This window comes from Mustela lutreola, chromosome 1, assembly GCF_030435805.1.
Source record: "Mustela lutreola isolate mMusLut2 chromosome 1, mMusLut2.pri, whole genome shotgun sequence".
In the NCBI taxonomy this organism is placed as follows: Eukaryota; Metazoa; Chordata; class Mammalia; order Carnivora; family Mustelidae; genus Mustela; species Mustela lutreola.
Window position 1 is genome coordinate 175,612,360 of NC_081290.1, and position 123,278 is coordinate 175,735,637.

At 42.9% G+C, this 123,278-nt stretch overlaps 3 protein-coding genes across 7 annotated transcripts; 1 reads left to right on the plus strand and 2 right to left on the minus strand.

The window, feature by feature from the left end:
• Positions 1-5,403: 5,403 nt before the first annotated feature.
• ANGPTL5 (angiopoietin like 5) lies at positions 5,404-18,873 on the minus strand. Its single transcript, XM_059155710.1, has 8 exons — positions 18,778-18,873; positions 17,049-17,193; positions 15,335-15,438; positions 14,774-14,867; positions 12,570-12,670; positions 10,823-10,943; positions 8,479-8,664; positions 5,404-5,723 (listed from the first exon to the last, which is right to left on the minus strand). Exons 1-8 carry the CDS (start codon positions 18,871-18,873, stop codon positions 5,404-5,406), a joined length of 1,167 nt encoding a protein of 388 aa, XP_059011693.1.
• A 4,870-nt stretch (positions 18,874-23,743) lies between these two features.
• Positions 23,744-120,673, plus strand: CEP126 (centrosomal protein 126). 5 transcript variants are annotated; one of them, XR_009354881.1, is made up of 16 exons: positions 23,744-24,147; positions 28,335-28,454; positions 60,671-60,816; positions 66,575-66,686; positions 76,830-77,028; positions 80,346-82,608; positions 90,462-90,574; positions 95,126-95,201; positions 96,997-97,206; positions 101,544-101,608; positions 105,352-105,526; positions 108,530-108,808; positions 109,137-109,325; positions 115,954-116,050; positions 118,130-118,392; positions 120,292-120,673. XR_009354881.1 is itself a non-coding variant. In XM_059179113.1 (11 exons), exons 1-11 carry the CDS (start codon positions 24,020-24,022, stop codon positions 105,412-105,414), a joined length of 3,495 nt encoding a protein of 1,164 aa, XP_059035096.1. In that variant the 5' UTR covers positions 23,744-24,019; the 3' UTR covers positions 105,415-105,779. The 5 variants fall into 5 exon arrangements, 4 of the variants coding, with proteins under 4 accessions (XP_059035096.1, XP_059035108.1, XP_059035114.1 ...); XM_059179113.1 differs by lacking the exons at positions 108,530-108,808; positions 109,137-109,325; positions 115,954-116,050; positions 118,130-118,392; positions 120,292-120,673 and having other exon boundaries at positions 105,352-105,779; XM_059179125.1 differs by lacking the exons at positions 108,530-108,808; positions 109,137-109,325; positions 115,954-116,050; positions 118,130-118,392; positions 120,292-120,673 and having other exon boundaries at positions 97,003-97,206; positions 105,352-105,779.
• LOC131834496 (polyadenylate-binding protein 2-like) lies at positions 30,968-31,662 on the minus strand. The gene has a single exon (XM_059179194.1). It carries the CDS (start codon positions 31,550-31,552, stop codon positions 31,016-31,018), a length of 537 nt encoding a protein of 178 aa, XP_059035177.1. The 5' UTR covers positions 31,553-31,662; the 3' UTR covers positions 30,968-31,015.
• Positions 120,674-123,278: the final 2,605 nt, after the last annotated feature.

The following is a 123,278-nucleotide window of genomic DNA, read 5'->3' on the forward strand; positions in this document are numbered from 1 at the left end:
CTCTGTCCCCCTCCCCCAAACCCTCCACATGCAGAAAGTCATGGGCCTTCACCTAATTCCAGCAACCCTGCCTGGACACAGGCCAGCCCTCCTAGTAAGGGGAGGCCATCAGGACCAGGGCACATGAATAGCCACAACTTTAGAGGACACCAGTCACTAAGGGGATGGTTTAGCAGCATAAAACAATAAGGTATGTTGAGGACCAGGGGCTGTTTTCCAATCTGGCCAAAGACAGCCCTGGCAGAGGGGGCCGCCTGGGGCTGAATCTTGCTCTAGCATCCAGTGGGTATGGAAGCCCATCCTAGCTTTCTCCGGGGGAACGTGCTGAAAGGCTCAAGGCTCACCATACCCTGGAGAAAGGAAAATACCCAAACCTTCCAGGGATTGTTGGCTTGTAGTCTTGGTGGCTAATCCTGGAAAAACGAGATGCTCCTGCAATCTTATCATTTTGGACACTTGCAGGGATCGAGTAAATAAATACTTGAGCAAGACTGCTCTATCATAAGCCTGCTGGGTCCCAAAGACACCTCATGATTATTCCCCCAGTTCCTCAGACTTCTATTGAGTAGATATCTTTGGCCACTGGCAGAATCTGCACAACAATATATAAAAAATCCAGGGGCTTCGGGGGGCTTCTGGGTTAAGCATCAGACCCTTGGTTTCAGCTCAGGTCATGATACCCAGGTTGTGGGATGGAACCCCGCCTTGGCTTAGCAGGGACTCTTCTTGAGATTCTCTCTCTCCATTTGCCCCTCCCCCAGCTCAAATAAATAAATAAATAAATAATATCTTTTTTTAAAAATCCAAACAGAAGCCCCTTTATCCCCCAGTTCCGTCACGAATCAATCAAAAGCAATGTCTCAACTGTATGAACATCTCTAACATCTTGGAGAAACTCAGGGTAACGATGCATAATTACATCCCCTCTTGGTTTCCTGGTGTGGCCACTGATGACTGTAGATACGTCTTAGAAAATAAGAAAGAAAAATTTAAGTTTAATCAAGCGGGGACTCCCTTTACCCTTGTTGTGCGTGAAAGCCTGGTGGGATAGACCCCCGCTGGGGAACAGCCCAAGCGGCCCCAGCAAAGACCCGTCAAGCCTAGACAGCAGTCAGTAGCAGCCCTACGGGCATGAGAAGAACATCTCACTAATCTCACACTTTCTCTAATGCCCTAAACTCAGGCGGCATGTGATTACCAAGCCAGCTCCTAGGGAGGACATGGGCACGAGGAGGGACGCGAGACAAGCTGGAGGCTGCAGGCGGAAGCGAAGGAGGAGGCAGAGGCTGCAGGCGGAGGAAAGCAAGGGCAATCCCAGGCCAGAGCACCTACGTGAACAGGAACCATGAAACCCGCTCTGCGGCAAACTCCCACTGTCCGTTCCACGACCGCCCCACGGGGCGGGAGGGGAGCACAAGACGAGTTGTGCCTGTAACCCAGGAAAGATGTTTGTGCTAACTGCCTTCTGATGTTCTGACAGCTCGGGGGAGAAGGGGGCCCAATGGGAACAAAGGAGCAGGCTTGCCCAGTGGGGCTGTTCCCTGGCAAGCCAGCCAGCAGCCCAAAACCAGCAGGAGAATTTCATAAGAATTCCACTGACAGTTCCGGCCCGCCGGGGCCCTCCAAGTAAAAAGTCCATGCAGAATTTGGGGCCAGATGTTGTAGGCTTTGGGGAGATTTAGAGCAATCCATCCTTTGTTTCTCAGAAAAGAGAATCAACCCATAAGTAGAGTGCACAGCAATTCCCAGAAGAGAATGCAAGGCCACTATACACGGCCTGACGCTTATCCCAGGCCAGACTCTACCCATGGCTGACGGTCCTGTTCCTTCCACTCTCCTGTTCTTCCTGCTGGTGACTCGACGTGACTTTTGAGTACTTGGCCAGGACCCTGACATCTCACATTTCTAACATCAGTGTCTCCCAGCCATACATTCTGAAGATGGAGGCCCTCACTAGGCAGTTCAAGCAAGGTTTGCAAAGTTTAGAGCCTCCCTTCCGCAGGTTCCAGTCTCTGCAGCTATGATCAGTTGTCAGGATCCCTGTTGACTATCACCGGCATAAGGTGATTTTTTTGCCTGTGCCCATGGGTGTCTCTCAGCCTGGTTTACCAGAGGTTCAGCCCACGGCTTCTCCCTGATGTCAAAGAAGAGGTCATTGGGAAGCCCAAAGATTTTTATACCCCTCACCACCAACACTCTGCTCCAGCTTATCCCCCAATGATTTAAATTCCTAAAGTTGTAGACATTGGATACTCCAAGGGGAGTCATCGGTCAATGCACCAACCAAATGAGGGACGAGTGGGAGTCTAGAGCGCCTCTTCTCTGGCAAGAAATCAAATGATTCCTTCCATTTCAAACAGAAACATTGCTCTAGTCACAAAAAAATAACTGTTTTTAAAGTCAGGAAGATAAAATTCCTATTTGAAAAAAGACTAATTCCAAGTTCTCCTTGGATAGGAGTCAACACCTTTATTAGCTCCTGTGGGCCCACGGGAACACCATCTACCCAAACCGCGAACCACAGCCACCAGAAGACTCTTCCGTTTCCCACCATACCACTCCCTGTCAGGAAGGCTATAAGCCAGACAGGGAGGGGTTAAGGCCACAAACACCCAGTTTGTATAAGTTCAGCTCAGAACACGTCTCTGCTCCCTCAGCTGCTTGTACATCACACTACCACAGCCAGGGCCTCTCTTGCTCGGGCCAGACTCTCAGGCTAGCATAGTGTCCGGCAAACAGGATAGAGAAGTCTCTCTAAAAAATATTCTCCAAATTCCCCGTTGAAGTAAAAGGAAACACATAGGCCTCCATCCCTGCTCACAGCTGGAGAAGCTGCTTGTCTACAAAGCTTCAGCCCTGGAGAGGATTAGAGCAACCGGGCATCCGGCGGCTCGGAAAAGCTGTCATTGACTGCCAAGCCACCACCCAGAACAAACCATTTTTCTTGGGTTAAGAAGCAGATGTGATGAAGTTTCCTCCCAGCCTGAAGGGGGCTGCTGGGAAGGTGCGTCTAGAGTCCAGGAAGAAAGTGTTCGTACATAGCCAGTGGGATGGATTCCCAGAAAGAATAATAAAGACAGAAAGGAATAGGGACCCAGGCGGCCTGGGAAGAGCTCTGAAATGGAACCATCTCCCACACATCCCACCAGAAGGGTTGAACGGTATCAGTCCAGTGAGGCGCCAGTTCCAGAGCTCACAGTTCTGCAGGGCCTGGTTCTTTAAAAGGGTAGGATTGAGGAAATGAGACATGTGCCACCCAGGATGGAAGAGGAGGGACTTTGTCTTCAAGTCCCAGACTTAGAAGTCCCGGGAATGGAATCAGTGGTGAAGAAGAGCTATTATCAAAAAGACAGAAGGTGACAGATGCCGGAGAGATGTAGGGAAAAGGGAGCCCTCGTGCACTGCTGAAGGGAATGTAACTTCGTGCAGTCGTCATAAAGAACAGTGTGGAGTTTCCGCTGAAGATTAAACATAGAAATGCCATGTGACCCACCCATTCCACTTCTGAGCATGTATCTAAAGGAAATGAAATCACCTTCAAAGAGGTATCTGTACTCCCATGCTCACTGCGGCAAGTTAGTGGCCATCAGCGGATGCGTAGCCAAAGAAAATATTGTATATGTACACAATGGGCTGTTATCCAGCCACTTGAAAACAGAAGGAAATCCTGCCATTTGCAGCCCTGGATAAACATGGGCAGGGGCCTGACCTCCAGTGTTAACATGGAGCAGGGTACTCTTGATGGGGCTCAGTCGGTTAAGTGTCCGACCCTCGGTTTCAGCTCAGATCGTGATCTTAGGGTAATGAGATCGAGCCACACAATGGGCTCCACGCTCAGGGCACAGTCTGCTTCAGATTCTCCCTCCTTCCGCCTCCCACTCAGGCTTTCTCTTTCTCAATTTAAAAAAAATCCCTTGGTGTTCTCTGGGTCTGTTGTTCCCTTAACCTCTGCCCAGGTGTTTCCATTCTGCGTTTACCCACAATGTTCCCACCATCTACCGGCCTTTACGGTGGATGAGCAGGCAAAGCCCTTGGACCTCGCCATGCAGGTAAGGAGAGGGTGCCTCTGAGCCTCCACGAGCACTCCAAGGTCCAGCATCCACATGAGACAGGGCGAGCTAAGTGACAAAACGATTTCCTGAATCTGTAGGTAGATTTGTTCCTGGACCTCATGTCACTGCAGATGTCCAAACCAGCAGACCCTCAGCTCTGTGTTCCCCCAACCCAGCAGATGTCTTCCTCCACTGCCAAGGCACAGAACCTCAGCGGTCCCTCCAGGAAATGCACAGGAGGCCACGGAGAACTGTGCTCCCCACGTGCGACCTGACCCGTGCAGATCCGGGGTGTGACTTGGCCGCAGCCTTGAGAGGCGATCGGGGCGAAAGCCATCTTGCATGGTGACCCTGCCAGTTTTGCCTGTTCCTGAGCTCAGATCGGATTCTCCGTCTTGATCAAGCTCGGCCTTGTGTGGGCTGATGTCTCCCCTTGGCCTACATCCTCACATGTATTTCTAACCCCATCGGTGTCTCACCGTGGCCTGTCACCCTAACTCTGGACCACATTTGTTTCAGTCCAGTGCCGACTCCTGTCTTGCTTGTCTTTTCATCAACGACGGGCCCTCGGCTCAGGATGTTCCCTGCTGTCGTTCCGTGGAAGACTGACCACTCCAGCTCTTTCCAACTCAGTGGAAAAAGTGGACGGACAAGCTTGTTCCCAGAGCTGCCTCTAGACCTCTGAGTCATGGCTTTCTCAATTGTTCTTCACATAGTGAAGTTCCTGCCATTCTCGCCGGCTTCACACAGGATATAAAGGGTCTACACGTGCAGTACGTTTACTGCAAACTAGAGTAAAATTATTAACCACAATGAAATGAAAAAAAAAGGAATTTCTTTGTGCAGTAAACTCTTATTACCTGTAAGATATTGTGGAACCACCTGGAAATAGTAGTCTTTAAACTGGATATATATATTAGTCTGCACAGTCATACCTTATAACAGCCTTCAGTAGAAATTATCTGTGGATTATAAAGTTAAGTGTTTCTAATGAATACAGAAATAACTGTGATGCTCTCTGCTATTTTCCTAACCATCTACTATAGTACATGTGCTTTGAAGAGAAGGGACAATTCTTTGAAAGGACAGCAGACTCCAGGAGGACAAGGTGAAATTCCCTTAAAACATATTTTAAACGGATTGTTAATGCACTTAGTAGTAAAAGCATACATTGAGCCATGTTTTATAAAACTCTACAAAAGTAAAGATTTCTAATTAAACCCTTAACACCTAGATGTCACCTATAGTTAAATTTTGGCTGAAATGTTTGAAACAGTAAAAAAGAGAAACATGTAAAACTCCCTCTGTATTATCAAAAATATCTACGCAATGCACACAGTTGGAAAGGAGATTACTTAAAATAAGGATTGTAAGTTCTTCTGATCTTCATTGAAACAGATTTGATCCTGACGGGTGCGTCATTTTTGGTCCAGGTGCCCCACTGGATTCCAGCCACAAGCGGTTTTCCAGGGAAGCGATGAATGCCGTTTAGGTTCACTAGACCACACTGACTGAACCACCAGCCGGTGTTGTTCCTCAGGTGACTACAGCTTGCCACGGACTGACCCCCGACCAGGCACACGGGGCGACAGCCATCATTATCCACGTCCGATGTGCTGAAAGGCATGGCATTTTGGTTTTCTTCTTTTCTGAAGCCCCGGAAGGCGTCGCCTGGGTAAAACAGATTTTGTTTGCATGAGTACACTCAGACGCACTTCTTGTCCTTTTAACTGACCTTTACCCAACCTGTTGTTACAGAGCTTCACATCTAGAGCTAAGGTTTCAGTGATTTTCTGCTGCGTATCGGTATGAAAATCTCTCCTCCAGACTGCAGTATAGCAGAATCTGGAAACAGGCATCTGTCAGTGGATATTTTATATAAAATCACAATCCAGTTGGAAACTTTGGCTCTGGAGACAGAGTCAGATCAGTGAGGCCCAAAATGATGCTGTAGAAACCTGTCATTCTCTGGGAAAGGGTCATATGGTACTTGGTTAATTTAGGAAAAAGAAACAATAATGGTAGGGAAAAGAATAATTTCTATAATTTCTGTGCCTTCAAATCCCACATTGGGTATAGAGATGACTTACAAATAAAATCCTTAAAAAATAATACTATAATATAATATAATATAACATAATACATAGGTCCATTTTTAAGAACCAGCCCAGGCAGGGTGCCTGGGTAGCTCAGTGCGTTAAAGCCTCTGCCTTTGGCTTGGGTCATGATCCCAGGGTCCTGGGATCGAGCCCCGCATCGGGCTCTCTGCTCAGCAGGGAGCCTGCTTCCTCCTCTCTCTCTGCCTGCCTCTTCACCTACTTGTGAATAAATCTTAAAAAACAAATCTTAAATAAATCTTAAAAAAAAAAAAAAAGAACCAGCCCAGGAAAACTCACTGCCATGTTTCCTTTGAGAGAATACTTAGAACATGACACTGTTTTCTCTGAGAACCCAAATAAAGCTCTCTCAAGTTTTAGAATCAGAATATCTGTGCTCCTGGAACAAGTGAGTTGCTCCAATGTTCAAATTCCTTATTTCTATCTTTGCTCTGAGGTCAGAACCAAATGTGCAGCTCCCTCCACCATGCACCTGATCACACGTAACCCCCCGGTTTTATCTATGTTTTTATCTTTATGTTCTACCAACACGTTTTCTTTACCTCGACTGGATTATGTGATCATCTGTTGAAAGTCTCTTCACCTTATTGGGAAAATATAGAGTATTTTCTGAGAGCAAGTCTGAGGGCTCTGTGACGAAAAAACTTGCACCATTATAAATCGTATCCTCAAGACCCTAATCCAATAGAGAAACCCACAGAAACGTCTCCTAACATAACAAGGTCTGTACTGAGTTTTCCTCTTTTACAGATGCAGCATGAAAAACCACATACTGTAACTCTCGAAACTTTTCCTTCTATACCGAGATTGGAATTTCAGACTGTCACCTAATATCCCAGGGCTAAGCCCCCTTTGGACGTCAGGGACCCCAAGCCTGCCCAGTCCTTCCTGACGCTCAGCCATTTTCCTCCTCGGTGCTTGGCCCAAGCAGCTGTCTTTGCCAACACCCGCTGGCCAGAAGGCCCGTCCCTTCTTCCAAGTACAGATCAGTGGTATCAAGAGCAAGGATGTGGGACGCCTGGGTGGCTCAGTTGGTTGGACGACTGCCTTCGACTCAGGTCATGATCCTGGAGTCCCAGGATCGAGTCCCGCATCGGACTCCCAGCTCCATGGGGAGTCTGCTTCTCTCTCTGACCTTCTCCTCATTCATGCTCTCTGTCACTGTCTCTCTCTCAAGTAAGTAAATAAAATCTTTTAAAAAAAGAAAAAAAAAAAAGAGCAAGGATGCCACCATCTCCGTCTGTGAATACAAACACCTGGGCCCAAGCTTCCTGAATCGGTTCTGCAGTGGTGTTACTTTTTTTTTTTTTTTAAGATTTTATTTATTCCTCAGAGAGAGAGGGAGAGAGAGCGAGCACAGGCAGACAGAATGGCAGGCAGGCAGAGGCTGAGGGAGAAGCAGGCTCCCTGCTGAGCAAGGAGCCTGATGTGGGACTCGATCCCAGGATGCTGGGATCATGACCTAAGCCGAAGGCAGCTGTTTAACCGACTGAGCCACCCAGGCGTCCCAGGTGTTACTTTTGAAAAACCTCCCCACGCTGAATTTCACATGACTCCTCGTTAGAAACTACCCCTCCTGGATGCAGTCAGCTGGGATCCCCCTCTCCCTCCGTGAACCCCCGAAGCTCTGTCGATACTCAGTATTCCAAGTTTTTGGTGTTCTTTATCCTCCCACTGGACCGTACTCAGTTAAAGAGCTATTTATACACAATAAACAAGTGCCACGATGAGTAAGTTAGGAGAGCTGAATGGGTATGAACCCAAATGTAAGATCTCAGCACCGTGTCATAAATCTGACATGAAGAATTACATTCATTTGGAAATGAATACATGCACCCAAGTATAGTGGGGGAAATAACCCACTGATCGAGTTGTCCCATCGACCTGGCTTCTTGCCCTGGCTCTGCTGTGACGAGCTGGGACGCGGGGGCAAGTCCCTTAACCTCTCAGGGTCTTCAGCTGAAAAGTGAGAAGAATGGAGATCGGCTCTGACACTCCACCATTTCCAAATGCCGGCCTGTCAGAACGGGAAAACGTCAGCACTTCCTTCCCAGCCTGGCCCACTCACTCTCCCAAAGGGTCAACTGCAGCCACACACGGAAAGTAAGTTTTAAAGAATAGAAGCTATTCAAAATCATGGGGTAGTTCAATGGTCACAGCAGGGCTTCAGAACTGCGTTGTCTCCTTTCTAATCTGCTCGTTACCAGTTATGTGTCCTAGATCAAGTGAAACGCATTACTCTGTCTTTGCCTGTTACTGAGTCAGCTGTATTTAAATATCCTGCACGATTTGGGGAATAAAAAACTTACCAGCATTTCCTGAATACCGTCCTAAGTGCATCTTAAAAAATCTTGTTTCGTCTTCTAGCCAAAAGTTATCATATGACGCATATGCAACAGTGTCATCTTCCGATTCCAATGTAATAAACAGCATAAAACTGGTATTTTTCTGATTTACTATATAAAAAATCTTTTTTAGTCCTAGCCAAAATTCGCCTGTTAAAAAAAAAGGTTTTTTTTACATATTTTAATACAACTTAGAATAACCTTCATTATTGAGTATTTGCTGTTGTTCAGTTTTTAACACTGAAATGGCTCACATAAATTATTTGAGAGACCAGATGGTCCTCACTCAAGCTATCAGTGTTTGCCTAATTTACAAAATATACATAGATGTATATGTATTTGTATATGCATACTTATGCATATACATATATATGTGTATATATATGCATATTTGTATATGCATCCATTGTACATATAGATGTATAAGTATTTGTAATGCATCCATTACGCATGCAGTGTGCAATGTGTGCGTGTATATGTAAGTGTATGTATTATGTGTGTGTGTACACACACACGCACACACATACAGCCCTCCCGCTTCTACTTCACCAGACTGGGGTAACTAAACTTTTATTTTTATCTCACCAAAATAAATTCAAAAATCCACTTAACAACTAATGAAAATTTCAAGATTTACCTCGAGGTACATCCACAAAAAAGCTGCTGACATATTATGGCAGGTAACAAAATGATGTGTGCCCCTAAATGTTGAGTTTTAACCTCCAAATCAGCAGCTCCTAAGGAAACATTTCCTGAACACGCTCAGCTGAAATTCTTCCTTCTGTCCTGCAGAATGATGCTCTGTGAATAAGCGTCTCTTCGCTAGAATGCAGTATGTCAGCTTCCGTGAATAATCCTGTCATGTCATGTGATGAATGAAAATGCCTTCCAGGAGGAATGAGGAAACTCAGGGCTGGGACCACAGGCTCCCTGCATGGTCTAGCCTCGCTCGGGCTTTGGACCTCCTCCTGCCCACCTTGGCGTGGCCTCTGCTCTGACATACTTTCCCCCCAATGAATCCTGAGGTGACCGAAGGAAGGACAGGTCTAGAGGAAGCCAACCCTGGAGAGTGGGGGGCAGGAGTGACCAGCACTCACACCATGGAAACCCTGGGTAAAACGCCAAGTTCCCCTGCAGGGCTGACGGGGGCGCTCTAACTGCACACCCTCCAAGAAGTGAAAATGGCCCTGAAGGACAGGAAGGAACGGGATGGACCACTTGGTGTCTCCAGTCCGTGACACTCCATTATACTTGTCCTCACCATCTTGCCCCTCTACCCAACCCCTAATTTGAGTTTACAATGTATTTTCCTTAATCCCAAATTTATTTTTTAAACTATACCCGGTACAGCCTGTTCGCATGAGATCCACCTGCCTGAAGACCTTTGTCTCAAAACTCAAATAATTTCTCCTTAGAAATAAGCATCAAGTGAGAAGGATGACAATTCAAAGCTTGTAGATCTAGGGATACTGAAATCAGGAGGTAGCCCTTGCCAGAAAACTAGAGGCAACACTGAGAAAATACAGTATCTTCACTAGCCGCCTTCGTAACACTTTATGACATGTGACGTCCTTCCTAAAATCAATCATCAGCGTGCAGTTGGGATTGTAGCAAGAGAACTGACACCGCTGCTTACTAAATCCTTGGATGATGTTATTACGGGATGTTACAGCTTTTAAATTAGAACAGTAACTTAGGATAACAGCATGAAAGTGGTCAAAATCACCTGCAAAACTTCCAACCAAGTTCAAATTCTGCAGTGTTTGGACATCCTGGCGTTCCCATCTGCCCGGCGAAAGTAATGCCGTCACACAGCATCATGTGAACGGATTTTGCAGTGTCCTCGGGGTGTACAGTTTTCAACCATTGAGCACAGGGAGTTTTACTGACATTTTTATAAAGTATTTCTCCCGGGTCATGTCATTTGAATTTGTACCACTGTGCACCTCAATTCTCCCTTCGCAGAGACGTGCCACTCAGGGCAAACATTTCAAGGTTCACTACAGCCCAGCCCGCCCATTCAGTGTTTCATTCTACAAATAGTTGTTGAGCATCTACTGGAATTCTGCTAGGGACAGAGGAAATACTTAATAAATACCCAGGTTACAACTTTCACTCAATGCCCACCTAAAGATAAGGATTTCCAGATCCCAGATGAAGACCCACTCATTCTAAGTAGTATGAATGAAGAGAAAGTAATTTGAGAGAGAGGATATGCTGTTTTTGCTAATGATCTGACCAACAGAGGTACAGTACACAGGTGTCATGCCAAAAAGAAGGAAAAAAAAGAGGAGAACAAAAACTCGACCTAAAAGATCACCAAATCCGTCCAGATAATCACACCAGAGCCTTTGGAAATCAACGATCCCGTCAACCCTTTTCTGTATCACAGTCCATCCACCTCCTCGGTGGTCCATGTCACACATTACCTGAAACAGACCCAGAAAAGGCAACAATTATATACCATCATCTTTATTTGTTGACATGAACCTCATGCTCCACCCTTAAGCCTAGAGAACAGGAAGAGTGTCCCACTGAAAGTTTCAGTGTAGTTGTATGGGCCTCATCTATTCAGATGTAAATCTCTAGAAATAACGCTGTTTGTCGTAAGCAAACGTGTGGTTAAGCTGATTGCAGTCCCTGGGGCAGCCATCCGTCCACATGCGAAGTGTCGGACTCTCGTATTCCTCAACGCTGTGGGTATTTTTCAGGTGAGCGGTAATGCTACCAGTTCTGCTGTAGCAGAACGAGGTATCTGCAAATTAACCTCTCCTTTCACTGCTTTTTTAAGTGTCCATTAAATATGCCCGTGCACCTATCTTTGATTATTCTCTTCTCCAACAGCCCAGAGGCCCGTGTTCAGACTGGAAGCTGCACACAGAAAGGTGTGACCTGGGCCCCCACCTCGCCAGCTGTTTCTGGCTGCACCTATCAGTGCCCCCGAGAAGACAGCTGAACAGACCCAGAGAAGCGACCTGGGAAGAAAATCCAAGCAAGCATCCTCATCTGAAACTCCCTGCACACGCAGAAAGGCAGTGTGGAGAAAGTAAGGGAATAACACCTTCCTGCGACTCAGAAAGGGATTGTGCTTCCCACTCTTGACAAAAGTAGAAACCTTCCCTCTCCACCTATGGTTCAGGCTCATTTTTGAATCTGTAGGTGAAGCAGGTTAGGTAATTTTAAAAGTATTTCCCACCTACACCCCAATTTTTGGACATGTTGGCAATAGATTATAAAATAATGGCAGTAAAAAAATAAATAAATAATTTAGTAATTTCGGGATGAGAAAGTGATAGTATCTACTCAGGAGAAAAATCACTTTATTGTGTGATGAGATTATCAGTAAGGTGTGATAGTGACATCATAAACTTCCTTATGTACAAAGGAGTAATCGAGAAAAATTATATATAATTTCCATGTTATTGTATGTGTACTACTAGGTTAATATTATACTATGATATTATATATATCCTGTCAGTAGCAGTAATTCTGATAAAAGTCTCTTCCAGAAAGCATAATATAGGACTACTAAAGGTAGACAGGAGGGTAATTTATCTAGTTGGTTTTAATTTAAAAATGGTTTTGATTTAAAAAAAGATTTTCTCAATCTGTCTCACACTTTAGTGAAAGGTTTTTTTATAATTATTAATGTCTTATATAATCACATAAAATCGTTTGTCACCTTCAGGTGTAGAAAGGGAAATCAAAGTTCCTGTAGCAAGTTCCGTGGCAGAGCACGCTACTTTCTGATACCCACAGCAGTTAAAGCAAGCATCTGCCTACTGCGAAGACAATATAAGCTCTTAACATCGAATGGATTTCTTTCAAAGAGCACAAACATGAAACTTCAAACGGAAAAGGGAAAGACTCTCAAGCGGTTTCACAGGTTCCTGGTTTGGGCAAAGAATTTCAGAACACCGAAACTTTGCAACTGGAACTTCTACCTATTTGTATGAAATTTTTCAAGAAAAAAATATTGAAACAATTGAATTCTTTATACTAAGTAAGCAGATTGGCTGCTTATCCTGTTTCATATGATAAAGGAAAAATTTTACCTCAAACGGGTAACTAGATCCTTCCGGGTAGATTATATACAAACCACTTGGAGTTTTGGTGACAGAACCAATGGTATCTTTAATATCCGTACAATCTAAACCTAGAAAGGTAAAATCAGTGAGTTAGGGTATTTTCAAGGACACATTTAAGACTTAATTAGTTTACTGGAGAGATCTGACAGTGCTATCTGAAATTATAATTTTCACTAATGATATGATGATTTTACCTTCTTAGAAATGAAAGATGATTTTGATTTTAGAAATCAGGAGAAAATACACGCAAGAAATGGGATTAAGGAATTCATTCTGCTATAACTCTGCCCTAATAACATCGCTGTCAGTGATTAGCACTCCATACTGCTCTAGTGTTCATTTCGAAACCACGTTTATTTAATATACTTTATAGTTACGTATACTCTCACCTAATAAATAATGCTCTTTCCGGAATCTAGCCTTCTTTTGGGGGCATAATGTGTAAAGGAAATCTATATGAATGGGAAGGAGAAACCCAAATGAATACATAGATTAACGGCAAGTAACACATCCTTGAGCACTGGAAACTTCAGAGACACTACGGGGGAACCGCCATTACAAGGGCCAAAGCGAGAGGACAGGGAAATCACTCTCTCCACCAAGAAGAAGTTATGCTTGAGGCCAGAGCCTGCTCTGAAGCCAACAGTTAGGACTGGAACACTTGATAACCATCATCTGCAAAGATCCCACTTCCCAGGGGACTGTAAGTACATTATGTGGATATGGATATTACATTTTCTCCTAAGATACTTTGTAGTATCTTTTATAAATGTAATAAAATAAACGCAACCCTTACACTGCTAATTACCCGGAGAAACAAACACATGTGAGCCTGAGACTCCAAAACCAGAAGCCTGGGTGAGAGTCTGAGCCCTATCCCTTCTCAGGCAAGAACCCAAGAACCCGTAGCTAGGTCACGCAACCCCCTTTCTTCTTCTCTCATTGTAACAGTACAATCTACTTCACAGTGTTACTCTGGCGATTACATAGCGGGGCATAATAGAAAGCACTTAGCACAGTGCCTGGCAAACAGTACTTCTTCAGAAAATGTTATGTAGCAAAAATCAGCTGTTAACCATTGTTTGCTTCCCTCTTTATTTCCAGAAGACATGGATTTGTCGCCTTTGTTCTAAACTGCAAAAGAGACATTTGTACAGAAGCTCACACTCAGAGACAGGGTAGGTGTCCACAGCAGAGAACTGGTCTGGGTGGGAACACACTTCCCCATCGCCACCCAAATAAATGTGAGCATATTTTTTAGCTTTTTCTGGGCTGCGTGTTCCTCCTCTGATGATGGCCATCCTCAGAGCAAAGCCTTACATCATCTTACGGTGCACCTGGGAATATTTGAAGAGCTTTTGGACACTTGCTCGTGTACTCCTTGCAACAACTGTAGGAGGTAAATGCTCTCGCCGGTTTGCTGGTACAGAAACCGCACGAGGCAGTGGAAGGCGGGTGGTTTGGCCGCGGAGCCCACGCTCCTTACTACATGAGACATAACAAACCAATTTAAAATAAAATAACACGTGGACGTGCCCGTCCTACACCTGACACTTACGAGATTCTCCGCATTTGTCTATTCCCTCCCGTTGTGAGGAAGAAAGACCATACCCTAGCCCTCAACCATATTTACTTACTCGGAGCTCTGCTAGAAATTCATATTTATAAGATATGATACAGTATTTTCCTTAGAAACCCAGGCCTCTAGGAGTTACTATACTATATTTTTATACAAAAAGCTCTACATGCCACTTCATTTCTGTCTTTAGGTTTCTTTTTCTTTTCAAATTTTACACTCCAATCTGAAGTACTTGGAACAGATCAAAAATACTCTGCACACGTGGAAAGAACCTGAAACCTTCTTCTAACTAAAGATTAATCATGAATGAAACGTGGGTCAGCCTAGGAAGGACGTCCCTGAAACCGTGGGGTTTGCAACAGGCCCAGGAGGTACATTTGGCTGAGCGCGGGCCTTCAGGAGCTGGAAAACCTTCCCACCTGAGGGCAGCTCATTGCTGGGGCTGGATCTGCCCCGCCAAGTAGGACACCCCCAGTCTGTCCGGTAAAGCAAGCCGTGTTTGTAAACACGTCCTCCAAAGGCACCCGGCCCGTAGGGAAACTTGAAGCAATTAAAGGCGACTAGGAAAAGTCTGAAACAGCCAAGTTCTCACCATGCGACTGCACCGGCCTATGAGGAAAAGGCTCCAGCGGCCTTCGGAGGACTTCTGTGGTCAGGAGGAGGACCCGGTTCATGAGCTCGTTAACCTGAACACACGCGCGCGCACCTTTAAGCATTTTATACTCAAACAAAACCCCTTCCGCTGAATTCTACAGCGGGTCTCCCCCAGCCTCTTACAACCCCAGCTCTGCGGTCTGTAATAATGCCCACGGCCCCCTGCCCTCCACCGCGGCCCCGTCCCTGCAGCAAGGCCAATAGGGTCCCTGCAGGTGTGGCCGCCCCGCCCCGCCCCGGCCGGTGAACAGCCCTGCAGGCCCCCAGCCTGGCCCTTCCAGCTCCCTGCTCGCACCCGCGGGGCTCCGGGCGGGGGTGCGGGGTGCCACTTAGGTCCTGCGTCTGCCTGTTCCCCTCCCTGCACGGGCTCCTCGTCCGCCTGAGGCTCGCTACCACGCCTCTACGGGAGGAGGTCCTGAACACGTCCGGACCTGAACGCACGACAAAATGACCGCTTCGGTTACGGGTGCCCCAACGAGGCGGCCGCACGGATCCGTACCTGATTGGATAAATAATCCAAGGAACTCTGTTGCTCGTCCATCATATTTCTTAGCAGCTTTTTGGTACTCCGGGTGTAGGAAACAATAGAATTTTGCAAATTTCCTTAAATCATAATGAAAAGTGTTTGCTAAATATTAGATTGTTAGAATAGAGTGAAAGAAAGATCATGAATTTTACGTGATTTGGGATAAATATGTAGACACAATAATATCTCAGTCTATCTAAAGACTCCAGTTAGTATAATTTTCAGTTAACTCGGGATTAACAAAGACAACTGTCTTAATACATTTTAATGAAACTGTTCTAATAGTTTAGATGACCCCCAGATACTTTAAGCTCATGTAACAGAGGGACAACATTCTGAATATTAATTGTCACTTCATAAGATGAGAGAGAAAAGCAGGAGGTCTAGAAGTTCTCAATTCTTACCACATAGGAACGTAAAAAGCAATAATCCATATCATGCAAGTTAATTTTCAAAATAAATCTTTCTCTTAATTTGTTCTATTAATGCTATATATATTCATATAAACAAATAGCAAACACAAATATACACCAATATTAAGTCTTAGTTGAAGTTTCAGTTGGTTGGTTTCTGATTGAACTTTTACTGTATATTTCTTATACATTTTTCTTTTTTAAAGTATTTTTATTTTAAAGCAATCATATTCTTAGAAGGGTTGCCGGAGCAGTACAGATAACCCGAATCACTGGAGAGCGGCTGCCACGATGTCCCTGCATATTCAACCTGTACTTCCTCCACAAAGACGTTCTCTCCAACACAACCCTCAAAATCGGTAACTATGCATCCAGGACTCGTACTTCCCAGACCAGTCACGGTGACAATGTCCTTTACAACAAAAACATCCACATAGTACTGAACGACGACTTTATTTCTGTTCCTGATTTTTACTCTCACAGCAGAATCGGTAATACCCCAGCTTCATCCCACTTTTGTACTTTCCATTTCCCTCTTTCTGTTAAATTCTTCCTGGATGTAGACATCTGTCCTAAGGGGCACATGGGCCACTCAATCACCGCTTGAGAAACCACAGACGCTCATGTTGCAGCCCATAGTCTGGCCTAGGACATGCCCCCTGGAGGAGCTACCCAGAGCATCACCCCCTCCCTCGCCGATCCCCCTTCTTACATCTCACAGGTAATAGACCCTGGAAACTCCTGCACTGTTGCTGAATAGTTTTAAACAAAAATCAAGACTTTGGACGTCTGTTTTTATGGTTTGCTACATAAATTTGTAGTAGACCTATTAGAGCAGCTATTCCTCCTCAAAACTAAGGTGTAATTTCCTAGTGGTTCAGAAGGAAGATTGAAAATAGCCATTGGCAGATTGACAACATGCCCTCGGTGCCCTCTGCGGGCAACAGATGCCACAAGACTGCGTACTAGAAGGATCCATTCGTTCAGTCACCAAATATTTACTAAGCACCTACTATGTGCCAAACATAGAAAACCTCCGACCTAGGGTGATCAAGATATATATAAAATGACCCAAACACATCAAGGAGGGCACGTGACATGCTGGATGTCACACGCAACTGATGAATTACTGGACACCACATGTGAAACTAAGGACACTAATTGAATTTAAATTTTTAAAAAATGATCCAAACAAAGCTAAGGTCTATTTCCTTCTATGTATACCCTGGAAATAATAAACCATATACCTTATAATTGTCATTTTTAATACTTACTACACATAAAATGTTTTTCTTCTCGCGTGATTTTAATTTTATCATCACATGACTCCTCACAGTCATCCGTATAAAGAGTATCATCACTTTTACTCTCATCTTTTGCATCAGATACACCTTCTACAATGTTCACTGCTGGAGAATCCTTTACATTAAAAAAGTAGAAATAAGAAAACAATATATGAAGTACATTCCATAGACAAAAGTAACAAGAAGAGCACATGGAAAAGATGACATTTCAGGACATACACAAGGATGATTGTTAGAAAAGGAAACAACAATGAACAGGTTAGTTAAACTTCCACAAATAAGCCTTATGGATAAATTTTAGGGAAGAATAAAAAGTATATGTTAATTCAGTATTTTTGCTCTGCCTTCTTCCTCTCTAATTCCTAAAGGATATGTTCAGGGTCTACTTTCAGTAGTGGCTCCGTGGCCTGGACCTTGAACTTTGGTGTGTTCCCTCGCCCAGGAATCCCTCCTCCAGGCATCTGTCTGGCAGTCTGAAGGTCCTTAACCAGGACTATAAAGGTTCCCTGAGATATCTACACGTCCATGCCAAATGGACTTTCTGCCAGCAGCTATTAAGAATTGGCGCCTCGGGGAGGGGGGATATGAGGAAGGCATGTTGCAATAAGCTAGCTAGCTACAGATTTGAAAGGTCAAGTTTTCACTGATTTGAAACATATCAATGACAACGGTAAAAAAAAGAAAGAAAGAAAGAAAGAAAAAACAACCACGGAATTTTGCTTTGCAAAATCAACAACAGATGTCATCTTGGAAAGTCAACCACAGCTACCATTCCAAATGTATTTATTTCTGTTGGTAAATAGTGGTTTTCCAATATGAAAAAATTCTTTGGTAGAAGTCACACAGATTTAAATAACTTCTATAAGAAAATAGTAACAAGCTTTACCTTCCTTTGACCTGGATATTGAGAGAAAGGTTAAGAGCTAATCATATTATAAAAGATATTTGTCCCAAAAAGACGTTGCCATTTTGTTACATTGACCTATTTTTAACTTCTTGCTCTTTCCCCTCTCCCCCTGTAATAACTGGCATATAGATGTTTTCAAACACGTGGGTGACAACCACATTTTTTTGGATCTAAATAAGGTTTTTGAATTTTTAGTATTTTAGAGAATGGTGTTATTAATATTTGTGTGGCTTTCCTAAAATTTATTCTTTCTTCAACCTTGGAACTTTGGGATTTCATATTTATACTATGGTAAATACATTGTATAACATTTTAAAATTATAAACCAATATTTGAATATGTACAGATTCAAATCCCCATCTACCAGACTATTGTGTATACCTTATTAGTTCTCACAGTGACATTGTTTTAAATAAGTTTCTAATTTCCTAGGTAACCGTTCACAAGGCTGTATTTGAAATACAAATGTTTATAAAATACTCATTTTTTAAAATAGCAAAGTGAATTTTTTATTACCTATCAGATAGTTCCTTATCAAAGTTAACCCAAAAGTTGCTGGCTAGTTTTTAACATAAGCCTATAATTTCTTTAAAATTTTTTTCATTAGCCATGTGTTAAGTGTCAGTCCTCAGTTTTATGGTTTTTTAAGTTTAAAAATAATCTTATTTAAGCTGTCTCAGCATTTCTAATTAAACTCTTTAATTTTTCCACAACGATATTCAAACTTCTAGTATATCCTGAAAACAATATAATCATACTTGCTAGCTAAAACAATATTGCTGAAATTCTTACCATAGAATGATGTACACGGATACCTTGTGTAACTTCTCCACAAATAAAAATAAATGTATTTAAGAATAAAAGTGAAGCTTGAGGAAGATACATCATATTCTTCTTGGAGAAATGAAAAACTTCTTCAAGTATCAGTCCGCTCTCTGTGGAAAGAGCTGCAGTGCATAGAGTCTGCAGTTAAAACCTTCTGGAAGGTGTTCAACAAAAACAGAAGCCAATACTTACTGGTTTCCATGCCCTCGTTTGAAACAACACCCTTCGTATGAAAAACAAGGTAGCCTGTAGGGATCCTGTCATTTTCAAGTTATACCAACCTTTTTTTTAATGACTGTATGCCTGCTGTTAGAATACAGGCAATAACTAGGTAAATAAGCTATTAGATAAAGCATGAATTTATAAGCCCATCTAATGTTTATGAGTTAGGTTTTGGGGAGTTTGGGGGAAAAAAAACACCTTTGATAAAATATCCCTCAATAATTGTAAACCAGTTTGCATAAAATAGTAAGGAAGTAGCATGAATGATGGAGCAGGAAGAATGTTATATTGAAATTGTTTTTACAAAACACTAAGCAGAAATTCAATCAATGTGGACATCCAGGACACCTAACTCAGTATAAAGCAAGCTTCTCCCTGAACTTAGCTATCAGTGATGGTCATATTAATCACATAAATGCCAAATATCTAGGACTCTGATTCGTATGTTTTATGTCGGTGTTACTAAAACTTCAGAAACTCTGAATGTCAGGGAAGTATTATTGAAAATTCCTGCTCTCTGAGAGCTAATAGATCAATGAAGGTAATGAGTCCCCAAGAAACCCCTTTCATGATTCCTTCTTTTCATAATATACACATGCCTCAATATTCACTATATTAAAATAAAATAAAAGGATCCAAGCCTTTCCTGAGTCTTGCTCCCTGTTCCAGATATTACATTCTCCACTCCCTTCCCCAGACAGAGAGCTACTGGGCACCAACGGCACATAGTGTTTCTGGGGCTGATAATGCTGACGGGCACAGTAGGCACTCACATGCTGATTAATGAATTAAATCTTCAAACAGGGCGCCTGGGTGGCTCAGTGGGTTAAGCCTCTGCCATCGGCTCAGGTCATGATCTCAGGGTCCTGGGATTGAGTTCCATGATGGGCTCTCTGCTCAGCGGGGAGCCTGCTTCCTTCTCACTCTCTCTCTCTCTGCCTGCCTCTCTGCTTACTTGTGATCTCTCTCTAAAAAAAATAAAAATAAAAAATAAAAAAATAAAAATAAATAAAATAAAATCTTCAAACAATTATGTATCCTCTGATGGTCTTTCCTCACCACCCACTATGACACCCAAACGCTCTTCCTCTTCCTCTCACAGTTGCTCCAAGGGACAGCACGAAGTGGCTGGGAGGATCAGCTCTGAGACCAACTGCCTGGTTCCAATCTTGTTCCTGCCAAGCCTTCGCTCTGGGATCTTGAGCAAAGATCTAATGTCACTATAGCTTAATTACTTCCTTTGTAGAATGAGGTTTATGCTGGAGATTCAGTGATTTAATCTACATAAGCACTCAGCACAGTGCCTGGGAGAAAGCAGGGGTGACCATTATTATTACTATTTGACTTGATCTGTAATGCGGTTCTAACATTAATGACAACGTCAATGACCTTTATAATCTGTATGAGGCATTGATGAGCACTTAGCTTTAATCTGTGGTTGAAGTCTTACAAAACTGTAATGAATATGGCAGGATTTCGTAATTTTAAATCAGCCAGATGTTAAAATTCTTTGTTCTTTCATAGCTTTCCCAGAAGCAAATCCAGGAAATTCTTACCGGAGCAAGAAAATACTTCAGCAGAAGATGGAAAAAAAATTGGTCTCAGCCAAGATGAAAGTGAAAGCTCAAAAAATGGTCCCTCACAGGCTGCTTTGCATAACCCACAAGGTTATCACAGTATTCAAGTTAGGTAAGTTATATGGACATGCTTTGTAACCACAAAGGGGTTATTATTGTTTCTTTTGTAAACAGAACATTGTTAACAATTTATGAGGCGTGTTAATGACGTTAGATGTCTACCAGGCATCTCCTCCCTAGCTCATGTCTGAAGCCCAAATCTTACTCCTTCTACTTTCAACCTGTTCCTCCCCATCTCAGTACGTGGCAGGACCCTTCATCCAGTTGGTCCAGCCCCAAATCACAGAGTCACATTTAATTCTTTTTTCACTCACATGAAACACAACCATTTCACCCCCTTGCCACAACCATTCATCAACACCTCTTACCAGCCCAAGGCTTAAAATTCTGAACACTTCTGGGGCGCCTGGGTGGCTCAGTCGGTTATGTGACTGCCTTGGGCTCGGGTCATGATCCCACGGTCCTGGGATAGAGCCTCCCGTGGGCTCCTGGTTCAGTGGGGAGCCTGCTTCTCCTTCTTCCTCTACCCCTCCCCCCACTTATGCTTGCTCTCTTTCCAATAAAAATAAAATCTCTATAAATAAATAAAATTCTGAACACTTCTTAGCACCTCAATTACCATCATCTTACTCCCAGCCTCCATTATCTCTCACCTACTATAACAACACTCAAACTAGGCTCATCATGTCGAGTCTTATCAACTATGGTCTAAGCTTTCCTATAGGAGCTGGAGGGATTCTTTTTAAAGGTTAACTTAGGTCATATTATGCTCCAGCTCACAGCTCTCCGATGACTTCCTCTTCATCTGAGGTTGGATTTTACACTGATTCCTTGAATACCGTATCAACCCCCACTAAACCTAAGGTACATCCCCAAAGCAGTTTTCCAATCTCGTGTGTTAGCATACTTCCCTTCCCTCACCCTGTTCTAGCTGGTGTCTTCCTGCTGCTCTACGAACACAGCAAATATAATTCTGCCCTCGGAGCCTTTTGTGCCAACAGCATCCTCTGCCTGTAATATTCTACATCCAACCCTCTGAATGGCAGCCTCCTTTCTTCATTTAGACTCTGCCCTAATTTCCTTTAATCAGAGGCTTTCCCTGAGCACCATCGCTAAAATAGAACTCTATCAGTCTCTAGCCCACTACAGTTCTCCATCTTTCCTCAGAGTACTTTTCACTACCTCATATATTCTGGGGGGAGGGGGGGAGAGAAAAATGACTAAGTCGGAGCATAGGGATTTTGAAGTTTTGTTCACCACTGTATCCCCAGGAGCTAGAAAGTCTTTGGCACATTCTAGATGCTCAATATACATTTCCTTAATAGAAGAATGAATTATATACGTTATAAAAGAATGAATAAAATATTTACAAAATAAAAATATTATTTAACATATACACAGTGTTATACTGTGGTTTTAAAGTACAAAAGAATTAAGCATTATACTCAATTCAGATGTCTCTTCTGACAAAATATAGAGATTTAGTGTAACATTCTTTTTTTATTGCTTGAATCATACTTGACTTTCCGATCAAGAGATAAAGTTTACAAATGCCTCAAATTATCTATTGTCCAAATATCTAATCTTAAATGGTCTTTTTTTTTTAATCTAGGACTATACAACTTAAATATATGTGGAAACTTGATTAATATTTTGAAGAATTGAAAGGTTTAAAAGAAAATATACTGTGATTTAAAAAAAAACTAACAACACTGTGTTTAAAATTTATCTTTTTCTTGGTCATCATTGCAAAGCAACATTTGAATGAAGGATAATTAATATTCATGAACATTTCTAGGCACTTGAGAAACCAAGACGTGCTTCCTAATGCTAACAGTCCATGCAACAAAGCAAGAAGGTGCCTAGTAATTACAAAATGCCCAACTAAGACGACAGTGAAAGCTCGACTTCGAGGAAGTCTAGGCAAGTCTAACTACTCTCACCAGCAAATCCGGTCTTCTCACTTTTGCGTGCACTTGGCAGTGCCAGCTTCTCTTACTCTGTTTGAAAGACGCCCTAGAGAACAGTAGGAACAGAATCAAGGTCCACGCCATGGCTAGGCCGGTCTAAAATTTGCCAAGATACCTAATGGTCTGTGTATACACATTTAAACTTTCTTTGCCAAAATTATATATACTCTATATTCTTGGCATTGTCCTGAGTATGTGCATTGTGCGTTCAATCCAAACTGGATATGTTGTGGTACTTTAAAATCTATCACCAGATGACATTTCAATCTGGGTCACTGCATCCAACTTGGCAAAATCTGTCTTAAATAGTTTCAACGGGAAAGTTTATTTGACCTCTAAAAATGAAATTAGTTCACAAAGGCAGAGACATTTCAATGCTGGGCGAGCGATTTTTATTGGGTTTGTGCGTTCTGCTTCCAATCCCGGAGATCCCCCCCCCAGCCCCCCCGCCACACCTGGCTGACACACAGTTGGGATTTATATGTAATTTCCTATTGAGGTCCAACCACAGTTTTCAGCCTTTTTTCAGATTTTCCCTTGCAAAGCCATTACGCGGACGGCTCAGAAGTCACCGGGTCTGCGCCCTTCCCGCAGCCGCGGAGCTCCGCGCTGTGCGTGGGCGCACCGCCGCCCCTGGAGATCACCGACTTAAATAGGGGCTCCTTCCAGGCCGCCGACGCGAAGACAGGCTGTGTCCGAATCCCGCAGCGCCGCAGGCCGGCGCGCGAGCTGGGGCAGGGACAGGGCGAGGAAGAGACCGCGAGGGGCCGGCGCGCGCCCGCAGAGGGAGGGAGCCGCCCAGCAAGCGAGGGGAGCGCGGGGTCTGGGGATCCGGACGTCCCCCAAGACCCCCAGCTCGAACCCCACAAGCTTCGGTGGTCCCACCGACAATCCCTACCCTCCTACCCTGAACGACCCCCGCGGCAACCCTCTCGCCGCTCGACACCCGCACGACAACACCCTCGGGCCCAGGGAGTGAGGACAGAGCCGGGGACCCGCACGCCACGCCGCTCTGGGCTGCTGCGCAGACTCGTGCCCGCGAGGCCGGGCCCCGCCCACGCCGCCTATTGGCCGCCCTGCGCTTGGCCCCGCCCCGCGCCCGCCCCCGCGCCCGGGTTTCCGTCGCCAAGGACGCGGCGTCCGTTGGTTGCCAAGATGGCGGCGGCGTCTGCGGGGTCGCTGCCGCCCCCTCCGCCCGTGCCGGGCAAGGTCGTCGCTGCAGCCATCGCATCCGCCACAGCCACCACCGCAGCTGCACGGGAGCCGGGACGGGCGCGGCCAACCCCTCCGCACCCGTGACGCGAGGCCTGAGGGACGGAGTGGAGCGGGGGAGCGAAGGACGCCGGGGCTGCCATGAGGGAGGCGGCGCTGAGGTGAAGGATGCTGGCCTGGAGGCCTGGAGCCCGGAGCGTGGGCTCTGGACGGGGCCCCGCGTCGTCGGACGCCCGCGACGGAGCCGCCCTCAGCCCCCGCTTGGGCCGCGGGCGCTGCCGGCCTGCCGCCGACCTGTATCCTTCCCGGGGGTGGTGGCCGGGGTGGTGGCCTGGGCGGCGGAGCCTCGCCCCCCGGGAGCCGGGACGTGGGGCAGGACGGGCGGGGGGGTTCGCCGTTCCTCCGCCGGCCGGGTCCGTCAGCCCGTCCGCCCCCTCCCCCTCCCCGCCGCCGTCCGGTCGGTGCGCGCCGGGCCTCCGCTCCATCCCGCCGTCGGGGTCCGTCCAGCCCGGTGCCCCCTACCCACCCCGGCCGGGTCCGTGCGCGCCCCCTACCCCACCCCGCCGTCCGGTCGGTGAGCCCCGTGCCTCCATCCGGACTGCGGTGTCCTCCCCTGCGCCGGGCGTCGCAGCTAGATGTCCTGGAACGTCGGAGCACCGACCGGCATGGCGCCCCCGGTTCACCGTGCACCCCCGGTTCACACCCCGTTCAAGGAGACGGTGCAGCGTCTCCTTGTCCTTGGAGAGTCCCAGTTAGCAGGTTAAGCTGGCACAGCCGGTGGGTTCGCGGCGTGGGTGTCCGGCTGCTCGGGGCCGCCTTCCCCCCGCGAGCTGCAGCCCCTTCGGAGCGGCGGTGGCTGCACCGCGGAGAGCTCAGAAGGAGAGCGTTCGGTGTGCGCTACACGGGAGCATGTGTCCCCCTTCTGAGGACGCTAGGACGGTGACAAGTCGCGTGGGTGCTGTTGCGGGCCGGGACTGGCGGTGGCCGGCGGTGACTCCGCGCTCACTCCGGCGGCGGAATGCGGTGACTTCTGTCTCGGCTCTGCCGGTGCCCCTAACCGAGCCCCTTCCCCCAGCCCCGCTCGGGCCCCAGGTTCTGAGAGGCTGCGCTTTCCCTGCCGGGGAGCAGAGGCTCTGACAGCCGTGCGGGCTCCGGCCGGCGCTGTGCGGGGTTCTGGGGTGCAGACCCCGGGACAGTGAGGGCGGCGGGTGTGGTCGGAGCTTCCCCTGGCCCTGCGGCTGCTGCCGATGATGGCTGCTGTCACCAAGCCACCACCATCCATGCCGGCCCCTGATGGTCCCCAAAGCTGTGCGCTCAGACGTGTGTTCTGAAGTAGATGAAATCCTTGCATTTGGATTTGGTCTTGTTCCCCTGACATTGTATTTTCACGCACACTGAATCCCTGCTACACCGACCCTGATTTAGTCTGAATTGGAAAGGAGGGAAGCAGGGTCAATGGCTCATTGGCAGTGTATCTTTCCATCATTTTCAGGAATGAAATGGTCATAGACTTCATTTTAAATTTATATAGAACACTGGTTCAACACCAGAGAAAATATTTGTGAATAGAATTAGTAGTATTTCAAAGGAACAAAAGCAAACATTAACTCCAGAATTGTAATCATGGTTTCTTGTAAAGAAATACATTACTAAAAATACACCTAAATACTACATCTGTGGTTAAAATTAAGCAAGTTGTAAACGACTATTTCAATAGATGCCCAAGAGGCATTAATGAAATCCAACAAGTTCTGCTAATACGTGTTTGTATATATAATATATGTAAATATGTACCTACATATCTACCTGCTGGTTTATATATAAAATATATAAAAGTTTAAATTGGGATAGAGGAATTCTTTTTGAACATAGTAAGGGCTATGGCACTAAATCAATATCATATTACTAAAAAAAATATATTACTAATTGGAAAAACACTTAAGTACCTTTTGGAAGTATTTGAATGTTCTTAGTGTCTGTGATGTTTTCCACTGGATGCCTGTTAGAGAGTATGAGCTCAGATTTATTGGACAAATAACTAAAAAAATGAAAAAACTTTAGTCATGAAATAAGCAAGTGCCTTGGCAAAATTTCTACATGTAATTTCTGAATATGAATCCAATTTTCAGAGACCATCCAGCTTTCTGTTGAAGATGTTTTCTTTTCTCCAGTCAGAATCCCCTGACTGGAAACACTATGAAAGAACAAAACCCTATCAAGTTCATCCAATTAAAATTAACTAAATTTCCATCATTTCACTCTAGGATAGAAATAGAATAAATTTTCTTTTAACAAAATGTGGAAGATCTCTCATGTTCCCTTCACACTGGGCCTCTTTTTTCTCATAAATATCTCCTCTTCTCCCCTTCATTTTTATTGGAGTGCACACCTTGCCTGTCCCTTCTCTACCTCATTTGTTCCCCATTTTTGATGACCTGCACTTTTCTCCCACCCACATCCTTGGTCCTTTGCACCCCTGTTCCTCTTCCTCAACCACCCAAAAACTAGAGTCCTACTTCTCTGCTCCTTCACTCGAGTAATAAAAATGCTGTCAGAGAAAAACCATGAAACATTACAGACTGGCTTCACTCAGATGCATGGTTTCCAGCTTTCCCTGAACAGGAATAGGGATCTCTGCTGTGCCTCTTGATGCCCGTGCCAGATCTTTATATTTCCCGCAGCTCTCAGTAGACTGTCTTACTACTACATCATGAGACAACAGACACCAGGAAGGCTCTCAGGTCCCTCTTCCCAAACAACACAAATCCACATACTACCAACCACCACCCTCTGCCCCTAACCCCATCTTTTTTTCTAAGCTCACTGATGGGCTATCACTTTTACTATAGAAGATGAGTCTATTCCCCTGTGTCTTATTAATACAGCCTTTTTCCCCCTTCCTCTGTACCCCCAGATTATAAATTGTCCCACCTTATAATTTACTTTGAACTTATAATGGCATTCTCTCCCTCCAGCCTAAAAACACGCTCAGGTCTTGGCTATCCTTAAAATGAACCAAACTAACAGTCAAACCATTTGATCATAAGAACCCTTTTAACTTTATTTTAGTATCTCCTGTCTCTGTATTCAGAAAAAAGAGTAGTCTAAATTCACTATCTCTACTTTGAGTCACAGTCGGTACACATTCCAAAATTAAGCTAATAAAATGTAAATATGAAATTGTAAAAGAATACTATCAGAAAGTAGAATTTCATATTTTTCATGTGTTCGAAGGTATAGTAAGTTTACCTTTTGAAAGGAGAGAAATTTTAAGGGAAAAATGTTTCAATGGTGACTCATTAGTTTAAAATTTAGTGGAAGGAGAAATTGTATAAATATAATGATCTGGGGAAAATATTTAATACTATAACATTAATATTATACTATAACTATAATATTATAATATTATAAATTAATATCTACACTATCTCTATTGAATTTATTTAAATTCTTTTTTTAAAAAATCAAGTTCTCAATAGATGAATGGCCAATGACTGTGAGCTAACAACTCACCAAAGAGAAAAATAAAAATTAGTAATCATACATGGAAAGTAGTCTATTGTGCTAATACATGTATAATGAAACATGGTTTTCTACATGGTCTTTCTAGGGAAAAAAAATACTATCCTATACTCATGAGGTTTTGAAACATATATGCATTTTTAATGACCTAAGTTTGTATAACCCTTTTAGAAACCTATTTTTGTCTATAAGGCACCAAAACTATAAAAAAAAAATGCATATATCTTTTGTCCCTTGTATCTATTGCAAATTTTCTGCAAGGAAATTGCTCAGTGACATTTTATTAAGCCATTATTCTATTTTAAGCACCGTGCCAGGCATTGGAATTACAGAAATATGGAGGAGACATGTACTCACAGGATGTACTCATGACAGTATTGGGTCATCCAGTGAGGGTTTTCTCCTAGAAAAGGGGAGGGAACTGCTCCAGGTGGCCCTGAACCAGGAGTGGAGTTGGCCAAGCTTGTGCTGGGAGACGATGGCATGATGTGCTGTGGCTGGTTCTATTGGTATCTTCACGTGTGGGGAAGTGCTGAAAATTGAAGTTGAAAATACAGACCAGATTATAATGCTTTCTGTACTAGATCAGGAGATTTGGAATTTATCGTGACTGTGACAGAGAGCTTTAAGAAAACAACAAAGAATGAGAAATGCAATCAGATTTGCATTTAGCAGGTTTCGTGGAGGTTCATAATGAATGAGAAGATATGTATGCAGTCTCCTTATCGGAGCTCATGATGTCCAAAGTGAGATATATGTTTGGTTCTAATACCGAATCAGCTTTTTTTTTTTTACACAGAACATTTGCTGGTCACATACTAACACTACTGTGTACATCGATTTGTTGTTGCACAAAAAATCATCGCATCCTTAGTGCGAGGCTGTAATCTTATTTATCAGGCAGCACTGACACTCATCCCTGGAGGTAAAGCCGTTGTCCTTAACTTTGTGCTATCATTAGAGATATGAAAATGCATCTGGAGAAAAATCTAGAAGAGGAGCGTCAGATATTACTGCAGCAACAAAAAATATGTCGAATTCGAGCACGTAAATATTTTGTGGAATCAAACCGGAGAAAAAAGTAAGTAATTGTATTTTCTTCAGAAGTGTAGAAATTCAGAGTCATTTTAAGTTAATAGTTTCTCTACTTTGTAGCATTTTATGAACCTAAGTCATGACATTGCTTTATCTGTAAAACGCTAATCGAGATTTGTGTGCCCTCATGAATTTTCTTACTGTGTCTCTGCCTAAAGCACGAAGGTGGTGGTGTGCTCATTCCACTGTGGGGGCCATAGCAGCCTTTCTTGTCACAGCACTTCTTGTTGCACTGCCATAGCATGGCTGAAAAATGTGCTGTCTTCCTTGTTTTCTGTATCCTTTCACGGTAAATTAAAAGATGACTAATTAGTGTTTAGTCTCTAATGGAATATAATTTGATTTTAATTTACTATGCACTTCTATATAATTTTTCTAGATAGCTATGCTCATTCATCCCATCAGAAAATGGGGGAAAATGTAAATAATGGTGGAAATAGGTTGCAAAGAATATCGTGACTACCATAAAAAAAAATAAAAGAAAGCTTTCTAAGCTGAAAGCCTAATAAAGTAGAAGTATGAACCATCCAGTCACTGCTCACCATTTTTCCAGATTTCTTTGAATAATTAGATTTTGTTTTTTAGACAAATTGTTAATAATGTTTTCGCTACCTTGTCTGTATTTCGTCAGTACATCAATAGCACATCCCTAGAGTGTATAAACTGCATCATTGGGCATATGTTGCAAATCCCATTTGGGGAATACAGAATTGTTTACCTGCAACTTTTTTCTGGCATTGTATTTCTCTTTAGGTTAACTCTTTCATCGTCTGGTATAGTTGAAGTTACTTAATGAAGCTTGTATTTGTGTCTTACTGTTTTTTCCTACCCCTTATCTCTGGGGGCACATAAAAGGCACATGACAGGTGTTCAGTAAAGACACGTAGTCATATGTGAATCAGTCATGGGCTCTGGAGTCAGAAATCTAGGTTTAAGTCCCCATTCCATGAGTTAGAGCAATTTAATCTCTTTGAGCCTCGGTTTCTCAGTTATGATCAGAATTCATAGCATCCATTTCAAGGGATTATTATGTAGAGCAAAAAGGTAGTATTAGGAATAGTTGAAAACGTGGAAAATATTTATCACACTGACCAATAGTGCTTCTTCCTTAGTTTATTTATTGAATAATAATTATTTGTCAATTGTCTGTTTTCTAATAATTAAGCTACTTTGTAAAATAACACAAAGTACCTTCCTGTCTTCTCTCATCAAACACTTTTCTCTTTAAAAAAACAAAATTCTAATGTAGAAAGAAGACAAATTTTGGTTTAAAATTCTAAGAGGCAGAACATTTTTCAATATAATTTATGTTTTATTTTTCGGTTACCCTACAGTGCTGTGTAAAGACACTTTAAAATTTCTTTTTAAAGCTAATCATTTTCCTTTTTAAAAGGGGGCCAAATTATTTGCGCACTTCCTAATTTCAGAATATGTCTATCATCATGGCCTTTTTGACCTTGCCAGTATCTATCCATTTATGTTTTACATCATCTAAGCTTATGCTGTCCACTCACATTATGGTCACACTGTTTTTCTTTAAAAAACCATTTTTCTCACAAGCAGAAACATTCTCCTTCCACTCTTAGTGAGTTATGTTTTGACATAACAGTGCTGTGTCCCCTGTAGTTTTCTTTTCTTCCTTTTTTTTTTTTTTTGCCAAACAAATTTTTATTTTCAAAAACAACTTTATTCATGACACATATTAAAAAAAAAACCTCCCACCCCCTGGAAATGAGCTAAAAAAATAAACAAAATCCACCTCCCACCTCCCTGTTCCCACTTCCTCCCATTCCCTCCAAATAAAAGGGAAAAAAAGGCAAAGGAAAACAAAACAAAACAAAAAACTGAAAAACAAATGCCCCAAAACCCCCCAAAACAAGGTAGTGCATTTCCCCAAGGGGTAGGGGAATTTACACTGGAGCCGCTGGGGGCAGAACGGAGATCTTCCAGCTACAGAAAGACACTCAAAAGAAAGACACTCAAAACAGAAAAAGAAACACAAAAGGAAACAAAAGAGATCACCAGGCAATCTGGAGGGGCAGGGAGCCAGAAAAGAGGGGTGGGGTGTGTGGCAGACCTGGCAGGACAAGAGCAGGTGGAGGGGACTGTGAAAGTTAGGGAGAAGATGGAGGGAAGGTAACAAGCAGAACAGTTTGGTGTCCTTCCAGAGCCCTGGGTAAAAAAACCCCTCCTACCACCCATGCCCACCTACCCTTGAGCAGCCCCCAAGGGGGTGAAGTGGGACAGGGAAACAAGGGGAGCAGCTTGCGCAGTTGAGATGTGTCCATGGCGAATCCCCAGAGTGAATGAGCAGCCCCCTGCCCCACTCCCTGGGCCTTCCCCTACTCCCCAAAGCAGGTCCCTCCTCAGCAGTTAGTTATGGGATTCTCCCCCCCTTCCACAGTATATCTTTTTTTTTTTTTTTTTCCCCATCAAGGTCATCTTCTGTTTTTCTTTTCTTTTTTTTTTTTTTTAATTCTTTTTTTTTTTTTTTTTCCCCCTTCTTTCCTCTTTTTTTCCTCTCTCTCCTCCTAATACACACTTTTTTTAGTAAGGGGAATACCATGATGTCGCTCTAGCCCGGCCCCTGTAGACGCGACCCCGGGGCCTGCTGTTAAAACCACTGTAGAATCGAGAGCGGGAACTGTTGTAGTTGGTGGTCCGGGCATGGTATCGGGCTCGTGGGAAACCCCGGTCTGTTGTGCTGATGCCTGGTCTGTTGGTTCGTTTTGGGATCACCTTGATCTGTCTTCCTCTAAATAGGGACTCATCTAAGGCCAAAGAAGTCCTCACTGACTCTTTGTCTGAGAACTCTATATATGCAAACCCTTTAGGATGGCCACTAAATTTGTCACAGAATATGGTAACACGGTTGACTGAACCACAGCCATGAAAGTGTGCTTCCAGCTCTTCTGCTGTTGCACCATAGTCCACATTGCCAACATAGATGGAACGGGCATCAGCCTCCATCTTCTCTTCAATGGACATGATCACTGGGCCAGCATTGCCTGGAGGTGGACTTATATTCATCTGTTTCTCTACCTCGTTCTGTAGCTCCTTTAGCTTCTCAGCTTCTTCCTCCATCTCCCTGACTCGAGCTTTGATCGCTTCCAGCTCCGGGTCCTCAATGGCGCCGTCCCCCGGGTCACCCTCGACCAGTCCCGGCTCCTCCTCCTCTTCGGGCTCGGGCTCCGGCCTCCCCACGGGCCCCGGGCACAAGATGGCGCCGGAGCCCCGACCGCCTGCCGCCCCCGCTGCTGCTGCTGCTGCCGCTGCCGCCGCCGCCGCCGTCGCCGCTCCTCCCCTGTAGTTTTCTAAGGAAAATGTTCACAACATCAACTTCTCTATTTATTGCCATCAATTGCTTAAAATTGCACACATTGTAATTTTCTGGTTATTTGCTACTGCTTGGCCTTCCTATTTGCCAGTATTTTTCTTATATGTTTTTATTAAATTCTCAAGTTTTCTATTTTCTTATTCAGTATCTATAGAAGGGAGTCCCCTTTGTTTTACTCCCAAGACCTCTACCTTCACCCCTACCTTCAGTAGACACTGCCCCGAACTGTACTGGTCATCTTTAGGCCTAATGCATAACTGGCATTCTGGGACTTCCCTTTCTTGCTCTTGCCTCCACAGCGTCCCTTTTGTTTTGTTTTACATTAGTTCACTGGATCACGTCCTCCCAGAGTTCTCCAATATGCTGTTGTCTAGACCAAATGATCTTTAGACATCACGTAAAGAAATGAACTATTTCCTACATTTTTTTAATTTTCAATTTTGGAACTGTCTTTGGTCAGTAACTGACCAGGCATTTATGTACTGACCTGTTCACTAACTGAACAGGCATTTATGTACTGAATGACCATAACTGGCTGAGTATCATTGATTAAGCATTACATCTGGGAAAAAAATTGTTTATTCTATTATTAAACTTCAGAAATGGCAACATGATTTAATGTGTTTTCATAAGAAAAAAAATTGAAATACATTTTAAGAAGTATGCAAAAGTAGTCTCAGATAATTTTTTTTAAGTTCATTATAATTTTGTTTTTTCAATTTTTTTTTTCCTAAGATTTTACTTATTTAATTGACAGAACAGGAGAGCACAAGCAGGGGAAGAGCAGAGGGAGAAGAAGAAGCAGACTCCCAGTGGAGCAGGGAGCCCGATGTGGGGCTCCATCCTAGGACCCTGGGATCATGACCTGGGCCGAAGTCAGGTGTTTAACTGACAGAGCCACCCAGATGCCCCTAGATTTTAAGAAGTGTGCAAAAGGAGCTTCAGATAGTTTTAAGTTTGTTTTAATTTTGTTTCTTCAGTTTGTGTTTTTCAATTTCAGATATGAGTGAAATCATGTGGCATTTGTTTTTGTCCTTTTGGTTCATTTCACTTAACATAATACTCTGAGGTTTCATGCATGTTGTCACCAGTGACAAGATTTCATTACATTTTATGGCTGAGTAGTATTCCAATGTATAAATGTATCTTTTTTATTCATTCATCTACTGATAGGCACTCAATATGTTAACTATTTTAATTACTGCTGCAGTGAACATAAGAATGCATATATTTTTAAAATTATTGTTTTAATGTTATTCAGATAAATATCCAGAAACGGAATAGCTGGGTCATAATGTAGTTCTATTCTTCTTCATTTATTGCGGAATCTACATGTGAGTTTCCATAGTGTTTGGACCAATTTGCAATCTCAGCAGTAGTGGGTAAGAGTTTCCCTTTCTCCATATCCTCCCCAATGGCTGTGATTTGTCCTCGGTAACAGCCATTCTTACCGTGAGGTGATTTCTTACAGGGGTTCTGACTCGAATCGCTCTAATGATTAATGGTGCCGAGCATCTTATTCAGATGCCTGTCGACCATCTGCATGTCTTTGGAAAAATTTCTATTCAGATCCTCCGCCCATTTTTAACCAAATTGTTCATATTTTTGTTCTTGAGTTGCATGAATTCTTTACATATTTTAGACGTTAACCCCTTATTGGATATACGGTTTGAGAGTCAGATATATGGTGTGCAATTCAGCAGGCTGCCTTTTCATTTTGTTGACAGTTTCCTTTGCTGTGCGGAAGCATTTGGTTTGATGTGCTTCCATTTGTCGATTTTTGCTTTTTGTTGTAGTTGTTCCCTTTGCTTTCAAAAAACCAATAGCTGTGTCTGATATGAAGGAGCTTCCTGCCTGTGTTTTCTTCTAGGAGTTTTATGGCTTCAGGTCTTACATTCAAGTATTTAATCCATTTTAAGTTAATTTGTGTGTATGGTATAAGACAGTAGTCTAATTACATTCTTTTGCATCACTTTCTTCCGTTTCCTCAGCACCATTAATTGAAGAGACTGTCCTTTCTCCGTTGTATGTTCTTGGCTTCTTTGTCATGCATTAATTATCTGTATTTGTGTAGGTTTATTTCTGGTTTCTCAATCCAGTTCCATTATCTATGTGTCTCTTTTTATACCAGTAACATACCGTTTTGATTACTATAGGTTTGCAGTATAGTGCGATATCAGGGGGTGTGATACCTCCAGCTCTGTTCTTTCTCAATATTGTTTTAACTATTTGACATATTTTGTGATTCCATACAAATTTTAGAATGATTCTGGTCCTGCAAAGTATGCCATTGGTGTTTTGATAGGGATTGCTTTGAATCTGTAGGTTGCTTGATGTGGTGTGGACATTCTCCATGCTCTGTGTAGTATGGGATTCTTCTAATTCTTCTCATCTGTGATCATAGAATACCTTTACATTTATTTGTGTCTTCAGTTTCTTTCACCAGTGTCTTATAGCTTTCACTGTAGAGGGCTTTATGCCCTTGGTTGCACTTATTGCCAGATATCTTAGATGCAGTTGTAAGTGGGATTGTTTTCTTGATTTATCTTTCTGACGCATCATTCTTCATGTATAGAAAGGCAGTGGATTTCTGTATATTGATTTTTTAACCTGCAACTTTACTGAATTTATTAATTTATTTGTTCTAACAGTTTTTTTTGGTAGATTCTTTAGGGTTTTCTGTGTATAGTACCATGTCATCTGACAATAGTGACAATATCGTTTCTATCTTTGTGATTCAAATGCCTTGTTTTTTCCTTGCCTAATTGCCTTGGCTGGGACTTCCAGTACTCTGTTGGATTCTAGTGCCAAGAGTGAGCATCTGTATCTTGCTCCTGTTCTTAGAGGATCACCATTATGATATTAGCGGTGGGATTATTGTGTGTGGCTTTTATTATGTTTAGGTACTTTCCCTCTCTACCGACTTGAGTTTTTATCATAAATGTTAAATTTGGTCAAATGCTTTTTCTGCATCTATTGAGATGATCATATAATTTTTATCTTTCATTTTGTTAATGTAATGACTCTGTTTAACTGATTGTGGATGTTGAACCATCCTTACATCCCAGGAATACATCCCGTTTGATCCTGGTGTATACTCCTTTTAATGTATTGTTGGATTTGGTTTTCTAAAATATGTTGATGATTCTTCCATCTATGTTCATCAAGGATATTGGCCTGTAGTTTTCCTTTTTTGTGATGTCTTTGTCTGGTTCTCGTATCAGGGCAATGCTGGCCTTGTAGAATTATTTGGGCTTTCATTCCTCTTCAATTTTTTTGGAAGAGTTTGAGAAGTATACATAATAAATCTTCTTTGAATATTTGGTAGAGTATGCCAGTGAAGTCTTTTGGTCCTGGACTTTTGTTTTGGAGGGAGATTTTTGATTATTGATTCATTCTCCTTACTAATAATTTGTCAGTTCTAATTTTTTATCTCATTATGATTCAGTCTTGGAAGATTGTTTGTTCATAGGAAATTATCGGTTTCTTCCAGATTTTCCAGTTTATTGAAGTATAATTGCTCCTAATAATCTGGTATGATCCTTTGTCTATCTATAATGTCAGTTGTAATTTCTCCTCTTTCATTTCTAATTGTATTTATTTGGGTTCTCTCTCTCTCTTCTGTTCTTGGTTAGTTTAGCTAAGAGTTTGCTAATTGTATCTTTTCAAAGAACTAGCTGTTAATAGTTTCATTGATCTTTTCTACTACCTTTTTTTTTTTTTTTAAAAAGATTTTATTTATTTATTTGACAGAGAGAGATCACAGTAGGAGAGAGGAAGGGAAGAGATCACAGAGAGAGAGGAAGGGAAGCAGGCCCCCCGCTGAGCAGAGAGCCCGATGCGGGACTCAATCCCAGGACCCTGAGACCATGACCTGAGCCAAAGGCAGCGGCTTAACCCACTGAGCCACCCAGGCGCCCCTTTTCTACTATCTTTTTAATCTCTATGCATTTCTTTCCACTCTGAACCTATTTTCCTCCTTCTACTAGTTTGGGACTTTGTTGTTCTTTTTCTCGTTCCTTTAGATATAAAGTTAGATTGTTTGACTTTTTTTTTTTGTATTTTGAGGAAGATCTGTCTTGCTATGAACTTCCCTCTTAGAATAGCTTTTGCTGTATATAGATTTTGGCATGTTATATTTGTTTTTATTTCTCCCTAGGTTTTTTTTTTAATTTTTTCCTAATTTCTTCTTTCATTTCTTCTATTACCCAGTAGTTGCTCAGTAACATGCTCTTTAATCTCCACATATCTGTAGTTTCCTATTTGTCTTCTCATAACTAACTTATAGTTTTATACAATTATGTTTGGAAAAGATGTTTGATATGTTTTTAATCTTCTTGAATTTATTGAGATTGTTTTGTAGTCCAACGTGTGATCTATCCTAGAGAATGTTTTATGTACACTTGAAAATAATCTGTATTTTGCTGCTTTTGGATGGAGTGTTCTGTATTTATTAAGTCCATCTCATCTAATGTTTTTTCGAAGGCTGAAGTTCCCTTATTGATTATTTTGTCTGAATGATCTATCCATTAATGAAATGTGGGTATTGAAGTTTCCTACTATTAGGGTATTGTTTTCAATTTCTCTCTTTAAGTCTGTTAGTGTTCGCGTTACATATTTTGGTACTTCTATCCTGAGTACATATATATTTAAAATGTTATATTTTTTGCTGGATTAACCCCTTTATCATTATACAGTGCCCTCTTTGCCTCAAGTTACGGTCTTAATTTTAAAGTGTATTTTGTCTGATAATGAGTATAACTACTCCAGCTTTCTTTTCATTTTCATTTACATGAAATATCTTTTTCCATTCCTTTACTTTTCAGGTCCATGTGTGCTTATTTCTCAAGCTAGTCTCTCATAGGCAGCATACAGAAAAGCCTTGGTTTTTTTAATCTATTCAGTTACTCTTTTGATTGGTGAATTTAGGCCATTTACATTTAAAATAATTATTGATAAATGTGCACTTATTGCAATTTTGTTAATTATTTTATGGCTATTTCTGTTGTTTCTCTTTGTTCCTTTCTTCTCTTTTCTTGTCTTTTGTGGTGTGGTTTTCTGTAGTGTTATGTTTAGATTCCTTTTTTCTTTTTTCTTTTTTTTTTTTTTGGTATTTACTATAAGTTGTTTCCTTGTGATTACTGTGAGATGCGTATAAAATATCCTATGTAAATAGCATCTTTTTTTAGTTGATAGCAACTAAATTTTAAACACATTCCAAAGCTTTATCTTTTTATAACCCCCCCTACGTTTTATATTTTCGATGACCTACTTTATTATGTCTTTTTAGTTCATGTTTCCCTTAACTAATTATTGTACTTTTAATTAATTTTACTACTTTTGTCTTTTAACCTTCATGCTGACTTTATAAGTGATTGATCTACTACCATTGTTATATTTTTACCTTTTCCAGTGAGGTTTTTACTTTTCTGTGTTTCCTTATTAATTAGTGCCATTTCTTTTCAGCTTAAAGAAATATCTCTAACATTTCTTATAGGGCTGGTTTAGTGGTGATGAACCCCTTTTACTCTAAATCTGTCCTTCAAGTCTGAGTGATAACTTCGCTCTGTAGAGAATACTCAGTTGAAAGGTGTTGTTTTGTTTGTTTGTTTGTTTGTTTAGCACCTTCAGTTTATGTCATGCCACTCTCTTCTGGCCTGTCACGTTTCTGCTGGAAGATCTCCTGAGAGTTTGTGGGGTTTCCCTTATATATAACAAATTGTTTTTCCTTGCTGTTTTTAGGATTCTCTCTTTATATTTAACTTATACCATTTTAATTATAATATGTCTTATATGGATTTCTTTGTGTTCATCTTATTTGGAACTCTCTGGGCTTCCTGGGTGTGGGTGTCTGATTCCTTCCCCAGGTTGAGGAAGGTTCCAGCCATTATTTCTCAGATATTTTTTCTGGCTCTTTCTATATGTTGTCATCTTCCAGGCTCTCTATAATATGAATGTTGTTCTGCCTGCTCTTGTCCCAAAGGTCCCTTACAGTGTCTTCACTGTTATTATTATTTTTAAATGATTTTATTTATTCATTGGTGAGAGATACAGAGACAGACAGAAGGAGCACAAGCAGGGGGAGAGGCCGAGTGAGAGGGAGAAGCAGACTCCCTGCAGAGCTGGGAGCCCCACATGGGGCTTGATCCCAGGACCTGGAAATCATGACCTGAGCTGAAGGCAGACTCTTAACCATCTGAGCCACCCAGGCACCCCTGTCTTCACCGTTCTTAATGCCTGTTTACTTTTACCGCTCAGTCTGTGTGGATTCCACTGCTCTGTCTTCTGGCTCATTGATTTGTTCAGCTTCATTCAGGCTGCTGTTGAGCCCTTCTGGCATAGTTTTCAGTTCAGTTACAACTTCTTTTTGCTACATGATGTTTATCCATTCTTCTCCCAAGTGTGGTGAACATCTTTATAACCATTACTTTGAACTCTTTCTCAGGTAGATTTCTTACTACCATTTCATTTAACTTTTTCTAAGCTATGATCTTGTTCTTTCTTTTGGAACACATTCATCTTTCTCCTCATTTTTCCTAATGCTTTATGTTTGTTTCTATATATTTATATAAGGCAGCAACCTCTCCCAGTCGTGAAGGGGTGGCCTCGTGTAAGAGATGTCCTGTGAGGCCAAGAAGCACAGTCTCCCTGGTCACCAGTGCAAGACACTCAGGAACTATCTTCTGTGTGGCCTGTGTGCACTCTTACTGTGGTGAGACCATTGCTGTGCACACTCGTGGGCAGGGCAGAAGCTCAGTCTGGCTGCAGGAAGCATCTGAGACTGTTGCCAAGTTTCAGCAGGCTGGGATAGCCTCTGACCCCAGCTGGACACATTCCTGACCATGCACACACTGTGGGCATGACTCTTGGGGACACACCCACTGTGGCTAGCAGCAGGGTAGGGGGAGAATTCCAAAAGGCTGCTCCCTGGTGCTGGAGTTAGTAAGGTCAACTGAGATCAAAAATGGCCTTCTGCCATTGTCTCTGTCCCTGGGGAGGGTCCCTCTATTTCCCAACCCTCTGGTAGACATGTAAAGGTTCATAAATGGGTCACTCTTACCTGTTGTCTGTGCGCAGTTCAGATTGGTGTTTGAGTCTTTGCAAAAGCCTTTTAGAGTGAGTTTTCTCTTCCCGACAGTTTTATAGTTTTCCTGAACATAATCCCATTTTCCAAAGACCGGTGTTTTGGGGCTCATCTCTACTGTGCAGGATCTAAGGTTTGAGGCACCTGGTACGAAGCTGGAAGCTTGTACTCCTCAGGGAAACATGCCATACCTTTTATATCCCTTCTGATTATGACTCACAGCAACTGGGGTGTCGTTTTCCCCCTAGCAAATTTGTGTTTCTGCCTCTGATGTTTTCCTTTTATCTTTTGTTGTGGAGGCTCCATTCATTGCATTTTCAGGTCTCTTTCAGAGGGAGTTATTCCCTATGTAGTTGTAAATTTGTGTCCATGGGAGAAGGTGGTTCAGGATCTTGCTGGGCTTTTATCTTGAACCCAACTCAACCTTCAGATAGTTTTCAAATACTAAAGTAAGCATATAGACTTAAAAGGTGATGATGACCAGAAAAAATTTCTGTGTAACTAACCAGCAGAATGAGAGAGAAAAGGACAGAACGCAGAAAATTCCCCAAGTAAAGAGAAGAAAGACTACCAGGTAATAAGTGAGGGGCAAGGACTTGGGAAGACTCACTAAAATCTATGATAAAAAGATTCCTTAAATACCCTAAAGGCAGAAGGAAATTACCTAAAGAATCATGGAATGAATACCTGTTGATCATGAAATAATGGGGTATCTGCATTATCTACTTGTGAAAATGATGGAGTTTGAAGTTTCCCATGAAGCAGGAAATATGTACCCTTAGAATAAATAAGAAGGAATTATACTTTAAGCAATAAGTCATACTTATCACATTTATCACTTGAATATATATCGTAAGCTAAAAAATATACAATGATTCAAATTAGGTCAGTTGTCAGTATGTGTAAATTCCCTGGGTGTATTATGTATAATATATTAATAGAAAATGAAAGGAATTTAGGATATTTACAAGTAATCTTTGACCATTTAACAGTGTTCTAGGGGATAGCCATTTCCTCACCAAACTCAAACTCATATTTGCTGGGAGACAAAGATTTCATATACTAAAGAATAAAAAATAAAATGCATGATTCTTGCCCTGAAATTGCTACTAGTGAAGTAATAAAGGATGGCAATGCTGTGTATTAAATACTATGACAGTCTCCTCTGTATTTCTGTGGGAGCACACTCACACGCTGCGGACGAGAGAGCAACTCCGGGAAGAATAAAGTCTTATTGGATGACCAGGAGTTATCCAGGGTCCTGAGGGGTAAGCATGTTTAACACAAAGGGGACAATATGTGAAAAAGTTTAATGTTGTGAAATACAAGACAAAAATTTTATGTCATTTACACAGGAAAATGTGAAAAACTATCAGGAGATGAAATTATAGAGTTGGTCGGAAACATTTTATAACATAACTCCTTTGCCAAGCTAAAGAAATTAAACCCTATCCTTAGTACTTGGGAGATGCTGTTGAAGGAGGAAAATCAGAGAGTGTCATAATCAGATTTATATTTTAGCTCATCACAGCAAAGGGTTGGAGGGTGAAATGAAAGCAACTGGTGGCAGAGAGAACAAGTTAGAAAGTTGCTTTACTGACCTGGGGAGAACATGAGTGCAGAAGCAGGGTTGTGACTGAGTGGGTAGGGTCTGTAGGAGTCCAAGGTCAGGTATGGGCGGTACATGGAAAGCATTGTCAGAAAGGGAATACTTACAGGTTATATTTTTATATTTTCATACAAGTCTTTCTAAATTACAGTGCACATTTCTGTGATCTTTTATACAGATTATAATAAATATTGTTTGAGTTTTCCTTTATACCCTAGGATGATTATTACAAACATCAAATATTCTTCGTTTTCTTGCTGTTTTTCCCTTGAGCTGTTAAGCTTTATTTAGTTCAAGATAGTGGCCTGACAGTAAGTTTGGTGCATTTATCTGTTAAAGATTTTCTCTTACACTATTAGCTGAAATTTCTCTTTTTAAAAGTCTTTAAGATAATTGTAGATTGACAAGCAGTTGTAAAAAATTAATAGAGATCCCATAGTACCCTTTACTCAGTTTCCCCCAGTGAAAGAATCTTGAAAAATTATAGTTCAGTCTCACAACCCGAACCATGCCATCTTCACAGTCCAGATACAGAACACCTGCGTCATTGCCAAGATTCCTGCGCTGCCCTTTCATAGTGACACCCACTTCCCTCCCACTCCTACCCCTGGAAATCACTAATCTGTCCTGATTTCTATAGTTTTTTCATTTCGAGGGTGTTATATAAATGCTGTCATACTGTATGTAACCTTTTGGAATTTACTTTTTTCCCTCGGCACAATACTCTGGAATTCATCCAGGTTGTCGAGTGCTTCAGTAGTTCATCTTGTTTTATTGCTGTGTGTTTTCCGTGATACAGATGCACCAAAGTGTGCTTAGCCATTCCTTCATTGAAGGGCATCTGGCTGATTTCCAGTTTGGGTTACTATGAATAAAGCTGCTATAAACATTCATGTATAGGTTTTTGTGTGATTATAAGTTTTTATTTCTTTGGATAAATGACTGGAAGTACAGCTGCTGGATCATATGGTGGTTGCATGTTACTGTGTTAAGAAATTGCCAGACTGGATTTCACAGTGACTGTGCCCACTAACGCTGTCAGATTGATCCCAGTTTTCCACATCCTCACTAGCATTGATGGTGTTAGTGTTTTTTTATTTTAGCCACTTTTATGGGTGTGTAGTAATATCTCACTGTATCTTTAATTTTCATTTCCCTTATGGCTAGTGATGTACCATATTTTTTCATGCACATATTTGCTATCTGCTTATCCTCTTTAATGACATTTCTGTTAGTGTCTTTTGTATGTTTTCTAACCAGATTACTTGCTTTTTCACTGTTGAGTGTGAGACGACTATATACATTCTAGATACTTTGACAGACATCTACTCTGGAGCTTCTCTTTTCATCTTCTTTACTGGGTCTTTCCTGGAACAACACTGACTATTTTTATAAAGTTTGTTTTATCCATTTTTCTTTTTATACATTGTGCTTTGATGTCAAGTCTAAGAACTCTGTGCTTAACCCTAGATCTAGAACATTTTCTCCTGTTTTTTTCTAAAAGTTTATATTTTTATATTTCATGGTTAAGTCCATGATTCATTGTGAATTAATTTCTGTATAAGTTGCAAGACTTAGGACCCCATCTTCAAAATTCAGTTGAGCATATTCATGTGGGTCTATTTCTGGGTTTTCTTTTCTGTTTATCTATATATTGTTGTGTCCACCAATACTTTAATTTTGATTGTGATTGTGTAGCCATATAATATGTAGTTACAGAATTGTGATTGTACTGCCATATCATGTCTAGTTATGGAATTGTGATTGTGCCGTCGTATCATGTGTAGTTAGGGAATTGTGATTGTGCTGCCGTATCGTGTGTAGTTATGGAACTGTATCGTGTGTAGTTACAGAATTGTAATTGTGCCACCATATCGTGTGTAGGTATGGAATTGTGATTGTGTCGCCATCTCAGTTGTAGTCATGGAATTGTGATTGTAGGGTCAGTCTCCAAATCATATAGACTGATTCCTCCCACTTGATTCTTCTTTAGAATTCTTTTAGGTATTCTAATTCCTTTGCCTTTATATGTAACATTTAGCAGCCCTTATCTGATTCTGTAAAAGATTTTTATAAATTGCCTTCTACCTTTATATCTACGTGGTGTGTGGAGACCTGACATGTTGTTTGTTGAGTATCCTAATAAATTTACTGAGTTTTTTATTTCAGTTATTGCGTTTTTCAGTTCTAAAATTTTCAGTTGATTCTTCTTTATATTGATTCTTGATATCTTCTACTTTTTGAGACTTTGTATTTTTCCATTTGTGCACATGTTCATAATTTCTCATTGAGCACCATTAGCATGGCTGCTTTACAGTCTTTGTCAGATCATTCTAACATCTCTGTCATCTTGGTGTTGGCATCTATTTTTTCACTCTGAGATCTTCCTGGTTCTTGGAATAAGTGGTTTTCTGTTGAAAGCAGGGGGTTGTCCTATTGAGGAGTGTGGGGGCGGACACTGTGTCTGTGCTGACAGACGGAGGTGGACACCTGGCTGCGGCAGGGTCCCCCTGACTGGGTGTTACACACAACTGAGGAATCATTGAACATTGCATCTAGATCTAGGGTTAACCACAGTAGTGGGCGCTGCACTGGCCTCTGCCGTGGTTCCCATGGACTCCCCAGTGCGATGGCCTTAGGACTGTTCTTGGGGAGCGCTGGGTGCCTCATGGCATCAGGACCCTGCAGGAGACTGGGGGCGAGGGGTGCGAGTCCACCACTTCAGCCAGAGTTCTGGGGGTGCAGGTCGCAGCGGGCAAGTCCCAGCCCTGCACTCACCTGCCATCTGCAGGCCTGGCTTCTCCTTGTCCCGTCCATGGGCACAAAGAGCAGGCTTCAGCTGCGGCTGGTTTTGGGGGCTGCGCCTGTTGACATGTACCCGCTGCCTGCTGCTTCCACTGATGGGCTATATGAAGTCCTTGGTCAGGCCCCACAGTCCCAAGTTGGTCTGCTTCCTACTTTCCCCCGTTTACAGTCCTTTTCTTTTTTCTTAAATCATGTCTAGGATTTGCATTTGCACTTAGCAGGAAAACTAGCACAAAGTAGTTCTGCTACTCTCTAAGAGACTCTCTAATGATTAAAAGTTATAGCTCAGTCATTAAGCATCTGCTTTCGACTAGAATCATGATCCCAGGGTCTTCGTCTTACCTGAAGCAGAATTTGTTTCTTTTTGATGTCAGTATTTCTCTTTGAGAACTGGCTCCTTAGCCGGATGCCTGGGGAGCTTAGCGGGTTGAGCAGGGACTCTTGGTTTCTGCTCAGGTCCTGACCTACACTTAGCAAGGAGTCTGCTCCTCCCTCTCCTTCTGCTCCTTGGCCCCTCCCCTGCTCACTGGTACACTCTCTCAAATAAATAAAATCTAAAAAATAAATAAATAAATAAGAAAAGAAGAACCAACTCCTATGCATTTCCTCTTTTATATTTCTAATACACTGTGACCTAGTAAATAGAGGATCTTCTTAGAACTGAATCTGAAATAAGAATATATGTGAGTACTAATATGTGGAACGTAAGAGATAGTGCGGAGGACCACAGGGAAAAGGAGGGGAAACTGCGTGGGAAGAAATCAGAGAGGGAGACAAACCATGAGAGACCCTGGACTCCAGGAAACAGACTGGTTGCTGGAGCAGGGGAGAGTCAAGGGCTGGGGTAACCGGGTGACGGGCATGAAGGAGGGCATGTGATGTGATGAGCACTGGGTGTTACACACAACTGAGGAATCACTGAACATTGCATCAAAAACTAATGGTGTACTGTATGTTGGCTAGTTGAATTTAAATTTAAAAAGAAGGGGCTCCTGGGAGGCTCAGTGGGTTAAGCGTCTGCTCAGGTCATGGTCACAGCATCCTGGGATTGAGCTCTGCATCCGGCTCTCTGCTCAGCAGGGAGCCTGCTTCCCCCTCTCTCTCTGCCTGCCTCTCTGCCTACTTGTGATCTCTCTCTCTGTCAAATAAATAAATCTTTAAAAAAAGAAAAAATAAATGTGAATAAGAACCTAAGAGACTCTCTAATGATTAAAAGTTATAGCTCAGTCATTAAGCATCTGCTTTCGACTAGAATCATGATCCCAGGGTCCTGGGGTCGAGCCCTGCATCAGGCTCCTGTTCAGTGGGGAGCCTGCTTCTTCCTCTCCCACTCCCTCTGCTTGTGCCTCTCTTGCTGTGTCTCTTTCTGTCAAATAAATAAATAAACATTTTTTAAAAGTTATTAACTTTAGTTAATTGGTATTGGCATGTTATTTTGGCTGACACATAAATCTGTAAAAGAAATGAGGTACTATTGTAGTAGTTTCCCTTTGTAGTATGTGCATTACTAGTTCTGTGTGACAAATTGGAATATAGATGTTTATTGTTTGGGTGTTTTTTCCTCCCGTAGTGTATTAAAGGTTGTTTTAAAATTCTCACTTTCTAGTCCAGGAAAAGATAATCAGTTGGAAATACGATTTGCAATATAGGTTTTTGGAATTTCATATAATTTTAAGTGTTAGCAAGTATAGGATTAACTCTGATACATGTTTCTTTGTCAAGCAGTGAAAAGTGAAAATATATTCTTGGGGTTAATTTTATTTCTTATAGGCTGTTGGCATTATTGTTTATTTAAAATGTTATGCTATGCTTTATTCCTGAAAACTACTTTTTCTCTAGTTGTATGTTTTTAATTGGAGTGATAGTCTATTTTTAAAGGTCTTTAATTTCTAATTATCGCAAAATAGTTTTTAAACTTAAATACGATCATATCTTAAAAAAAGATCATATTTCTAGGAATTTGTAAACTACCTAAATCTGAAATATAGTTCCATCTAAGAAAAAAAATTACGTTACAAAAGGCCAGCTTTCCAGTTCTGCCTATGTCTCCTGTGGCCTCAGGAACTCTTAATAGTATACGTCAGTTCTGTTGTTAAAGTTGTTGCCATTGACAGCTATTTCTTCACTTTTCAGCAGTATTTCCAGCAGATGAAAATGATATCCCATAACTGTGAATTCCTGGGAAACCAAAACAAACAATTTGACATGGGCTGTCATTGATGCAGGGGCTCGCTTTGAGCCCAGGGGGCGTACAAGAGGCACAGTTGCATGTGTTAAACACACCCTTCAAAATTTGCTAAGGAACATTATGCATAGTACCCAAGTCTGGAAGACTGTCGAAATGTCCATCAATAGGTGAATATACAAAGAAAATGTGATAGGTTTACATACCAGGTAATGTGACTTCAGCCTTGAGAAAAGAGGGCTATCACCGTGAATGAACTTGAAGGACATTATGCTAAGTGAAATGAGCCAAAGACAGACAAATATAACAGGATCTCACTCACATGTGGAATCCAAAAAAACGTTGAACTCATAGTAGCAGAGTGGAATGGTGGTTACCGGAGGCTGGGAGGAGGGGCTGGGGGAAAGAAGACGTAATGATCACAGGGTACAGACTTTCAGCTATAAGATGAGTAAGTTCTGGAAATCTACAGTGTGATATACCAGCACTATGTACAGTACAGCGTGATGGCTGTAGTTAATAACGTATTCTATGCCCCAAATTTGCAAGTTTTCTCACCACCAAAAACAAACAAACAAAACAACAACAACAACTATGGGAAGAGAAAGATGTTTGTACAACTTCATTGTGGCAATCATTTCACAATGTATCCACATATAGACATATAGACATGTTGGACAACTTAAATATGTTGTTTTTATTTTTCAAAAATAAATGAGTTGCAAAGACAGACCATTTTTCTTCTGCGAGAAAGGTTAATTCCAGGGTTAATGGGAAGCAGCAGCATACTCTTCCAGCTCTGAATCCTGAAAGACAAGAAAGCTGTCTGTCTTGTTATTGTCCCCAGGTATTTTGATTCCTATAGCACTTCTGTAGTGCCGGGCATATAACAGCATAAAGGGAACTCAGGAACTAGGGGAAAACTCTATTCATCATCTCTACAATTGCTTAATAAAACTTTTTTATTAGGTCCGTCATTGAGTTCCAGAGCAAAAACATCTGCTTCTTGGTCATGTTCCATCCCTGGTTTAATTTTATTCAGTCTAGCACATGCTTTCTTTCCTATGGTCCTGGGAAGTACCGTGTGAAATTATTATTAAGCTCTATATACATTGGAGTTCAGAGAACAATATGAGATAATAGTGATGATAACTTATTATCAAAACCACTCTCTGGTTATAGCAAAGAAAACATCACATGTTAGCTTTAGAGATTCATTATTCCTCATTACCAAACTTTGCTGAACTGGTATTATTTTCATTTTCTCAAAATACTAGTTTCTCTCCTCCTCCCATCACCTACCCCAAACTCAGGACCTCGACATGCTGTTTCTTCTACCTAGAGCACTTTTCCCTACCGACTTCTTTTCATGACTGGCCTTATTCTGAATTTTTAAACTTTTAAAATTGTTTCCAGAAATATTCCGTTTCACCTTGTTTAAAGTGAGTTCCCTTGGCTCTCTGTCTTAGACTAGTGTTTTTCATTTCACAGCACTTATGACAATCAGTAATTCGTTGTTACTTGATTTTGTTAGCTTGCTTCATTAGATTATGAATAACTGCACAGACCTTTGCTGTTATATCCCCAGCAGGTAATAGTAAGTCAAAATAATAGATAAGCACTGTTAAAGTGCTCTGATTATATTTGAAGTGGACATATGGTCAAGTGTCCATTCAGCAGTTATTAAACATCTTTGGGGTGCAAGGCTTGGTGTTAGGCACAGAAATTCTAGAATTTAAAATTTTAGTCCCTGTACTCAATAAACTTATAGTCAGATGGAGGAGACAGTTAAAATGAATGACTTCTTTTATGCAGCAATTCTGTGTATTTCCAGCTATGTTTGTTTCAAACACTGTGTTTTGTACTGACACAGACATTATCCTTATGATACTTTGAGTCTAATAAGCAATACAGAAAAGTAAACAGATAGTTACAATTGTGCGAGATAAACACTGCGATAAAGGTAAGATTAGGGTCCCATAGGAAGGCAGAGTTGTGTTCTGTGTGGATGTTGGGGATAGAGATGCCTTAAAGAGAAGAGACAGGTTATGCAGTCTGTAGTAAAGCCATTAAAACCCAGGAGGAGTCAGAGTCAGTTCTTCTATTTAGTGATTATGTGACCCTGAAAAACCAACCTTTCTAACTGCTTTTTCTTTCTTTCAACTCACCGAACTGTTGTGGCCAAAGCAAGGTAGTAGGCATAAACTCTTTGTAGAGTGCCCGGCCACAACTGAGCTCTTGTGAGAAATGAGTCCTGTTCTCACTGCGGCCGCACGGCTCACCCTCTGCTGTGAGGATTGGCGCTTGGCCAGCTGCCTTCTTTCTCCCCAACTTTCCATCTAGATCGGTGCCGAGAGTCCTGATTGCATCCCCTGTCCAGAAGATGGAAGTCAGCTATATAAACAGTGACCCATAAATATAGTGTCTTTGGAGAGAGAGCAGACATGGGAAGTGTTCACCCCCTAAAAAAGAAAAGTAGGGCCAAGCAGTTGAAGACTTGTGTTTGTATCAGAAATTTACTAGAATTCAAATTGAGGTAAATATGGATGTAAGTAATTTTTAGGTGTATAACGGATTCTTCACTTACAGCTTCTATTTTTGTCTGTAATGAAGGATGTGAGTGGGGCACCTGCGTGGCTCAGTTGGTTGAGTGTCTGCCTGGGGGTCAGGTCATGATCTTGGGGTCCTGAGATCAAGCCCTGTGTCGTGCTCCCTGCTCAACGGAACTCTGCTTCTCCCTCTCCCTCCGCTGCTCACCCGGCTCATTCATTCTCTCTCTCCCTCTCTCTCTCTTTGTGTCAAACAAATAAAATCTTAAAAAAAAAAAAAAAAAAAGAATGTGAGAGTGAAGTAGATGGTGGTATTGTGGAAGGTGTGGTAAGGCGGGGAGGGATTGGATAGGTACGAAGGATGAAGCATGAAGGGTCATTACTGCTCCTCATTGTCACTTCTAACCATGGCTCGCTCTTTAAAATCCATCACCTCTTTTGTTTTTTAACATTCTTTTTACTGAAGTGTAGTCGACACACACAATGTTACATGAGTTTTAGGCATGCAACATAATGATTGCCCATCTCCATACCTTGTGTTCACCACAACTCTGGCCGCCATCTGTCCCCATATGACCCTGTCACACTGTCACTGACTCTTCCTATACTGTGCCTTCCCTCCCCTGCCTTACTCATTCCATAACTAGAATGCTGTGCCTCCCCTGCCCTCCACCCATTTTGCCCATCTGCCCACTCCCTGCCCTTTGGCATCTACCAGTTTTTTCTCTTTATTTAATATGTATATGTTTCTGCTTTGTTTCTTTTGTCTTTTAGATTCCACATATGGGTGAATTCATGTGGTATTTGTCTTTCTCAGTTGGACTTACTTCACTTAGCATAACACCTTCTAGTTCCACATGTTGTCGCCTATGGCAAGCTCATTCCTTTTTATGGTTAATATCCCATGGTGTATGTGCATGCGTGTGTGCATGCGTGTTGATAGACAGACAGACAGAACAAACACATCTTTATCCATTCCTTTATCGATGCAACTGAGGTTGCTTCCATACCGTGGCTATTATAAATAATGCTACAGTAAACATAGGGGTGCATATATCTTTTTGAATTAGTGTTTTATTTTCTTTTTTTAAGGATTTTGTTTATTTATTAGAGAGAGACAGTGGACAGGGACAGAGGGAAATGGAGAAACAGGGACCGGATGTGGGACTCAATCCTAGGACCGTGAGATCATGCCCTGAGCTGAATGCAGATGCTTAATCAATTGAGCCACTCAGGCACCCCACGTATTTTGTGTTCTTTAGGTATATATCCAGTAGTGGAATTACTAGATCATAGGATATTTCTATTTTTAACTTTTTGAGGAAACTCCATACCGTTTTCCACAGTGGCTGCACCAGCTTGCATTCCCAACACTGCGTGAGGGTTCCCTTTTCTCCACATTCTCGCCAATACTTATTTCTTACGGTTTGGATTTTGGCCATTCTGGCAGGTGTGAGGTGATAACTCATTGTGGTTTCGATTTTCATTTCCCTGATGATGAGTGATGTGGAGCATCTTTTCTGTCCCTGTTGGCCATCTGTGTGTCCTCTTTGGGAAAATGTCTATGCAGGTCCTCCAACCATGTTTAATGGGATTGTTTATATTTTTGGTGTTAAGTGGTATAAGTTCTTTATTTATTTTGGATATTTACCCCTTATCAGATATATCATTTTGCAAATATCTTCTCCCATTCAGTAGGTTGCCTTTTCATTCTGTCAGTGGTTTCCTTCACTGTGCCAGGGATTTTTACAAAAGGTGGAGTCCAATAGTTTATTTTTGCTTTTCTTTTTCTTGCCTAAGGAGACATATCTTGAAAAATGTTGCTGTGGCTGACATCCAGGAGATTACTCCTTCTGTTTTCTTTTAGGAGTTTGATGTTTTCAAGTCTGACATTTAGGTCTTTAAGCCATTTTGAGTTTATTTTTGTGTGTGATGTAAGAAAGTGGTCCAGTTTCATTCTTTTGCATGTAGCTGTTCAGTTTTCTGCCAGCTCTTTTGTTCTCGGAGAAGTTTCCTGAAGGTTCCCTCCCCTCCAGCAAACTTCTGGGGTTAGTCCACAGGTCTCCTTCCTGTCTGCCCTAGGCCCCTTCCAAACTGCTGCTTGGGCGTGCATCTCAGTGGGTTTCTCTGTTCCACTCCCTCCTTCCAGTGGAGACTCCGGTCCCTATTGCCTTCGGGCTCTCCCATAGCTAAACACACTGGTTTTAAAGTACCGGGAGTTAAGCCCCACTGATTGTAAAATCTCAAGAAGTTAAGCCCCACTGGTTTTCAAGGCCAAATGTTACAGGGATTTGTCTTCCCAGGACAATCCCCCCCTCCCCTTGTCTGGGTACCTGGTGGGGGGTCTTTTTTCCTCCCTTCTTTGTGGTGCTTGCGGTGTCCCTTCCATTTGTGGTTAATCTCCCTGGGAGTCTGGCTGTTGAGCACATCTCCACCCCTGCTGCCCTCTCTGATGGGGCCTCCTCTCTACCATCAACTGTGGAGAGTCTGTTCTGCCCGTCTTGGGGTGGGTTTCTTGGTGGGCTGACTGACTGAGGTGGTTTGTTACCAAGGTGTATCTGTGGGATGAGGTGAGCCTAAGAGATCCTCCCCCTCCGCCCTCTTCCCGGACTCCCACCTCGACTTCTATTCCGAGGCTTGTCCTGGGTGGCCGCAGGACGGCTCAAACTGTCTCTTCTGCTGCGTCTGACCACACTCCCCTCCCCCGGCTGCTGCAGCCACACTGGGCAAGGCCTGCTTCTGAGCCCTGGAAAAGGACTAGTCTGAATGGAAATGTGTCTTCCTCAACTGGAGATGGTGAGGTCCGTCTGTCATCCCCCAGAACTCCAGGTCTCACAAAGTCCTTCGAGCCACACCCACAGCTCAGCACTGATCGTATGCTCTTGACACTGGTGGGGAGAGGAGATGGCTCTCCACACGGGATCAAGCCTTCGCCTGTGGAAAAATTGGTTCCCACGGCACAAAGGGGAGGCAGTGAACCCCTCACTCCCCAATCCTTGTTCTCTCTTGGAGACCCCCCTGTATCTTTTGATGGGAGCATTTAGACCATTTACATTTAATTATTGAAAGATATGTACTGATTGCCATTTTGTTCATTGTTTTCTGGTTTTTATAGTTCTCTGTTAGTTTCTTCTTTTGCTTTCTTTCCATGTGATTGATGACTTTCTTTAGTGTTATACTTGGCTTGCTGTCTCTCTTTTTTTTTTGTCTATTACAGGTTTTTGGCTTGTGGTTGCTGTGGGATTCATATATAACATCCTAAGTATATAGAAGTCTGTATTAAGTTGATGTCACTTAAGTTCAAACACATTGTAAAAGAACTTTATTTTTACTGCCTTCTCCATGTTTTATGTAAATGTTGTCATATTTTACATCCTTTTTATTTTGAGTTCCCTTAATTTTTTTTTAAATTTTTTATTTTTTATAAACATATATTTTTATCCCCGGGGGAGTTCCCTTAATTTTTAAGACATAATAATTTTACCTCTTTTGTCTTTTATATTTTGTCTCTTATATTTTCTTTTTTTAAAGTTTTCACGGAGTTCATCCTCTCTCTTCTCCAGTGTGTGAGCATCTTGAAGACCATTACTTTGAATTCTTTATCAGGTTATCTCCATTTCATTTAGTTCTTTTTCTGAGGATTTTGTCTTTTTATTTGAAGCATATCTCTTTGTCTTCATTTTGCTTGACTTTCTTTGTTTGTTTCTATGAATTAGATGGAACATCTAATTTTCCTAAATGTAAAGGAATCATCTTGTATATCATTCATTGTCCCTTGTGTAGACTGTGCATGCCTGGTGACTTGGCTGGCTGACTGGAGCTATTATGGCTGACATAGGCTGGGGACCCCGGGGCAACCTATGCTGTGGCAACCCTGGTGGAATAGCCAGAGCTAAAATGGGTGTGGGCCAGAGTGGGCAGAGGGTACACTGGTCCCCAGGATCTTTTAAAACATATGCTATCTAACTATACTGTTCATCACTATCTCTCATTATTACAGTGATCTATAGATCCTCTGTGTCATTGCTTGAAAGTTTTAGTACCTGGCTCTTCTTACCTCCTTACCATCATTCCAGTGATCATTCTTGGTAATTTTCAGATCATCCATCCATCACAGTGACCCATCATTTTCTTGAACTTACTCCATTCAGTGACATCTCACCTCATCTACTACCAATTATTCCTCCCCCTCCAAAATTTCAATTTCAGGAATCTCGGTCTGTGATCTGTACCTCCTGTCTGTGTCACTTCTGTTAGTAACCGGAGTTTATCAATTCTAAGACCCCATCCCAGTCCATTTCTCTTATCATCTTAACTTTGTTGTCCTTCTCTCTCATATTCTCACTTCTGTTCAAACTGAGCGTCTTCCTCTGTGGTTTGCTGTTGTCATTCCCCTGCATATTCCTTCAGATCCCCTGTAGTTGGTCTCCACTCCTCAGCAACCACTGTTCTAATTTCTATCATCAGAATTCGTTTTGCCAGTTCCTGCACTTTTGTTAGTGGTCTCTTTCACTAATATTGAAATTTATTCATGTCATTACATACATCAGTAGTTCATATATTTTTTTATTACTGAGGGGTATTGCGATGTAAGGATATACCATAATTTGTTTATCCATTCTCCTATTGGTGGACTGTAAGTTGTTCTAATTGGGGGCTATTAATTAAGCTGCTGACTGAAAGATAATTCAAGGTGAAATTGTAAAGACATGAAAGAATCAGTAAGAGATCTTTTTATGGACATATGTTTCATTTCCCCTGAGTAAAGGTAGAATTGCTAGATCCTAGGGCACATGTATGTGTCCCATATATGAGCCTGTCAAAAAGCTTTCCAAAAGGACTGACCATTTTACCTACCAGCAGTATACGTATGCATGAGCTCCTGTCGCTTCGTAGCTTTCCCACTGAATCTTTTTAATTTTAGCCATATAGTAAGTATGTAGTGGCTTTAATTTGCACCTCTCTTATTAGTGATTTTTGTGACATCTCTATTCAAATGTTTTGTCCATTTTTAATTGGACTGTTTGTCTCATTGCATTGTAAGATTTTTTATGTACTCTGGATAGAGTTCCTTTGTCAGAGACACATATTGCAAGTATCTTCTTCCAATCTGTGGTCTGTCTTTTTATTTTCTTAATGAAATCTTTCAAAAAGCAGTTTTAAGTTTTGATGAAGTATAGTTTGTCAATTTTTTGTTCTGTAGCTAGTGCTTTTTCTGTACCCCCTAAGACATTTTGCCTATCCCAAGATTATGAAGTGTTTTCTTGTTATTCTTCTAGAAAGTTCATACTTTTAGCTTTTGTTTATTGTCTATCTCAATTATTTCATGTGGTGTTATGTAAGGTTGAGTTTCACTTTTTTAAGTTGAGTTAGTTGTTCCAGCCACATTTGTTTAAAAAAAAAAAATCCATTCTACATTTAGAGGTTTTGTCACCTTTTTTAAAAAATGAGTGTATGTGAGGGTGTATTTCTACGTTCCATATTATATTCTATTGGTCTGTTTATCTTACACCAATACTGCACTGCCTTGATTACTGTGGCGTTATGTCAGAAATTGTCAACAGTATTGTTGACATTTGGGATAAGATTGTGCTTTGTTAAGGGGGACTTCCTCCTTGTTACAAGATGGTTAGCAGCATCCTGGCTTCTACCTACTAGATATCACTAGTGCACCCTAGTGGCAGCAATTAAAACATTTCCAGACATTGCCCAATGTTTACTGAGAAGGAAAGGGACAAAATTGCCCCCAGTTGAGAACCACTGTTATATAGTGAAATAATGTAGTACACACTCTCCTGTTTTGTTTTAATTCAAGATTGTTTTGCCTATTGTAAGTATTTTTGCTTTTCCATACACATAAACCTTCCCAGTTTTTTTTTTTTTAATATTTTTATTTATTTATTTGAGAGACAGTGAGAGAGAGCATGAGAGGCGAGAAGGTCAGAGGGAGAAGCAGACTCCGCATGGAGCTGGGAGCCTGATACGGGACTCGATCCCGGGACCCCGGGACCGTGACCTGAGCCAAAGGCGGTTGCTTAACCAACTGAGCCACCCAGGTGCCCCAAACCTTCCCAGTTTTGAGTGGGATTGTGATGAACATACAGATCAATTTAGGGAGAATTGGTATAACAGTATTGAGTATTGTAATACATGAAATTCATGAACATAGTGTATTTCTCCCTCTTTCCTCTGTGTATGTGTGTGCAGTATCTTACAGCTGTTTTTTCTCGGTATTATTGGAAAGTTCTTACACGTCTTTTGTTATGTAACTTAGGCATTTCATATGCAGAAATACAATAGATTTTTCTATGTTGACCTTGTATTCTGAGAACTTGTTAAATCCACTCATTAATTCTAAATTCCTTAGCATATTCCGTTTGTATAATCATGTCATCTGCAAATAAAAGGAATCTAACATCTGCCTTTCCAGTCGATGCCTTTTATGTTTATGTTGGCCTTACGGAACTTTCTAGGACTCCGATGTAATGAGCAGTCAAAGCAATCCGAGTGAGATGTTTTGCCATCTGTCCCTTTGGAGGGAAGTATTAACTATTGTACTGTTAACCACCCTGCTCGCTATGGATTTGGGTAGATGCCCTTTATCAGACAGAGTTTTGTTTCATTCCTAGTTTGCTAGGAATGTTCTTATCGTGAACATGCATCGAATATTATCATATACCTTCCTCCTTTATTTGGTCAGTGTGGTTAATTTCACTGATAAATGTTGCTGTGTCAAGTCACCCTTGCCTTCCAGGGGTAGCTCTCATTTGGTAATGATATGGGAGTTTTTTAATAAACTGATGGGTTTTATTTGCTAGTATTTTGTGAATGATTTTTGTGTGTAGTTTGAGAGATGTTGACCTATAAATTCTTTATAATATCTTTGTCAGGTTTGGAAATCAGGGTTATTCAGGCCTTATGAAATATGTTGGGGAAGTGTTTCCTCCACTTTGTATTTGGAAAAAGGTTGTATGATTGTTATTTCTCCTTTAAATGTTTGACAGAGATGGTAATAAAATATCTGAACCTGGAGTTTTCTTTGTAGGAAGCTTACTAATTGTAAAATAATTTTATTAATAAGTACAGAGTTTTTCACATTTTATTTTTGTCAGTTTTGGTAAATTGATTTTTTCAAGAAATTGGTCTATTTTATCTAAGTTGTTAAATTTATTAGCATAAAGTTGTTCATATTATTCTTTTAATGTCTATGATACATATTTGTAGCGATATATCTGGTCTTTTATTCATGATAGTGATAGTTTTTGTTTGCTATTTTTTCTTCATTTTTTTTTCATTCATCATTCTTGGTAGGAGCTTATCAATTTTACTAAAATTTTCATACACAACTTTAGTCTGTGTAGTCTCTATTTTTTAGTTAACTGTTTCATTAGTTTCTTTATAAGTTCTTTTCACTTCAGGATAAATTTGTACATCTTCTAGCTTCTTAAGGTGGAAACTGAAATCATTGATTTTAAACTTCTCCTTTTCCACTGTAGGCACTTAAGGTCATAAGTTTCCCTCTGAATAACTGCACTTAATAAATTTGGTATGCAGCATTTTCATTTTTGTGTAGTTTAAAAAGCTTTGCTACTTCCCTTTTGATTTCATTTTTGAACTGTAACTTATTTAGAAACTTTTTATTTAAAAGATTTTATTTATTTATTTGACAGAGAGAGATCACAAGTAGGCAGAGAGGCAGGCAGAGAGAGAGAGGAGGAAGCAGGCTCCCTGCTGAGCAGAGAGCCTGACGCGGGACTCGATCCCAGGACCCTGAGATCATGACCCGAGCCAAAGGCAGCGGCTTAACCCACTGAGCCACCCAGGCGCCCATTTAGAAACTTTTTAAATTTTTTTTATTTTTTTTTTTAAGATTTTATTTATTTATTTGACAGAGAGAGATTACAAGTAGGCAGAGAGAGAGAGAGAGGAGGAAGCAGGCTCCCTGCTGTGCAGAGAGCCCGATGCGGGACTCGATCCCAGGACCCTGAGATCATGACCTGAGCCGAAGGCAGCAGCTTAACCCACTGAGCCACCCAGGCGCCCATTTAGAAACTTTTTTTAAAATTTCCATTTATTGAGGTTTTCTAGATATTATAATTGATTTCTGATGCAAATCTGTTTTGATCAGAGAACATTCTTTTGTAAGATTTAAGTCTTAGGAAATTCATTGACATTTGTTTTATGGCCCAATATAAGATTTCTTATGTTGTACATAAGAATATGTATTACAATTGTTGGGTGTAAATAGTTGTTCTGTAAATATCAATAATGTCAAGGTAGTTGATAGTTTTGTTCAAATCTTCTGTATTATGATCCTTTTTATCTGATTGGTGTGTCAATTACTGAGAGATGTTACGATATGTAACTATAATTGTAGATTCACCAGTTTCTCCCTTGAGTCTGTGTTTGCTTCATGTATTATGAAAGTCTCTTACTAGGTGTATACATACTTACGATTTTTATGTCTTCCTGATAAATTGACTCTTCTATCATTATCAAATGTTGTTTTCATCTCTGCTAACAGCCTTTTTCTTAAAGTCTGCTTTGATGTTAATATAGTCCAATGTCTTCTACTGTTCGATCTTTTTGCTTTCAGAAACTACCTGTATTTGTGGAGGTCTTCCTGGGTCTTACTTTATATTCGGTCCAGCAAGAGCTGAATCAGAAACTGAAGAACTGTAAAGGATCTGAGATACTGACCTACATTCAAGCTAATGATACCAAGATTTCCTCTGTGGGTGTCAGGCTGATAGAAAGCAAATCCCCCCATTCAGAGACAAAGACTATATATTGTCATGGAAAAAGCAGCAGCCAAAGCTCTCTTGCATGGTTTCCTAAACTCCAGTCCCCAAAGGGCAGTTCCTACAGAGTAGGAACTAGTGCATTACAATATAGGAACCATAAAATATGGAAACTCTGATCTTATATATCCAGAGAGAAAGAAACCTTATCTTTGCTCTGGAATACAAGCACTCTCTAGAGCTAGGAAGGAGAGATCTTTTATGTCTTTACTCCCCAGTCTTCAGGAAGGGAGAGCTCTCTAAGCTTTACTATCCTGGAATGTCTCTTTATACAAACACTTTTTTTTTTAATTTAATTTTATTTTTTCAGTGTTCCAGGATTCATTGTTTATGTACCACACCCAGTGCTCCATGCAATACGTGCCTTCCTTAGCACCCACCGCCAGGCTCACCCAACCTTCCCCCTCCCTCCCCTCCAAAACGCTCAGTGTGTATACAAACACTTTGAACTTGGCTGTGAATGCCTTCATTTGGAGGATCTGGACTGTGTACAAACATGAAATATAGGGATAGTATTGATTAGGGAAAGAGGATTACCTTGAAACTTATATCTATCTATCTATATACATATATATAGATAGATATTTAAAAAAATAGAAAAGAAAAACACAGTTATATGTATGCAAAAAGGTTATTATGAATATGTTGTATTAAACCTCTAGTTGTAATGGTAAGTAGGTTAAAAAAATTAAAAAGAACAAGAATAGTGAGGACAAACTAAAATAAAAGTTGTATCTATGAAATACACAGGTTTTAGGGCAATACTGGGAGCTTAATATATTGCTTTCCCTGATATTGGGGTTTTACAGCTTTATGGGGACCCTGTGGTGGTTGTCCGCTCCTTCTTTTGGCTGGCTTTGCGGGGAGGGCTGCCTCGTTTTTCAGTCAGTCTTGCTTGGGTTGAGTCCTCCTGCCCCCCTATCAAGGGGCTGGGCTCTGGAATCCGGTTTTTCAGGCTTTTGTTCTCTGGAGGTTTTTGTTCTTCGGTGGCTTTTCCGAAGTTGAGTGGAAAGTGAAGTGCACACAGATCTCCATCTCCTAGAGAAGCCTCAGTCTCCTCCCCTCTGGGTGGTCCAGAACACACAGACTCCCCAGTCTGTAAACTCTGCTGAGCCATGCAACCTCCCACAGGCAGTGCACATCCCCAGCCACTGTCTCAGGGCACGCCCAAAGTGCCTGCTTGTCTCTGCTATTAAAACTGTGAGCGAGGGGCACCTGGGTGGCTCAGTGGGTTGAGCCGCTGCCTTCGGCTCAGGTCATGATCTCAGGGTCCTGGGATAGAGTCCCGCATCAGGCTCTCTGCTCAGCAGGGAGCCTGCTTCCCTCTCTCTCTCTCTGCCTGCCTCTCTGTCTACTTGTGATCTCTGTATGTCAAATAAACAAATAAAATCTTAAAAAAAAAAAAAAAAAACCTTTTAATTTTAATTTTTTTAATTTAATTTTCATTTAATTTCCAAATCCAATGAAGCTTTCTCCCTATGTTTTTCTCTAAGAGTTCATAGTTTTAGCTCTTATATTTAGGTCTTTTATCTATTTTGAGTTCATTTTTGCATATGCTGTAAGATAAGGGTCTGTTGCTCTCGCCAGCAGGAACGACTCGGAGACTCACGTAGCAGCGAACCTTTTTTATTAATCGCTTTTTCTTCCTCTCCTTTTGTCTTCCTCCTTTTCTAACCCCGGGCGCATGGGTTTTTTATGCAGGCAGTGTTAACCAATCAGAATGCAGTGCTCATGCACCTCCCGAGTGAGTGGACCTAAATGAACAGCCAATCATATTCAGTCCCTTACAGCTCTTATAGTAGGCCTCCTGTACTGGCTCCCGACAAGGGTCCATTTTCTTTCTTTGGCATATGGATATCCAATTTTCCCACCATCATTTGTTGAAAAAGACGCTTCTTCTTCATTGAATGGTTTTGGCACCCTTGTGGAAAATTATTTTACCACACAAGGGTTTATTTCTAGGCTCTCTAATCTCTTCCACTGATATATCTGTCTTTAGGCTGTGGCTGTACTACCTTGATTACCATAAATTTGTTGTAAGTTTTTAAATCAGAATGTTGTGGCTATTTGCGGGTCCCTTGAGATTTCATATAAATTTTAAGGTGAATTTTTTAATTGAGTCTACTAATCCATGAACATAGGATATCTTTCCATTTATGTGTATTTTTTAAAAAATTTCAGCAATGTTTTGTATTTTTGGTGTCCAAGTCTTTTACTTTCTTGGCTAAGTTTATTCCCAAGCATTTTATTCTTTTTGATGCTACTGTAAATGGAATTGCTTTCTTAATTTCCTATCTAGATTATTAATTGTTAGTATATAGAAATGCAACTGATTCTTGTGTGTTGATTTTATATCCTGCAACTTTGCTGAATTTATTTACTAGTCATAACAGTGTTTTTGTGGAACATTTAAAGTTTTCTGCATATAATATGCCACTTGCGAACAGATAATTTTGCCTTTTTTCTCTCCATTTTGGATGCCTTTTATTTACTCCTCTTGCTCTGACTAGGACTTCCAGTATTATGTTGAATCAAGTGCTGAAGGCAGGCTTCCTTGTCTTGACTTGAGGAGGCTCTTGAAGGAGATTATGTGGGAGTGCCTACCTGTGGCACTCCTCCACTATCTCCTACCTGCCACAGGGGTAGGACTGTTTGAAGATTTGCAGCTTTACTTCCCAGAATTGTAGTTCCCTAAATCTCAGTTACTTGGACAATAATAATGCTCAGGCCAGTGAAGGTCTTTGGAAGGATGGTTACTAGTAACCCATGACACTAAAAATCTTGGAGAGTTCTTATCTACCACTCAATCCCATACATTCCAAAGAGCAGAACCACTTAGCAGTTTCTTAACCAGTGAGTCACCAGCCTCCTCCTTCATTTTTCTCATTGTCCAGTAAATAATTACTGAAACACACATACACACGTTTTCCACCAACAAAATTAATTTTTTGAAACAACTTGAATCTAGAGAACATGAACTCAAGTGCCCAGGCAATCAGAAATAAATGAAATAGGAAAGTTAAGAAAAATAGGGACTGAGAAAGGCTATGGGCAGGTATTTGTTGTCATGTCTGGATAGGAGTTCAGGGTTGACAAATCTTGCAGATTTTCAAGAGAAGGTGGAGTCAAGATTTTTATGTAAGTTGTATGGATTTCTAGCATAGTTCAGACTTAATATGACAGTCAATTTTAAACTTTTGGTCTAAAAGAAGAAGAAAGATCTATGGTATTATCTTAAATGCCCTATGATTTGCAAGGCTGCTTCTTTCACCAATGAATTTATTTTTCTCATTCCAGAAAGTAGTTTTTAGTAAATCTTTTTAGTAAAGAATTCCTCCACAACAGGCTTTCAGAGGTGAGAACATGGATGTAGGCCTGACAGAAATTAGATATAAGAGCCTTCCCTTAGCTGCAAAAGGTCTGGATAAGGTTCTGGAATTGCTACATATAAAGATACTAAGATTGGGGCGCCTGGGTGGCTCAGTGGGTTAAGCCGCTGCCTTCAGCTCAGGGTCCTGGGATCGAGTCCCGCATCGGGCTCTCTGCTCAGCAGGGAGCCTGCTTCTCTCTCTCTCTCTCTGCCTGCCTCTCAGTGTACTTGTGATTTCTCTCTGTCAAATAAATAAATAAAATCTTTATTTAAAAAAAAAAAGATACTAAGATTGTTAGTGAAGAGCCCTTTTTTTTTTTAATTTAAAATGTGTTGTTTCTAAGTAAGTAGACTTTTGAAATATGAAAACAGAACAAATCATTAGTTTGAAACTATTTTCTGTGTTCATATTTTTAAGACTTATTCCCTCATTCAGTTATCTACTTTGTGTTTTACATATAGAGCTTTTGAAGAAAAACGAAAAGAACAAGAAGAAAAAGAACAACAAATCAGAGAACAAATACTTCAACAAAGAAAAGAGAAGTTTGAAGAAATCACTGAAAAATTCCAGCGTGCTTATATTCCTCTTTCACAACGGAGGAGAGCAGGTATATGAACTTCTAGAACAATATGAGGATAAAAATGAAAATGAAGGGCTCCTGGGTGGCTCAGTTGGTTAAGCATATGCTTTCAGCTCGGGTCATGATGTCAGGGTCCTGGGCTCAAGCCACACATTGGGCTCCCTGCTCGGTGGGGAATCTGCTTCTCCTTCTCCCTCTGTCTGCCTGTTTGTACTCTCTCTGTCAAATTAAAAAAAAAAAAAAAATCTTAAAAAAATGAAAATGTAATCATATTTAACTTGAGTAGACAATAAAATGGTAAATTAAGAAAAAGAAGTATAAATTCAAACTAAAAAGCATACCTTTTGAGCAATAAGACTTTATCCAAATGAAAAATTATAATTTGATTTAGGTTTAATTTGGAGAATATATTGTTGGCTCTATTAGTAAATTTTGAAAGTTCACAAGTGTGATTCTACTTCATACCAGCTTACAGTGTTTTGTCTTTTTTAAAACTGATATAGTAAACAGAAAATTTAACGTTTAGGTTTGGCAAATTAGCGCCACATTCATTCTGGCATTTTATTCACATTTTGGTTCAAATTCTTACCTAAGAGACTGACAAAATAAAAATAAATTGTATAGAGTATTATAATCTAACAATCTAAGACCAGGAATCAATTAAGAATTTAAATACGATTATAGTTGATTCTTTGGTACCATATCTACATTTTTTATACCTTAAATAGTAACACGGAATTAAGTATAAAATGTCAAAGCTTCAAAAAGAAAAGGACAGGGCACCTGAGTGGCTCAGTTGGTTAGTATCTGATTCTTGATTTCAGCTCAGGTCATGATCTAACGGTCATGAGATTGAGACCCATGTCAAGCTCTGCACACTAAGATTCTCTTCTCTCCGTCTGCCCCTTTCCTAACCCCTCCTTACACACATGTGCTCTCTCTAAGAGAAAGGAAGGAAGGAAGGAAGGAAGGAAAGAGGGACAAGCAGAACCTTTATGTTCAGCAAACGTATGTTGTACTATACTATACTTAGCCCTGGGCTGAGATAGAAAGATAACCATTCTCTACCATTAAAGATCTCACGGCCTATTTTGGAGATGAAAGTAATGTAAACAATATCAATAAATGTATTGAGAATCTCTGTGGTAACAGAATGTGTAAATTTCTGTGTGAACACAGAAGGAAGAACAATAAACCTATACAGGGACATCAAGGACACCATCCCTGGAAAAATGACTTAATTTGCATCTTGAAGAATGAGCATTTTGCCAAGCAAAGAGAAAAAAAAAATTAAAATCCCCAACAGGGGGCGCCTGGGTGGTTCAGTGGGTTAAAACCTCTGCCTCCGTTTCAGGTCATGATCTCAGGGTCCTGGGATCCAGCTGGGCATGGGGCTCTCTGCTCAGCCAGGACCCTGCTTCCTCCTCTCTCTGCCTGCCTCTCTGCCTACTTGTGATCTCTGTCAAATAAATAAATAAAATCTTTAAAAAAAAATAAAATAAAATCCCCAACAGAAGGAAAAACTTGTACAAATAAATTATGTATTTTAATGCATCCTGAAGCACAGAATGGGAGAAGGTGAAGAAGAATGAATGTGAGACTAGAAACTAAGTTCGAACCAATGCTCAAAGCGCTTGGCATATCATGCTAGAAATTTCACTCGTATCCAAAATATAATCCACCTAAAGTTTTTTTAAAAGCAACCATTACTGGGGCACCTGGGTGGCTCAGTGGGTTCAAGCCTCTACCTTCTGCTCAGGTCAGGATCTCAGGATCCTGTGATCAGGCCCCACATTGGGCTCTCTGCTCAGCAGGGAGCCTGCTTCCTCCTCTCTCTCTGCCTGCCTGTCTGCCTACTTGTGACCTCTGTCTATCAAATAAATAAAATCTTAATAAAAAAAAAAAAGGGACCTATTACGGTGTCCTTAAGAGTCCCTACTGTAATTGAAAAGCAATCTGATAACATTAAGTGAGGACGATATGAGACAGCTAATAATACCTCTAAAAATAACAATGGCTTAAATATGGGTTTATTTTTCTCTTGTATAATGTGAAGTCCTGAGGTAGGCAGTCACGGCTGGTTTGAGGATATGCGGTGTCACTGGGAGTGCAGATGCCTTCTGTCTCTTGGCTCAACTATCCTTAGTTTGTGATTTTCATCTTCACCCTCCTGGTCACATATTTGCTGCTGAAGCTCCAGCATCATACCAATGTTGTAGGCAGGAAGAAGGGAGAATTGTAAAGAACAAAAGGTTGTACCTCTGAGCTCCTTTTAAATTATTTTCCTAACACTGTCCATCTGTCTACTTATGTATAATCAGCAACGCCATGTGCAGGGAAGACTGACAAAACAACAGTGTTGAGTAATTCTGCATCGCTGCTCTGACTGTGAGTGTGCAGTCTGTTGCCAAGGAAGGAAGGGAAGATGGATAGTGGTAGGTGGGAAACTTGAGGGTCTCTACTACAATTAGATCTGTTTATGAGAAAGATAGTTACTGTGGCAACATAGAGGTAAATTGAAGTGAAAACATACTGAAGTAGATAGACTAGCACGAGACTGTTCCAGTACTTATGGGAGGAGGGGGCAAGCTGTCCTGCATGTGGAGAAAAGTGGTAGTATATTCAAGAGATAGAATCAGTAGATTTCAGTTACTAGTTGATGGAGAGTGGGGAAAGTCTAGAGGGAGAGCATTGCCCCTAGGACTTAGCAGAGAGTCTCACATATTTTTATACTTTTTTAAGGAATTAATTATTTTGATACATGATGATATTCATCAAGATTATGGATAAAGAAGGAAAATCAGAGGTGTGAACGATCATTAAGTTTTAAATGCATTGATTTTGAGCCTTCTGTGGCTCATCTAAATGGGGAAATCAAATCAACAACTAGAAGTATGGGTCTGTGGGGGAACCTAGGGGACTCAGTCGGGGGGGCATCTGCCTTCAGCCCAGGTCATGATTCCAGGGTCCTTGGATCAAATCCCTCATTGGGCTCCTTGCTCAGCAGGGAACCTGCTTCTCCCCATCCCTCTGCCTGCCGCTCCTCCTGCTTGTGCTCGCTCACATTCTCTTTTCTCTCTGTGTCAGGTAAATAAAGTCTTATTAAAAAAAAAAAAAAAAAAAAAAAAAAAGAGGGCGCCTGGGTGGCTCAGTGGGTTAAGCCGCTGCCTTTGGCTCAGGTCATGATCTCAGGGTCATGGGATCGGGTCCCGCATCGGGCTCTCTGCTCAGCGGGGAGCCTGCTTCTCTCTCTCTCTCTCTCTCTCTCTCTCTCTCTGCCTGCCTCTCCATCTACTGTCACATAAATAAATAAAATCTTTAAAAAAAGAAAAAAAGAAAAGAAATATGGGTCTGAAATTTAAGAAAAAGATGAATAGAGATGTATATTTAAGAGTCACTAAGATGGGCGCCTGGGTGGCCCAGTTGGTTAAGCCTTCAGCTCAGGTAATGATCCTGGAGTCCAGGGATCAAGTCCTGTATCAGGCTCTCTGCTTGACGGGGAATTTGCTTCTTCCTCTGACCCTCCCCTTTCTAATGCTCTCTCGCTCTCTCTCATTCTCTCTCTCTTTCAAATAAATAAATAAAATCTTTAAAAAAAGAGTCATTAATGAGTGATATATACTTGATAAATGAAGCCATGGGCGAGAGACACTAAACCACAGGGTATATACCACAGATTGAGGGTAGAATCTTTTTTTTCCCCCTAAAATAGAGTCTTAACGTACACTACTATTTACTGGAGATAGACTAGAGAAACTAAAAGAGGTTTTGAGAAGTCCTTCTCAAGAATGCACAATGGCAAAATCAAATAAAGAAAATAATGTATAAGAAGGCATAGGAGAAGGTAGTTTGAAGAAAGAAGATGTGGTCAGTTACTGTAAATGCCTGAGAAAATTACTTACCACTTATGGGAATTACTTGCCCCAAAGAGGGCGCCAACTACCAAAAGGTCTGGGTACAAAGAGTCAGGAGTTTTAGCAAAAACAAATGACACACTCACACAATGGAATAATATACAGTTATTAGAAGAAGTGATGGAGAAACTTTGTGGACTGATGTGGAAAGTTTTCCAGCAGAAGGAGGTTTACTGTGAAGCTACTGAGGCTTGAGTTTCATGAGCCCTCACTGTCACAGCCCCTACACCTCATTTTATATGAGTACTTTTGCATTATTTTTTTCCTTTTTTTTTTTTTTAAGATTTTATTTATTTACTTGACAGACAGAGGTCACAGTAGGCAGAGAGGTAGGCAGAGAAAGAGAGGAGGACGCAGGCTCCCCAAGGAGCAGAGAGCCTGATGTGGGGCTCGATCCCAGGACTCTGAGATCATGACCTGAGCTGAAGGCAGAGGCTTTAAACCCACTGAGCCACCCAGGCACCCCTGCATTATTTTTTCTTAATGAAGTCCCCCAAGTTACATAAGCCGTATGCTCATATAAACTTGTGTCTATCCCTGATTTTCAGGACATATTGTTAGTCATAAAAAAAGGTCCAGATCACAAGATAACAGTATTCTGCCTTCTGGTGAGAAAGGGGGAAATTAGAATATATATTTATATTTGCATAAAGAAACAGTTATAGTATATGCAAATGATCAAGAACAAGACTTCCAAATGTGTATTACGTATATTTTTTAGCTTCTAATATGGATATATTATGCAAAATACCAAATTAAGATTTTAAGAAAATTCAGTGCAGTGAATGAGGAGCAGAAACAGCTATGAAAGACAACTATTACATAATTGTCTTATTCGTTTAGTTTACTCCCAAATCCGAAGGTTAACCAAGACAGTTTGGAGGTGTCAGTGGAGAGCTCGAGAGTCAGCTACCCCACCTCCATGCCTTGAGTTTTTGCGGTACCTGACCGCAGGGAAACCGATCCTCCGCTTAAGCAGATAGCAGGAGAAGCGGCGCCCCTGGCAGACGGCTGTGCTCCCTCTGAGCAGCAGGGCGGGAAGAGCACTGGGCGACGTAGGACAAGAAGGGCGCTCTGAGTGCAGTGCACCGCCAAAGGCTTTGGGGAAGCGGGCACTCATGGGAAGCAGGGCTGGTTGGAGGATGTGCTGCATGTATGTAGACAAACGTCCCAGAATCTGTGACCCTCAACTGGGGCCCAGTCTCCTCCGTTGCAAAATGGACATTGAAATAGCATCAGCTTCATGGGCCATAATGAGGATTAAATTAGTTAATACAGCACGCTTGAAAATAATGTCTGTAACAGTAAGCTCTCTGTGAACAGTAGTTGGTGTTTTTTACACTTCCCATTTTCTTCTTAAAAATATTAATAAACTTTGGGGCACGTGGGTGGCTCAGTTTGTTGAGTGGCCGGCTCTTGATTTCGGCTCAGGTCATGGCCTCTGGCTCCGACGTCTGCAGGAAGTCTGCTTGAGAGCCTCTCCCTCTCCCTCCCTCCTCCCTCTGCTGGTGCACTCTTGTTCTCTCCCCCCGCCCCAATAAATAAATCTTTAAAGAATAAAAAAGAATATTCGTAAATTTTGTCAGACTCAATCTAGATCAAATATAGTGGGATTTACGTGCCAGAATGAAAGAGCCTGGACATTTCTCAAAGTCTTTTCCAGTTAAATATTCTCAAAATTGGCGATGTAGCAGTTTCTATGTGGGGAATTAGATACCTAAATTTAAAATATTTACAGTATTTTAAAAGATACTTTCTTTTTACAAAAGCTTTAAAGTACTATTTTATTATTGACCAACCTTATATAAGAAAGAGATCATTGAAAATGAAGTGATTCTGTACTATTTGATTTTTCTCTATTATCCTTTTAGTTTTTCAAAAACGAGTTCCTCTGTTGGAAGAAGCCCTCAAGCAAATTCAAGAATCCAATTTAAAATCAGAAGTAAACCTCCTCCCTTCCTACAGACCAACAATAAATTGGAGGCAAGTAATTTATTATTACAATGTATAATTATTAATATGTAACAATTATACAGCTTACTGCTGAGTTTGTAGGCCTTTTCATCAGTTACTTCTCACCTTTGTTGTAGAGTTTACTATTTTATTTTCATAGATTAATTTGAGGGAGAGGAGAATATAAATTGCTCAAGAATAAGGCAAAATTCTAACTCATCTTTGGTATTATAGTGCTGCCTATATTGAATATTTTTTTATGGAAGCCATCACTAAAACCATTTTAAAATACTGATGTTCATTATTTATCTTTACTGAGAGGAAAAAATGTGTTGAATTGTAGTAATATAAGTTTAGATAAAAGGAGTAGTTTATGGTAGAAATGGGTTATTCCTCATGGAAAAATATTTCTTGGATGTCTAGAAAAAGCTAATATCTCCTGGTTCCTCTCCGGAGTAGCTTAAATGAATCATCAAGGAGCAGTAGGATGGATCAAACCAGAGTACCCTGGGCCATTTTATATTTTCCATTTATTTATTATAAATGTTTATTGAAGCTACAATATGCATAGCACTAGATCAGGCATTGTAAAGGGGATGTGGGGAGTATAACTCTGTAAAATGCAATTCCTAGTATACAATCTAGGAAAGAAGCGAAAGTGCTTCAGAAAGTATAGAAGAGTACTGGGGCCCCTGGGTGGCTCAGTGGGTTAAGCCTCTGCCTTCAGCTCAGGTCATGATCTCGGGGTCCTGGGCTGGAGTCTAGATCAGCTTTTCTTTTTTAATATGTCATTCCAGTCTGCTGCGAACAAATGTGAATAATGGATTGAAAGAGGACAAAACAGGAGGCTATTTCAATATATGTCGTTGAAATTACGTGAGCTCAGAGCACTAGAGAAAGAGGTGGGCTTCTGGTCACAGAACACCGCACGGTGGATGGGACACAGCGATGAGGGTGTGTACTGTGATGACAGATCTAGGACAGAGCACCAAGAACAGCCACATTTAAGGAAGCAGAAGACAGAGGCCTCCAGATAGGAGCAGAAGGGTTGATGCAGGACTAGGAGAGGGTTGTATCACGGAAACTGAGGAAGGGTAGGGTTTCTTGGGGAAAAAAAGCAGTTTATAGAGATCAGATCAGATGGTCAGTAACACAGTTGTTATCCTGCCCCAGAACAGGTGGCACATTTAAGAGGGGTGATGGCAGAGGGATTAATGAAGGAACTGGAAAGCCAGAACAGATTGGAGGAGCCCCCCAAGAACTGGCCACCACAGAATCAGTATTTTTTTTTTTAAGATTTTATTTATTTATTTGACAGAGAGAGATCACAAGTAGGCAGAGAGGCAGGCAGAGAGAGAGAGGAGGAAGCACGCTCCCTGCTGAGCAGAGAGCCTGATGCGGGACGCGATCCCACAACCCCGAGATCATGACCTGAGCCTAAGGCAGCGGCTTAACCCACTGAGCCACCCAGGCACCCCAGAATCAGTATTACCCCCACAGACCTGACCTGGAGACCTGTGAAGAGGGCTGCCAGACAGACCCTCGTGTCCTCGGTGGAGGAGCCCAGCACAGTGGTAGCTAGAAGACCAATGATCAAAAACGTCTTTCTCCCATCACCCTGGCTCTTTCTAGTACCTTCCATTGGCCAAACCGAGCCATAAACCAAAAGACAAAGGTTCATTTCATCTCTGCCAAGCAGAGACAAGTGGAGAAGCATGGAAAGTGAATCTGGAAAAGAGAGGGTATCCAGTGCAGAGGCAGTGTGTCCCCTCTGTTGCAGGAAGCAGTCAGCCTGGGACTGCTGTCAGAGTAGTGCCAGAAGGGGATGAGGACAGAAAAGAGAGTGCCATGGGTGGAAAAGAAACGGAAAGTGAGCAAGTAAAGGTAAAAGTTTGTCTATGAAAGGAAAAGAGTGATAGAATAATAGCCTGAAAGGATGACATCAAACTGGTGAGTCCCAGAGCTGAGGCCAGAAAGATAGAGGAGGAAAGCATGTTGAGTGTCTTACATTCCTCTTTTGAGCGTCACTGTGATCGGCACGGTTGACCCTGTGAGTGAGGTGTGCTTCTCCTCTCAGGACAGGTCTGCAGCTACGGTATGATACACATGTAATACGTGTACGGGGTCTGTTACAGAAATATCAGCAAAGTGATCAAGTATGAAGTGTAAAGTTGGGAAGAAGCTTGAAGGACGAGTACCAGGTGTCTAATGAGGGGGCATAGGTTGGGTTGAGCACCTGCAGGCCCGCAGTGTGGTAGAAGACACGGACCCCGAAGGACGTAGAGCTTGTCCAGTGTGGCAGGATTCTAGGGTATATTGCTAGTAGGAGGAGATAATCTAGAAATGAAGATTAATATACAATGTGAAATGTTTTTATGGCTAGCTGGGAAGTTTGAAGTTTGTTCTGTAACTGGTAGAGAAGCAGTGAAGGTTTTTAATCAAGGACTGATTTTTTAAAGACTTATTTATTTGAGAGAGAGAGAGAGCAGGAGAGGAGTGTAGGGGAGGAGCAGAGGGAGAAGGAGAAGCAGATTCTCCACTGAGCAGGGAGTCTGACTCAGGCTCCATCCCAGGATCCTGGGATCATGATCCGAGCCAAAGGCAGACGCTTCACTGACTGAGCCCCCCAGGATCCCCAATCAGGGACTGATAAAATCCTCTTTGTCATTGTAGAAAGATATTGGTGTGAATGTTGGAAAATGAAAGGATGGAAAGAAACTGAAGGGGACAAGAGAAGATAATGGGATAATCCAAAGGATAGATCATTACTGCTTAAACTGGATTAGTACTATTTTATATAGCAGGAAAATGATAGGTCTGTAAAGGAATAAAAATATTATGAGTGGGTAGAAGGAAAGGATGAGAGAAGGAATGATACACCTTTTCACAGCACAGAGAAGTGGTGTAAGAAAGAGGATTTAAGAATGTTGACCAGATAGAAGGATACAATGTGGAACATGGAGTGATTAATGGCAGGGAAATCAGAAGGTATCCAGCCATGAATTTAAAAGGACTTAGGTTAAAAGGATAGTAGTAGTGAAGTTGGAAAGAAGGATAGAAGGAAAATACATTTCATAGAAATAGATTATGGAGGGGCACCTGGGTGGCTCAGTGGGTTAAGCCTCTGCCTTCGGCTCAGGTCATGATCTCAGGGTCCTGGGATCGAGCCCCACATCAGGCTCTCTGTTCAGCAGGGAGCCTGCTTCCTCCTCTCTCTGCCTGCCTCTCTGCCTACTTGTGATCTTCGTCTGTCAAATAAATAAATAAAATCTTAAAAAAAAAAAAAAAAGAAATAGATTATGGAAGTTAAATGATGAGTTTGGTGTATGATAGGATAAAGAAAATGAAAAAAAAGCAAAAATGATCCAAAGAAGCTGAAATTTTAAGTCTTGATGATTGAGAGAATTTGTTGACTTTAAGAATAAAAAGAAATGAAATGGTACAAGTTGGCAAGATATTGCTAAATTTCCTTGCAGGTGCCTGAATTGAGGGGATACATATCCAAGTACAAATGTATAAAAACAATTGGACCTAAAATGAAGTGAGAGACCCAGACTATGTAAATACAGTTGAAAGTCGTGAATTGTTTGTGCTGTTGCTTCATTTTTATACATAGTTATGTCCCCCCAGCCTGACTGTGATATTCTAGGGAACAGTGGCTAAATGGTACACAAGCAGGAACTCCCTGCGGCAGACCACAGAGCAGTCAGTCCTTGCTGTGCCCCTCTCCCCACACGGGACAGCTCAACTACGAGCAACAAGATCATGGGCGTGGGTGTGTAGCCACCTTCACTAGAAACCCCATGTTCCAAACAGGAACCAGTATTCCTGGTGATGGCTCCATGTGGATAATGTCTAGGTCCACAGGAGAGACATGTCCAATCGTAAGAATTCCCACACTTGGGGAGAAGCAAAGCTGTAGCTTCACATCAGCTCTCTGTGGTTGATGCAGTCCTCTGGGTTACACAGAGTGTAGGTGGATAAGCAAAGAGGAGGGTCCCATAACCTTCACAAATTTCAGCATAATAATTAGAAGTGATTGTTCAGATCGAGTGCACCTTGTAAAAACTCACCAAAATGCATAGTAGTTTTGTTAAGTTAGATGAAAGTTCAGAACTTTACTGGATTTCAATACATTAGCGCTTTTTAAAAATTTTTTATTTGTTTATTTGTGAGAGAGAGAATAAGCAGTGGGATGGGCAGAGGGAGAGAGAAGCAGACTCCCACCTGAGCCGAAAGACCAATGCAGGGTTCGATCCCAGGACTCCAGGATCGCAACATGAGCCGAAGACAGGTGCTTCACCAACTGAGCCACCCAGGCACCCCAGTACATTTGCTTTGACACCAAAACTTCACAGAATAAAACTGCAGTTCAGTCAGTATCTTCTTAACAGAATTACCTGGAGTAAGGAGATAAAATAATTATGTAACTTTTGACCTTTTGGAAGTTTTTTTTGTTTTTGTTTTTTTTTACAAGCATATTTAATAGATCATTTATACAGCAAGCATCCAGTTCGATGTTTGGCTGCTCTCTGGATTTCGGGAGCAAAGCACCAAGTCTTCATGAGATGGTGCCCATGTGGATGAGCTTCCCTTAAGGGCGCGGGGACCAACAGATTGAGTTCCTAATCTTGATGATGCTTGAGATTTGTCCTGCTATGTTAGGTCAAGCAAATCACATTAATTTTCTTTGGAACTTAGTCCCCCAGCACGTAGTATGATTGCACAATATTCACCAGGTGTTTAACGAGGTGCTCTGTTTGGGAAAAAACACCACTTATTCAAGACACTACTGATGTGCAACACCAGATTATACTGTGTAGCTGTCAAGTCCCTTCAGGTTTTTTTTTTTTTTTTCAATTGTGGGCCATTTTCTGATTCTCATTTTTGGGGTTCTAAAATCTTAGCAAGCATCACCAATACTAAATACCAAGAGTCCAATTAAACTTTTTTTTAAGTTGCAGCGATTATCTGTTATGATAAAATAAAAGTAACAGGGATGGAGCTCTGAGCGCCCAAAAGGAATCCACGCCCGTCGCCAGTCCGCTTTGTCTCTTGGTGGACCTGCAGCATCCCCCCCCCCCCACCCCGCCCTCAGTAACCAAGATGAATAAGTTAGAATGTGGCCGTTTTGTCACGCTTATGAGACTACAGTTCTCAATTTGGGGTTAAAGGTTTTGGCTGCTATAAAAATGTCGTTTTAAAATACATTTTGAATTGTAAGAACAAACGAAATTTTTTGTATTTTTTTTTATTTAATTGGAATAATTTTCAGGTTTCTACATATAGGGTAGTTATAAATTTAAAGCATTAGGCATTTATTGGTGAATAATGTATATATCCCCATTCAAAGAAATACTATAAAAAAGACATTCCAGGGACGCCTGGGTGGCTCAGTTGGTTAAGCAGCTGCCTTCGGCTCAGGTCATGATCCCAGCGTCCTGGGATCCAGTCCCGCATCGGGCTCCTTGCTCGGCAGGGAGCCTGCTTCTCCCTCTGCCTCTGCCTGCCATTCTGTCTGCCTGTGCTTGCTCTCTTGCCCTCTCTCTCTCTGATAAATAAATAAAATCTTAAAAAAAAAAAAAAAAGACATTCCAGGGATGCCTGGGTGGCTTAGTTCATTAAGCAGCTGCCTTCTGCTCAGGTCATGATCCCAGGGATCAACCTGTGGGATCGAGTCCCACATCCAGCTCCTGACTTAGCAGGAAGCCTGCTTCTCCCTCCCACTCTGCCTGCTGCTTTCCCTGCCGGTACTCTACCTCTCTGTTAAATGAATAAATAAAATCTTTTTAAAAAAAGAAAGAAAGAAAGAAATTCCAGCATACAAAGGACGTGCAAAGAAAGGAGCTCAAGAAAGAACCTGAGCAGGAACAACCAGAAAAGTAGGAAAATAACCAGGAAAGCATGGGGACATGCAAACCAAGGGGATTAAAGCCAGAAAGACAGCACCAGTGCAGAAGTGTCTGTTTTTAGTTAATCTCTGGCAAAAGCAGTACCTCAGGGCAGGGGAAGAAGCCGGGCAGCAGTGGCTGAGGAAGCTGGGGGTGAAGGCCGCTTAGGTCTAGAGTACTCCGTGGGAAAGGCAAGATGACAGACATTGAGAGGGGGAGTTCAGAGTATTAAAAATTCCAAATCACTTCATATAAAAGCATTGTGCATTGTTGTGTACGGGTTTTCCTTGCTCACAGGCTTCTTTTTCTGCATATCAGTTGTCAGCCTTCGTGTTGTCAGATATTTCTTTTCTTTTCTTTTTTTTAAGATTTTATTTATTTATTTGACAGACAGAGATCACAAGTAGGCAGAGAGAGAGGAGGAAGCAGATTCCCCACTGAGCAGGGAGCCCGTTGCGGGGCTCGATCCCAGAACCCTGAGATCATAACCTGAGCCATAGGCAGAGGCTCAACCCACTGAGCCACCCAGGTGCCCCCAGATATTTTCAATTAAAAAAAAAAAGCTCTATAATGCTAGGAATGAAGGTATAGACATTTTTCGCTCGACACTGTACATTTCCTTAAAGTCTTAGAAGAGATGAAGTGTCAGAACATCTCTGATTTCCCTGTAGCACCCAAACATACAGTTAGCATTATCGAAATCTATGCTGGGGCCACTGAGTAACATAACATCGTTTTGTTTCCCGAGAGATGACCTCCATTCTAAATTAGAGTACATAGTTTTCACTTATTATTATATGCACTATTTTGACTATGACAGTCTACACCTATCTGTATGTATACACACGCACATGAATGTTATCTATTTGGAAAACAATAAATGTGTAGAATTTACAGAGAGAACACTATGACTAACTTATTAAAACATTGAATTTCTCTCCACAGATAACTAAGAATGTTCAGTAACATGTACGAAAATGCTTGTAAATTATAAAATGCTATACAAATATGAAATATTAGGATATTAAGGATCAGGTGTTAGGTTAATAGAAATACATTTTTTATTTATTGAAAATACGATTAAGGTACAATATTGATAAGCTATTGTCACATTAAAAATCCACTATATGTGGAATATCAACCTAAAATGTGTTAAGGAACAAAGTAATGGCAGGAAACAGGGAGCATCCAAAGCAGTTGATGCTATCAGTACTCATAAACAACTGTTCCAATATGGAAAATACTAGTGGCAGATAAACATAATTTAAGATATCAGTAATACGATCATCTAAAGGCAAAAAATTGTATGAAAAACTAGAAGGCATTTAATGCTAAAGCCTCAAGAGCAATCAGAGAATAGATCCATACAAAGACGGAACCTGCCTCAGGAAATAATGAGATGTAAGAATGTTAATAAAGAAATAACGTTAAAATCGCAAGTCATCAGCTTCCATCACAACCAAATCCTTATCACGTTTGTGTAATGTACTTCACCCTTCTGACAGATGCAAGGGAGAAGAAGCTGTATTTTCCCCCATATTAGGTTTTTATACTTTGAAATGATGCTGTCAAATATCTATCTCCAATACCCATGTATGTGCGGCGACACAGCTGATCTGAGCCACAGGCAACCCTGAGACATCTGGCCAGAGCTGAGCAGTGATCTATTTGACCTCTGTTTTTCCTTTGTACCAGTAATTTAAACCAGATTTTCTAGCCCACATTCACTACCTATAGGACTACCAGACTTCTAAAAGGTGAAAATACTCTTGAGAGGAGTCAGAAAAAGGGAGCGTGGGTAAGCTGCACACACGGTTCAGCACATGTGAGAGGACACTGACATGTGAACGGACACTGGTTGATCAGAAGAACACATGCATGGACCCTCAGGACAAAAATATACTAGAAATCAAAAGCCTAGAGGCAGCCTATAAAGCGTCAACGACAAAAAGAACATCTTAATCAGGCTTTCTCTCTACCTGCCTGTTCAAATGCTTTCCGACCTGTGCAGATCCATTCCTGCCTGTCCGGCCGCCTCCGCACCTTATCCCTACTTAACTGACCAGCTCTCCCCTCCACGGGCCCTGTTGCTATCTCACCATTCCCAGATTCTTCCTAGCTGTCCGACTGTCTCTGCCCCTCACCAGCCCCAAACCTTGCCTGTCTGTCCATCTGTCCCCTCTGCTCTCCCAAAGACCTCTTTGCCGGCCTCGGTGCTGTCCTACCCAGTCAAATATGTTCCTCGCCCTCCAGCGCCAGGGACCCCCAGCCTCCCCAGCAGTTTCCCACATCTACCAGGCCCGGTTCCTTCCGGCCCACCTGACCGTCTACCCTGCCCACCCCGAAGCTCCACAATCACCCCTCATCCTGACTCACAGAGCAAGTTATTTTGCCCAACTTTCAGACCCAAACATTTCCCTCCACAGTGTTCTCCTCCAGCCGCTCTAATGCCTGCCCTGATTCGTCGTTCCCTTCCAGCTCGACTGGTTGTTTCCCCAACCCCTTGGGAAGCTCTCCCCGTTCTGAAGCCTTCCTATTTATCCGCTCATCCCCCTCCTCAACCAGTCCCCACCCCTTCCGATCTCGGCCCGTTGCCTGAACATCCCGCCACCTTGGATCCCCTTTGGTCCGTCCAGCGGTCTGTTCCGCGAACCCCCCCAGTGTCAGATCTGCCACAGGCCTTTGTAGACCATCTTCTCGCCTCGGTTCAAGGCCACCCACCTCCCTGCCGCTCCCCAGGCTCTTCCTTGTCTTCATCACCGTCTCCTTCCGCACCTTCTGCGTCCCCTGTGCGGTCCTCTTCCTCCATCCTCTCCTCTTCCTCTCCGGCCTCTCCTGCCTCTCCCGCCTCACCTCCTCCGTCTGGCCGCCTGTTTTCTTCTCCTCTGCGTCCAGCTCCCTCTCTGGCCCACCCCGTGGCTTCCTCCTTCCCCCCCCACGCTCTACTTTCCCTCTCTTCCCACTTCCCCATCTTTTGTTCCCGGCCATCCCCTCAACCTTCCTCACTGGGGGAAGAAAGTAGAGAAGAGAAGAGAAGCAAGTGGCGTAGAGAAGAAAGAAATAGAGAAGAAAAAGTTGGGAAACGTCAACTTTAAAGGTAAATAAATCGGGTTAATGAGATAGTTTGTAGATCTAGCAATATTTTGTTTGGGAAAGGTGACTGAAGGGACGGACTCTGTGAGAATAGGAAAACCTGAAAGGGCGAGAGAGAAACATACTCTCAGCGTTCAGGAACTTGTGTTAAATACCTTCGTGCTCTCCATGACCTCCCTGTGGTCACATAAAAAGATAGGCTGGAATCCAGTAACCATTGACCTTGACTATTCCAGTTTGTCCAAATAAAGATATATATGTGTATTGGAGATAGGTATATGTTACATGTGGCTCTGTATCCTCCAAGCATTTTATCCTCACTAAAACAGGAGTCCCTGAAGTGAGCTGGGGCTGAGTGCTCCTGGGAATCCCGCTGCCGGTGCAGTACGGCAGGAGCCGGCTATCGAGCACCCTTCCTTCCCACCCCCCAAAACTGTGCTGCTCTGCTCTTTGCCTCTCACTCTGTACCTGTGCTGAAGTAGAACTTGCTAGACCTTTCCAGAAGACGCAGAGTTCTAATAGAAGGTGGCGTCGCCCACTGATGTCCAGTGGGTGGCCCTTCAAGCACACTACAGGCAGAGCCTGCGCTCAAGATACACCTTGTGTGGCCTGAAAACCAGCTTGTCTCTGTGACACAGCTGAAAACAAGTGTGATTATCCTCCTCCCGCAAGGAAGGTCCAGGCTTCTGAACCTAGTAAAGTAGGATGGAAATTCCTGTCTGCCCCAGACAGACAGTTTTCATATTTTCTATCTGCTTGACTCTTCAACCAACTTTATTTAGGTTACGGGAATACCTACCAGCGATAACGTCAGCTCAGAACTAAGGGTAGCGCAGCACATTTTTATCCAGATAGGAATGCTCTTGCAGAACGAAGGAATGACTCTCCGTATCTACAGGAGTTCCTTCTACATCTGGCCCAAACAGTAAGAGAAACAGGACTTCGTAATCGAAGCCATGAATAATTGGGTATTCTTACATGAAGGTGGTGTGCTTTATTGGCACTATAACCCCACAACCATTTTTATTCTACTAGTGACTGCCTTAAATTCCCTTTCCAATATCCTTAGATGTGATTATCTGAACACAGACCCCCCCACACCCATACAACATAAATGTGTCATTTGTATAGATAGGGAGAGGTTAACTTTATTTAAATATACTAAATATTTTTTATGTATGGTTCACAGAGCTATAGATAATGCCTTGCCTTCAGCATTGTCAAAAAATGATCACAAGCATCAGAAACATCTCTTATCCAAAATCAATTGTGGTAAAGAATTGAAGGAAAACAACAGGGCAAACTTGACTACTAACAAAGATGCGTTCCAGCTTAAACTGGAAGAAACTCAGAAACTCCTAGAAGATCAGCATCTAAGCAGTTTGCAAGTATGAAACTATAAATATGTTAATATTATTTTAGTATCTAGTAATAAATCTGTCCCATCTCTGCAGTGATTTACACTAAAGAAAAGTATGCCATTAACCAAGGATAGGATGTGGATGAATCAGCACAAATTCATCATAGATACTACAGAAATAATTTAGATTTTCCTACCTTTTCGATCCTTTCTCACTCTGCTTTCTCTATTCTTTTTCCATCTCTTATACTTGGAAATATATGCTCTATGAATGTTATTTTCTGAAGAAACATTAAAGCTATTTAAAACTACAATGTAATATAAGTATCATTGTTAGAGACTGGATGATAAAAAGCATCCTGAAAATTGTAATACTTGTGGACATTAGGTTCTTAATGAAAATATATCACAATTAGATAGAAATGGCAGTTCTGTTCTATCTCTTTTCATACCTTCACTTGGGTTTTTTTTCCACAAAGTCTGGATTTCACCTGATTTTCCTGAAATGTTCATGTACTTTATTTTTCATGAGTAATTACACACATTTATGAGATTCTTAGTAGGCTGATATCAAGATTAAACTCATAACCTTGGACTGATTGATCCAGTAACTGAATAATAATGAAAAGGCTTTAAAAAAAAGGAAAGCAGGAGGCTGCTTCTGGCTACGATGAAATGCCTTCCTGTCATAAACAACAATAATTCTGAATAAAACATACGAAACAGCTGTTTTTAGACATTAAGCAGTAGACAATATAGGACAGGATCTTGAAAAAAGGAAAACCAATGAGATAAGCCCTATAATCTCATAGGCTTTCTACCTGGACATATCCTTTGGCCAAGCCTCAGAAAAAAATCCACACCCCCAGCAGAGGCACACGAACATTAAATTAAGCCACGCAGCACAGGGAGTGTGATCGGTCAGTGGTCTGGTGCAGGGACAGACACAGCCACACTTGCAGTGAGCAGAGCGTGCTGTGTGGGCTTGTCAAGTTCCTGTGTCGCACACCCGAAACTCAGAACATTGTGTGTCAGCTGATCTCAAGTCTAAAAAATTGAAAAATTTGAAAATTTATCTAGAGGGGAAAAGAAAGATCCATAGCACGTGAGTAAACAAAGATAAGGCAGACCACATTATGGTTGGGCTAGAATACAGTGAAGTATTTTTGAAGTTCTGAGATCCGAAAACTCCCGGCCTAAATTTCTATATCCAGCTGGCAATATCCTTCTGGAACGAAGGCAAAATGGGCATCTTCCAACAAACAGAGCCGACCAGCCTGCACTCCCCAGTACTCGCCCAGCATCCGCACTACAGGAAATGTCCCTGGAGGTTTTTCAGGCAGAAGGAAAATGGTATCAGATGAAAACTCAGATCTGTCGTGATAGCAGGTTAGTGGTGGTTAGTGGTGGTTAGTGGTGGGTAGGTATGGACTTCCGGCAGATGGTTCTGGATTGTTTGATAAGGTGGGTATGGGTGACTGATCTGTCAAAATCCATCAAACTATACATTTAAAATGGGTGCATTTGGTAGATAAGTCTACCTCAAGGGCATTGATTTTAAAACTGAAACAAGGCAAACTAAAAGTGTAAACCAGTACAGTTCACATATCAGTAACTTACAAGCAAACATTGAAGCTGATAATGTTTCATTTCTTAGTGATGAGACAAAATGTGGGGGGATAAGTATAGTGAAATCAGAAGTTTAGCAACTTCTTCTCAGGCGCTTTGGGGTATGAGGCCATCACAGACCTGTAACAACAAAAATCTTACAGCCATGAATATCACACATACATCTAGAAAGACCCTCAGACCCAGAGTTCTACATCTCATTAGATGTCATCTCAAAGGAAGCTCTCGAGGGTTTGCTTGTCACTGTCTATTAAAGCAGCTCAGCCTCAGAAACAGGTGTGCACGGAGTGTGCTCTATTTTGTTCCGATGAGGCTGAGTGCCCTTCACTTTCAAAAGACACCAAAGCACCGAGGATGTGATAAGTAGGTAGTAGATGCTGGTAATGTCAAACTCTCATTTCAAAACTTATTTCGTGTTAATATGTCAATAAGCATTAACTATAGAGACTAAAATGTTTTATTCTCGAATTGATTTACTGGGCTTCTTCATTTATTTAATGGGCTAGAAAAATAAGATATTTTTGTTCAATATCAGAATATTTAAATATTCTAAAATTTGTAAAAAAAAAAAAAAGGACAGTCATTTCCTTTCTTTTGAGTCCATTTAACTCTTTGACAAGATTTACAATCGGAAATCTTCTTGAATATATTTATTTATATGTGATACTAATCAATGCATTCTAGGTATATGTGAGAAGTTAGAAATATCTTTAAACACATACCATACTTTGAAGTGATGATGAAATTTTATTAAATATTGATAAGTTCCATGAAATTTCATTGAAATAGTGATGAGAATGTCTATTAAATTCATAGAAATTATTACTAAGTCTCAAAAAAGGACTCTTTAAAGTCAATAATCGTCAATTCTACATCCTAATTAGAATTGCCTGGAGTACTTAAAAATACAAATACATGGATCCCATCCAGGTAATAAATCATTAGGACCCAGTGTAGTTATTTCTACAAAGCTCTTCCCGTGATTGTAACCTGCAGTCAGAGTCTAGAACCCCACAGTGTAGGCCACGAGAGTCCCAGAAGATGTGTCCCTACCAGCGGGAACCTCACACTGGGGTCACAGAGTTTTCAGAAGCCTCATACAAGTCCAGTGAAGTTTTCAGGGAAAAAAAAATACCTAAATAGTAAATAACTTTTTCACATGGTGTTATAAAACCTTCAAGAAATTCAGTACTCCCAATGGACTAGCAATAGTAAAATTATTTTCTTTTTTTTTTTTTAAGATTTTATTTATTTATTTGGTAGACAGAGATCACAAGTAGGCAGAGAGGCAGGCAGAGAGAGAGGAGGAAGCAGGCTCCCCATTGAGCAGAGAGCCCGATGGGCTCGATCCCAGGACCCCGAGATCACAACCCGAGCCGAAGGCAGAGGCTTAAACCACTGAGCCACCCAGGCGCCCCGTAAAATTATTTTCTAAGCCATAAACATGGTTAGAATAAAGAGGTAGTTGCTTTAGGCACAGAAACTAGAGCAAACACAATTTATCCTAAGTCTTCATTGGCTCCCTCTTTTTCCCTCTGAGGACTACGCTAGGAATACAGATCATTTAGACACTTACGCTGTTGATAATCATAGTACTTTATTGTTTTATGCCAAGGGCAGTAGGACTCAGTACAGTGGTGTATCAACTCATTAATTTTGGTTGTTTAAAAAGTTCTAAGCTAGAGAACAATGTTTTTTTTTTTTTTCTTCTTTCAGATATTTTGTGATGAAGTTAATCAACTAACAAATTCTGAAACCCTCTCGAGTATAGACAGCCTTGTGGCTGGGGAACATGAAGAAATATACTTAACACTTGAGGAGCTCTGCATATCCAGCCAGAAGAGCTCCATTTCTCCCAAACCAGTCAATCTGCAGGCAGCTAATCTGAGCGGTGGTGGTGAAGAGGAACTGTCATTCTCTAAGACTCAGCGTATAAACAACTGGCTCGTAAACGTAAATGACCCAAAGACTGAGACTGTCCCATCTGTCTCAGATACTTTAAGCAAAGCGAATGTGCTGCCTTCTTGTGAATGTCTGAACGGCGAGGACCAAAGTGCGCCTGCGGAGAGGGTGACAGAGCGTGCTGACCATTCAGTAGCCTCGGTGTATAGCCACCCCGCATACCGAAGCGATGGAAAATGCACAAAGGTCTCCGAAACGAGCGCTGGGAGAGCGGCCGACTCCTGCTCCGGCACATTCAAAAGGGAGAGACCCTTTGTTACTGAGAGCCCAACGTTTAAATTCAGCAGAGTGGGGACCGCTGCGGACCGTCTCACACGGGAGCCGGCGACGTTTGCAGACCGCGGCGGCGCTTGTGCATTAGCAGCAGAGAGCGCGGCCGCTTCGTGTGTGCCGGTGGCTACCTGCACAGCTCTGCCCTGCGGCGGGCCGGCGGCTAGGCCCTCGCCGGAGAGCAGCCGGCGAAGACCGCTGGGCCCGGCGCAGTGTTCGGACAAGTTGGGAGGCTTGCCCGAGGTCAGAGAGGACACGTTACAGGACGTTCCCCGTGATAAGGCGGACCCGCCCTTGTTTTCAGCCGGAGTCCCGGTTGCCTGGGTCCCTCCCCGCTCAGCTTCGGACAGTGGGACACACGCAAGAGCCCAAACACCAGCCTGGGGGTGTTCGGTCGCCGCTAAGTGTGACTCTGTCGGGCCGCCCAGGACTGGGAAGCACAGCGCGCACGAGAGGGGCGGCGGGGTCTTCCTCAAGAGCATCTTGAAAAAAGAATCGAAGTGCGAGCGCGGCCGTTTTAAGGCGCTGGTGGTCAACCACAGCGGCAGGTGCGGCGGTCCGAGGGCGGCTCTCCGAGACAGCGCTGAATTAGCGCAAGAGAAAGCTACGGAAACCGCAAAGACGGTTAAAAAACTGAGGTGGTTTGACGAACCTGGAGACCCCGCGGGCCAGGCGCTGAAGAGCAGGACGGAGCCGTGTCCACAGCGGGGTCCGTCTTTCCGCCCTCAGCCACGCAGGGGAGCTGCGTGCCGGGGGGCAGCGCGGCCACAGGAGGACGGCATCTCCGAGATGGCCGCCGCCCCCGGAGCACCTGCCGCAGCCCCGGTGCCTTTCACCTGTTTCGTGCCTTCCGGCTGCGATGCGGCCAAACGAGCCTTGCCGACCTCAGGGAAGGGGGGACGGCTACCCCCGCGGCCCCGGGGGGGCTCTAAAGCTGAGACGGCGAGGCCGCGCGGTGCCGGGGCCCGCAGGAGAACGAGATCGGCCCCCGCGCAGGGCACGCTGTCATGCGCGCTTGGAAGGGACGCCGTGCCCCGGCCGCGCTCGGCGGGCAGAGCCCACGGCCCCTGGGCAGCTCAGGGTGCACCGCCTGTGCCTCCGCCTCCGCCCCGCAGCACGAGCTGCAGAAGCCCGTGGGCGTTTGGCGGCCCCGCAACGCCGCATGGAGACCCCCAGCCGGTGACTGCGCCAGGCTGCCTCCGCGCCAGCCCCGTGCTTCCCCCGGAGCGCGGCGGGCTCGGCGCGTGGGGTCCGGAAGGTGGCGGGCCGCTCGCACACATGCCTTCGGGGCCCGGGCCTACGATGCCTTCACCGCGTGGTTCGCGCCGCCGGACGCGCGCCGAAGCAACCGGCTCCGGCGGCTCCAGGGCCCGTCCTGCCCGCGGAGACGCCCGCCGCCCGCCGCCCCTCAGGGCCGTCCCGGAGGAGTCCGTTCCCCGACGGAAGGCGCCGAGTGACGCGCGCGGCCGCAGGGAAGCGGATGCTGGTAAGCGCGCGTGTCCGTACCGAACGCGCAGCAGCGGCGCGGTGCTCCCGGCGGACCCCACACGGAACGGGGACCCGGCCGCGCAGAAACAGGCCTCCGCACCGTCTGTCCTTGTCTCTGCCAGGGTCTTTCCTTTTCCGGGAAACACGGGGTCAGCTGCCTCGTTACACGCCAGTGAGCCGCGCGCCGGCCCTCCGGCTCCTGCCCCAAGCCCCGGCCGCGCTCCGCCCAGCCCTTGTGCGCGGGTCTGCCTGCGCGCAGGTGAGGAGCTCCCAGTCCACGCCGGTACCATTAGTCGCTGCCTGACTCCTGCCCAAGCCCTTGTCCTCTGGGGAGTGAACTAGATGCCCCTGAGTTTTCCTGCCAGGACGAATCACCTGCCTCTTGAAAAACAGATAGGACTTGGGGGAAAAACAGAAAAGCAATTCTTTTCCCAAAGCTATAAGTAAATAGGTGATGTGAAGAGGGAGTTAGTTTAAAATTTAATATTCAGAGTCTTCTTTAATTAGACAGGTTTTAAGGACGAGGGCTTTCCTTGTCATTCGTCGCTGTCTGCCCAGGTTCTGGCAGTTGGTAGTCACCCACACTTTTCTTAAATTGAGAGCACGGAAGTCATATTAGCAGATGGGAAGCTAAATGCAAAGACTAAAAATTTACAGTACTAGTCTGCAAAAAATTTTTTTTCATTTTTTTAAAATATTTTATTTATTTGACAAAGAAAGACACAGCGAGAGAGGGAACACAAGCGGGGGAGTGGGAGAGGGAGAAGCAGGCTTCCCACCGAGCAGGGAGCCCGATGCAGGACTCTACCCCAGGACCCTGGGATCATGACCTGAGCCTAAGGCAGACACTAAGTGACTAAGCCACCCAGGCACACACACCCCCTTTTTTTTTTCCCGTTTTTCATCACAAGTGCCCTCCTCCCCATCACCTGTTTCACCCATCCCCCACCCACCTCCCCTCTGAGGACCCTCAGTTGTATTCTTTATAGTTAAGAATCTGTTTCTTGGTAAAAACCAAGATTTTTTAAAAATTATTTTTCTCACTAAGGATTTCATCATCTTTTAATCTAGGATTTTACAATGTAACTTTAGTTTTCACACTACATCTCCCCCCCCCAAAAAAAAAGAAATAAAGAAAGAAACCATATAGATTGAGAAAAACCCTTGTGTACCTGTATGTATGTCTGTATATACCCCACGTCCCACCAGTTTGTTCTCTGGAGGAGAAGAGTCTGTTTTTTGGTTTGTCACCTTTTTTTGTTTGCTATGATTCTTAAATTCTACATACGAGTGAGATCATATGGTATTTGTCTTCCTCTGACTGACTTATTTTGTTTAGCATTAAACTCTCCAGATCCACCCCATGGTTGCAAATGGCAAGATTTCATTCTTTATATGGCAGAGTAATATTCGTGTGTGTGTGTGTGTGTGTGACATCCTCTTTATCCCTTCATCTATCAGTAGACACTTGGACTGCTTCCATAATTTATTGGATCACATGGTAACCCTGTTTTTAATTTTTGAGGCATCTCCACACCGTCTTACACCGGGGCTGCAGCAGTTTGCACTCCACCCAGCGGTGCACCTGGGCGCCTTTTTCTCCACATCCTCGCTGGCACTTGTCCCTTGTGTTTAGTTTAGTCATTCCGTCAGGCATGAGGTGGGATCTCCTTGTGGTTTTGATTGGCATCTCCCTGATGATGAATGACGATGATCGTCTTTTCATGTGTCTATTGCCATCTGGATGTCTTCTCTGGAGAAATGTCTCTTCATGTCTCCTGCCCTTTTTTTTTAATATTTTATTTATTTATTTGACAGATAGAGCTCACAAGTAGGCAGAGAGGCAGCAGAGAGAGGGAGGAGGAAGCAGGCCCCCTGCTGAGCTGAGAGCCCCATGTGGGGCTCGATCCCAGGACCCTGGGATCATGACCTGAGCAGAAGGCAGAGGCTTTAACCCACTGAGCCACCCAGGCGCCCCCTCCTGCCCATTTTTAATTGGGTTATTTGTTTTTTGGGTGTTGAGTTGTATCAATTCTTTATATACTTCGGATACTAACCCTTTCTTGGATATGTCATTTGCTCGTATCTTCTATGAGACAATAACTGTTGTTGTTGTCTTTTAGTTTTATTGATTGTTTTCCTTTGCTCCATAGAACCTTTCTATTTTACTGTTGTCGCAATAGTTTATTTTTGCTCTTGTTTCCCCCACCTCAGGAGACATATCTAGAAAAATGTTGCTGCAGCCAGTATCAGAGAAAGTAGTGCCTGTGCTCTCTTCTAGGATTTTTGTGGTTTCAGGTTTCTTATTTAGGTCCTTAGTCCATATCAAGTTTATTTTTGTGTGCAGTGTGAGAAGCTGGTCCAGTTTCATTGTTTTGCATGTGGCTGTCCAGTGTTCCCAGCACCATTTGTTGATGAGACTTTTTTTCTATTGCATATTCTTGTCTATTTTGTTCAATATTCATTGACCGTATAGTTGTGGGTTTACTTCTGGGTTTTCTGTTCTGTTCCAGTGAGCTGGTTTTGTGCCCAAACCTCACTGTTTTGATTACTGTGGCTTCCTAGTATATCTTGAAATCTGGGACTGTGATACCTTGAGCTTTACTTTTCTTTTTCAAGATTGCTTTGGCTATTGGGGGTCTTTTGTGGTTCCCTGCACATTTTGGGATTGTTCTAGCTCTGTGAAAAATGCTGTTCTTATTTTGATAGCAATTGCATTAAATCTGTAGATTGCTTTAGGGAGTATGGACATTGTAGTAACATTTGTTCTTCCAGCCCATGAATACAGAATACCTTTCCATTCATTTCTGTCATCTTCAGTTTCTTCTATCAGTGTTTTATAGTTTTCAGAGTACAGGGCTTTCACCTCCTTTATTAAGTTTATTCCTAGATATTTTATTCTCTTCCGTGAAGTTGTGTGTTTTCTTCATCTCTGTTTGTGCTACTTCATTATCAGTATGTAGAAATGTAACGGATTTTATATCCTGCAACCTTGGTGAATTCATTTATCAATTCTAGCAGTTTCTGGGGGGGGTCTTTAGAGTTTTCTCTATGTAGTATTATGTCACTTGCAAATACTGGAAATTTTACTCCTTTCTTACTGATTTGGATGCCTTTTATTTCTTTTTGTTGTCTAATTGCTGCAGCAAGGACTTCCAGTACTGTGTTGAATGAAAGTGGTGAAAGCAGACACCCTTGTCTTATTTCTGACCCTAGGGGAAAACCTCTGTTTTTCCCCACTGACTATGATGTTAGCTGTGGGTTTTTCATATCAGGCCTTTATTATGTTGAGGTTCAGTCCCTCTAAACCTACTTTGTTGAGGGTTTTTATCTTGAATGGATCTTGTACTTTGTCTGTTGTACTTTTTCTGCATCTATTGAAACAGTTATATGGGTCTTACCCTTTATTAATGTGGTATATCACAGTGATTGATTTGTAAATATTGAACCACCTTGCAGCCTAGGAATAAATCCCACTGCATCTCAGTGAATGATTTTTTTAATGTATTATTGGATTCAGTTTGCTTACGTTTTGGAAAGAAAAAAGATAACTGTCTTGGCAATGTTTATTTTAAAAAGACAGAGAGAGAGAAAATCCATGCAAAACTAAACCCCCAAAAAAGAGTTAGCCATAGCTTTTAAAAATTTAATATAATTTTAGGCAATAATGAAAGATCTTTGGAAGTACTGCTATAGTCTACATTATTTCTTATATTGTCTGTGTATTTCGGTAGTTATTTAACAAACTGCAGTGATACAGAGCTCTGGAAACTGGGGTCACATCCAATAAAGGAGCACAGGCCTGAGAGATGTTTTAGCTGTGTACAAATATTTGAAGGTTTACTGTATGAAAGAAAGAGAAAACAGAAGTACATGAAGGGTAAAACTCACAAGCATGTTTTCAGCCCAGTGTACAGGAGGGTTTGCGCTAAGACCACCAACCATGTGAGAGGCTGGGCCTCCCCATGGCTGAGTTGTTTGAGCAGCAGCTGAATGTCTGTGGGTGAGGAAGATGCATCTCCAGGGAAAGGGGGACTTGTCGACTTCCAGGGTCTCTTCCAAAGCTATCATTCTCGGAACATCTCCAGAATTTGTCCTGATGTTTATAATTAAGAATACATTTTAAATATGTAATAATTAATGATTAATAGCTTTATTTTGAGTTTCGGTAGAAAAACTATTATGTATAGAATTTTTACATGAGAAATTTAGCCAAAGATGCCAGTGTAAACTATATATTTATATTTTGCAAATATACCAAAGTTCTCAGCTACTATATTAATTATTAGATAGTATTTAACTGCATGTATATGAATGGAACAATACACAGTTTTAAGTATATACTGTATGTGTTCCCAGAATCAGTAATTTACAATCCACAGAGCTGAAATCTACACACAAAGAGCAATAAAGCTCAAAAACAAATAATTATGCTACAAATCAAGAAAGTACAAAAGTGTTGGCAGCTCTTGACTCCAAAAGATTTACAAACAGGCTGAAGGAAGGGAAAAATTCTTGACACAGCAGTCATGTGGCCAAGAAAATGTTCACTTAAAGTATTTTTAAAGCTCTTCAGAAATGGAAAGATAGGGACTTTCCAAGATCTTCTTATGCATAGAAAACAGTGTAGAGACTCTTTTGATGCCCAAACGATCTCGCTAGAAACTGTAATATTTAGCATACGTAGCCTAGCATAGTTAGCATCTACCTTACCCACGTGGGTAAATAATGCAGAGCTTCTTAAGCTGTAGGTTGTGGCTCATTTAGTGGATTATGAAATCAACTTCATGAGTGATGATCAGAATTCTTTAAATAAAATACAATTTTAGCATCAGAATGTTCTAGGATAGAAACTAACAGAGGGCATCATATATTGTAAAGGTGTGTGTGTTCCACAGAACTGGCATCCTTCCTGGATCACGGTGCAAAATGGATTTCTTTCTGTGAGACACAGTCAGATTCGAAGGAAAGTTACTGGCAGAGAGGGAAAGAGCTAGAATTTCAGAGTTCAAGATTAGCCATTTGGAGGTAAATTCCAGCTTTGCCCTTTATCGACTCTGTGACTTCAGGAAAGTTAATCTTCCTTCCTCATGCCTAATTTCTTTACCTGTACAAATAGTGATGATAATAGTGCCTACAACTTTTAAAACAATGGCTGGGCAGTTACAGATGTTGAACTGACCTTAGCTGAAATTACGCCATTATTTCTTACTCTCAAAGGTCAGGTATTCAGTTACTAGGCAACTTCCAAGAAAGTTGCAGCTGTGTTTTTATATGTATGTGCAGCGGTGGTTTTATATGGATTCTTACAGTGTATATAATGTATGTGTAAGTATACAGACACATACATATACATACAGATATGCATACTTCCGGTGTCTGCATTTAATTGTATATATGTGTACAATCAGACATAGAACGTACACCGCTATTAGTAAAACTTTTGAGCACACACATACATACCATTCACATGTACGGATACATAACCTCAGTCAGAAATATTTAAAGAATGAGATAAAAATGAAATATAAACTTTTAAAATAATTAAAATTTTATATTTTTTAAGTAATACATTTTAAAATAATTTTTAAAGTAATTTTATGTATTCTCTAAAATACTTTTTCTCTAATGTATTATTAATAATGCTCTGAATGTTTAGTTTCCAATGTGTTACCAATTATGATGACTTCATTTCATATACCATTATTAGCTAATATCTCAAACTACAACATGCATTTAGGTTAAGTTTATTTTTATAATTTAATAATTTTTCAATTTGTGACTCTAACTTTGTTAGAAATATACTGTCGTTGTCATAATGTGGCAAAGAGTTTATAAGGAGAATAAGAGAGAAGTCAGCTCTTTGTCTTATTCACTGTGTTGTGTTATTTTATCTTTGATCTCTGGTTTTGCAAGAATAAGTTTTTTTGCAGAAAAATACTTGTTTTTATTGTGAGATCATTGACATGACATTGTGTGTAAGTTTAAGGTGCACTATGGATTGATTTGATACGTTTATGTATAATGATATGATTACTGCCGTAGCTAGCTAACACCTCGGTCAGTCACATAATTGTCGTTTCCCCGTTGTGGTGAGGACATGTAAGGGCTGGTCTCTCAGCGACTCCGAAGTATGTGCTGCGGTGCTGTGGACTGTAAGCGCGGTGCATGGGTCGGAGCTCCGGAGCTCGTTCATCTTCTACTGCAAGTTTGTGCTTGGACCAGCGTCTCGATTCCCACACTCCCTTGCCTCTCTAACCACTCTTCCACAGTTTCTGCTGGTTCAGCTTTTTACATTTCTTGGTTTAAAGTAGGCACCGTGCACAACATGGGGCTTGCACTCGGAACCCTGAGATTCAGAGTTGCGTCTTCTACCGCTGAGCCAGTCAGGTGCCCAAAGTTCAGCTTCCTGAGTGGTGATACCGGACAATGTTTGCCTTTCTGTGCCTTATTTCACTTAACGTAATGCCCTCAAGGTCCCATCCATGTTGTCACAAATGCAGGACCTCCTTCCTTCTCACGGTTGAGTAACATTCTCTTTGTATAAACCATGTCTTCTTTAGTCATTCATCCACTGATAGACATTTAGGATGTTCCGTATCTTAGCTATTATTAATAACAGAGCAGGAAAATACTTACATACCCCCACAAACCCCCATGTTTGACAGATGATTGAATAATCAATTTAACTTCCCAAAGAAATAGCATTGCTATTAAAACAAGTTAAATCATAAAATATTAACAGTCGAAGAAACTTCTACATCATCTAGTCTAGGGTTCTGCAAACTACAGTCTCTGGGCCAAATCCACCTATTTTTATAAATCACCTATTTTTATGCTGAGTGAAATAAGTCAAGCAGAGAGAGTCAATTATATGGTTTCACTTATTTGTGGAGCATAACAAATAACATGGAGGACATGGGGAGTTAGAAAGGAGAAGGGAGTTGGGGGAATTGGAAGGGGAGGTGAACCATGAGAGACTGTGGACTCTGAAAAACAATCTGAGGGGTTTGAAGGGGCGGGGGGTGGGAGGTGGGGGTACCAGGTGGTGGGTATTATGGAGGGCACGGATTGCATGGAGCACTGAGTGTGGTGAAAAAATAATGAATACTGTTATGCTGAAAACAAATAAAAAATAAAATGAAATAAAATGCAAGGAAAAAAATAACCTATTTTTATAAATCAAGTTTTATTGGCACAAAGCCACAATCATTCGTATACATATTGTCAGTTTTCACTCTTTAAGTTTTTATTCAAATTCCAGTTAGTTAACATACAGTGTAATATTGGTTTCAGGTGTGAAATACATTAATTCAACAGTTACGTCCAACCCCCAGTGCTCATCACCACTACCTGTGTCGTCCTCCTCCAACCCCATCCCCCATCTAGCCATCTCCCAGCCTCCTCCCCTCTGGTCACCTGCAGTGTGTTCTCTGTAGTTGAGAGTCTGGTTCTTGATTTGCTTCTCTCTCTCTTAGAATAGGTTTTTGATTAGTCACACAAAAAGCATAGAAAAAATAAATATCTGTATGTGCACTACTCACCTTAAATAATAAAATGTTGCACAAACAGTGGAGGCGCCACAAAAGTCTTCTTCAGGCTCTTCCATTTAATGAAGACTCATCCAGACCACATCCACCCAGCGGGCACACATCCACTCACAGTGCAGCAGGCAGGCGAGTGCGGGCGACCGGTAGCAGCACCCTTCTCTCCCGGAGAGCCCCTGCTCTTCTCTGAGAGAGCGTTGCTCACTGGATGCAGCCCACCGCCGTCGACCTTGCGGCTGTGCAAGGCGCCAGGGTCAGGCCCATAGTAGCACAGGGAGGTCGAGATTGAACAGAAAGTGGGACCGTAGTCTGTTCTTCCCCACAGCACGTGTTTGGCCGTCCTGGCCCTGCGGCAGCACACGTGGGAGGCCACCAGTGGAGAGTGGGACCCTTCAGAAGCAGAGATTCTGTGTGGCTCATTACTGTAACTGTGCCGTGCATGGCACGTGTAACGGGAACTCTGGGAGTGTTTTATGACCAAACGAGTGAACGAATGGAGGTTGATTTGTAAGTTCGTGCCTGTAACGTACGTGGTTAATTTTGAATTTTTGTGGCATTGTTTAAGGCTCTCCTGTTGTAAGAAGAAAGCAAATTGTTGAAGATAAGCAGAGAAGCCTTTTAGAACAGAAAAGACAAAACCCTGCATCTGCAGGAAAGAAGTGTGGCGAGTGCACAAGTGTAAGTATGGTGTTAGCAACGCTGTCCGTTCAGTAGTGGAAAATCGCCTGGAAACAGAATGTTCTCGAAGGACTGTGATTTTGCTGTGAAGTGTGGACCGCAACTTAAATGTAACTACGGCCAGGGTCAATAAGAAGCAGCCCAGGGATCTCTACCCTAGGGACTTAGCATACTGCACTTGTTTGCCCTACTCTCTCTGTGTGATCAGTTACTAATGAAGTCGTTCAACCAACCGTAACAAACCAGCATTATTCTTTTATTTATTATTGATACATGTTATTCGCAACCAAGTTTTTAAGTGTACATGAAAGAAGAAAAACAGAAAAGCAAATGAGAGCCCCGGACAGAGGAGGTTAAGTGTGAATCACGAAGACTAGTTCGTGTGTTAAATGAGCTCCGTGGACCAGAGCTTCCTTCCCAATGCGGCTGAGGTCAGCAAGGCAGGGAGTTCGCTTCTCAGGGGCCCCTGATCGCAATGCTGTTTGAGGCGCTGTTAGGAAGACACACTCCCCCTGAGGCCCTGCTGTGGTCGCCGCGGAGACACCTCTTCACGGTCAGCAGCGGACGACGAAGCAGGAGCTTCATGTGGCTGTTTGAGACCGAGGCTCAGTCAGACGCTTAGTAGAAGTCATTTTAAAATTAGTGGATGTCATCCTTTGAGAGCTAAGTAAATGTGACCTAAATATGACATTTTCTGGACATGTAACCTCACCCGAGGATTGAATTTAAAATATTAAAACAGGGGCGCCTGGGTGACTCAGTCGGTTGAGTGTCTGCCTTCGGCTGGGGTCGTGATCCTGGGGTCGGGACTGCAGCTCCCTCTCATGTTCCCCGTTTCTGCTCTCTGTCTTGCTCTGTCAAATAAATAAAATCTTTTTTTTTTTTTTTAAGGTAGATGAGAAAGGGAAATACTGATCTTTTTTTAAGATTTTATTTATTTATTTGACAGAGAGAGAGAGAGGGGGAACACAGCAGGTGGAGCAACAGGCAGAGGGAGAGGGAGAAGGCTCCCCGCTTAGCAGGGAGCCCAATGCGGGGCTCGATCCCAGGACCCTGGAATCATGACCTGAGCTGAAGGCAGATGCTTAACCTACTGAGCCATCCAGGTGCCCCCAAATAAATAAACTCTTAAGTAAATAAATAAGCTATTAAAACATCTAGATGGATAAGTAAATAGCATTTCACTAGAATTTCTACTCTAAATATTACTTCTGATGTTTGATAGCACTGGAATAGAGTGCCTTAGGAAGAATTTATATCTGACTTATAAGTTGAGGATTCGATTATTTGTATATTGTAGGAACTATTGTTTTATATATAAATAAGATGTTTACTGTGCAGGAAAATCAACCGTGACGTTCTTTTTTTATTAATTATTTTTATTAACATATAATGTATTATTTGCTCAGGGGTACAGATCTGTGATTCCTCAGGCTTACACACTTCACAGCACTCACCGTAGCACATGCCCCCCCCCAACGTCCATCACCCACCACTCTCTCCCTACCTCCCCCCAGCAACCCTCCACTGGTTTCCTGAGATTAAGAGTCTCACATGGTTTGTCTCCCTCCCAATCCCTCTTGTTTCATTTCTGCCTTCCTTACCCCCCAAGTCCCCGACTTTGCCTCTCAAATTCCTCATATCAGATCATATGATAATTGTCTCTCTCTGATTGACTTATTTCGCTCAGCATAATACCCTCTAGTTCCATCCATATCATTGCAAATGGCAAGATTTCATTTCCTCGGATGGCTGCCTAGTATTCCATTCTATGTATACATACCACATCTTCTTTATCCATTCATCCGTTGATGGACATCTAGGTCCTTTCCAAAGTCTGGCTATTGTGGACATTGTTGCTATAAACATTCAGGTGCATGTGCCCCTTCACATCATTAGATCTGTACCTTTAGGGTTAATGCCCAGTAGTGCAATTGCTGGGTCGTAGGGCAGCTCTTATTTTCAACTTCTTGAGGAACCTCCATGCTGTTTTCCAGAGTGGCTGCACCAGCTTGCATTCCCACCAACTGTGGAGGAGGTTCCCCTTTCTCCGCATCCTCGCCAGCATCTGTCATTTCCTGACTTGTTAATTTTAGCCATTCTGACTGGTGTGAGGTGGGATCTCATTGTGGTTTTGATTTGTATTTCCCTGATGCCGAGTGATGTGGAGCACATCTTCACGTGCCTGTTGGCCAACTGGATGTCCTCTTTGCAGAAATGTCTGTTCATGAACATAACGTATTCTTAACAGCAAGACAAATAGCATTTAGTTCTGTACAATGTAGTAAAGTTGCATGTGACCATGCTATTCTTTTTTTTTTCAGTGTTCCAAGATTCATTGTTTATGCACCACACCAAGTGCTCCATGCAATCCGTGCCCTCCTTAATACCCACCACCAGGTTTTCCCAACCCCCCACTCCTCTCCTAAGACCCCCAGTTTATTTCTCAGAGTCCACAGTCTCTCATGGTTCGTCTCCCCCTCCGATTTCCCCCAAGTCCCTTCTCCTCTCCATCTCCCAACATCCTCCATGTTATTCCTTATGCTCCACAAATAAGTGAAATCATATGATAATTAACTCTTTCTGCTTGACTTATTTCACTCAGCATAATCTCCTCCAGTCCCGTCCATGTTGATACAAAAGTTGGGTATTCGTCCTTTCTGATGGAGGCATAATACTCCATTGTATACATGGACCATATCTTCTTTTTTTTTTTTTAAGATTTTATTTATTTATTTGACAGAGAGATCACAAGTAGGCAGAGGCAGGCAGAGAAGCAGGCTCCCCGCTGAGCAGAGAGCCCGATGCGGGGGCTCGATCCCAGGACCCTGGGATCATGACCTGAGCCGAAGGCAGAGGCTTTAACCCGCTGAGCCACCCAGGCGTCCTGGACCATATCTTCTTTATCCGTTCGTCCATTGATGGGTATCTTGGTTCTTTCCATAGTTTGGTGACTTATGGCCATTGCTGCTATGAACATTGGGGTACAGATGGCACTTCTTTTCACTACATCTGTATCTTTGGGGCAAATACCCAGTAGTGCAACTGCAGGGAGGCTCTATTTTTAATTTCTTAAGGAAATACCATGCTATTCTTTTTTTTAAAGATTTTATTTATTTATTTGACAGACAGAGATCACAAGTAGGCATAGCAGCAGGCAGGGGTGGGGGGAGTGGTGGGAAGCAGGCTCCCTGCTAAGCAGAGAGCCCAATGTGGGGCTCGATCCCAGGACCCCAAGATCGTGACCTGAGCCAATGGCAGAGGCTTAACCCACTGAGCCACCCAGGTGCCCCAGTACCGTGCTATTCTTAATGCTTAATGCACTCACTCACAGACCCACCTCCTGGTGGTCAGTGCTGTACTGCCTGAGAAGGCCTTCCTTCAGCCACCGTGTTGTTCACATCAAACGTCTCAGAACCTGTCAAGTGAACAAGAGCTATTTGTGTAAATGGATTTTAAATGCTAAAGCAATATATAGTTGTCATAGCAACAACAAAAAACAGACTAAATTTGAAGTGCTCCGATGAATGCACTCCCTAAATTCATCTTTACCTTTCTGGGTCTTACTCTGTCCGTGTGTGCCCCTTTGCATGCTGGCGGCCTGCTTTTGAGCCCCTGTGTGTTCTTTCCAGAAGCCCCACATCCACCTTCCTCTCACACACCTGCCTACATCTTCCACAGCCTCCTTAGCTTCAGAGTAGATCAGTGTCCCTGAAATCAAAATCGAGATTTGAAGTTTAATTTGTTTCAGCTCTCTTGTTCTGTTTTGATATTGGTGTTTTGTTTTTTAACTGAAGAGCTGCTGCAGGAGTGCAGTTACCTTAGCAATGGCCCCGTCGCCTTGTAGCAGGAAATCAAAAAAATCAAACTTCCACGGGGAGGGAATCTGAGAGCGATCGGTGAAAGTGGGAGAAGCAAGTCCCACTTTGTGCCAGGACTGTGTCCACGCGGGGGACCTCCAGCCTCCAGGGGAGGCCAGGCGTGCCCGTGTGTGTGAGGACAGGGCTCTCACAGACAGCTGCAGCAGTGACTCGGACTGGCTGGCTGAGGACAGGCCAGGGACAGGGGTAGCCAGGCCACCAGCCGAGCACAGGTGTACAGCAGCCCAGCTGGCCACGTCCAGCACTGAGGAGTGTGCCTGCGGCTTGGCCTGCGAGGTTCCCCACTCGCAGCTCTGTGCAAGTCCTTGACACTAGTCCCAGTCAGAGCCTCTGCCCTTACAACGAAACACCGATTCGGTCATAAACCTTGCGTTAACTGTTGCGGTTCCTTTAAGTAGCACCGTACTTCCCCTCTTCCAAAGACCCAAGATAACAGGGCAACCTGAAACTTTTCCAAAATTGACAGGAAACATTTTCTTAAACATTCAGGTATCCTAGAAAGGCCTTATCCCAGTAATTTTTGATTTCTGCTCCATGAAAAAGGAAATACACAGGTTACATGAACAGGGATAACTGAAACTATATAGAGCACACATGTTTCTTTTAATAAATGTATATCATGAGTATTTAAATATGGAAACCTATTCTGATGTAATATTATATTTTGTAGAATTTGGAGCAAAGTGCCCAGCCAAGTTCAAGTGAGCCAAAACATACTACAAGGTGTACTTCTGATGTTGAAGAAGGTATGTATGTTTCAGTTTAAAGGTGTTCTCTGAGCTTTATTTATTGTTGAAGAAGGTATGTTTCAGTTTAAAGGTGTTCTCTGAGCTTTGTTCCTAATGATTTCATTTTTTGTTATGTGTGTTTTCCCAAATACACACACACCATGTGACAGGTAAGCCACCATGTGGGTTTCGAGCCCCTTATCCTGCACATGTGGACTGTTGCCAGATGTGTGCGTTCTAAGTGATAATGTATTGAACATCTTTCTACATGAAGCTTTTCCCTGACTTTTCGGTCATTTCCATAAGACAGAGATCCCAGGCATCACAATTACAGTATTTAACATGTCATTTGTTGAATGAATCTCTGTATTAAATGAATACTGGATCAGAGGAAGTAAGCATTGTTACAGCTCCTTATGCAGATTCAAAAGTATTTTCTGAGAAATAACATTTAAAACTTTTCTGGGATATATGCCAACTTGACATAGAATTATTTCTATGATTTGCTTACAAAGAAATTTTGCATGTATCTTTACTTTTGGTGAATTGCTCCTTCATATGGTTTTCTCTATAGATATTGGAGTTTTGTTATTTCCTTACTGATTTTTGCAAATTCTTTAAATATTAAGGGTTCTGTTATTCATATTAGTTGCAAATGTTTTTATTACTTTATTGTTTGCATTTCATTCTATTTATGTGTTTATATTTAGAAGACTTCCTTTTTATTGTCTCATTCAACAAATGATTGAGAGCTAATTTCCTGCCGACAGCTACATATTGGTTATAGAATAATGCACAAAACACACAGAAGTCTTGCCTTTCAGAAGCTTCAACTCTATTAGGGAAGACCACCCTTTAAACACGTTCTCTAGTCTTTACTTAGTGATTTCCCCATTACTTTTAAGATCGAAGAACCTTCCCAATACAGAAGTTCAGAAGTGTTTCTTTCTCCTCTAGATTGCTCTAATGGTTTCATTCCTTAAGGTCTTTACTTTCCTTTGAATTTGTTTAAATGGATGATGTACAGCAAAACTGCAAATTGACTCTTATAAGCAGCAAACTAATTTACTGAGTCATCTTTCCCTTTCCTCAAGACTTGGATTCTTCGGGACGCCTGGGTGGCTCAGTTGGTTAAGCAGCTGCCTTTGGCTCAGGTCATGATCCCAGCGTCCTGGGATCGAGTCCCACATCGGGCTCCTTGCTCCGCAGGGAGCCTGCTTCTCCCTCTGCCTCTGCCTTCCACTCTGTCTGCCTGTGCTCGCTCTCACTCTCTCTCTCTCTGACAAATAAATAAATAAAATCTTTTAAAAAAAAGACTTGGATTCTTCTCGGGTCATAGGCCAGATTCTCCTGTATTCGTGGGTCTGTTCCTAGGCAGTCCGTTCTGTTCAGGCCATCCTCTCATTTTCTAACTTTTCTTCGTTTTCCTTTTATTTTACCCTTTTATTCATAACTTATCTTACTTGTTACTCTAAAGACAACCTACTTCAACTTCTCTTTGAATTACCAGTGGATAACAAAAACACAACACAAACATAATCTAAATGTGATGTGTTTTTCCTTTAGCTCAGGTGACATGCGAGGGGGGTTCACGGCCTCCCTGTGATCATCTTGAATTTCTGTTTTTTTAATCAGGGATGAGAAAATGCTAGCTGCAGATAATTCCAATAAATAAAATGCAAAGTAACAGAAGATTTACTGGGTTTCTATTTGTGAAGTGAATATACACAGACTCATGTCAGTTAAGTAAGGATGTGGGAAGATCGCAAAGGCAAAAAGGGATCAAAGAATACTTAATGTAAAGTTTCTGTAGTTTCAGATAGTACTTCTCAGTTTTTGATGGCTGAAAACCTAGTGAAAGCTTCAGTGCCTGAGGATGAAATTCTCGCTGTCATGAACAGCAGGCAGCTACAGAAACCACATCTGGCTGTAAATAAGACCCAGCCACTCAACGTCTGTGCACTCCTGGCCGCAGAACAGAAGCTCCTCCAGTCCCTTAGTCACCTCAATGAGAGGTTCCACTGTGAGTACGGAAGACCACCTTTCCTAAGAAATGTTATATTTTGTACTTAGACTACTTTAATTTAATTTAAAAATTGGAAATAAAAATACACAATGTATCCAGATTATTAGGTACTTAAATCAAATACATAGCAGTTAAAAAATATTTTTGAGCAGGGGTGCCTAGGTGGCTCAGTCACTTAAGTCTTGATTTCAGCTCAGACTGTGATCTCAGGGTCCTGAAGTTGAGTGCGCCATCAGGCTCTGTGCTCAGTGTGGAGTCGGCTTGAGATCCTGTCTCTCCCCCTCTCCCCACCCTCTCCCTCTCTTTAAAATTTATCTGTACGTGTGTGTGTGTGTGTGTGTGTGTGTGTGTATTTGGGTATACCCTACTATTTAAGTGTACCATACTCAGGTCATTTATGATGATGTTAATTTCTTTGACAGGCTTGTCTGTCTTCTAGGAATGTATGAATTCTCTTCTATTTCAGCATCGTGACAGGCTAGGTATCTTTACTGACCTCCTTCAAAAACAACCATAAATTCCAGATTAAGTATTTTTAAAAATCTTACGTATAACAATAAACTGCTAAGAATATAAGGAATTCCTTTGGGAGAAGGACAGAGGAAGAGGGAGAGAGATAATCTTAAGCAGACTGTACACTTAGCATGGAGCCAGCTGTGGGGCTTGATCTCATGACCCTGAGATCATGGCTTGAGTGGAAATCAAGAGTCAGACACTTAACTGACTGAGCCCCGCAGGCGCCTGAATATAAGGAATACTTAAGACTAGGAACTGAATATAGATAAAGCCCAGAAAGCTGAGAATGCTCTATCTAGCTGGTGCCTTGAGATTTCTTTAACCCACACAGTGAAATTGAGCTTTGCTCTTCACGGCTTCACAGAAGAAGGAACGGGTGACAAAACCCAGGGCCTACTCAAGCCGGTGGTCTCACAGGAGATCCACCCCCACCCCCATATGAGCCGGGCCTCCCGAAGACCTGGAGCCTGCGGACAGACACGTGCACCAGGACAGGGAGGGCTGGAAGAGGCTCGCACGTCTTGAGTTTCAGGATTGAGCAGACGAGGGAGGAAGACGCACAGGCTTTTCTCACCTCCCTCTGTGTGTCTGTGCAGGATGTAGCACTTTCTCTGTGAGAGTTTGTTAATACCACATTCTTACCAAAGGAAATTCTAAAGACTGCGTTTCAGAAAACTAAGAGTAATCTTAGATGGACAGTTCAAGGGGGGAAATTTGAACCAACATTATATAAAACAAAAATTAATAAAGTAGTGTGTGTTTCAAAGACAATAATGTTAGCCTTAAAATACCTGTTAGAAGTAGTGTGTAAGCTGGGAGAACATAAACGGTGTTAAAGTGTAGTAGGCTGGGATGCCTGGGTGGCTCAGTTGGTTGGACGACTGCCTTCGGCTCAGGTCATGATCCCGGAGTCCCGGGATCGAGTCCCACATCAGGCTCCCAGCTCCATGGGGAGTCTGCTTCGCTCTCTGACCTTCTCCTCGCTCATGCTCTCTCTCACTGTCTCTCTCTCAAATAAATAAATAAAATCTTTAAAAAAAAAAAAAAAAGTGTAGTAGGCTGCTGCTACTTAAGGAATTCGGTACCGTTTAACTTTTTTTATTCAGGTGTAACCAACATACAGTGTTGCATTTGTCGCAGGCGTACAACACAGTGATGCCACACTGTGTGTATAGCTCAGTGCGCATCACTAGAAGTACGTTCCCGTTCCCCTCTCCTTCTGCCCTCCGCCCCTCCCATGACCGTCAGCTGTCTTCCACAGTTCAGTCTGTTTCTTGGTTTGCCTTTTTTTTTTCTTTGCTCATTTGCTTTGTTTCTTAAATTCTACATATGAGTGAAATTGTACACCCTTTGTCCTTCTCTCGCTGACTTATTTCACATAGCGTTATACTCTCTGGGTCAGATTAACTTCAGATATTGGTAAAGGAAGTCTGCTTCTGGTAGTTACAAGGGTCACAATGAAAGGACCAGAATAAAGTATACAATTTCCAAACTGGTAAAGAAGAAAAGTGGCATACAAATACACAAACACACGCACACACACACACACACATATCTCAAATTGATTCAAAATAAGACAAAAATGGAGAGAAAAATGAACATAGAAGACACAGAAACGGGTACAAATGCGGTGCTATAAAATGCCGAGTACACATGTACTTACAAGGAATGTGTGGATTATATGTTAAAAGATCTTTTTAAAATCTATGCTTTTATGACACAACCATATTTTGTTTATAAACTATGTATTTAAAACATACAGGTATAGAAGAGCCAAAAATAAAAAGTTGAAAAATATGTACCAAGCAAATTCTAACCAAAAGAAAACTTATTTTAATGTATTATTATCAGACGAAATTGACTATGACACAGAAAACATTAGTAGACATAAAAAAGATCATGATGATTGAAGCTTTAATTTAGGAGAAATATATAAAACATTTTCATTTATATGCATTTAGGAACATGCCTCAAAATATATAAAATGTGTTTTGGCCATGGTGGGAGATTCCTTTTTCTGCACTGCTAGTAACTGATGGAACAAACAGACAAAGTAAATCAATAGATGTGTAGGAATCAACCAGGGTTCCGAACATGATTAAAGGGACACATTCTTTGCAAGTATACATGGATGATTTATTAAAATGAGCCACATATTATATCATAAAACAAGCGTGAAGCATTACAAAGGATTGGAGTTATGCACAGACTCTGACCACAATGCAATTTAGCTAAAAATGAATAACAAAAAGATAACCATTAAGAAGCAAATTTCTAGGGGTGCCTGGGTGGCTCAGTTAGTTAGGGGCCCAACTCTTGATTTTGTCTTAGGTCGTTATCTCAGGATCATAGAATTGAGCCCCACGTCCAGCTCTCTGTTCAGCATAGAATCTGTGTGTCCCTATCCTCCTCCAACCCGCTTGTGCTCTCTCTCTCAAAATCTTTAAAAAAAAAAGGAACATATTTCTTTTTTTTCTTTTTAAAGATTTTATTTATTTATCTGACAGAGATCACAAGTAGGCTGAGAGGCAGGCAGAGGGGGAGAGGGAAGCAGGCTCCCCGCCAAGCAAAGAGCCTGACTCGGGGCTTGATCCCAGGACCCTGAGATCATGACCCAAGCTGAAGGCAGAGGCTTTAACCCACTGAGCCACCCAGGTGCCATATTTCTAAATAAACTGTGGTTCAGAGAAAATATCATAATGAAAATTACAAAACATTCACTTATTTTAGAAAGAGGACACAACCGTTAGCTCACCTGTGGCAGAATATGGAAGAAAGAAATGCCACATTCCATACAAGCTGATATTAGGAATTCTGCTTAAATTTTTAACGAAGTGTTGAAGTATTAATTTGAACTGCTCTGAGAATGGGAGCCACAGACAAGATGAATTCATACCTACTCACAGATTCTTCTTGACCCTCCATGTTTTTCATGAGAGAACTAGAGCGCAGAACAGGAGACCAGAGAAATGGCTCAGCAGTGCGGGAGCAGAGAACAGCCACAGCCATGGGAAGGCCCTGAAGCCGGTTGCAGAACCTTCTACAGAATGGAGGCTGTGGGGTCCTGGGACAGAGGCAGCGAGACTGCTGGGGGGAGGGGAAGGGGGAGGAAAAAAGCTTCTACTCTGTGGGCAGGAGGCAGAACCGGCTGGGCCCAGAGCCTCAGAAATCTCCCACTGTCTGTTGAAGGTCGGGGCACAAAAGTCTCTTGCATAAAACTTGTCAGAGATACAAGACAGATGTGACAACGATGAGAACAGATAGCTTTCCTGGCAGCTCTAAGAAGGGAATTTCCTTTTGGTTTAAAGAAAAAGAAGAAGAAAGACAAATGGAAAAGAAAAGAAAACCCAGTATTTGTATAAAGATTGTTATAGAATGGTCAAAATATTAGGAATTCCTTTTTTTTTTTTTAAGATCTTACTTATTTATTTGACAGAGATCACAAGTAGGCAGAGAAGCAGGCAGAGAGAGGAGGAAGCAGGCTCCCCGCTGAGCAGAGCCCCCAATGCGGGGACTCGATCCCAGGACCCTGAGATCGTGACCTGAGCCAAAGGCAGAGGCTTTAACACACTGAGCCACCCAGGCGTCCCTAGGAATTCCTTTTTATCAACCTAAGTTTTATGTCCTGGTTTTTAACCAAACTACTTCTGTTTCCTACCTAATATAGTGTAAACACCATTTCTGGACACAATAGAAAAGATTCTTAACTCAGTTTTAGTATTTTGTTATACCAGAATTTAATTTCTGATTCTTTAGTGGTTCTTCTTGGTCAATATACATAACTAAATTACTTTTGTGTCATGGCATAATTCTTTCAGATGTACAAGAAGCCATTTGCAAGAATCCATCCATCAGAAATACCTTACAAATAATACCACTTCTGGTAAGCATTTGAAGAAGCTTTTTTTTCCCTCATTTTAGGAAATGTCATGATTTCTTGTGTAAGCAGCGTGTATTGAAATTAATTTTTCTCGAGATTAGCTTTTAGCAAGTTTTCCACCTCAGTTAACTTTCAATTATGACATGTTTTGTTAGAATCAGCAAATATCTTCTCATTTACAAAGATCAAAATACAAAGTTTTTTTTTACATCTGGAATATTCCATCATTCATGGGAACAGCAACAGGGATCAGTGTACTACTCTCCAGATAATTTTGGATGTGTAGCCTCGCTGGAAAATTACTAAGAATTCTACCTTGGTAAGGTTTCCACCCTTGCTTCCGTCCCTTTCATGTCTTCGAAGTTCAAAACTAGACATTGCTATTTGGAAGTTTATTTTTTGCCTTAACAACATTTATATGTGTAAATATACACATATAAATGGTAATTTATTGCATTAAGGAATTTTCAGGCTAACAGGGAGAAAGAACCCGTGGAGAGTGTACACTGGTCACTGTAATGTGACTTGAGACTATGTGTGGGTGGCACGGCCTCAGGAAATCACAGAAGGAAGAGATCGTAGTGGCCAGAGGTGACCAGAGACAGGTCTCTGGAAAGGGCATCTGAGACTCCGATGCTTTCTGTAATGTCAGGATCCTCAAGGTAGGTGTTCAGCAAGGAGACGTTGGTTAGGGGATTAACTGGGTGCTCGCTCAGTTCTGAAGTCTGGAGGGAAAAGTGAGATTATGCAAGTCTGCTTCCTTCCCTGTTATTTTCTGTCACATAAACAAAGGGATACATTTCTTACCACGTTTTAGATTTTTGCTTATGTCCTAGATACGGCTGTAAGTAATAAGAAAGAGGCTGCACCTGCCTTCTGACGCTTTTTCTTTCCCTGTGGGCAAATGGTTCTCAGAAGCGGCCTTTCTGCTGCCCTGAGTGGTACACACAGCGCCTGTGCATCTGTCACTTCGACCCCTGACAGTTGTGGACACAGTTGCTCTTCACATGTCAGCTGGCGTTTTGCTCAATTTCTCACCTCTGTCGATTCAGCCACTTCAGTAATTCTTGAAGCGACAATTTTTGTGTGTTTGAATGTGTGACAGTTTTGTTGTTCATAGCATAAGTGGTTGTCACCTCACCTGAGCCAGAGTACACCTGCGGTGAGGGAGATCACTTCTCTCCACGCCGCTCAACCTGCAGACAGTGTGTGACCCCTGACAGCTGGCGGCCGGCTGTAGACACTGCCGAGTGAGGAGAGGGAGGTCTCGGAGTCCCCAGAGCATCCGCGGGTGCGCCGGTGCTCTGCGGTGTTGCACAGAAGCCTCGGCTCGTGCCTGGAGGGCTCCTAGTGTAGACGAGCGACCGCTGACAGGCCGGACTCGTTTCTCTCCGATCTCTCACACCTGCTAGGACGGTTGGTAACCCTGAGCTTCTTTCAGTCCCTTCATCTCCAGACGTGTCCCTCTTCTTACTTCGTCATCACTGACCTAGGTCGGAGACCTTCCATTTTTTCAGGAGAAATGGTCTATAATCACAGACGTTAACTGCTTGTTTGAACAGCTGCCGTGAAAAGCATCCACCCCTCCCCCATCAGAATTACTTCATTTGCGTGTTCTGCAGGGGGATCGCAACATTTATTTGCCCTTTTTCTACTATTTTTAATTTTTACTTTTCAATTGGATTCACCGATTGTTGACATTTTGTCATACTTGCGTATCCGACAGATGGAAGGACGGGTGGATGGATGGATGGAAGGGTAGAAGAAATGGAAGAGGACAGGATGGGAGAGAGACTCACACACATACACACACACACACACACGTGTACACACACACACACACACACACCCCTCCGTGAGCTGTCCGGAAGTCAGGTACAGACATGACGCTATTTCCCCACCAACCCTTAAGCATCCCTGTTCTCCTAAGAACCGACGCTCCGGCATGACCACAGCAGCACCTCCCATGGGGCGGACACTGACGCACACTCAGACTCAGATTCTCCAGCCGGAAGAGAAAGTGTCTTCTGTGGCTGCTTTACTCCTCCGGTGCTGGACGCAGCCGGGTTAGAGGCCGCGGTGGATGTCTGCTGTGCTCCCTCTCCACCTTCCCTGCACACGGACGCCTCTCCAGAGGCTGAGCCCGGGGCCTCACTGGCTGTCCATGACGCGGAGGCTCCCCATGGTTTTCTCAGTACATACAGCTTCACGTTTATGGTGGACGCATAGTTTCAAAGTTTGTGTTCTCAGAGCTATTTTTATCACCTGCTTGATTCTACCTCTATCTTGGCTTCAGGTGTTCTATTTAGCTGCTTTTAATTTATTTTGAGTCCAGAAGACAGATGTCCAAGCATTTGGAGTTATGTGTGAAGCATGCATAATATGTGCTTCGTGCCTCCCCCAGGAATAAAGTGAATGGGCTTAGCTAGTCTTCGGTCTTTTGTTTTCATCACGATAAGTGTAGTCTTTAGTCCTAATCCCCTGGCCTCTGGAAAGCTTTCAAAATGTGTTCCTGTCTCTCCGTCACAATTTCAAATAAGTAAAATTATTTAATATGTATGTTCTAGAAAGGCACTATGTAATCACGTTCCAAAACTTTGTGTGCATGACGCAAGAGACCACCAAAGCTACTCGTTTTTACCAAGACACTAGTGCCATAGCCCAGTTCTCCCCATATAATGGCAGAAATATCAGTTCAGGAATATTTGTTGGTTTGGAGATGTTGCAGGTAAGGTTTTTATTAATGTTTCTTATTTTATTTTACATTTCCACTCCAATGTTTTCATACCCCTATGAACTTAAAAGAATTTCTTTTCAAATGATAATGTATGTCATATGTGTCCAGCTTTATAATTTACAAGCATTATATAGTTAACTCAGGAACTGAATTACTCAACAGAGCAACACTAATTATGTGAGAAATCTACCAGATGCCCCAATATAGAAAACTCAAATGTTGGTTTAAGATTTGAGAATTTATGTTTAATTCTCAAAGATCATACATCTCTCTGGAAAGTGCACAACCTGGGCAAAGTTTACAACTTAATGTACATTAATGCACATTAATTAATACTCTTTGGTGGCAAGTGGACCTTATTGTTGCCAGATGGTTTCACACACACACGCTCTTGTGTAATCTTCTAAGTGAGGGACATCAAGTAATTCTCTCAAGTCTGAGAAATGTTCAGGGGCAGAGCCAGGATTGGCCCTTTCCCCTGTTCCCCCCCAAATCTCTTCTCCCTTTTGTAATTCTTACTCCAGGTGATGCCACCATCATCCTCCAGATTTCCCAGTGTGTGTCTCATCCAGGCTTTGCATGGTCCCCCATCCCAGACAGTAGACCGCCCTAAGGGCACTAAGTGAGCCTCAGCCGCACCCAGGACTCTTCCCTCCTGCGGCACGTGTCTTAGTCCTGCTTTGGGGTTCCCAGCGTTAGCCCCGCAGCATCCTGGGGTGTTCTGTGAGCCGCCGCTGCCTCTCCTAAAGCAGAAAACTGCCCCTTCTGACTGCTTATACGGCAGATGATGACAAGGGCAGCTCCTAAGCACACTTCCACTGACAGAAAGAGTGGAGATGATGAGTTCTTGCAGTGAGGATGCTGCCTTCCACCGCTGGGACTCATGGGATCCTTACAGGGACCGAAGTACCCTTCTGTGTCAGGCCGCAGTCTATGAGCTGTGAAGAGAGGCCCGCGGAAAAGCCCATAAGTGCTGGCGTGCAGTGACCCCGTGCTCTTTGTGTTGCAGAACAGCCGGTCGAGAGGCAGCCTGTCCCCGGGGGTCGGATCCAGGCTGCAGAGGAAGTACTGATGGACCGCAGTGGCAAGCATGACTGTTCTCGCGGCCATTGACAATGGCCTGTAAATAGAGCATAGATTTCCGCATTTGTTAAGGATTTAAATACTACAACCATAAGATAAAGGTAAATCATCACATGAGTAATGGAGATAAATTGACTAGTTTACATTTATGCTACAAGGTTATTATGTATTTTATTGATAATACATTTTTAGTGAAGGGAAATGCTTCATTGTTTTTAGTGAGCCTGCTACTGAAAACACATTCATTATATTTGAAAATAAAACAGGGTATTTTGTTATTCAAATTATGTATTAGCTATAGTTGTGAAGCTTTGTTTTTCTGAAATTCCTAATAAATTCCATTAAATTTTGGTACAGTGGTGTAAAAAGTTCATGATTAATAATACCCCATATAAACAGTAAAGCCATCTAAGACTTGGAAGGATCTCTGTACTTGGGGGTATTACCAAAGGGTGTTACTTAACGAAAACCAAAAGAAACTCCTTGTATAATCATGAAACTCCTTCTATGATTTTAGAAGTTTTTTTGTGGAATTATGATAATCTCATATATCTTTTTACTTCCCCTCACCGATTTCTACTTCAGGCTCTCATCTAGACAGTCCGCGAAAGCTGACAGATGGCATTTCTAAGTGTGGTAGACTGGCAGAGTAAAATCTGTCGTATCAATCCCATCTTAGGGGCACCCGGGGGGCTCAGTCGGCTGAATGGCTGACTCTTGGTCTCAGCTCAAGTCTTGATCTCAGGGTCGTGAGTTCATGCCCCGCATTGGGCTCCTGTTTTAAAAGTTTTCAGCTCTCTCCCTTTGGCTGCTAGAGGGACCGTGCGTATAAGGCTCTCTGTATCCTGAGTCCTCCCTGCTTACACTAATGCCCAGACCCCTTGCAGGCCCCCAGCCTGCTGTCCCATGCCTCTCTGCCCAACTGCACACTGCCCCCCTAGCTCGGAATGCCTTCGTCAGCCTCCACTGACATCTGCCTGAACCACGTTTACTCGTTCTTTTAAATTCTACTCAGGTTGAACGTCCTCTAATGTTTCCTAATAATTCTCTGCCACCTTTGTATAAATTATGTCCTTTGCATTCTGAACCGCAATTATTTCTGTGTATGTATCCCTCTTCTAGATAAAGTGCTCCTAGCAGCTAACGGTTGTCACTGGTGTCTGTCCCATGAGGAAGTAAAGTGGGGGACACAGCGGCAGACCAAAATAATGAAGGAAAGGAAAATATTCAACTGTGCGATTTATCAAGCCCCAACTAGGTGCTAGTTGCTGCTCCGTGTATTAGGGAGACAGTAAAAACAAAAGTAATTATTTTCTTCTATCATGGACTTACATTTTAGTCGGGAATACAGATTTCCAACATAAGCAGCCGCCACCGGAAGGTTAGAAGGCATGGTGAACGGAAAGCAGAGCGTGGGTGGGGCGGAGTACCAGGGTAGACGTGAGCCCGCTGGGGTGGACGGAGACAGTGTCTGACGACTGAAGGGAGGGGAGCCAGCCCTGGCAGCTGCAGGGGAACAGAGCGGCCAGAGGGCAGGAAAGTAGGCTGTTCTCTTAGGACTGGGGAGCTGGCGGGGGTGTTGGGAGGAAAAGAAAGCGAACAGAGGATTGGAACAGGGCTTCCTGTCACCCATGGCTGGTGGCAAAATGCATTTCCTACTCTGAGAGGTCCAGGGTGGGACCGAGACCATACCAGGGCTGCTGCTCCCTGGACCCATGTGGAACCACAAAGTTCTGGAACATAACCTTGGCCGCATATTGAAATCACATGAGGAACTTTAAAAAAATCTTGACGTCTGGGTTACCCCGGGGGGTGATTTGAGCATTGAGATTTTTTAAAGCTCCCCAGACAAATTATAATGAGAAGCCAAGGGTAAGAAACATGGTCTAGAAGCAGTAATGCAAACAAGTAATGGGGTCGGGGATCAAATCCAGTCTGGGCGCCCTCTCCGGCCGGCAGACTTGGGGACGACCCAAGGGCAGCGACCATGCTGCGGACAGTGTCTTTCTGGACCCGCCTCGCCCCCCATCCACTGCAGAGGTGGCCGTACATGTGACTGACCGGTACTGGTGGCCAGGAGAGCAGGAAGAGCTCCGTGGGGCTCCGCCAGGAGCGATTCTGGCTTCCCTCCTCACCAGCAACAGATACAGGCTCTTCCCATTCCCTGCTTTCTGGGTTTGGAGTTCAGGACTGATCCCGCAGGGGTGTTGCTGCACTCTCAGAGTCCGCCCTGAGTACCGAAAAGCCCACGGAGGAGGGGACAGACTGACACAGGGCACCCAGCTTCTTCGCTCCACAGCATCTTCTAGCCACAGCCCACTGACCTCAGCAGCACCCCCCACTGCCCGGCCACCACAGGCATCGGCTGATACCCATGGGGACTTCGTTACCCAAGCCCCCTCCTCCTCACTGATGCAGGCTCTGGAGTCTGCACCTCTGTTGTCCCCTCGCAGACCCTCCTTCTCCAGCTCCTCCCATAGGGATAAGATGTCATTCTTGTATCCCCTAGTCCCACGATTCTTAACAGTGGCTGTGTTGTCCTGACTGATACAGTCTGATGGAGGAGACACGTGTGGGAGATGAATGCGATTCTGAATTTCGGAAAAAAAGCTTCTGAGTTAGCAAAATGGATATCGCTCTAGAGAATGAAAAGGAGAGAAGAGCCTCCCAGGTCTAGATGAGACAGAACCAGGAGACAGGGAGGAAGCAGGGTGCGAAACACCATCCTGGTAAGTGCCCCAATTATCTAGAAAGGAATTTCAAATAAGGAACTTGAAATACAGATGCTAAAAAATTAGGACTTATAACTACGCTCTCACATCTGAATTTTTAATGGAATTATAAAATGGGCATTTCCAAAATGGGAATTTTACCTTTTTGAGTAGAATGGTACTGAGGAAAGTGACACAAGGATTGAGGCCGGTGGTTCGGGGAGAACTCAGGCAGGCCTCACCAAATTGGGTCATTTTCTGACATGCCAGCCCAGTGTGTAGCTGCAAGGTTTGGGCAGCTGTGTGTCCGCTGCTGCTTCACATTTCCAGGAGGAGAGTGGGGACAGGACTAGCAGCCACAGGGACTAAGTGACTTCTCTGCTCTCTCTCTAGGACTGGACGCACCTGTCTGTCAGCACTGTTCCCAGGAAAGCAAGCGAGCCACTGGACTGCTCCTGAAGTGGTGTCCCAACCTGGGTTTGGAGAGCAGCGAGGTCCAGGCAGGGCTCCGGGGAGAGCCAGCTCTGCGCTCAGGTGCAGGAGACCTGGCGCTGCTCCCTGGGGTAGAGCACACCCTCGTCCCTCCTGGAGCCCCAGTGCCGGGAGCAGCTGCAGTGATGGAAGTAGACGTGAACTAGAAATGTCTGTTGATGAAACCTCTTGCAGTAACTTGTGAGGGCATTTTACCAAAAAATGGTATTTGGGCTTTTTTTAATTATCCATTTTGGTATAATATATAGTCCCAAAGTTACCTCAGCCCCCCAAAGGGCCCTTGGTGGCAGCATCAGAGCCGAGGTTAGCTCTCTGTGTGGCAGAGGGAGGCCCTCCTGTGACCCTGGGATCACACTGTCTTCCAAATCGAACAGTTGGCACTTTGGGACTACAAAAAAAAAATTTTGTTTTTACATTAGAAGGTAATGAATCAAAGTTAGAAATTGCAAGATTTAAGGGAGACAATTCTTGTGGCCTTTTAATGACCCTGCTCACTTCTGGTTTGCAGAGCCTGGCCTGGGAGGTGAGGGACCACACCCTGCCACATAGGGCATGTGCTGTTACTTCACCCCAACCGACAGCCCAAGAGCCATGTGTTCGTCGCCGTTGACAGAGGAGCGCAGAGGCTCAGAGATGAGCCCGCCCCCCACCGGCCCGCCCCTCAGGGTCATGTTGCGGCATCGCGGTGCACACCCAGGTCCGTCTGGCTGCAGCCCCCGTGTTCTTTCTGCCATGCTTTCTGGGGGAAGTGGGAACTACGGGACCAGTTAGGGAGAAGGGAAAAGGAAATGAAAAAAGGACGACAACAGGAAACATTTTGTACTTTCCTATTTGGGGAGGAGAAGCATAGGACTTAGGAAAAGTTAAAGCTAAGAGAAAAGTTAAAAACTCAGGTTTTAAAAAACAGAAAGCTGCACACCTCTACTAGTAAATATTCGGGGCATTAATTTACGCATCAAGGTACAGTTTTGTGAATTGGGATATTATTTATAAAATGACATTCCAGTGGTCGAAGCAGGCTCAAGGGCTATGCCATGATTTCTGTGGAGCCTTCCAAGCACCTTGGATTACAACTCAGCTTTTTTTTTTTAAAAGCAAGGATTTGTACTTAGGTGTTACCATTGCTATACTCGGCATCAGACCACGTGCCAAGCCCACACCACAGCTGATAGTCCCTCTTACCTTTTATCTGTGTCCCCGAGAATGTCTCTATAAGCAAAGCTTTATTTAAAATAGTTGAACTCTGGTCGAGTCTGAGCAAACACACCTCTCTGGTGAGCTTAAAAAGCAGGACAAGTTTATTTTTCTAGTACTTGTACATTAGGACACCATCGTTTCGTAAACCTGTGGGGTGACCCAAATCCCGGCTCAGCACTGGCCATAACTCCTCCAGAGAGGGGCACTGGGACCTTAGCGGAGCCGGGAGGGGCCATTGACAATGACAAAGGTACGCAGAAATTGTTGGGAATTAAAGCGGAAGAGAATATCTATAGAAGCGAAAACTAGTGACAATGTGATTCACATATAGACAAGGAAGAAAAATGCCTTGTCTACGCTGACTTATACATATTAGGAAAAAGGGAACTCTTTCCAATTGAGATGGTAAGTTTTCTCAGATTTGCAGGGAGATGAATTTCCTCTCAGTGGTGCACATGGTGTAGGCCTGGTCGAGGCCAGGAGCCTTGCGTGTCCACTGCCCCAGCAGCCTGCGCCCTGCGTCTCCTGCCGGTTCTGCCCTTTCCAGAAAGGGGCACTGCTAGGACTAAGCCACCAGCATGAACATGAGCATGGGGACAGGTCCAAACACACACACAGACCTTGTGCACACAGGGGCCTCCTCACTCTGCGCCCTGAGAGGACTGGGCACTCAGCCCTAGTTCCCTAATGAAGAGAACCCAGGTTGTGGGGGAAGTGACTGATTCCAGGACTGTGCAGAAAGAATACAACATGGGCTTGGAGTAAGGATGCACTAAATGAAATCAATAGAAGCAGGACATTTCAAATGTCCCACCTGTCTGCAGGGATAATCCAATAGTGATCCCAGCAGAAACAAAATCAGGTGTGATATCAGATTACAGGCCAAAGAATAAACCAGAAAGAAGTCCATACTGGTACAAATAAATGATCCCATAAGTAGAAGGGGAGGAAGGAATGACTTCTTTACACAAGGGACCCAGTACATATGGAAGGGATGAGGACACGGAAGAATCACTGTTGGCCACACAGTTGTTGCAAACAAGACCTGCAAGCGGATGTCAAAATTATCTTGGAGGAGAAACAGGACATCTACATCACCTCAAAGTAAGTCCCCCAAAATATTTAATGACAAGGAGAAAAACTCCTTTTACGCTAAGGGGACCTGGCAGATCTCACCCATAAGTAAACAGTCTAGGTCATGATTACCATAAGAAAACATTTTGAAATCCTACTGTGACCCCTGATATCATGCAGTGAAGCGGGTATGACTTCACTTCAGTCGGGGGAAAAGCATCACACAAACTCAAGGGATATTCCACAGAATGCCCCACCGGTACCTTCTAGAAGCATCAAGGCCATGAAAGAAAAGGAATAAGACCAGAACTGTTGCGGATGAGGAGAGACCAGAGGACGTCCAGTACAATGTGACAGAGTAATGACAGAACTGCTGCTTTCTTTACTTAGTTAATAGTCTTCCAAAAATGTTTGTGTCCGAGTTTTGATGCCCGTGGTTGTATGAGATGTTAACAGCATGGAAAGCTGGGACAGAAATACAGCCTCTGCAGATGATGATGAGGCTTCCGCAGGTTGCAGATCACTTCGGAAGAAACAGTGACCAGGCGCCTGTGTGGCTCAGTCCATAGAGTGTCCAACTCTAGATTTTGGCTCAGGTCATGATCTCAGGGTCATGGGCTGGAGCCCCAAGCCAGGCTTCGCACTAGGTGTGGAGTCTGCTTATGATTCTTTCTTTCTCCTTCTCCCCTGTCTCTCTCTTAAAAAAAAAAAAAAAAAAAGTTTTTAAAAACTTTCGAAATATCTAAAATCTTTTGTTGTACTGGATGTCCCAGTTTTGGGTTTAGAACAAATACCTCTATAATTCTATAAAACCTTAAAACATATACTTCATAATTTCTTAATAATGTATTAAGCACTTATGTACATATATGCCAGTTTAAAATGCATTATATAGAATTAACCATTGAGGTCATCTATTTGAAAGCCAAATTCCAAGTCAAGGTGAGGGATATTGCAGAAAAGCGACAGGTGGGGCACCTGGGTGGGTCAGTGGGTTAAGCCTCTGCCTTCGGCTCAGGTCATGATCTCGGGGTCCTGAGATCAAGCTCCACATCGGGCTCTCTACTCTGCAGGGAGCCTGCTTCCTCCTCTCTCTCTGCCTGCCTCTCTGCCTACTTATGATCTCTGTGTCAAATAAAATTTTAAAAAAAGAAAAAAAGAAAAGCGACAGGTGCTTCCTGATGAGGCCCGATGGGCCAGTGCATCTCCTGGGGCAGCAGAGGTGAGTGCCGGGGACGGGAGGCCCTGGGAAGGGAACCTCAGGGCTCCTGGAGGCCCCTGGGCTGTAGCCTTCTGCACAGGGGGCTTCTCTTCTCTCCACAGGGTTCCTGTGGTCACTAGCGCTCATTGGCTTCTGGCATATGTCTCATCAAAAAGTAAACACAACCCATTTCGCAGGAGGAGAAAATCCATTGTGCACTGATCGATTGAAAGGAAAGCCTACATGCCAGGAAAAATGACTTTGTCTTGCAATGAAGACGCCTCCCCTGGAATGAGAGCTAGTGGTTTCTGGAAGCTTCTGTCAGAGGTTGTGCAGTGCTGCACATGAGCAGGATCTCCTCTCCTCCAGGCAACCCCGTGAGCCCGGAACCAAGTTGTGGGCACACACTGCACGGAAGAGCTGAGTCATGTGCCCAAGGTCAAGGAGACAGGAAAGGACATCTCTGGGAGTGAACCAAGGTCTGTTTTGACCTTAGTGCGCACTTACCCCTTGTCATGGGCAGCCGGCCTCGTGGCAGAGCAGAAGTCTCTAGATGGTTTTAGGGCTTATCTACAAGATCATAAACTTTTACAAGAAAGTGCATATGCCATTTGGATGGAGAACTGTTTAATTAACCACATGAGTGGGTAGGGCGGATTGAAACTTGAGTTAGCTTCATAGACCCCAGGTGGAATGTTCTAGACAACCTGTGTCCTTCGTGCTAATGGTGTCCCGCTGCTTACCTGCTAACTGGATTCCAAACTCCTTGAACTCTTGGGTGAGTTCAGGAAGAAAGGAAGAACATGGATGAGCTGGTCTAGGCCTGCGTTTCTCAAGTTCTTAGCATCCCCCAAGCTTTCCCAGAGGAAAGATCTGGAGACCTTCTCCGAAGATTACCCTTGGAAATCCCCTCGCCTTTTCCTGTGTGGCAGGCCATGACTGCCCCTTGCCCCGGCCGCTCCCAGCAGTCTGTGTGGGGTTTGCTCTGCAGGCCAGGCGGCTGTTTTCCTGCGGCCCCTGCGAAGCCCAGGGTGTCCGTGAGCGCAGAGACCGCGTCGGAAGGGATCGCACTCCAGCACCTTCCTCGAATGCACATGTGCTCAGGTAGGACACGTGCCCTTTGAGGCCCTGTCCGTGGGACAGGCCACAGCTGGAGGAAGAAAATGGAGCTTGGCCTCCTAGGGACTCGCTGTAAAGGGACTGGCTGTGGACTCTGCTCTGCTGGGAGAATCAGGAGATTCTGCTCTACGGGCAGAGGGGAGAGGACGCGAGGCCTGAGGGAGCGCAGTGGGACTGCGGCTGGGGCCGCACGTGGCCGGGGTGACTTCCTGCACTGTCTCAGCTCGCGACTCAGTCATCCTGGGCCACCCAGTAGGCCCTTAAATAACGGGAAGTCCACAGTCAGAGAATCGGTTTAGCTGCAATTTCCTATCTGCCATAATCCGTTGTAAAACTAGGTCGTTACTATTGAACCCTTGGCTCTGCGATTTCTGTAAAACCGGGGTGACGCGCCGCCCTCTAGTGGCTCCAAATCAATGGCCTTCGCCCCACTCTCCGAGCCAGTAGCTCCTACTCTAAAAACGCGGGTTTAGTGCTGGGAAGTGTATAAACCTGGTGATTCACAGACCTGTACCCTGGGGATAAAAATACATTATATGTTTATTAAAAAAACAAAACGCGGGTTTATGTTTTTGATTGAAACTCCGCTAGCCGACCTGTAGTACGTCGCTGCCTTCAGACGGAGTGTGCAGCAGCACAGCAGCCACGTGTAACGCCCAGTGCTCGTCACTTCACGCGGCTCCTTCCGCCCGTCAGCCGGTGACCCCAGCCCTCACCCCCTCCCTTCTGTGACCCTCAGTTTGGTTCCCGGAGTCCAGAGTCTCTCACGGTTTGTCTCCCTCCCTGATTTCTCCCCCTTCACTCTTCCCTCCTTCCCCTGCGGTCTCTGCTCTATTCCTTCCGTTCCAGCTGTGAGTGGCACCATAGGATGCTTGTTCTCTGCCTGACTGGCTTCACTCCGCACGATCCCGTCCAGTCCCATCCACGTTGCTGCAGAAGCTGGGTGTTCATCCTTTCTGATGGCGGAGGAATAGTCCCTTGTGTATATGAACCACATCTTCTTTACCCGTTCGTCTGTAGCAGAGCATTTCGCCTCCTTCCAGTGTGGCAGTTGTGGCCATTGCTGATATCAACACTGGTGTGTGTGTGCCCCTTCTTTTCCCTCCCATCTGTATCTTTAGGGTAAATACCCAGTAGTGCAATTGCTGGGTCGTAGAGTAGCTCTATGTTCAACTTTTTGAGGAACCTCCATCCTGTTTTCCAGAGTGGCTGCACCAGCTTGCATTCCCACCAACAGTGTAGGTGGCTCCCCATTCTCTGCATCCTGACCAGCAACTGTCGTTTCCTGACTTGTTGATTTTAGCCATTCTGACTGGTGTGAGGTGGGATCTCATTGTGGTTTTGATTTGTATTTCCCTGATGCCGGGTGATGTGGAGCATTCTTCATGTGTCTGTTGGCCATTTGTATTATCTCATTTGGAGAAGTGTCTGTTCATGTCTTCTGGCCATTTTTTTATGTGATTATTGTGTTGAGTGTGAGGAGTTCTTCATAGATCTTGGATATCAGCCCTTTGTCTGTAGTGTCACTTGCAAATATCTTCTCCCATTCTGCGGGTTGCCTCTTTGTTTTGTTGACTGTCTCCTTTGCTGTGCAGAAGCTTTTTATCTTGATGAAGTGTTTTTTTCCCTTTGTTTTGAACTTTTAGTAGTTCATTTTTGCCTTTGTTTCCTTTGCCTTTGGTGACATGTCTAGGAAGAAGTTGCTGCATCTGAGCTCAAAGGAGTTTCTGCCTGTGTTCTCCTTTAGGATTTTGATGAATTCCTGTCTCACATTTCATCCATTTTGAGTCTATGTTTGTGTGTGGTGTGAGGAAATGGTCCAGTTTCATTCTTCTGCATGTGGCCTGTCCAGTTTTCCCAACACCATTTAATGAAGAGTCTGTCTTTTCCATTGGACATACTTTCCTGCTTTGTCAAAGATTTGTTGACCATAGAGATAAGGGTCTATTTCTGGGATCCCTATTCTGTTCCATTGATCTATGTGTCTGTTTTTGTGCCAGTACCATACTGTCTTGATCATCACAGCTTTGTAATAGAGCTTGAAGTCAGCCCCCCAGTTTTGGTTTTCTTTTTCAACAGTACCCTGTATTCAGGATGTCTTCTGGTTCCATAAAAATTTTAGGATTGTTTGTTCCAACTTCATGAAAAATGTTGATGGCATTTTGATAAGGATTGCAATGAAAGTATAGATTGCTCTAGGTCGGACATTTTAACAATATTCTTCCCATCCATGAGCATGGAATGATTTTCCATCTCTTTGCCCCCATCTGCCCCCCACTCATGTTCTCTGTCTCTCTCTCAAATAAACAAAATCAATGAAATCTCGCAATTTGCAAAGACATAGACAGAGCTAGAGGGTATTATGCTAAGCAAAATAAGTCAGAGAAAGTAAATATACTTCCTAATTTGCATGTGTGGAACTTAAGGGAAAGAAACAAAGAAAAAAGAGGGATAAACAAAAAGCCAAACTCTTCCCTCTAGAGAACAAACTGATGGTTACCAGCGGGGAGGGGACCTGGGATGGGGGACCTGGGGGGTGGGGGAGAAAGGCACCTGTCTTGATGCGCAGCAGGCGGGGAAGGGAAGTGTTGAATCACTGTATTGTACACCAGAACTAATACTGTACAGTATGTTAACTTACTGGAATTAAAATTTAAAAACTTAAAAAAAAAATTTTAAACTTAAAAAAAAAACAAAAACAATGCTTGTTGTTTTCTTGTCTTGGCTTTTGTAGGTAAAGCTACTGTGAACGTGCGGTGCAGGTGTGTCCGAGGTGGTCGTTCTGTCTACTTCAGATGAGTTCCCGGATGTGGAATTGGCAGATCCTCATGGTAGTTTGTTTTTAATTTGGGGGGAATTGAATGTTAACTAAACTTACTGTGGCCTTCATTTTATAATACATAGATACATGACATCATTATGTCATACACCTAAAACAATACAATGTTATATTCTACTTATATCTCAATTTTTTAAAATGCTAATTACAGCCAATAAGGTATCTTCCCTTACTAATCGCCTGCCACCCAGTTTGAAAATCAGTGGCCTCTGAAAACATTTTTTTTATTTGAATGTATCATTATAGAGTATGGTTCATGATATCATTCATTCTGAAAGTAAAGATGATCTAACTTTTTCTCAAACAGTAAGTTTGCAAATACAAATAAAATTCCCTGTACCCTATGATTGATAATTACACCAAGTAAATATACTTCCTAATTTAAACGCATTTCACATGTATAATGTTACACAAGTCTCTCCTACAAACCTCTCTACTTTTAGTCTTCAGAGTTTAAGACTGAATTTCATCATGTAAAGATAACAAGATACTACAATATGTAGTAAACCTTATGGTTATAATAGGAAAATTTAACAAAACACTCTACATGACAATAAGGACATTGTTAAATTGCGTACATTCATATATGCCTTTATACAATCATACATTATATAATCATTAAAATCACGTTTTTAAAGAATACTTAATGGGGACACCTGGGGCTCAGTGGGTAAAGCGTCTGCCTTCAGCTCAGGTCCTGATTCCGCGGTCCTGCCACAGAGCATTGGCAGTAATGGTAGTAGGATTTCAGGGAATTTTTACTTTATCCTAACAAATTTTTATATGTTTTCACACTGTGTATTTCATGCATTCATTATCATTTTTATCAGGTAAGGTCCAACCTGTAAAAGTGTCTGAGATTGTCCCCTTTGGTCAAAGTGTGCAGGAGAGGAGAGCGGGCCCCGCCAGATCCTGGGGCTGCAGGTTTCCCGTGAGGCCGAAGCCCAGCCCGCAGAGCAGAAGCCCCACGAGGAGCTTGAGTCCACACGCCACAGGGGCACCATCTGAGGCATTTCCACCACTATTTTTGAAAGGGCTCCTATACCTCCAGAATGGAAGATGAGTGACCAACGCGTACCCCTGCTTTCCTTCTTCTTGTGACTCAACCCAAGCTCTCAGCAGAGGCGGCGCCATGGGAGAGCAGACTGGGTCAGTCAAGGGTGGCCTCATGACTGCTGTCGCTTTTAGGTCCAAAATTCGGGTTATGACTGCAAAGTATTTATGAAACACCTCAAATGGTTCTAAGTGTCCGTCTGTGGTATTTTACCCTCATCGTATTGCTTATGTGGTCATTGTCCTAATGTCTTTCTCTTGAGATTACTATAATGTCCATATATATATATATATTTTTTTTTAATATTTTATTTGTTTATTTGACAGCTAGAGAGAGAGCACAAGTAAGCAGAGTGGCAGGGAGATGGGGAGAGAGAGAAGCAGGCTCTCTGCTGAGAGCTTGATGCGGGGCTCGATCCCAGGACCCTGGAATCATGACCCGAGCCGAAGGCAGCCGCTTAACCAACTGAGCCACCTGGGCGCCCCCAGATATATATATTTTTTAAGATTTCATTTATTTGACAGAAATCACAAGTAGGCAGAGAGGCAGACAGAGAGAGGGGGAAGCAGGCTCCCTGCTGAGCAGTGAGCCCCATGCGGGGCTCAATCCCAGGACCCTGAGATCATGACCTGAGCCGAAGGCAGAGGCTTAACCCACTAAGCCACCCAGGCGCCCCATACTGTCCAAATAGTAAGAGAAGTTTGTGCAGTAAACTCTCCGAGAGCTTGCCATCAGCGCAGCTGACACATGGTGTTGCACCTTCGCCAGGTGTGTGTGCGGTGCTCTGAGCCCCCGCTTGTCCCCACACAACGCAGGGACGCCACTGCCTATAACTTGCAGAGAATTTGAAAGCACAAAGGAACTTGACACATCATCTCTTCCAGACTCCTCATGGAGTCATGGAGACGACCCAAGCACCTCCCAAATGACCATGGTTAAAACACTGACGTCTATGATTCCAATGTTCATGAGAATTAAACAGTATTTTGCCTCTTTGCTTTCCAAATTGCATCATAGAAAGAGAAGAAAAAAATAATTACAGAAAAGTGAAAGCTGTATTTATTGGAAATCAACTCAAAGCTACATGACTGATGTGTGCATTCAAGCAACAGACCGTCCTGAACACCTCTTAAGTCATCACTGTGCCTGGGGCTTCAGACCAGCAGAGACCCCATCCAGTCCAGCTGTCGGTACATGTAGAGCCTTTGAGCTCTTAAGGGCTCGTCTACAAGCAGTTGCAGCAGAGTATGGTCAGCGGTACAGCAGGAGTAACCCAGATGGTAAGGTGGTCGCAGCTCTAACCGAGGCTGGGCGGTGTGTGTGTGGGGGAGGGGGGTCGGTAGGCAGGCTCCCTGGAGCCCGGGGCTGCAGCAGCGAGACCTCATGGATGGGTCACACCAGCCAAGGCAAGGAAGGAGAAAGGGGGATCTCAGGCCACACCTGCTCGACTTTGCCCCACAAATCCCCCAGTCAGACCACAGAGTAGGTTTCCAGGCAAGGAAAGCAATGGAACATTCACTTTTTACCTCTGCTCCATCCTGAACCCAACTTCAGTGACAACTAAAGGATGCGAAGGATCGGGTCCCCAGACAGACAGGAGAGAAGACCAAGTCTGCGAAGGCTGGAGAGCAGGTGGTCAGGGGCTCACTGACCCAGGTGACCGAGGCAGGCCGCAGGAGAAGCCTAGAAGCACGCTGGTCTGGCTTCCACAACCACAGAGAAGCTCGGGTTTAAAGGACAATAGGGAACCCTGGAAACGGCGGGCTTGGGGTTGGTCAGTAAAGTGAGGTCAGAACAGGATTAGCTGAAAATCTATTTAAGAAGCAAGTAGACCCCAGATCCTCGTCCCCTGCCGTACAGCTGGGTGGCCGCTTCTTTTACCAAAGCAGAAACATTTAACAAAACTAAGAATAAAAGAACCTTTTTTTAACCTGTTATCACTGTGCACCTAACAGAAGCCCCTTCAGGACAGGGCAGGGGAGCTCGTGGGCCATCTGGCTGGAGCGTCAGCAGCTGAGAGAACCCTGCGCTCAGGCCCAGGCCCCCTCACACATGGGGTCACGCTCAGTCCCTTAGGGCAGCCTCACCCCTTGTCTGGTCGACATGGAGGTAAAAGACGGGCCCCTTTCACCCCGGCGGCTCGGTCAGTGAAGTGTCTGCCCTCGGCTCAGGTCGTGATCTCAGGGTCCTGGGATCGAGTCCCACATTGGGGTTCTCTGCTCAGCGGGGAGCCTGCTTCCCCCCCATCTGCCTGCCGCTCCCCCCGCTCCTGTTCTTGCTTGCTCTCTCTCTCAAGTAAATAAATACAGTCTTCAACAACAACAACAAAAAGACAGACCCCTTTGCTTCAAGACAGGACAAGTCTGAAAAGCATGACCATACACAGGCAAGAAAGAGAAAATGTCCGTTTTTAAAATAAAAGATATCAAAGGGGTGCCTGGGTGGCTCAGTCCATGAAGCTCTTGATCCCGGCCCAGGTCTTGATTGCGGGGTCATGAGTTCAAGCCCCGCACTGGGGTCCACAAACAAACAAACGATACCAGTTACATCAATGACAAAAAATTTAAGTACCGATGATGAGTCTTTTGAAAGATATGCAAGACTTTTCTGGAAAAAAAATATTTTATATATATTTATATATACACATGTGTATCCACATACACATGTCTACATACACATAACATGGTGAAAGACCTCTGAACAAAGGGTCTTGCAGAGCAGGCACTCTGTAAGACATACGGCATCCCTGGGCGGGAACACTCCGCCTCATAAAGAGGTCACTTCTTCTCATTGACCTTAATTATTCGAAGCGATTCCAACGAAAACATTAGTAGGCTCTTTGTGGGGTTCGACAAGCAGCTCCAAAAATGTACATGAAGAAAGAAATCTAGGAAACAAGGCCGCTCTGGGGGCCACGAGCCTGCTGCCCACTGCCCTCCGCTGTAGGAGCCGGACTGACCCCCGGCCCTCGGCACTCTGCTCTGTCAGCCGCCCAGCCCATGTCTGCCCTGCACGGGTCCAGCACACGCCATTGTTCCCACAGCGCGCCGCCCGCTGAAGAGACGCGCCTCCGATGGGCCACTTGGAGGCCCTTCCATCCCACTGTCCTTCCCTCACGGCCAGCCTTGCCTTGTGGGCTGATAGGCCCCTCGGCTTCTCACTCCATATTTTGTTCACAGGCATTTCCCTAATAGAATCTTTGCTCATGGAACCCTGACTTGTCTGGCTCTAAGAGGACCCAGTGCCAAGGCAGGATGAAATCCCCAGGGTGCTGATAAGGACTGCAGCTGAGCACCAGGCCTCGGAAGCGCTGGTCAGGACCAGTGTAGAAGGGACGGCTGTGAGAAGATGAAAGGGAGAGGAAACCACCGCGCTCCAGCACTCTTCCCTTGTACTCTGGCTGAGTGAGAGCTAGCAAGAATGAAAGATGGATGACTTTTTAATAACCAAGATAAGTTGGGCAAGACAAAAACATATTCATAGTATACTACATGACAACAGCAAAAATATATATTTACCTAGTCATAAGACTGCAATTATTAAATATTAACATAAAAATTATACTATCTTGGTGAGTATTTTGTAGGCTGAAAGGAGGGGAAATGCAGGAGAAGCGTGGGGAGTGGGATGAGAAATGTCAAGGAGGAGTTTAACATACACATGACACAGAACAGTCAAGGAAAAACGATGACAGCAGAGGCACTTTGGAAATACAGGATTAAATACAAAAGCTGAAGGAATTAAAAGTGTGTCTACTGAGAGGGAGTGGAGATTGGTGCCACTGACTATCTCATGATAATACTTGTAAATTTTTACCTGTGACTTTGGTACAGTTTAAATGAAAAATAATTATTAAACATGAGATTGCAAAATATGACAAGCATATGTGGCAATCATAATTTGACAAATCAACCAAAAGCAAACACTACCATGTAAATAAAGAGGTGATTCATAAGAGAACTAAAAATGTGAATAAGAATATAAAGACATTTCATTTCAGAATTAGTTAAATGAAAGTTAAAATAGAAAAAGCAACGAAAGTGCTTCTAGATCTATCTCCCGGAAAATCCAAACATGTCCACACAAAATCCTGTACCCAAACGTTATCAGCGCTTTCCTTAATAGCATTCTCCGGCAACTGAAGAATGGATGAATAAAAGGTGGTACATGCACATAACGGAATATTATTCAGCAACAGAGAAGAATGATGTTCTGACATGTGACAGAGTAGAAGAACCTCGAACACCCACCTCGTGCCGAGGGAAAGAAGCCAGTCACACAATGCCCCGTATTGTATGATTCCACTTGTATGAAATGTCCACAGGAGCAGAGGAGAGCTTAGTGCCAGCTAGAATGAGTTGCCAGAGGCTGGTGGAGGGAAAAATACGGAGTTGCTGCTAGTGGGTGTGGAGTTATTTTACGCAGTTCTGAAAATATTCTAAAATTAGATAGTGGGGATGACTGCACAATTCTTTTTTTTTAAAGATTTTATTAGAGAGAGAGCACAACTTGGGGGAGGGGTAGAGAGAGAGGGAGAAGCAGGCTTCCCGCTGAGCAGGGATCCCGAGGGGACTTGGTCCCAGGACTCCAGGCAGATGCTCAACTGACTGAGCCACTCAGGCGTCCCTGATTGCACAATTCAATTCTGTGACTGTATTAAAAACCACTCAATTGTATACTTTATATTATGGTATGTGAACTACATCTCAATAAAACTTGTCAAAAATAAAACCACACACAAAAAAACCATTTAAAATATTTTTAAAAATGAGAACGGTAGAGCAGAAGAAAATAGTAAGATTAAGAAAAAGAAATACAGGGGCTCCTGGGTGGCTCAGTGGGTTAAAGCCTCTGCCTTCAGCTCAAGTCATGATCCCAGGGTCCTGGGATCGAGCCCCACATCGGGCTCTCCGCTCAGCAGGGAGCCTGCTTCTCCCTCTCTCTCTGCGGGGAGCCTGCTTCTCCCTCTCTTCTCCCTCTACCTCTGTCAAATGAATAAATAAAATCTTAAGAGAAATATAAGAAAACCAAAAACCACAACTGTGTTTCGTGGTTGAATGTACGAGTGACACATCACAGAGACCCTCACTCATGGTGTCACAGACTGAAGTTCGTCTTGAACTTGGACACAGGAAGTATGAGTCACATTCCTTTCTTGTTTAAAGATTTTTAAGTAATCTCTACACCAAATATGCGGCTCGAACCCATAACCCAAGATCAAGAGTCACAAGCGCTCCTAACTGAGCCACCAGATGCCCTGAGTCATATTTCTCTCAATGTGGTGTTTAACATACCAGTACCCTCCACCCCCCCCAACACACAGAGGAAAGTTCAAATAGCTGAAGATAACATTTTTAAGGTCTAGGGATTAGAATAAAGACCTGCCATGGAATCTATTGTATCAACATAGAGAAGTAGAATTGTTTTCTCTTTAGTTTGAGGGAGAAAAAAAAAAAAAAGAATAAATGGGATTTAAAAAAAAAACAACTATTGGGGCGCCCGGGTGGCTCAATCATTTGAGTGTCTGACTCTTGATTCCAGCTCAGATCAGAATCTCGCAGTCCTGAGATCGAGCCCCACATTGGATTCCGTGCTCACCGGGAGGCTGCTGGAGACTCTCTCTCCCTCTCCCTCCTGCTCACTCCCTTTCTCTCTCTCTCAAATAAATAAACTTAAAAAAAAAAAAAAAAAAAGCTATTAAAGCTATAGGCTTAACACGCCCATACTGTGCTTCTAGGAGAATCCAGGTGATGTACCTCAGTGCAAAATATCCGTGTACTTAGGTTTCTTTCCAAATGTGCACTACTACCCCAAGTGAGTATGGTTTTCAAATAGCATTTTACAAAATGGATCTGGAGGCAAAAATACCGTCAAAGGCCCAGAGAGGCTATCCGAGCGTTACAAGACGAGGCTTGGAAGGTGTGTGTGGCCAGGAAGCCAAGGGGACCTTTCATCCAAACGAATCATGAGTCATGAAGCCGCCTGTTAAATGGGGGAAATGAAATCAGCCCGTTACATAAAACTCTCTCCTCACCCTCCAGTTTATTCCATGACAAGCTTGAAATGACATGGGGTTTAACTGGCAGGGTTTGCTTTTAATCATTGGAGATTTGTAAGTCAGATGGAAACAACAGGAAATCCCTCCCCTGAAAGCCCTGCCGAGCCC

Excerpts from the sequence above, each read along its gene's own strand:
- ANGPTL5 (XM_059155710.1), bottom strand. The coding sequence starts at position 18,873 with ATGATGTATCTTCCTCAAGCTTCACTTTTATTCTTAAATACATTTATT. Across the intron at positions 15,439-17,048 it reads AGAAAAACATTTTATGTGTA|GAAATTTGCAAAATTCTATT; the intron begins GTAAGTATTAAA and ends TTATGATTTAAG. Across the intron at positions 14,868-15,334 it reads TGGATTATTTATCCAATCAG|GTTAACGAGCTCATGAACCG; the intron begins GTACGGATCCGT and ends GCGTGTGTTCAG.
- CEP126 (XM_059179113.1), top strand. The coding sequence starts at position 24,020 with ATGCTGGCCTGGAGGCCTGGAGCCCGGAGCGTGGGCTCTGGACGGGGC. Across the intron at positions 28,455-60,670 it reads GAATCAAACCGGAGAAAAAA|AGCTTTTGAAGAAAAACGAA; the intron begins GTAAGTAATTGT and ends TTTTACATATAG. Across the intron at positions 60,817-66,574 it reads TTCACAACGGAGGAGAGCAG|TTTTTCAAAAACGAGTTCCT; the intron begins GTATATGAACTT and ends TTATCCTTTTAG.
- LOC131834496 (XM_059179194.1), bottom strand. The coding sequence starts at position 31,552 with ATGGAGGAAGAAGCTGAGAAGCTAAAGGAGCTACAGAACGAGGTAGAG.